The following is a 144179-nucleotide window of genomic DNA, read 5'->3' on the forward strand; positions in this document are numbered from 1 at the left end:
TAGGAGTCTCCTGAGCCTGGCTGAAGGTGTTTTGGGACAAGCTTGATTGGCCACTGTTCCCTGGAAGTTGTCACAAGAAACCAAAGACTGAGTTCTGGAGTTCTCCATTTAACCTCTGATGGTCAGACCGCCTAGCGTCAAATGGCTTTTATAAACAATGTTCTCTATATTTGACCTCACAAAGGACACATTTAAAAGCACATGTAAGACCGAGGGGTGCCTACAGGTCTACCAGAAGTCTCCCGTCGTCAGTGTTGTCCTAGTAATTCCCACAACAAAGCTTCCGCAAAGCTGGGGTGATGGTCAGGCCCTGCAATGGGAGGAATACAAGCTTACATTTAAGCGAATTTGGTGCATCCCACTGGGGTCCAGCCGCTCAGTGAGACGTGCTCCTTGAATGGGGGACAGATGGTGGCCGCAGTAGTCTTTTTGCTGGAATATCTCTCCATAGAGGATGATGTCGCATTCAACCCCGTGATCGGGCTGACGCCGACTGCAACTCAGTCACGGTCTCTAAATCACATTAAGGCCCTCTTCTGTCTCTGGCTTGCCTCTGATTTCATCTGGCTTTTTAATATCTAACTGCTGGGCTCCGTGTGGCGACTACGCTACGCTACCAGCTTTGCTTTTTTGATTTTTGCCAAAGTGAGCTTCTGCGCCTCTTTCAGAAGTACCCCCCCCCAAAAAAAAACACGTGTTACACAAACAAATTATAATTAAACACAAACAATTACAACTAGGCCTGGTTCAGTGAAAAGATTTTTGGCTTTCTGTAAGTCATTTTAAATACTCCCCCATGCCATTGTAACAGCCTAATTTTAGAAGGGGAAGGGCAAGGGGATGAGGCTGACAGTCCCAGTGTGAGAGAAACTAACAGTAGCACGTATTGGGGACCATTTGGCTAACACAGGAACAAGCCACCTGGTTTAGGACACCTGGCTTAGTAACCCGCCTCTCCTTGCAGGCTCTCCCAGCAACCACCATCCAGACTTCAGCCAGGCCTCCACCATCAGCACCACTGTCACCTCATAATCCTTGCTCCTTCACTCCTGCAGCAGACCACAAGCATTAACAGCTCTAACTGCTCTTCCAGCGGTCCTGAGTTCAATTCCCAGCAACCACATGGTGGCTCACAACCATCTGTATTCAGATCCGATGCCCTCTTCTGACCTGCAGGCTTACATGCAGACAGAAAGCTGTATGATGTATACTAATTAATTAATTAATTAGTTAATTAATTAAAAACCAGCTCTGCTTTAAGCTACTCATAACCTGCTTCACATAAGAAGGGATAAGATAAACGGAGGGAGAAACTCTTTCCCCTCTTGGAGAGTGCCCAGGAAGGGACATGCCTGCTAATCTCTCTCCCTTGGTCTCAGAACTTCAACTCATAACCAATTTTCAGATTTATTATTTCAAATGTTCTGACTCTGTAATGGAAAAGAAGAAAGAAAGAAAGAAACAGAAAAGGCAGAAAAGAAGTGACCTGTCAGAGGCTCTGGGAACTGAACCAGCAGGGGTTTGCAAGAGCAGCCAGGGGGAGTGGCACACAGCTTTACCCCAGCACTTGGGAGGCAGAGGCAGGCAATCTCTCTGAGTTGAAGGCTGCCAGGGCTACAGAGGGAGTTCCAGGACAGCTAGGGCTGTGTAGAGGCCCCTGTCTTAAAAAAACCAACCAACCAACCAACCAACCAACCAACCAACCAACCAACCAACCAACCAGCCAACTGCACACACAAAGCAGTGAGTGCCTCTCCAGCCTGGGCAGGCAGGTCTCCAAGGAGAACATTTTCTAGGGACCTAACCTAGGGTTTGAAGAATAACTCCAATCACATTACCAGCGGGTCTCTCTTTCTTCTCTCACATCCTTTGAAAGTACAAGGTTTTTTCCCCCCCAAATCTCCTACTTATTACTACCACCAAATTACCCAAGAATCGTACCAAATATATGATGTGTGTATATATATACACACACACACATATATATATATATGTATACACACACACACACACACAAAATTATACAAATATATAAGTAAATAGGCCCTGTGTACTGCTGATGGGTCCACTCATGTAACACAAGTAACGATAAAAACAAACAAAGCCCATCGACAGTGCTCTGGATTACAGACCAAGGGGAAGTGTCTCCTCCCACTTGTTCCCCTGTATGGTAGGGACAGTTTCTGCTTCTGCTTCCACCAAAGAAGGACCAAGAACCAACCTCGACTCCCACACCAGTGAACTTACACCAAAGGAAAGAAAGGCAATCAAAGAGGCACAAAATCAAAGGTATAAATAAATAAATAAATAAATAGTCCTCAGCCTAGAAGGGATCCTTAAAAAAAACAAACAAAAAAAAATTTGTGGTAACATGAAAAATTTCACCCAAACGTATGGTCTTGCGAGTGGCGTTCCTCGTGAGTAGTGAAGGCCACGGTCTGATAAAAGGTGCTCCGATATGGATGGGACCTGCTCAAACGTCTGTAGGGCCGAAAACCTGAATGTGTTTTGTGGCAGCGTAGTGAAGGGCCCCGGACCCGAATTCTGGTGTCACTGTTCATCAGCCCTTGGGAAGCTGAGCTTCCACTGAAAGGACGATACTTTCTAATTCAAGGGAATGCTATGGGAAGAAAGTAAGATCAATCCCCATGGGACAGTCACAGCACTAGCTGGCACAAACCAGGTGTGCAGCAACAGATTATCCTGTCCGGAACGAGTTATCCTGTGGTAACATGCTATGCTGTCTGACCACAGAAGCTTTGCTTTAGAAAGAAGAGCGGAAATGGGCAGTGGCTGGAAAAGACACCGAGAGCCCAAGGAGGATTCCTTGGTGGGAGCACAGAGCCCGGAAGGGTGGTGAGTCGGTTAACTGGGGTTGGGATTGGGACAAAGCTCACAGGTGAGCGGGTGAGAGGGGTAGAGAGCGTTTGAGAGATGTTGATGCACGACTCAGGGACAGTGCGGGTAAAGGGGGAAGGCACAGCGCTGAGAGTCGGTGGTAAGTTGCAGTTCACATATATACACAACGGCACACAACACACACATAGAAATTCAAAATGTCCTTAATAAAATGCTAGAAAAGAAAAGCACTATGTACATAACCACTCCCTTCCCACCCCCACCGCCACCCCTGCTCGCGCATGCGCATTCACAAACACAAAACCCACTTCTAGAACCGTAGTAACGCTACTTGTGAAATAGAATTTCATTTTGTTACAAAAGGATGTTACAGAAGTTTTTGGGGGTAGTGTGTATGTGTGCACGAGTGCGCTTGGGCACTGGAGACCAGAGACATCGGGCCATTGTGAACCACCACGTGGGTGCTGGGAACCAAGCCTGGGTCCTCTAAAGGAGCAGTAAATGCTCCTCAGTGTTGAGCCCTCTCTCCAGCCCCTGGAGTCTACTCTCAAATGTGGCTTTAAAAGCAGATGGTCCCATAAGGACAGGAAGCGTCTCAAGTAGAGAGCAGAGTTAGAGGGAAGATCTGAAGAATTGATAAACATATAAAGGGAGTCTTGGAAGGAGAAAGGGGAACAAGTGGGTTAAAGTTATTCACTAGGTAAAGACAGAAAACTTTATCTGAATTAGGGAAAGCCTGGAGTCTGCTCATTTAGTTTCAGGCTAGGCTGAACACACACACGCACACGCACACGCACACGCACATACACATGGAGGGAGGGAGAGAGGGAGGGAGAGGGGAAGGGAGAGAGAGAAAGAGTCAGAGAGACAGAGAGAGACAGAGAGAGGGGGGAGGATTATGCTTGGTAAAGTTCTTGAATACTAGGATAAACATAAACACCCAGGTAGAGAGATTGAATTACTTAAGGAAAAACACCAGCATAGCCTCAAGGACTGCCTGGAAGATTCTCCATATACCCTGAGGGTGAGTCCTCACACACCCTGAGGGAGGACTACCTGCAGGAATCCTCTACTTGTTCTTCACCTTTTGAGGCAAAAGGAAAACAGGAACTAGAAATGAAACACCAACACAGAATGAGACAGAGATACTGGAGAACTGGATAGAATTAAACTTAAATGCAGGATTTTGTCAGGGCATGGTCACACACACATCATTAGTGCCAGCACTCATGGAGGCAGAAGCAGAGTTCAGTCCAAACAGCAAGTTCAAAGCCATCCAGGAACAGAGTGAGAATGAGCAAATGAACAAGAGAATGAACAAAGGAAGAATGATGGATTTCTCAGGATTATGAAAACAGGGTCTGAGGATTTTAAAACAGAAGGGAGTGAAGTCACTGTCACAAGCACATTTTAAAAAGAACAAAGAGTCTGCTTCGCCAGTTATGAAACTATAACAAAGTAAACACTGCTCTGACTTAGAAGAGAGAAAGGAAAAGGTCTATGGAGCCCATTTCAGATCAGTCCCCAAGATACTAGAGAATTTGCTACCTGATATAGTAAATGGGGGCGGTCCTGCCCACTGTCCACTTGGATGGAGACGGACATGGACTCCTATGCTGTGTGGTAAGTAATGACTGAAGGCCACCAAGGACCCCAGGAACTTTAGAAAGCATGCATCTCACACGAGACACGAGGTGCTTCTAAACACGCGGCAGTAACAAGCCAACCCAGCTAAGTCTGGATATGAACGGGGATAAACTTTATTTGTCTCAAAGGCGGTGAAATAGTTAAATCGACCCACGTGTCCACAACATAAGGCAAGCCTGGAAGACATCCAACAGGGGGGGAGAACAAGACATCTTTTCCTTTTGGTGTCTAAGTAGATTAAATAGTTATCGTCCTCTTTGCACGGAAAACAAAAGTCTGGAAATGTAAGAAGCAAAGCCGGGTGTGGGAGAAATGAGTCAAGCTGCAGCAATGCTGACGTCCTAACCAACCTTTCAGAACCTAACAGGTAAAGCAAAAACTGTAGGCTGTAGTATCACTTTCCTTAGATCCTGAATACGCATGACATGAATCAGAAACAAAACATATGTATAACATAATATATATGTGCATATATATATATACATATGTGTGATTGTGTGTGTGTGAAATCCAGCAATCTAAAACCCAGCGTTTGTTTTCAAATATACTACTACCAACATATAAGTCTGCATCTTAAACCCTGAGAAAATTCTTACAAACTCCCCTGCATTGGCTAGTTTTATGTCAACTTGACTCAAGCATCGGTCATTTGAGAGGAGGGAATGGCCATGAGATCCAGCGATAAGGCATTTTCTGAATTAGTGAATGATGGCGGAGGGCCCAGCCAATTGTGGGTGATGCCACCCTGGGCTGTGGTCCTAGGTTCTACAAAACAGCAGGCTGAGCAAGCCATGGGGAAGAGGCCAGTAAGCAGCACCCTCCATGGCCTCTGCACCAGCTCTTCCTGCCCTGTTTCAGTTCCTCTCCTGGCTTCCTTCAATGACAGACTACAGTGTGGAAGAGAGAGCCAAATAAACCCTTTCCTTCACAACTTGCTTTTGGCCATGATGGTCACAGCAACAGAAACCCTAATTGGGGCACCCCTCGAAATTGGTTAAAGATGAAATCAATCCTAAGCTATGATGTAATAAGCAAACAACATCTCTAATGCACCAAAATCCGCAATATGGGCAAATGGGTACCCAAGGGACACAACCCCCTGTATGCTTGTTTACTAGGACTAAAAAAAAAAAAAAAAATCCAGAATGATAAAAGCTGAGCTAATAAATAAAATACCAATAGCGGGTTTTCTTAGAAAACTAATGAAAGTAGAAAAAAGTTTAATGACCCATGATTGTAGAAGGAACAGTTCCTGGGTGAGAAGCAAGTCAGTAGAGACACAGTAAGCTGCAGGATGTGAAGACCTTCAAAACGTGGACAAGGGCAAACCTCGCGACATCTTCTGAAGCAAGTCCAACTTAGTTTAACACAAAATCCAGACAAGTATAAAAGTAAGATCAAATTTACCCATAGACATATATAAAATTTTTCAATAAAATAGATGTAAATCAAGCTCACAGTGTTAAGGGAGGGAGAATTTAGACAGCAAATTACTTGGATTTAATTAACATCAGCAAGTTAAAGAAAACCCACACGGCAATCTAAAGACGGTGGAGAAGCCCTTGCTGAAGCTCTTACAGCTTTCTTCACCACCAAGGGCAAAGAGAATCGTTTATAAGCACCACCTGTCAATAAAGAAACCAATGGCCAATGAGCTGAGGCAGGAAGTAGGAGGTGGGACACTGGCAGGAAGAAAGAGAGGATTCTGGGACATAATGAGAGGCACAGAGGCGGGGAAAGCTAGAGGTTAGAAGCTGGGCAGAGGTAACCAGCCACATGGATGAACTCGGGATAGAGTGATGGCGAGATCGGCTGAGAACGCTGAGCAGACAGACGGACAGACAGACGCCAGCAGAACTCAGGACAGAATAAAGAGGCTTCGTCCCAACTTGGACACGTGAAGCTGACCATGTGGAAGACAGAATAGTTTGAACGGGTTAAATAAGTTACTAACTGGTCGAGAAACAAGCCGAAGCTTATGGCCTAGGCATTTATTACTTGGTCTCAGAGTCGCCTTTCCGGGAGCAGGGGCTGGGGAGGACAAAAACGGATTCATTTTTTAACAGTCTTAATCAGTAAGAACCACGGCGACACGTTTGCCTATTAGAATCTCAGGCAAAACGAGCGACGGAGCTGTCTCCTTGATGACTCACGCACAAGACAACATGAATACTGCAAGCCAACGGACTGCCACAATTTCCCTGATGATATAGCTGACAAGTTTCAAGGGGATTTAAGTGAAATATAAGAGAGGTTAGCAAGACAAAAGACACAGAAACCGATACAGACAAACACTGGCACACAAGATCATCATAGCCACACATCCTAGCAGCAAAATATGAGAACACTTAGGGGGGACATCTTATTTAAATAGTAAGAAATCTAAAACATACAAAGGCGACTTCAGAGAAAGCGTGCATTCTCTGTTAAGAAAACATAAGACTTTCCTGCCACACACAACATAAAACAAGGCTCTTATGCAAGACTGTGCTGTCGCATCCCGGGAGTGCAGCGTCCTTCCGAGCGTCTCCTTCAGGGCTCCATAGCCGTTTGTCAAGAGCAGAACTAAGAGAAATGAATTTTGTCCTTCTTTAAGTCTCCCCTACGGTTCTCACTCCCTCTATCATTGAGTGGTTTACTAGATGCAAACTATGTATCAGAGATCTTCAAAGAGAATGGAAGTTAAAAAGAAATATACTACCCTGGAAAAATTATATAAGGATTTCCTGAAATGCTCGATTAATACTGGCTGGAGAGGCAAGCCTGTCTGTCAAGAGTTCTTTCTTCTACAGAACCTGACTGGTTCCCAGAACCCAAAACTACTTGTAACTCCAACTTGCCCTCTTCTGGTCTCTAAAGATACATACACTCAAGTTCACAGAAACACAAATAAAGATTTAAGATGCTACTAGCACCCAACCAATGGCCAGAAGCCGGGACCCCTGAGGCTGAATTGGGGGAAAGCTGGGAGAAGCTGAGGAGGGCGGCCCCATGAGAAGACCAGCCGTCCCAACTGACCTGGACCCCTGAGCTCTCTCAGACACTGAGCCACCAACCAGGCAGCATACGCCAGCTGATACGAGGCCCCAGACACATACGCAGCAGAGGACTACCTGGTCCAGACTCAATGAGAGGAAATGTACCTAAGCCTTGAGAAACTTGAGAAGACCTGGTAGGATGGGGGTTGGGGAATGAAGGGGGGATGGGGAACAGTTGGGGAGGGGGACCAGGATGGGGAATGAAGACTAGAGTATAAAAAGGATTAAAGAATAAAAATAAATATTTTTTTTAGGATGCTGGAATAATAAACAAAAACTTCACATAAGCATTCAAACAAGACAGTGAAGAAATACTGAGCTAAAATCTAAAGAAGAGAAGCCAGTTAAGCCACTTGCAGTAAAACCTGTTTTTTTTTTTCCTCAGGATAACACTTAGGAAGAAAGCTCTGAAACTAGGTTGGATCCCATGGTCACAGGGACGAACAGCACATAAACTAGGTTTGCTGCGAGAGAGATTTACTGCCTGTGAGCCATCTGATTAGGCCAAAGAAACTTAAAGGAACCCTGGCGCATTCTAAACTTAGAACTTAGTGGCACTGAACACTTGGCAGACGTGACTACAAATCTTAAAGGTAAAGAAGCTCTTAGGGTGCAGACGATGGCTCAGCGATTAGCACTCTTATAGCTCTTGCAGAAGACTCAGGCTTGATACCCAGTGCTGACACGGTGGTTCACACCCACCCATAACTCCAGTTCCAGGGGATCGGCCACACTCTTTTAAGTTCCACCGGTACCAGCCACACGTGTGATACACATCCACATATGCAGGCAAAACATTCATTCTTTGGCAAAACGTGTGTGTGTTGGGGGCACTGTACCTAAAACAGTAAAGTGTATCTCAAGAGAGAACCAGTCAGTATTCTAGGCCTCCATAACATTACCAAATCAGGACGTCAGTGGGCGGGCTGTGAGATGAGTAAATCAGGAGGTCAAGTGGTAAACTGACAAAATGCGGCTGACTGGGTAAGGGGGGCTGAGCCCACGGGGTAGGAGAAAACAGATTTCTGCAGGCTGTCCTCTGTGGTCCGAGTGCACCACATAAGTCATGCATATAAAAAGATTTAAAAACAGGGTTATAAACATCCCACGGAGTGTAACAAGGACTTAGCATGTATTTCATCCGAATCTCGGTAAGAGGCAAAAAAAAAAAAAAAAAAAAAAAAAAAGTTTAGAGATAAGAAATTTCCAGACTTCAAAAGAAATCCCAAACTTGACAATTAAAAAGAAATCCTCACATACATAGAGTGTATGAAATTACAACAATTAGCAGTAAGGATAAATATCTTAGGGATGGCTAGGGAAATTTAAGCAAGCTTGTATTTCTTTCTTTGTTTTAGAGACCGGGGTTTCTCTGTGTAGTCCTGACTACATGTGTAGACCAGGAGGACCTCACGGGATTTGCTTGCCTCTGCCTCTCCCGTGATGGGGTTAAAGGCGTGGCCCACCACACCTGACCTACGGCTTAGTCTAAAATGAGCGACAGCTGTCTTGGAAGGAGCAGGTGGATAACGGTTGAGAAACAGGATCACTAGAGTGCCTGTTGACTGTCAGTCTACAATTCCACATTCAAGGGTTAACCTGGGTAATGGTGGTGTACACCCCAGCACTCAGGAGGCAAAGACAGGCAGATCTCTGTGAGTTCGATACCAGCCTGGTCCACAGAGACCTAGTCAAACAAACAAAACCCCATACCATACCACAACAAACCAGAATTAATTAAGGGACTGGAGAGATGGTTCAGTGGTTAAGAGCACATACCGCTCTTGCAAAGGACCAGAGTTTGGGTTCAAACACCGTCTTAGTTAGGGCTTTACTGCTGTGAACAGACACCATGACCAAGGCAAGTCTTATAAGGACAACATTCAATTGGGCCTGGCTCACAGGTTCAGAGATTCAGTCCATTATCAAGGTGGGAACGAGGCAGCATCCAGGCAGGCATGGTGTAGGAGGAGCTGAGAGTTCCAAATCTTGTTCTGAAGGTAAACAGGAGAACACTGGCTTCCAGGCAGCAAGGACAAGGGTCTTAAAGCTCCCACCCACAGTGACATACCTACTCCAAAAAGGCCACACCTCCTAATAGTGTCACTCCCTGGGCCAAGCAAAAGCCGTGTCTTAGAGGCTAACTCTGAAGTGCAGCTGACATTACAGCAAGCGCCTTAACATGCCAAGTCACATACTGTTTCATCCATCTCTCAAAGCCGAACAAATTGGCAAAAGCCTAAAGCTGTTAAGTAAGTGACAAGAACAGAGTCACGTACACCATCCCCCGACACGGTAGGATGTGACTAGGTGAGCTTTCTGAACAACTGGAATTCCAGGGGAAAACCTCCACTCTGAGGACACACCCAGTCCTTTGAGGTGCCAATTAGAGTACTAGAAACTTCCCCTAAAAAGCAAGATGGGCTGTTCCTAGCCTATTTACCTGCTCGTGCTGCCACAGACACTTATGCACGGTGGGCAGCACCAACTAAACTCAGTGGGTTAAAAAAGGAAAAGAATGAAGACATGAATTTCGGAGAAACAAGTTAGAGGGATATGGGAGGAGTTGGAGGGAGGGGGTGGGGTGATTATGCTCAGTACACATCACATGCACGTGTAAAATTCTCAAAAATCATACATTTATCCAAAGCCTTTTACAGGCTAAAAACCCGAGACGATATAAAAGGTCGACGTGTAACTACGCTTGGTATAACAGAACATTGTGAAGAGTTAACGTATAAAGAGACGGTAAGACTATGTGGGCCAGTGAGGGCCTTGGTAGAAGTGATGTGAGGTAATTGTTGATGTGGTCAGCCAATAAGGAGCCAGCAAATAAGGAGTGCTTGCTATTCAAAATGCAAGGCTAGGGCTTGCCCGTAAGAAGATGAGCCTGGGTAGTGAGAGTCAGAATGGGAGAAAAATTCTAAAGCACAGGATGGGCAGGATGCCTGCAGACAGGAAGCAGGGACTTATGGGAATCCGAGGGGAACCGGGTTGTGAAGCTGCGCAGATCCACATAAGGGTAGGGGGCAAACTAAAGGCTTCTGCACAGGGCAAGCCAAAGCCCCAGGGCACACGACAGCCCACACAAGCCTCCAAACCACTCTTCCTTTGTATGACTCAAAGGGCAGGTAGGGCCAGCTTCCATCTTGACAGAGGACCTAGTGTTTAAAACTGAGCCACCCTGGTAGCCTAAGGGAGACCAGTAAGGCTGGAAGTCTGAATTCAATCTGACATGGCCCCAGGGTGAAGGACAGCCTTGGGAGGCAGACATGGAGAGCAGGAGAGCAAGACGGTCGAGTGAATAGAACAACGGCTCAACTCAGACTCAGCGCAGGCAGTGCTTAGGGAAAGACCCCGTCAACTGAGACCAACCGGAGCTGAAGAACTGCAGCCTTCAGCTCAGTGGATAGACCAGCCTCTGGATCCATGCATCTTCTCCTCACAGCTGTGCCCTCAACACTCTCAAACTCTTCAGCCTACCTGACCCCAAAGCTGGCTCCCTCCAGCAGCCACCAACATTTTTGGAGGAACTTGAAAGTACAAACAGGGCAGCCAGGCACAGTAGCTCACACCTTTGGCCCAGCACTCTTAATCACAGTGCTTAGGAGAAAGGGCAGGTGAATCTCTGAGTGCAAGGCCAGCCTGGTCTACAGAGTAAGTTCCAGGATAGCCACAGCTACAGAGAAACCCTGGTGAGTGTGTGTGTGTGTGTGTGTGTGTGTGTGTGTGTGTGTGTGTGTGTGTGTGTACGCACATGCAATTGTGCAATGTGAATAAGTAAGTGTAGAAGCTGCTCTTACTCTCGCAAGCAATTTGGAAGCTTCATTCCAACATTAATCAAAGCAGGGGATAAGAACTCGCTCCTGGCAGACTGCCAAGGTAAATGTCACAAGCAAAGTGGGAGACCCCCACAAAACTACTCAGGCGAAGACAGATCTGGCAGATATCATCTTGTCTGCTCGGGACTCCTCGAAATCAGCATTTGGGAAGGACAAAAATGTCCCAGATCAATGAAAAGCAGCAGGCTCCAACTTCCTCAGACCCAGACCAATGGGTTACAGGAAAAGAGAAAAGGGAGAAAGCAGAGCGGGCAAGCTGTAATAGGGCTGCCTTTTGAAATTGGGAGGTGGGGATCCGGGTGGCTATGGTCAAGACACAGTATACATATATGACACCACCAAAGTAAGATATTCTACTGGAAATCAAGGGACAGGAAAACTTCCAAATATGTACAGAGGAACAGGTATTGAGATGCAACAGGCATTCAGATTGCCAAACAGACATGGCAGTCTGTCCGTAACATACTACATCAACATGCCAACCTAAAAGGCAAACACATCACGTAACATGGGGTCTCTTACTAGTAATCCTTCAAGCCAGCAGAACTTGGAGTCAGTATTTCAAGCCATGAAGGAAATACCTACGAAGGAAGATTGCCATGTCCAGCAAGTCTACTTTTAAAACTGACAGAGAAAGAAGTCACTGCCAGACAAGTACAAGCTGAGGCAGTTCGAGAACACCAAGCAGGTGGCATCTGTTGGAATACCATGGGGACAGCTGCAATCACAGTAAGTTCCACAGGAGTGGTGTATTAACACAGGCAGCTAGCCAGAGCGGTCCTGAGCCTACAGGCACAGTCCCTTCCTGTTGTCCCAACCGCCATGACACTTCCTATATACGAGCCCTCCCCACTCCTTGAGGTCAAGAACAAGACTGCATCCAAGTATTGACAGGCAGAGGATAGAAGAGACAACAGACATGGCCTTTGGCACCAACTTCCAGCTGGGCTTGAGGGATGGCATAAAGCTCTTTGGACTCCTACACAAGCTACAGCCAGGCTCTGTGGAGAAATTCAACAAATCCTCAATAAACTGTCCTCAGCTAGAGACTGGTAACCTTATTAAAGCTATTCAGGCCTCCGGCGAAGCCCCATGAGGTATTTGAAGCAAATGATCTCTTTTAGAATGGCGACATAACCCAGGCTGTATGCTGGTAGCTCTACTGACTCTGGAGAAGACGACAAAGGATCCCATCCAATCACTGACACAACAGATGGGACCCGAGAAACGTGCCAGCCAGGCTGGGATCTTAGCACCACGCACCAAAAGAAACATCTACTTCTCAAAGCTGACATTACAGCCACTGGACAAGTCAACACTTTCTCTCTACAGATGGGTACCAACAAGGTTGCTTCCCAGAAAGGAATGAGCATGTACAGGCTTGAATGGCAAGTGTATGTCCCACAGACATACACTTACAATGGAGGCCAGGGCACAGGAACGAATGGGTCAGAAATCAGTGACAGCGTCCCTATGAACATCATGGTGGGAAGTATGGCAGCGTGCAGGCAGACCTGGTGCTAGAGAAGGAGCTGAGAGCACTACAGGCAGCCAAGAGGAGACCAGATTCCACACTGGGAGGAGCTTGAGCACAGGAGACCTCAAAGTCCACCCCCAAAACGACACACTTCCTCCAACAAGGCCCCACCTACCCCAACAAGGCCACATCTCCTAGTTGTGCCACTCTCCATGGGTCAAGCATTCAAACACATGAATCTGTGGGGGCCGTACCTATTCAAACCACCACACAGCCCCCATAGGCTTGCAGCCATAATGCATCTAGTCCAACTTCAGAAGTCCTCATGATCCATCACAGACTCAACAATGTGTACAAGTCCAAAGTTCAAAATCTCTTCCGAGATCTATGCAATCTAACTGTGATCCCCTATAAAATCAAAAAAGCGGGTCACACACTTCCAACATACAATGGCACAGGGTATAATTACCGCTCCAACACAGGAAAAGGAGCACAGTGAGGAAAAGCTGGGTCGAAGCAAGACTGAAATCCAGCAGAACTAACTCCAAACTGCGTCTCCATGTCTGATGTCAACGCACCCTGCAGATCTCCAACTCCTCTCAGCTCTGTTGACTTCAACACACTTCTTTCTCCCTTGGGCTGGTTCCACTCCCAGTTAGCAGCTTTCCCTGACAGGTATCCCATGGCTCTGGCATCTCCAACATCTTGGGGTCTCCAAGGCCCCAAGGCTTCGCCGGTACAGCTTCACACAACGGCCTTGTAGTTTCATGCAATGGTCTCTCCAGCCCTCTATACAGTGACACTCCGGCCACATGCCTGGCCTTGGTGGCTTTCCTTAGTTGCAGTGAGAAATTCCATCCTTGATTCTAAAGCCAGAACCACGCAGCCAGAGCTGTTGAGTTCTGCTGCTTGCTGGGGCTGGAAGGCTCTCTGGTTCCATTACATCATCTCCACCAGCATTGGTTTCCATGGTTTCCTTCACCGCCTAAGCTTCGCTGTCACGCAACTCGCTCTGTACAGCAGGCTGGCCTTGAACTCGGAGATCTGCATGCCTGTCTCCAGAGTGCTGGGGTTAAAAGTGCGTCTCACCACGCCTGGACCTAATCTTTTCTTTGAGCATGGCCACTATGCCTCAAGATCTGGATTAACGGGCATGTTTCAATCTGGATCAAAAGCATGTGTTATCCCGCCTCACGATTCGGATCACAGGTGTGACCTCCATTTCTGGATTGTAGTTACTTCTAGAAGTAGTCAAGTGGGTAAGTGAAAAGAGTTATCGCAATCCACCCCTTGGTGACTTGGCTCACAATCTTATCTCCTTCTGTCCAAATGAAGAGAACCCCTCCCCATACAACTGCAAATGCACTGTAAGTTAAGAACGGGTGGGAATGTTCCTTGCGGGGAACATCCATTTCACAAGATTCGAGCTTACACGGGTGGGATCTTGCCCTGTGGTCACCACTCTCTTAATTCCATTTAATATCTCTTTAATCTGTTTATCTCTTTGAACACAGGATTTAACTCCTTCAGGTGTCCCTTTATCTTTGAACATAATTTTTGTATTTGTCCTTTCTCAGCTTGCTACACTTGATCAAAACGCTCTTAAGAGTGAACCTCAAGACAGTTCGTATTAGGCTGGTTTGAGATTTCCTTGGCTAATGCAATTAATCTGTCTCTCTTCACCTTAGCCTTAGGCAGACTCTTCAGACAAGGGCAAAAGGCAGCCACATTCTTCACCAAAATATCACAAGAAAAACCTCTATGCAACATTAAAATTCTTTTCCTCTGAAACCTCTTGAGCTAGACCTCCACAGTGCAAATCACCCCCAGGAGCACTGTCTTCCATGGACCTACCAGGGATGGCTCATTAAGCCGCTTACAGCATTCCGCTGTCAGGACTATCACAGCAATACTTAAGTCCCTGGTACCAACTCCTAACTTGTCTCACTTTGGGCTGTAAAAAGATATCATGACCACAGCGACTCTTATAAAGGACATTTAGCTGGGTCTGGCTTACACTTTAGTCCATTGGGAGGCATGGCAGCATGCAGGCAGACACAGTGCTGGGGGAGGAGCTGAGAGTTCCACATCTTCTTCCAAAGGCAGCCAGGAGTCTTGAGTCCACACTGGCTGGAGCTTGAGCACAGGAGACCTCAAAGTCCACCCGACAGTGACATACTCCCTTTAACAAGGCCACACCTCCCAATAGTACCCCTCCCTATAGGCCAACCATTCAAACACATGAATCTATGGGGCCACACATATTCATACAACAGAGAGCTAGGAAGAAACCAACCATCTCCAGTATAGCAAACTAGCATACTCCTCATGCTAACAGGTGGGAAAGAAAAAAAAAAAAAGTGGAGGTTGGGGGGTGGGGGGTGGAGAGGAAACCAACCAGGAAAAATCACAAAAAATTAGCAAGACTCTCTCAGCAGTTGTTTAAAGTGTAACAAAACAAAAACAATTCAGAAAGAGATGTAGGCAAGCCAGTGGCTGGATGCAATGACTCTGTGGGTTACGGGCATTGGCTGCTGGACTGGATAAGCAGAGTTAGGCTCCTGGAATCTGCATGGTGGAAGGAGAGACCTGACCTGTATAAGCTCTTTTACCATACATGCCACAGTACACAATGCTCCCTACAACAATTAGCAAAATAACATCCAAAGGAAAGTTTAAATCTAACAATCTGTTGTCTCTAGGAAAACACAGCTGATACTGAGCCTAGGAATCAAAGGAGAAAAGTCAATGAAGGAAACCCAGGCTAATAATAAGTTGATGTACCTATTCTTACCTAGTACAGACCAGTTTACAAACCATCAGGAGAAGACGTCAACACGTCTGAAGAGAGAGGACCCACAGAGTGCTGAGGGCTATGCTTTCATAAGACAGATGTTAGTGGCTTGAAGGGTCCTGAAGCACAACAGTGGGACAGTGCTTTGAATGAGAATGGCCCACGGGCTCATGTTTGAATGCTTCGTGACCAGGGAGCACAACTGTTTGGGAAGGACTAAGAGGTGCGGTGGCCTTGTTGGTGTGTTGTTACTGGGACTGGCCTTTGAGGTTTAAAAAGCTATCCCCGTCTCTCCTCTCTCTCCCTGCTGCAGGACTGTCTGATCAGCTGACACTAGTGCACACCTGGAAAACCTCACCCAGGTACCTCCTCAAGTGTCCAGCCTGCATGGCCGGCTGGCTTACCATGACTTCAGATTGGCCAACACTCTGATGCCAAAAGCCCTGGGCAGTGACCTCAAACTCTAGGGCAACGACAGAGTGAGGAAGTGAGTCATCTGTCTCTGCCCCTGCCTCCTGCTTGATCTGGATGTAAAAATGCTCTGACATCATGTCTGCCTCTTTCCCACCATTATGACCGGGGCTAACCCTCTAAAACTGCGAGTCCCTGATTAAATGCTTTCTTTAAAAGTTGCTTTGATTACGTGTTCTCTTCTCAGTAATACAAACCTAACTAAATCTGGGCAAGTTTAATGCCCCATGCTCATTGTTAGACAGATCACCTGAACAAAACAACAAAGAAACCTGAGGGTTAAACTGCACACTGATCAAATGGTCTACAGATAGGGAGTGAACAGTTTTCTTAGCACCCTTAGAACCACATTCTATGTCACAAAACAGCAACTCTTAACAAATGCGAAAATCAAATTACTCCTCTTTTCTTAGCAGATCATGGTGGTATAAAGCAGAAATCAATAGCAAGTAAAACCACGTAAGCGCTTGAGAAACTCAATATATTCTTTAAAAAAAGATTGTATGTGTCTACCTCTGTGCGTGGACATATGCACATGAACGCAGGTGCCTCTCTAGAGGTCAGACGTACCTGATCACTTCTTCAGCTGGAGATACGGTGGGTGTGAGCCATGGAGACCCTGGGAGCCAAATCCAGGCCCTCTACAGGCCCTTACTAAGCCATTTCTTCAGCCCTTGAACATAGACTCTTGATTGATCAGTGTGCCAGTGAAGTTATCAAGGAAGTGGTTCATAAATCCTTAGAATCAAATGAAAATGAAAGAACAATCTGCTAAAACTTTTAGGACACAGGTAGGTCAATTATCAAAAGAAAATTATAGCCAAATGCTTACGTTAAGAAAAAATATCCTGAAAATGGCTCAAAAGATCAAGTCAGTCAAGGTCCTAGAAATCAACAACAAGCCAAGCCCCAAAGAAGTAGGTGGCCAGAAGTAATAAAGATCAGGTCAGAAATTTACAGCCTGTGACGAGAATACACAGTATCAATCAAGCAAAGGGTTCGTTTATTGAAAAGACAAACGAGACAAGCCCCTAACCAAAACTAAGAGAGAAAAGACCCAAAATATTAAGATATAGAAAACAGGCTGTTACAACAAACTCCAAAAAAAAAAAAAAAAAAAAAAAAAAAATCCAGGGGAAGGTTATAAAAGAACTTGAAACACACTGGGGCGGGGTGGGGGAGGGGGACACTAGAGAAATAAAGGAAAAAAATGGATCCACTCCTAAACATACTTGAGACACGGCAGCATCAGATGACAAAACTCAAACACAACTAGAACAGGCCTGAAGCAGTTGTCTGTCACCTGTCCACAAAGGGCAGCCCAGAACCCAGTGACGTGCTGCCGGGATCTACACAACTCCTAAGGAAAAGCTACCACTGCTGCACTTGCTACTCTCTGTCTAGCCTACACAGTGGAAGGGCAAACACTCCTAAACTCAGCTTAAGAGACTAAGGCCAGATAAGGACACGACGGAAGAGAAATTATACATCAGTGTCCCTGACGAAGTCGTAGCCATGTAAGTTTCCTTTCTCTGCTGTGGTATGGTGAGCAAATACCATGATCAAAAGCAACTTGGAGAAGACAAAGTTTATTTCATCTGCTCTCAAGTCAAACCCTTATCATTGAAGGAAGCCACGGCAGTAGTTTGACCAGGAGGCAACTGAAACACAGACCACAGAGGACACTGGGCTTCCTGGCTTGCTTCCCCTGAATTTCTTGTACAGCGTGGGCTCACCTGTTTAGAGACAGTACTACCCAGAGTAGGCTAGGACCTCTGACATTCACCAGGACAGTGCCCCACAGACAAATCCGATGGAGGTGACTCCTCAAGTTCCTTTTTTATAGTATGTCAAGCTGACAACCAAGAGGGGCAGCACAGCACAAAAGCTCAATAAATCCACACAAGCCATGTGGTATTCAACAACATAGCAGTGAGAACACATACGTACCCTGACCGATTTGATTCCATCACAGGTTTACATTGAGATGGGTGCAACATAGGAAAGTCAATAAATGTTAAGTACAACGTACAGATCTAAAGGCAGATGGTACACAACTGGAGAAATGGCCTTAGACAAAGTTCAAAAGTCCTGAAAAATAAACCAGGCAGAGAGGACTGTAACAAAGGATGTTTACACAAACCTATATCCAACATTATAAAGACCGAAAAGCTGACAATATTTCCTTTTTGAACCAGGAGTGCGGTAAATGTGCCCATTCTAATCACTCATTCAACATAATGCCCAAAATCTTGGCTGGAGCAATAAGACAAGAACAAGAATTGAGGGAGGGAGGGAGGGAGAGGGAGGGAGGGAGACAGACAGACAGACAGAGAGAGATCGGCAGAGTGCTTGTTACAAGGCCAGCAACCCGGAGTCTGACCACTGAACCTGCGTGGTAAGAGGAATTAACTCTAGCAAGCATCTTCTGACTCTGAGTATCAGTGCTGTGCCCTCCTGACAAAAATATGTGAAGAGATGGTCCCTAAAAAGTAAGTAATGGGGGCAAGGGAGGGAAGGAGGGAGAGAGGAGAGGGGAAGGAAGGAGAGGAGAGAGGGAAGGAAAGAAAGTCCAAGCATCCCAATTTGCGAAGGACACGATTCTACACTATGTGGGAAGATCTTGGGTTTAATTCTGAACTATGTGGCTATACTAACTCTACCTGCATTCCAATACTTTTCAGTAGTTGTCGTGATGAGAAAAAAAAAAATCACAATTAAATCTAAAAATTCCAAGTCTTCCGATTAGAAATCCTGTCATTTTTTTCTAAACTTCTGAATTCTACATTCTTTGTTAGCATATGGTTCAGTTTCAAAAATTCTATCAAGCCAAGCACAGTCCCATACTGGCGTAGTCAATCTCAGGTAGGCCGGAGGTTGAGATGGAAGATTTTGAGTTCAAAGTCAGCCCAGGAATAGCAGTGAGAACCTCCCCAAACACAGAGTACACACACACACACACACAGACACACACACACACACACAGATACACATACACAGATATACACACACACACACACACACACACAGACAGACAGACACAGACACAGACACACACACACACACACACACACACACGGCAGTTCAATGGGATGTCCTCGGTAAGACATGATCAGTATCAACGTGGACCTGGCATATTCTCAGTCAACAGGAACCTTATCCTTTTAGAGAAATGCAAAGTTTCCTTCTGGCCTTTCCAGCAGTTCAAAAGTCCTTCCATTATCTCATTCCTTAGGGTTCAGGGGACCCTAGGCTCAGATAAAACCAAGTCCAACCTCCTGGTTTTATACATTAATTAGCACCTAATTAAGATGCTCAATAACCATAACGGGAAATTATTTCTTCACATAAAATATATTGACCCATTAGTGCTTCTAAAACAAAATGGGAAATATGAACAATCTAACTAAATAAAACAACCTCATGAACTATTTCCCATGAAATAAAAAGTAACAAATGTTTCACATTGGAGGCACTGTAATTCTTGAAGTCTTTATTTAGTGATTTCTGGCAAGGAGATATACCATAGGAAAGCAGTCTCACTGGCAGTGAGGTATGTATTACTCGACACCAAGCACTCCTCCGTGTAACTGTCTGGATGTATTTACAGATGGTGAAAAGTACGAATGCAGAGCCTCGGTGCAACCACATCAGCAACTCCGTGGAATGGCGTGGGACGGCGCATGCACACAAACTGCTGTTTGTAAGCGGCGCCCGTTGTAGAGGAAGGAGCTCAGCTGCTTTGGACAGTGATCAAGGGAATCGTCACAGGTTACCATGACCAAGACACCTGCACCACACTGTGCATTCCTCACAGCACATTTATTTCAGTAAACTCCGTTATGTCGGTCTTAGCATGAGCATAGTGTTACACAATTTTCATACATAGAATAATCACATCCAAAACAAGCTCTAAACTGAAATTGTAAACATTCTCATCATATGTAGAAATATTTTGTGTATTAATAGTTTTGCTAACTGATCGAATTTGGAAGAGAACATAAATGAGGAAGCCTACTCTAAATCGTGTAGTGAGCCTTGTTTATTAATTACACATCTACAATGTTAAATAAAGAGACAACCCTGTCCTGTGAGCATGTCAAACTGTACGTAAAACGTTACAAAGAAACAAATCTGTTAACAAAAGCATGTCTTGCAATAAAGAACATTAGATTTTTAAAATCTATTATGGTACAAAATGGAGAGGGTAATAATAGCATCTTTGTTGACAAAGTAGGAGGTAGCAGGGCGCACCACTTCATTGTCTGAGAAATGCAACTGGATTAAAGGACATTTCCTTACCACAAGTAATCGCCAGGACTATGTACAATATTTCTCTTAGAAATACTCGTTTAAACAAATCTCCCTCCGACTTTTTAGTATATATATATATATGTATATATATATATTAAAAAAAACCGTTCCATTATGATTTAAAAAAAACACTTACACATCTAGATAGAATAGAATACTCTGCCCTATTCGGGGGAACAGTCTCAAACTATGAAGTACATGATATTTAATGCCCTAAGTTGAGTAAATTTAGTTAGCAGTTCCTGGTATTATACAAAACACTAAATACATACCAACAAAATATAATATCTTATTTTTCTATGTAAGTGTGGGGAAAAACCAGAGCCTTGATTCTGGTAACACTGCAGAGAACATAATCTTTCAGTAAGTCTGTCTGTCTGTAAGGATTCATGTGCAATACTTTACAGATGGCTCTCAGATGTAGGACCTTCGGCTGAGTAAACTCAGCCAACAAAACCTAGTAAACCTTAAACACATTCCCACCCTATATAAAATATACAGACTACTTACTGTCTGTCTTAAGTATTGTTTGCTCTGATATCACTCTAATTTAGGGTTCCCCATTTTTCCTACTTTAGTATTTATAAATGGATACTTTCATGTGGCTTACCAAAAAAAAAAAAAAAAGACAAATTTTAAATTTACATCCAATGAAATATGCTACTGAAAAGGATTCCTGGTTCTATGATGCTGCTTCTGCCATCAGTAAGGAAAACGACGTTTCTGTGATAGAGGCAGGCTTTTTAAGTAGTGATGTGACTTCCACCATGCCAGCTCCAGTCCGTGGAAGGTTAGCGTTTACAATGTGCCGCTGTAAGTGCTTAATCCAGTCCTCCTGAACAGACAATGGTCCCCGAAAGACTAGGCCACAAAACCTATAAAAGAAGTAGATAATAACAGTTCTCTTAATAAAAGTAACTATTTAAAACTGACTCAAATAAAGCCTGCAATTTAAAAAATAAATCTCCCCATACACTACATGGAGCACACCTAAGTTTAAATCAAAGGACCTCAACCTGTGGGTCATGACCCCCTTGCAGTTCAAATGAGCCGTTCACAAGAGTCAAAGACCATATCAGATATTTACAATTCACAACAGTAGCAAAATTACAGTTATGAAGTAGCAACCATAGTTTTATAGCTGGGGGTAGGGAACTCTATTAAAGGGTCTCAGCATTAGGAAGGCTGGTTTACATTAACTTGAAACAATCAATTTACACCTTCGTTAACAGATTTAGTAAATGTCAATAATTTAAGATTGGAATAATATTACTGAGTTAAGATTAAGTTTCTAAAAACTGTGTGTATAAATGGGTATTTTGCCTGCCTGTATGTCTGTACACCAAATGTGCATGCCTGGGTCCTTGTAGGCCAGAAAAGGGTGTAGGATCCCGAGACTGTAGTTCCGGATGGTTGCAAGGCAGCATGGGAGTCAAGCATGGGTTCTCTGAAGGAGCAGCCAGGGCTCTCAGCTACTGAGCCATCTCTCCTGCCCCACTAAATACTTTCAGACCATCTACATTCATCCAGGAGATTATTTCAGTGTATCTCCTGAAAGACCCTTCTCTCAGTCAGAAGTACACAAGTCTATGCTTTCCTCTCTGACAGCACCGAGGGAGGTGCTGTGAAGGAAAAGCACAAGTGTGAGTGCTCTCAGTAAGCAGGACGTGACAGAGAGCAGAGAGAAACCAAACCGAATTATCACGTCTATAACTGCTATCGACTGCAGAGTAATACAGCATTCGGCTAACGTAGAAACCTAAGTTTATTAGTTGTTGAGCATGCCACAAAATAAAAATGCCAACTACTGTGTCTCAAAGGACACCTAAAAAAGGGGCCACGGCACATGTGGCAACCTAGGCATATACCTGCATCGGAGAATGTAAACCTCGTCAGCACCATGAGGTAACGCTAGCATTTTCTTCTTGCTTCCAGATCTTGACCTTGATTTCTTCTGCTTACAATCTATGGCTAAAAAAGGAAGAGAAGAACTTAAATTCTTCATATATTTAAAACATACCTACATAACAGAGAGGTCACGACAGCTCAATCATACCAGGGAAGTCTCTGTTCAGCTGTTTTCGGGGCATGCACTAACTCACAGTGGCTTCTGGAGCAGTTTCTCCTAGAGCAGTGTCTTAGCTGCCCACATCTGTTCTGTGCCACTTTCTCCAAATGCAGCTCTAGGTCACTCAGGTACACCTGAGGAAAAGTGGCTACACAACTGGGAGCTCGGCTGATCAATAACAGCGATACAGAGGATGATCTGGACTTCTGATCACACATGGTTTTAAACATCTTACTTCTAGGAAAATCACAACCCAAGCAAACCGAGCAATGGAATATCAACAATGTAACACAAAGCCCAGTGAACAGCCAATCCCCACTGAAACTGCAGAGCAAACACAGCTCAGTTTTCCTTCTTAATGCATCATGCGTACAATCATGCAAAGGCAGCTGTATTAGAATGTAACCAGAAATCTCCATTATCTAAGCTCACGCTGGATCCGATGTTTGATGCCAACTATTCTTTACAAAAGTTTTTCCACACTCTACTTTCTCTAGTAGTTTTGTTTTTAAAATGTGATTTAAACAGAAAGCTTTTTTTAAAGGGAGACCAAATATTTTAGTGCTGGTTTTGACATTTTTCATCACTTTTCCCTTAATTATTTATTACAAATATATGAGTCAATGAATGAAAATGCTTTTATTGAACTAGTGGATAGGACACAGTAAGTGTCCTGTAGTCCTTGGGTTCTGAATGTCAAAGAGCAGGAAAACAAGAGCTCATCCCTAGGCTTCAGGTGGAGGATCCAAATGAAACATAAGAGCCATTCAAATGGCTTCTCCAGTGCAGGAAATCCCCTGAAACAATTCCAATGAAGAGCACAGGGACGGGCTGCTCAGGGACCTGCGGTGTGGGCTGTTCCACAGCCACATCTCCTCATGGCAGACATGTGCCAAGGCAACAGAAATGTACACAGCATACCACAAGCTGTAGTAAATGGAGGAGCTCAGTCATGACGCCAGCCTCTTGTCACTTCACTGAAAAGGAAAATCTAAGACTCACAGGGGTGTTTCCTACTTACCATTAAAATAAGAGACATAAGGAAAGACTGACCAGCAGTCAGGTACTGAAAAATCACTGATTCCCACCCGGCTCTGGCAAACGTTAACGCTGTCATTAATTGTCCCAATCAAGAGCTGGTACAGCAGCGCCTCAACAAATGCTTCTGGAGCACAAACCCCAGCAGAGCCCGGTAACCATCAGCATTCAGACGGTGTGCAACAACCAAAGTGCACTGTGGGCAACACCCTTCCTAACGCGGCCACACCATGAGCTCAGTGCACAGTTGAAACACAAGTTCTTATTATCTTAGAGATGCATCACAGAGCATCTACCTCACAGAGACTAGGTTCTTCATCACTCTCACACCAACTGACAAACACCACACACTTCTCCACGGCTGCTGCACTGAGCAATTTAGAATTTGGATGACTTTTAAGTGATTCGTACTCTGGAAAGAGCTCAGAGAACTACTAAGATCAGTTACCCGTCCACGTCTGAAGTAAACCCATGTACTACCCGCCTCTGTGATGTAGGACACAGCAAGGGTGAGTGTTAGATCACAGGCAAGGCACAGTCTTTCTTTGAAGAGCTTACTGGCTGTTAAACTTGCTACATTACAAAAAAGAATCCTTGTAGAATGTAATAAATTACTGTGGATAAAAACAGAATGCATTAACAGTCCTTACAAACAATCTTCCCTTAACACTACTGGTCAGCAAATGGGAGAGGAACAGTAAGAAGTCAATGATGTGTCATATGCTACCAAACACAGCCGAGGGGCAGCTGTGACAGCTAAAATATGCAATTGGACTAAAATATAAAGAATATTGACGTGAGGAAGAACAATATTTTCTCAACTCTGATGCTGTAGGACTCTAAAAGCTGTTTTATGAATGATCACATCAAAATTGTAAATAAAGCCATCAAATTTCCAGGGTTAGTATTTGAAGGTGTCATGATGTCAGAAAACAGGGCAACTGTCATTATGTAGCTGATAATCTCTGGTAACTTGGTTTCCAAGTAAAGTTACAGAAGTTTTTAGAAAGTCACTCCTTTACTAAGATTCAAATATTTCAAATCTCAGACTCCTGGGAATAAAGCCTGAATGTTAAGTGTCTAAGTCTTCACTGTTTGAAACTCCTTAGTTCCCGAAACATTGTTTTGTAGGTGAAATGAGCGTGTAGGTTAATTACTAGTATCCAGCCCACCCCTGTAATGCTGTCCACACATTTAAAAAAGCGGGGAAGAAACCTGAGTAACAGACATGTACCAGGAAGGCATTTATACGGCACCTGCCGCAGAGACAACTGTCTCAAATGCTCCCGTGGATGCAAAGAATGGCGTACAAACAGGTCTGTCACAGAGGCATTCCAGATCACCCGATTTCCTCCATTTTAAGTGTAACTCTGCACTCTCGTGTTTGATGGGGGTTGGTTTCAGAAGCCCGTTACCTGGCTCTGTAACTATGCTGTTGCTGTAGGACAGAAGCAGACGCAGGAGTCAGGCCTCCCAGGCCACCCAGAACACAAAACATGTGCAGTGAACCAGGGGTCCAAAGGCCTTGGTTAAAAATCTACAGAAACCTCAGCTGCCACTGCAAGATTCCTGGCCAAGAGAGAACGGAGCTGCAGAATCACATACAAAGGCTTGGCTTTCAGACAAGCAGCTGTGTTTTATAAATATGGAGGAAGACCTTCAAAGCCCCCGCCCCACCCCAGTGCTGTGCTAAGCACCAACCAGGTGACAAGCATGTCATCAGACAGAGTCAGGTCTGCTCTGAGCAATTCATGTTATACACAACAAACACAGTCACTTTCGGCACCGAGGTTACCATGTGGAGTCTTCTTTCCATTGTCCTGCTCGCTGTACACCAACGATTGCTTCTGAGAGTTTCTTTTTTCTTCACTGTACAAACGATTTCAGAGAACGAGGTCTTATTCAGTGCTACCTAAAGCTTCTGTGATCACGAAGTACACCATGACTAAATTAAAACTTATCACTAACGTCTTTAATCACTCTCATTCATCCCTACCCAATTACTCAAGAGCTCTATTTCATCTTCTTTAACTGACTTCTGATATATTCGTGTCTTATGTGCTGTCTGCTGTGTAACAGAATGAACACCAGTGAATGGAAACCACTGACATGTATTTGGTTTGCAATCAGGGAGGCTAGGAAGTCTGTGAGTGTGGTGCCATCACCTCACAAGGGCCTTTCTGCTGAGCGATAACATGGCAGTAAGATGTGTATGCACACAGAAAGCCAGGACGACGCTGGACAAACTCACTATCCTTATCACTCCTGTAGTTGCCAGTCCACTTCCACAACAGCAGCATTAATTCCTTCATGAGGACAGAGCCCTGTAGCTCTAATAGTCTCTGAATATCCTCTTAAAAAATAAACTTAATTATAATAAAAATATCACTCACTAAAATAAATCAAAGACTGCACATCAGTTAAAACTTATATCTTGGCAATAAAACAGAGTTTTAGAGGAAACATTTAAAACCAGACTTGGACGTCTATCCTCCTAAAACCTTTTGTCTTCCTCAACACATCAGACACCTCCATTCTCTACTGAGAACCCCAAGACCAGCTCCAGTCACTGAGTGCGTTGAGACTAGAGCCATGACTCGCCTACAGGCGTCCCTCCAGAATTCTGTGACCTCAGACAAACATTCTACTGCCCAGCACTGCACAGACACTCTCCCTTCTAGTGGCAAGGCCAACAAAGAAACTTGCCTCACACACACCCACAAACTAGGAAGAACAACACTGAACCTTAAAGCTCAGAGTCCCATTTCTCCATGTGCCCCTCTGGCCATGCTGAGGAGTCTGGTCCCTCAGGAGTCTTGATGGTGACAACTACAGCTCTGCTCTGCTCTGAGCAGAATTCCTCTGAGGTGGAAGCTTTATGCCTGTAGCTGCCCCAGGCTCCTGCTCTAACAGACGTGAGGTCTCAGAGATTCTACTCCAACAACTCTACACTTTGTTAGGGTAGGTAGGTTCTCTGCAGCAGTTTGGTCCCTGGCCCTCTTTTCTACTGGGTGCTACCCTCATGGGGACACACTGCTCATCCATGTGGAAGCGGCTCCTGCAGTTTTCAGTTTTTGGGGGCTTGCAGGCCTAATGCCCCTTGTAAACAGCAATGCTTCCCACGTGTATCTTTCGGAGTAGTGGGCCTACTAGATCACACTGTAAAAGAAGTGCCAGGATTCTTCTGATCTAAAACTCCTTCCGCAAAGGGTCTCTCTTCACACACTCAGAATGTTCTTCCGTACACGCTATCCTGCCTCACTTTAATTGCAGTGAGCGGCATGCAGCTTTAGGCAGTAACCGTCCTCTCACAGCTCGTGTGGACGGACACTCAGCTGCCTAACATTGCTGTCAGGAACTACACGGCACCAGACAGCCTAGTCCACCATTCTGTGTCCCACAAAGTCCCAACAGTGCACAGACTAGGCCAATTCTTCACAGCAATATAACAAAGATGGCCTCTATACTTGGTTTCTAATAGTTTGTTTCTCCTTTTTGTTTCAGACTTCACCAGAATAGTCTTTTCTGTCCATGTTTCTACCAATGTTCCGATTACAGTCTCTTAAGAACTATGGCTTTCTTCTGACCCCTCATCAGAATCTCTCAGTGTCCTACACACAGCCCCACAAGCTTTATTGTAGCATGAGCGCCTAAGTCTTCCAGCCTCCTCAGGTCATGTAGCTCTAAAGAGGTTTTCACTTTTCCAGTTCTTTGTAACAACAGCCTTATTTCTTGGCAACAATTTAAATCTCCAAATAAAGACACTCCTAACTCTGGAGGGTAGGAGTCCCCGGTTAACGCCTGGCGAGGGCCTTTGGGTTAAAGTGCATTACGCTCTGAGAACAAGCGCTCACATGGGCGGCCGAGAAAACTGGACGATAGCGACATCAAGCTCTATGAGACACTCCTTCAACAGACTGCTCCACTAACAAAGGCCTGCGGGAGGGCACAGCCTTGACAGCCTAACCCTCTGACAGCTTCCACCTCTCCACGCCTACGACGGTAACTAAACTTCAGCCCTAATTTGACAGAGGGAACTTCAAACCATACGGTGCTGGGGTTACAATCGAGCACCATGGCCACAGGAGATGGAGCCCAGACACAATCAGTCCAGACAGGACAAAGAAAATATCTTTTTTCCCATGTTCAAGTTGGGAAAGTAAAAACAACTCGGAATTTATTTGGAAAGAAGAGCAGGAATTACGTTTTCAGAAGGAGGTGCATGCCATCCTAGCACCACTGAGACGCTGGTGGTGAGGCTGCAGTGGCAGTGGTGACGTGGGAAGAAGACCTATGTCTCAAGGTGTCCCCAAGTGTGAGTCTGATGACTCAGTCCTGAGGGCTGCCAGAAATCCTCCAAGGCTCAAGACTCAAGGTTTCAAACAAACAAAAGACTGCTCAAATAAGCCCTTTATTTTTCTCCAGGTCAACAAACGAAGTCCTAGGTTCGGGAGGGTAGTTATTTTTAAAGAAACACTGATTGGTATAAAACAGGAATTAAGGGAGGAGGCTTTTAAGTAACCTGTTTTCTCCCTCAAGCTTTCTGTCTGAATGGAGCGCACAAGACGAGCTTTATGGATGTGCGGTTGCACAGGGCTCCATCTATGTGTTCAATGCTCTGTTGCTGCAGTTGCCAAACATTTAATAACTTTCCAAGGCAGATACATAGTCGTTTTGCACGGGACCATCCACATGTCCCCAGTGCCATGTCCTGAGTACCCAGGTGTGTCATGGGGCGCCCATGCCAAAGGAGGTGATAAAGAACAGCGCCCGCTCTCCCTCCACCACCACAGTCAGCCTTCCACCACTGCCAGAGTGAACATCCGAGAGAGAGCTAAGTGTAAGGACAGACAGTTAGCACAGCGTCACCTTCTGTATGTCCTGTCTGTCCAAGCAGGGTTTCTCTGTGTAGCCCTGGCTGTGGACAACTCAGAGACCCCTGCCTCTGCCTCTGTCTCTGAGCGCAGGCACTGAAGGAAAGTTGTGTCAGCACCACTTCCCCTTGACAGTTTCACCCTGAGACTGGGGGAGGCTTTTCCTTAGAATACTGAATTGCTCAACGATTCTAACACTTTTCAATGACAAAATAGTAGCTGACCCCAAGTCAAATAAATGATCAGGGGCAAATTACCTAAAAATATTTTTAATATTTCCCCTGGAAATGACTTGGAAAGTAGCATTTTATTTACACTTAGGTCAATGTGGTGGGGTTGGGGGAAACAATTTGTAGATGCCTCCACTGTTTCAAAGTACAAATATATTCAGATATTTAAGGATAACTAGATATAAATTACATAAATGATAAAAACAGAACAAATATATTATGATAATAAGGAAACAAGTTAAAAATTTTTTTCCAAGGTGAGTTGGGCTTTTGTGCTGTTTTATTCAACAGTATTGGCAAAGCCAGCATTGCCAAGGAGAATGACTACTTTCCTTAGACTAAGGCATATATAAAATACAGGACAAGGCAGTAACAATGAATCTGTTTGAATCACCCTTTAGAAAAGAATTACTTAAACATTTTAATCAAATTCCTGCCCTCTACAAACTTCTCTATTTCTGAGACATCATTTTAGGAACAATTAAACAAGTGTTCAGGAAGAAAGTCAAACCCACCTTCCATACAGGCACATCCAAGTCCAATAAGACAGACAGATCTTAATGCCACACATGTATGGTTTTCAATGAATTTGATTTGGCTTTTAATCATTTTTAAGACTTTGCATATTTCAACAAAATTCAAAAGTAAAAGCAGATACGGTATTTTCTTTTGGAAGAATTTCCCAGCTAAGGCTAAGGTGCATGGTTTTTGTGTGCATGCGAGCCTGGGCATTAAATACAACACCAAATAGCAAGAATTAACATTATTTTTCAACCCCTACATAAACAAACAAAAAGACCAAACAACAAGCATGCAAGCAGTAAGTTCTACTCTTGCACTTCTACATGAGGAGCATGGCCCTCTCCAAGGAGCCATCTTGCTGGCCTGTCCTCACAAGAGGCAGTCCAAGTCTGTGTGGGTGATACCTGTCTTAGGGTTTCCATTGCTGTGATAAGACACCATGACCAAAAAGACCTGGGAAGGAAAAGGTTTATTTATTCTTCCAACTCTCAGGTCAGCGCTGAGGAAATCTGGGGCAGGAACTGAAGCCAGAGAGGAATGCTGCTTACCGGCTGGCTCCTCAGGGTGTAGCTTGCTTTCTCTACATTCTGGACCATAGGCCCAGCCCCTCCTACATCAATCATTAATCAAAAATTGCTGCACAGGCCAGACTGTGAGGTTTCTCAGCTGAGGTCCCATCTTCTCAAATAGCTCTAGCTTGCCTCAAGCTGACAAAAACCCTGAGGAACCAGGGAATGTCCACAAGTACTGACAGCTAACACCTGCATTCAGTGCCAACAACAATGTATTCTCTAAGTGTGCCTTGATCCCAATTACAAACAACACTCAAAAACTCATGTTAGTAAGAAATCACAGCACATTAAAAAATTATAACATTAAAGAAGTAAATCCTAGAAAATCAACAAGTAATAAAACTAGGAGGGATACCAGACCAGACTGGAGCAGGCAGGGGTGGGGAAGAACAATCAAACAGAACTAAATACTAACCAGAGACAAGCAAGAGCAGGTATCATAAAACTGGATTTCATCTGGGCGGTGTTCTAGAGGCCGCCTCGGTGAGGTGGCTCTTTACAGATGCACCGCCCACCCCTGCTTGAGCCACCCGTACTCTTCAATTAGAAAAGTGACAAACCAGTCACACTGCTCCACACTGGCCATCCTACTACCTGCTGGCCCTACTTCTCGTTTCTACTGTCATTACTCTTAATGACTTATGCATTAAAATTACTCTTAATTCAAGTCCTATGACTCTTAAACTGAATTTCTCCTTTTCCTTTTTTTTTCTTTTTTCTTTTTTTCTTTTTTTTTCGGAGCTGGGGACCGAACCCAGGGCCTTGTGCTTGCTAGGCAAGTGCTCTACCACTGAGCTAAATCCCCAACCCGAATTTCTCCTTTTCCTAATCAAATCTTTTATTCAGAAAATAGTTTCCAAAGCATTGCGTAAGTCCTTTTAAGAAGGATTTAAAGGGGACTTGAGCCTGGCGAGGTGGCACATGCTTTTCATCCTAGGACTCAGGAGGCAGAGGCACACAGACCTTAAGCTACAGCTGCCTGGTCTACAGAATGTGTTCTAGGAGTAGAAGAACACGCATGGTAGAGATCAAAGACAAAAGGATTTTGCCAGTTACCAGTGAGTTCCAGCATTCAATTATCCCTATGTCTTCTCCGTGACTTACTTCACCATCTAACTTAGCCCCTTACCTCCTGCCTCCCAGTATTCTTAAGAAACCTTTCCTCTCCCCTCTCTCCTCTTTTCTCAAGTATGGCTCTTTTCCTCTCTAGTCTAACTTTCTGTTCCAACTAGCTATCTTTGGGGTTCAAATAATGACATGTGTGGGGATGGGGAACCCCTTTTTGATACATGTTTTTAGCATATAAAAAAAAAAAATCAACCCAACCCAACACACAAACAATAACGACCCAAAACCCCACCGTGTGAAAGTCCCAGCATCTGGGGAGCCAAAGACAACAAGCAAGCCCTCCGCCACGCACACGTGTGTCACCTGTCAGGACTCGCAAGTCCTGCTCTGAGGCACTGTGCATCCTTCCCGCTCCCTCTACACCGCACAGTGATAGTTCACACAGCTCACGCCACCTGTCTGAATGTCGGTCATGCTTACGTGTGTTTCTAGCACCCAACCCGCCTCTGAAGTACTCAGCAGGAGCTGTGGGAGTGCCTGCTGTCAGCGAGTAACCCGCCAGGCATCTCTGGGTGCCTTTCCTGGCCTAACAAACAAACTGCATCTGCTTGTAGGTTATTCTAAAGGGGATCAGGTTACATTTACCCATCCATTTTACAAGGCGAAAATAACATTCAAAAAACCCAACCTTGGCACTAAAGAACTAACCTTAAGAAATGTACTCAAGCAGAGCAACTCATCATGCTGCCCACGTCTGAATAAATGACACATCACTGCCACACAGACACAGACTGTTCTTAGTCCTTACACGGCGTGAGTCGTACTGAGACAAGTGACAGCTGAGATATGGACACTGTCTCTCGCTCACAGTTAGCTCTAAAAACAAGTTGGACTACACCACATGCTCCTTCTTACATGTATGTAAGTACATGTGTGTGAGTGCGTGTTCATTTGTGTGCAGGGATTTAACAAACGAGGTAAAAGGGAGGCAGCAGGGAAACCAGGGCCCTCAGTGCTGGGCCTGCCTGAGGGTGGCCTAGCCTAAGCACCAGGGCTGCCGAGGTGCTAGCTATGCAGCAGGCACTGAGCTGTGCACTGACCCTGCTCTATTCTGAGGTTACTGCTGCTGATATCCCTCCCTTCTTACTTATTTCAAAGACAACCCAGTCAAGAAGAATTATCAAGGTCTACCTGGCTCAGAGTTTAAATGCCAAACAACATTTCTGTTTATGCTGCAGAGGACACACAGCCTTCCGCACTACGAAAGGAAGAGCAGACATCCCTGGGTGAGCAAATCAGCGCTGCCTACGAGGAGCTTCAACGGTGGACGTCCTGGCAGAGAGCTCGCCCACAGCACTTCACGGGCAGTGCCCACCCTCAATGTGTGCGAGCCCACTCAGCACTGGCGGAGGCCATTAGCACCTGTGGGAGTATTATATCATTAAAGCTCAAAACAGGAAGAAGAAAGCCCACTAGTAAGATCCAACCTACAATTACAACTTAAAAGTGGATGATTTGAAAAGTTTTTTTTTTTTTTTGGTTCTTTTTTTCGGAGCTGGGGATCGAACCCAGGGCCTTGCGCTTGCTAGGCAAGCGCTCTACCGCTGAGCTAAATCCCCAACCGTATATATTACTTCTAACATGCTCTGGAAAATGTGCTCTGCAAATAGACAAATAAGACCCTTCCTGCACATACTTTTAGAATAAAAACTATTTCCTCCATTAATTTTAAATATGTAACTAGAAATTTCCACTTTACATTAATAATCTAAATTAAAAAAATTATTTTTTAAAAGCTGGTAGATAAAAGCAGGTTGAAAGAAATGTCGCTGCCTCTGCCACTGCCGCCGCCCGCTGCCCCAACGGTTGGAAGGTAAGGCACCACTGGGAGTAGTTCTAATCCACGCCAGGCCCTAAACTGAAGAGCCTTCAAGCGTGGGCAGGAGCTTTTCAGTGCTGAGCAGACCAACTTACCGGGTCACAGTAAACACTGCTTCTCTAAGGAGAAAGGATGAGCAGGGACAGGCTGCAGGTACGACTGTGAATTTACACATGCAAGCTGGGATGTCAAAGTAAAGAAACATGGCATTCGGAGCATTTGAATCATCACCAAACTGGTATCTTAGGAAGCAGCCTCTTCAGTGTAAGAATAGCTGGGAAGACCTGAGTTAGGAGGACTATTTCCACCTCTGAAATAACACTGGATCGCAGAGAAGACGCCAGGAGCTGATGGCCTCTACAAAGGCTACAAGGCTCATTCTATCACAGCTACCACGGAACTACCAGTCTTGAGAATGTCTAGGCTTGAGTTTGTGTTGTGTTCATGTGTGTACAGTCACCTGTCCGTGCACATGTGGAGACAGAGGCTGAGGTGGATGCTTCTGTGTTCCCCGTAACTTTATTCACCCGTTTACTCGGAGATGTTCTCTCGCTGAGCCTGAAATCTGCAGTTTCCAAGTGCACAAGGTGGCCAGCATCTCTCTGCTTCCCACACTGGGGTTGCAGGTGAGTGTTGCCACACTCGACTTACTTACATGGACACCAGGATCTGTAGAAAGCACTTTAAGCACTGAGCCACCTTCCCAGCCCCTAGTGAAGCCTTTTCTTCAAGACTGGACGACACATGTAAAACTATACATGAATAAAAGCTGAACTAGGAAGAAACATACTGGAGGCTTAAGGTTTCATTCCTACCATTTTTCTTTTTTATCGTTCTATGTGTGTGGTGTACTTGTATGGAGACACGGTTTATGCACGGGCGGTGTATCTATGTCTCACTATCACCTATGTATGTATCTATGTACACATAGACATAGATATACTTTTAGAAAGTTAAGTCTGTTACTCATATAAACCAGTGAATCCCTTACAATGACCTAGACCCCTCTCGGGCCCCTGTGATACAAATACTGGGAAACCGACAGGCATGGGGAGTCTATGGATACGAACGGGATTCTCTGTCTGGGAAACAAAACACTCATAAAGCGGAATACAGTGTCGTTTTCAAGTTGCCACAAGAAAGCAGGAGTTAACTTTAAACTGGGACCTGTCACTTCAGAGTGTCTAAGGAAGGGAGGTGGTTATGGAAAGCGTCAGCCTAGACCGTATGCATAGCTGTGTGATCCCCTCTGCATGCCGACAACTAGCACACACCGGTTTTCTAGCACTTCTGACGAGTGGCTGGTATTTAACTGCAGTATCTTCTTTGTCCTGGGTGGCCTGGACTTTACAGTTCATTTTATGTTCTTTTTCTTTATATTAATGAGGGCTTTGATTTGGCTTTATTGCTTTCATGAAAGGTAATATCAGTTACCAGTGCCTTAAACTACTATCGTGTTTTGAAAAGTTTACAGATGAGACTAAGTATTTTTTAATGACCCAACAGTCAAGTGCAGGAACACTTCACCCATTGCTAAGTACTTAGTGAGACACTCTCAGAAGTCCACCAAAGTCTAAAGCTGACCCAGACAATTTCCTGGGTCCCTGCTGTCTCCAATTAGACTCATTTATTTAGTCTTCACCAGAATGGTCCCACTATAAACCCACTTTCATTTTAGAATCATGCAACAGAAATCCAAGAAAAGAGAACAGTAACTAGGGAAAGAGCCGCGGCAAGACACCCTTGGTCTGAACCCTGGTTTTGCTAGGCAGTAACTACTTCTCAGCACAGCTTCCTTACCCAGTGAGAAGCAGCCTAGAGCTACGCCTCACGGCGCCATGGAGAGCAGAGCATGGAGCGCAGGGTGTTCCTTTGCCAGTTGAGCTCCTCCTTCTGTTGCCTCCTGTCTTTCATGTCTACGGCCGCAGGCCTCATCAGATGCAGGTAAAGCGAACTTAACACTTGGGTCAGAGCTCCATGCCAATAAACTGAAACTGTTTCCTCCTTCTCATATAAAAGGTGACCCTGTCATTTGTGTCTCACTCCAAGAGACAGAGTGAGGAAGCAGGACAAGGAGCACAGGATGAGCACAGTGGCTCTTTAGCAGCAAGGACACAGCACATGCTAAGTTGTGGGACACGAAGACCAAGAGAAAGACCAGGCTAACAGCCACTCGAGAAAGCACACGGTCATGACCTCAAAGGAGGAGGAGAAATAAAAACACTACTACAAAGAGGATTTTAATGGGAAAACAACAACAACAACAAAAAAAAAAACACCCATTTGTACAGTTCTATTTAGGAAAAGAAGTTTAAGATTTGAGAGAAGTGGAAGTTGGCAAGCAGGCAGCTTGAAAGAGTACAAGTCAAAGAGCAAAGCATTCGGCAAGGTATCCGTCTGTCAGGCATTCTGTCTGAGTAAGCTGACCAACATCCACAGACGACACTGTCTGCAAAGCTGGAGTAGCCAGAGAAAATACACAGAGACATGCTTGTCGGCATGCATGTGGAGATTAGGCTTACTAATCCTAAATGCAGGTTAGGGGCATTAAAAGAAAACTATATAGTGGTCAAAGGGGGCATTATTAAGACCTGTTCCCCCTCTTTGAAATTCAACTTCTAAACCAATGACTTATTCTATATATTTGAGGTTTTACTGTGATTTTTCTCTTTTAAATGAAGCATCTTTATCCAAAGCGCCATTACTGCAATCTTTTCCATGTTTGTTAACCAAGGAGGTGATTTTTCTAGAATCCTACTCATAGAAAAGTAAATTCAAAAATCACAAATGCTATACTTTTTAAAAGAGTGGGATACAGACTTAAAAGGTTACCTCAAATGGGCTATTTTCCCCCAAACCATATCAGTATGGGCCACAAGAAAATAATCACTTACTGAAATCCTACCTAATAGTTGACACGCCACAGAAACTTAATATATATCAACTGCTGCTTACCAAAGGGAGCCACAGCTATCATCCAACCTATCGGCGCCACTGCGGTGAGGAGTTAAAGGAGACAAAGAGTACTGTACCCAACAGATTTGCTGTGATATCTGTTCAGACATACCTGTACCAGTCTAAAGTCCAGCACTCTTCCTTCGTGCACAAGCACTAAGTGCCTGGACAGGCTAACAGCACTTGCAAACATCGTGTTGCACCGCACACACGCAAGCGTCACAGGCATACCTAGCATTCAAAAGAACAACTGTAATCCAGGTCTCACGTCAAAAGAAGAAAGCTGTCTAAGCTTAGTGTGTGTGCAAAGTGCCACAATGAAGATAGCTTTTAATTGCTCATTGAGTTAGCTTAGCTTGAATTAAGGAGAGGGAGTTAATCTCAGAGGCTGGCAGTTAGCATGCAGAGCCAGCTTATGCTCTTGGGAAAGTGCAAGGAGGAGTGAGTGGCCTGGACCTCCAAGCTCCTCTACTATCACGGCCTTGCAGATTTCTGTGTTACGCAGAGCCTTTCTTAGACATACTTAAATCCAGTCCTGTGATTTGAATAGCACCGTTCTGTTGAGAAGGTTCAAAGCGTTTTACCAATAAAAAGAATTAGAAAGTCTAGTTGAGAAAGTGGTAATTAAAGTGTTTTACGCACGAAACCGTAAAAGGCCTGATTCTAAATGAGGCTCTGCCATCAGGCTGGAGAGGAGGTGGTGACACCGCGGAGCAGCCGCTAGACATGGCGCTTCACTCAGGGCACTTTACGCTCATCACCCCGAGTGCGCCACCAATAATGAAAGCTAATGATCTCAAGGTTTGTTTGCTAAAATCTGTGCGCTAAATAAATGATCAACAAGCCAATACCATCACAGGAAAGGAAACGTGTAGAAAAGTAAACTCTAAACTTTTCAGACAATCCTCACTCTCCCAAAACATTTCAATAGGTGTCTCAACAATATTATGATGGCCACAAGAAATCATGCATCATGGTCAACACAGCCAGCTGATCTCTCAACGGTATCCTTCTTAACAAAAAAGAAAGACTATTACTAACTTTAAAAGACCCTTTATATGGAAGAGGGTACCCTACTACCTAGAATCCTAAATCAGAAAAAGCATTTTCAGGCTATTAACATTCTCCTAAATCAAAACGACAATACAAATTATTTGAGATATTCACTGCTTGCCAAGAAGCAAATCACAATTACAGTAATTTGACCCTTTATTAATACACTGACCAATTTCCATCTGGCTAAGAACACAGTCAACATAGGCTCACATACATAAATCTTCAACATTCTTAACCTCGAAACAAGCAAACAAATAAACAAACCCAAAATACCATTCTAGTGTTTAAGTATAAACCAGACCTTAGAATACACAATAGTTATTTACCTGCCACCTCATTTCCCAATCCATCCTGAACATCCCTCCCACAGAAAGCAGCAGCACCAAGCCAAGCACCTGCTTGCTGCAGGAGAGCACGGCTGTAAAACTCAGAAGGCCGAGCGAGGTTCTCTAAGTCACACAGCACAGCAAGGCTTCAGGGAGGGGACTCTTGTTCGGGTTAATGGCATCACACAACAGGCACCATCTCTGACCTAAAGAGGCTGCTCTGTACTGCCCTGCCCTGCCCTGCCTAAGCAGAGGGGCCCCAGCAGCTCAGTTCTGAACGCATCACTTGGTAGCATTGGCAGAAACACATCAGAGGTCTTCCAAGAATACTGCTGTGCTGCTGAACAGGAGCCTCCCATACAGACCGCAGCAGTGCTGTGTTTTACAGGTCAGTCGGCTTGGTGTAGGGGTAGGGATGTGTTTGTCTGTCTGTCTGTGTGTGTTTTGCTTTCGTTCTCAACTTACATTCAGACCAAGGATGAGGCGGACACTCAGTCTGCTGGGCATCCTCTGAAGAGCTCCAGCAGAGCCGCTGTGCCCTGCCGTGCGGCACTTTGAAGGGGAAGATGCTGGCCCACAAGGCACTTCACATGGATGCTCCACCTCACAAAGCACAACTCAACTGTGTTCAAAGACTCACAAGCGTCCTTACCTGAGTGCACAGTCAAGTCCATTTTGTGTGGCTGATAGATCAACGGACTGTCTTCGTTTAATGGAAGAACACATTTCTGAACAAATCTCTTCCTTGCTGTCTGGTTATGGATCTTGTGAGGAGACAGAGCCGAGTTCCTTTCTTCTCCTATCCTCCTGCTTTTAAGGAGCTCTATCAGTGTGAGAGACTGGTTCTTTTTCCCACTGGGCAGGTCAGGCTTTGCTTCATCACACTCACTTAAGAAATTCAGCCCTTCTTCCTCTGATGCAGACACTGAGAGAGCCTCTGTCTTTAGGCCATTGTGGTATTCATCAAGAGGTAAGACACTGTGAGAAAGGAAGTCATCATCTGAGGAGAGTTTCTGAGCTACGAATGGTCTGGGGATAATGCGGCGGCTGCTGAGCGCCTTCAGGATCTTTTCATACTTCTCTTCGTTCTGCATCATCTCATTCAGAACACAGATGGGGGACTTGTGAGCATCCCACTTAGTTTTCCCAAGTCTTTTCAGATGGCCTCTGACATGATTTGATAACCCAATCTTTGTGTCAAACCAACCACCACAGAGCTGACAAGTATGTTCGGAAGTAGTCTCAGACTTCTCTATAGCTAAAAAAGATTTTTAAGAGTAGTATCAGACTCTTACAAATCACTGTAAATGAGTAAACTCATAAATGGACAGTGTGACTCTAAAAATGACCAAATTCAACACAATTTTCAACTCCTCTGAGTCTGAACAGACGTATTAGGCCCCACCTGTCTCCGCAGTGAACTTACCTTTTCTAACTCGTTTCACGGGCGTCCCTGTGCCAGTTCTTTTGAAATGCTGCATCTTGTCACTTGTGGCTATTTGTTCTGGTGACACAACATGACGGGCTTCGTAGCTTAAACCTGCTCTGTGAAGATGTCCGCGGACGTGATTTGACAGCCCAACACCGGTTTCAAATGTTGCTGGGCAGTAAGGACAGGACTTCTTCTCCAGAGACAAATCAGTCCAATGAAAAACAGAACTATGCTTGGACAAAGGCGTGTCTGAGCTTTCCAAATGCGGAGGATCATGTAGATCCTGTAAGAAGTTGTTAGTGCCACCGTCTTCGTAATACTCAAAGTAGAAGCCGTCATTCTGATCGTAACTCAGGGCAGCACTGTCTCCAGGGCCCTGGCCTTCCATCTTGCTTTTCAATAGGGGCAGTAAGTTTACGTGCTCTTCAGTAAGGTCACCGTAGGCATCTTCTTCCATGGCCTGTGCTGTGTAGTCACCTAGCTCCACGTTATCCCAGGGACTGTCATCTTCTGTCTCATAGCTATCGTTCTTATCAGAATGAAGCTTCTGCAAAACAACAACAGTCATTTTATGCAGAAAGTCGGGGTAGCTATCCAAGTCCTCTCCACCAGAGCTTTCCTTTGAGGCCTTAAGCACTCTTTTCACAGCCACACGCTTGTGGCCTTTCTCGTTTTCTGGCCTTTTGGCTTCTGGGTTATGAGGGTCTGAAATAAAATTATTATGAGAATTACTTGATGAAAACAGATGTAAAGAGTTTAATGTGCTAACCTCTTTTTTGAGAGGAAGTGGGTATGAATCACCTGACTTTCTGACCGTCTGGTAGTCGTCACACTTGTATCTATATAAACAACCGCCGTCTGCCTTGGCGTTGGGTTCTTCTCTTGGGGCCTGATGGAAATACTTTGGGTTTTGGTCAGTGCTGTTTCTAGCCACAGCGTTCTTCTGAGGAGACTTGCTCTGACTGCATGCACTTACACCAGACTGGGCAACGCTTTTCCGGGCCTTCTGGACTCGATGTGGCCGCTTATGAAATTTTGAAAAAGTACTTGACTGTGGGCTGGATCCGAATGTGCGCCTAGCATCCTGTTTTAAAGCAGAGTTCTTTGGAAACGTACTGGACTGCTGTTTAGCTAATGACTTGGTGCTGTCGACATCCACCGACTCCTCAAGGCTGTCACTTTTTCTTTTGTCAAGTCCAAGAGGATTACCAAAGGAATCCATGCACGGCGAGGAATGCAAATACTCCATGTGCTTCTTCAGAATGCTTCTGGCTGAAGTCGTGAAGGGGCACATCTTACACAGGTATGGAGCTGGCTTTCTGGACCCTGTAACAGAGTCTTTCACTGTCTTTTTTTGTGTTTTTCTCTGGCTTACTTCTGAACTGACGACAGGGCACTTGACGGCCGCCCCATGGGCAGTGCCGCGATGACATTCCAGCTCACTCTCTGTCACGGCCATGAAGTTGCACTCCTCACAGCAGTAGTACCGTTTGTCTTTCTCGTGGGTTTTAGCGTGCTGCACAAACGTCTTAGGACAATTGGTACCAAACACACACTGAGGGCACTGCAGACGGGCACTTCTGCCTTCATCTTGGAGCTCTTTCAACTCACGGATCTCCTCCATCAGCTTCTGCCGTCTTTCTTGGTGAATGATCATATGTTTTAGCAGTGAATTACGATCTCGAAAGGTCCGTCCACATTCTCTACAGGCATATGGCCTGGGGACGTTAAGGTGGCGAAAGTGGCTATTCCCATCCAAATGATACATCATATGCCTGTGGAGATGCTTTTTCTCCCTAAAGTTCACATTGCACTTTGTACAGGGGTAGAAGGATGGCTCTTCAGTACTGAAAGTGACGGGTGACTCCGAATCACTCTCTTCACATTTCTTCTTTACGCTATTTGAAACTAAAGTGCGAGTGTGAACAGGAGAATTACCCTCCCCACATTTATCTGAGCTATAAACTAGATGCTGAAAAGGATCCACGGCCTCCAGGTCCCCGTCAGCTGACTCGGGTTTCACGTTTGGCAATGTGTAGCTCTGTGAGTCTATGGCCTGTGTCTCCTCGCTTTGCCCTAGAAAGTCAGCCTGCAGCACTTTTGACTTCCCGGGTGCGCGGCCCGAGTCACCGCTGCAGTCCTCGGTGTAGCGAGTGATTTTGCTCACGTCCATCTTTCTCTTCCTCTTCTTTTCTAGACCCACGACTTTAGAATGAGCTGGGGACTTGTCCACGGCCTCTTCGCTCGTCATAAGAAACTGAATGAACTCTTTTTGGGGGTCCCAGTTTGTATCATTTTCTGACCTAAATTCGTCTGTCCCTGAGGAAATCGCTGCTAACGCGTTGACGCGGTCATCTCTGACCACCGCGGCGGTGGCGTCACCCCCACCCACCTCTGCTTGACTTAGTAAAGTGCTCTCTGACTTCACGCTATTCCCTACTGGGTTCTGACCGTCACGACCGACTAGAGCAGAGGTAGGTAGTTTCGTAATGGAATGGGCTGGACTCTTCGTATGCGCTGCATCTGATAACAGAAAGAGAACTGGGTGCTGGCTGGCTTTTGATGGTGTCGACAGCTGACGGTCAGCGACTGACTTCAGTGTTGAGCAAGAGTCTGCTGCTAGCTGCTCCGTGGGCTGTTCAGAGGTTAGGGAAGCACTGCCCTCACTCACACTGCAAGTCTTTGTTGAGGAGGAGCGAGAAACTGGTCCATTAGCAACAGCCCCTGTGGGCACGGTAAAGTTTTCACTAGGAACAGCAGCAGTGCCGGCAGGGATAAACAGAGCAGACTGGACTCCACTTAAGGCTTGTTCTGATTGAGCCTCTGACAATTCTTCAGACAGAGTCAATGCACTGTTCTTCTGAAATGTCTGGCAATCTTTTGGTTTATGAACACCACTGTCTTTCTCTGAGATGAAATTGTCATCTTGGAGCTCTCCTTTAGCACCAGTAACCTCAGTGTTTATCTTCAAATCATCCATATTGTTGGCAAGGTCATTTAACACATTTAGTCTAGAAAACGGAGAACAAAAATTTAGATTTGCAAAAAAGATTTGCAATAGCATATATTCCAATGCTAACTGGAATATATGGAAAATTGGAAGTATACATTTTCATTGGTTTAATTTTCTACTTTTTATATATTGAGATATTAATAACTTTATAGGAATTAGAAAACACTTCAAACATTGAACCACTTTAAAAATATTTATAAAGCAAATATTTCTATTTCTGCTTTCTAGAAACTAAGTATTCTACATATATAAACTACCCAAGGAAATGCATACACTTAAATACAATATAAATAAATGCATTACTCATTGAAAACATTTAAAATATCATGCATAGTTTTATAATAAAAAGGATAATCATGTCTTAAGGACAGTTACTCCATACAGTAGAACAGCTGGAATTATCAAATGTGGCAAAGAAGAACTATTCTGTCACCTGAAGCTCACTCCTGGAAAAGGTGACAAGAAACTTCAAGGTGACAGCGTGGGTCAACACCACTGGCTCATTTATATGTAAATAAGTAGCAATCTTTACTTCTAAAATATTTAAAACTGTTTTGCTCAAGATAGTGTTCTGTCAAAACTCTACACAACTGCCATCTTGTTCATAAAGTTTTAGTCATTCTTTATCCACGTTATTCTTAATTATAAGTTACTAATGCTAAAATTAGTCAAGTTTTATACCCTGAGATCCCAAATTCTAAATTTCTTTTTTTTTTTTTTTTTTGGTTCTTTTTTCGGAGCTAGGGATCGGAACCCACGGCCTCGGCTTCCCTAGGCAAGCGCCTTTGAGCTAAATCCCCAACCCCTAAGCAAAAAGCAATTATACCATTTATAATCTAACAGTAGTGTAGAGGCCCAGACCTTTTTACGAAATGTCATACATAATGTAGGTTAACATGGCAAATTGCTTTTGATCATATATTGAGCTGGATAAGAAGACAAAAGAATCTTAAAATCATGAGAAAGGAGCCGTATGAGGCTGTCCCATGAGGAGACGGTCACTCCCCTACATCACAGGGAGCTGACTCCTCCACAGGGCTCTTTGGAAAAGAGGACACCCTGCACTACAGCAGCTTGTCCTTAACTCTGAGGGCAGCGATATGACCTGGTCACCACCATGTTTCCCTGAAACACCTGGCAAAGGTGCGAGACAGCGTTGTTGAGTAAAGAAGTAAGCGATGAATAAGTAAAAATGCAATTGCAAGATCACACAAAGAAAAGCAGCTTTATACCTGTGACATCTCCACAGTCCGTCTGGAATACAAGTCCTACCATGGTTCTGGCCTCGAGTCAGCAACTGCAACAGGGCCTAAACTGTACTGGTGTGACGGCAGCGGTGGATGCTGCGCTCACGCCCTACTGCGCGCTTACGGAGAGAGCCCTCGGCTAGCACTGAGACTGCAGTAAACAGGGCAGACTTGCTTTCTGCTTTGCAGATAAAAATTCACATTACCTTTGCAGTGATTTTTAATTTGTATAGTGAACAATACTATTTTTAAGACAGCAAGGCTCTAAAATTCAATATAGAAATTAAGATATTTTAAATAATTTTCACTTGGAGTACAAATTTTATTTTTTGTAAAATACTAACTCTAGCACAAAAAGAAAGGATTTGAATAACTGTCTCATTTCATAACTTTCAAAAACATATTCTTTCAACAAAATCTTAATAAACGCATCAAAGATTACAAACAAGTTATTATAAAGATCTTTCCTTGGCATTATTTATACCAACAATCATTATTCCTTCCCTCACACGTTTTAGAATTCTGCTTTGCAGCTGGCAAACTTCCACAGTAATAAAAATAGACTTCCAATAAGATCATATTCAACGGTATCACCCCAAAATGGTGCTAATGCAGCACCCAGCAGGAGTCTACATCACAAACACAAGTTAAAAATGGGCAGCACGTAAACATGTGTGAGGAGAGTGGGGTTGACTCTGTTCTGGTAGCAAACCCTGGCGTTTCAGGCCAGGCTGGGGGAACAGTAGCTGCCTCAGTGCTAACAACCTCGTGACACTGACGGAGGACAGGCTTCTGACCAGCCTGAAAGACACTTTCTGTTTCTATTTATTGTAATCACAGAGGCAGTCAAATATATGCTCAGTCAATTTGAAGACTGTATTAGCTTTTCTCAACAGGAAGCAACATTGCTAACGAAGTGGTAAATTCAGTGTTAATGAGTGGCTCACTGTTACCACCTCAGAGGTAAAGCCTTCCATGTTCTGCGTCCTACCCATCTGTTCTAGTGTTAGAGGTTGAAGGATGAACAGACGCCTTCCATTTAAAGCAACTTCACTGGTGCCCCCTGAACAGCAGGGTGACAAACTAGGAGGATATCATGTTGATCTGAAGGCTGCATCCTTGTTATCAGAATGGCTTAATAAGATCTCCTAACTTCACATTCTGAAGACACCATGCCATTCTGCTCAAAACCATATTAAAAATACATGTATAAAACATATTTGGTCCACAAAACATATCTAGTAAACAAAGGAAACTAAATCACACTGCTGAAACATAAAATCCGGTCTTTCCCAGCCAGCTTTTCTTCATGTCCACATCATGAAATGTGACTTAGCTATCGACTAATAATTCATAATCTTTTCTACTCAGGAGAAATGTTTAGTTAAGTGACATGGCTTTCTTAGACCACTGAAAACGGCCATTTATTTAATCAACTGGAAAACATGCTGTAGGAAATGCAGTCTGCACATTGGTTACGAACAGCTAACATTTTTCTGGGTTTAATTTTCCTAATACATTCTGACTATAAAACACTTCAAGTATTTTATACAAATCTCAGGGCACAACAAAAAACAACTCATCATTACATTTGGAGTGTTTATATGATTACATTGTGAAGGATCTGAATGATTACATTGTGAAGGATCTGAATGATTACATTGTACTGCATTATGAAGGATCTATATGATTTCATTATGAAGAATCTGTATGATTATATTATGAAGGATCTGTATGATTACATTGTGAAGGATCTGTATGACTACATTGTGAAGGATCTGTATGATTACATTTGAAGTATCTATATCATCACATTGTGAAGGATCTGTATGACTACATTGTGAAGGATCTGTATGATTACATTTGAAGTATCTATATCGTCACATTGTGAAGGATCTGTATGATTACATTATGAAAAACCTATAATCTTCATCTACTTCCTTGGTTTACAAGGACTGTGCTCATCCAGATAAGAAAGCATTTGACTTAGAAACTCACTGAAAACTGTGGAAAAGTGTTAAGCTAGCTCCACATGGGCAAATACATACAGCTAAGCACTGACACCAGCTTGTTGCTGTAACAAAAGAAACATATGTATAGATAAGAATTACTCACTGAATTTAAGGAAGCTAACCAAAGCTACAGGGATAGTTCAATACGCTTTATTCCAGAGGACCCAGGTTCAATTCCTAGCCCCGACATGGCAGCTCACAACTATCTGTAACTCCAGTTCCCGGGGATCCGTTACCCTCACACATACAAACATGCAAACAAAAACGAAAGTACATAAAATAAAAACAAGTCATTAAAATATATTTAAAAAATAAATATAAAGGAAGCTAACAAGTTTAAAATATACCATAATGGTACAACGTTTAAAAGATTCAATGTTTAAGAGAACTTGAATTTGATTAATTCAAATAGCACTTAGATTCTTTAATGTACTGTTTAGATAGCACTACTAAAATCCTCCTACAATCAGCCACAGAGCCTTCCTCCTAACTTCCTTCTAAACATGCTCTTTAAAAGATGCAGACTTTTTTAAAGCTGCAAATGGGGGTTTAAAATCTACATAACGTGTACTTCAGCTTCCAGAAGCATAATGAGCTCTGCAGCTATAGCTGCCTCTAGTCATACACGGTGAGCACCGCACAGCACAGAGGTCAGGCCCGTCTTCCAGATGACAGATCATCACTTACACGCCTCAAGCAAGTCTTATTGTCTCAGAAATCTCAAACATCAGTATTTTTGCAAACTATCAGCACTTGCTATAACACCCTCACTACACTGCATCTTGAGGTTACTACAGAAGAAATGAGGTGATAATTGCATATTAACATAATTATTCTGTAATCCCTCTGAGCAAGCTTCCTAGGTCACTCAGTAATTCAGATTAGATACAACCTTCTTGTCATCAAATCTATGCTGTCCACTTTCTGTTCATGAATAATTCTTTTTTGATAAAAATTATCTTAATTTCATTCTTCTATGTACATTATTAATTGTATTTATTGCAAGTAGGTTAACATTTGTGGGTACTTATTACATAATGCCAACCTTTGTCAGACAGCATAATTTCACATAAAATGTAGTATAATTTTGCCCTCATTCTAAGTTAGTTCATTAGTAACTGTATTACACAGCTATAAATAAATTATAATGCTGCCCACGAGCTGAGTTCTAGTCAGGTTTTCACAAACCCTATGTTCATTTACATTATCCTTAGAACACATGACAACTTCAGCTAGTAATGTAGAAGACTGGGTCAGAGAGAGAAAACCATTCACAAACTGTCATCTAAACTGCAAAATAAATCCCAATTAACTACATTTAAATCACTATAGCATTTAGGCCTATAAGTACTATACACAATATAACAACATACAAACTTAATTCTACCCAGGTTCTACTGGAAGATAAAGTATAACACATAATCATATCAACCAAGTAGTATCTTACTGTGGATGTGGTATCACACTGACTGGAAATAACTATGAAAAATAATCAACCACTTACAAAAATAGAGGCTAACACTAACCACCACGCCATATAATAAAACAAAGAAGTTAGCATGCTTAGCTTTATCACCCACAGGGTTAATAACTCAACTATCAGAAGCTTGTCCTAGAAAGCAAACATGGAGTCAACATGTTCAGATTATAAGGATAGAATTTCACCTTACAATTAAGAAAAGCCAGAACAGGGACCCTTGATACAGAAGATGGCTGTCTTACCTAACAACCAACTCAAATGACTCAGCGGATAGCAATTTGCCAGAAACACTGAAGAACAGAACTGGAGGATGAAGATCAAGTCAAATGATTTGTAACTAAGGTTCTTTTTGATTTTTGATATATACCATACATGTTCATTTAATTTAATTGCATCACTGACCAGCAATACTATTTGAAACTAAAAGGAGAATTTAACTACAGAACCTTAAACACCCTCTAATTTCAACTGTGACACACTGATATGATGATCCCCAGGCAATGAGAGCACGGTGCTAAGGGAGGAACACAGGAGACCCACAGAGCTGAGCCTCTGACCAGGAACACTTTTAAGAATCCTAAGGCCAAATGGCAAACACATGTAGATAACCACAAAATGTCAAGATGTGATGGGGCACAGGCTGAAACATGGCCACGTATCGTACAGGCAACTTAGACACAGTCTTGCTTTTACTAAAAATAGCCCAAGGTGAGACTTCAAGGTGTGTCACTATCTTTGTGCTGCTCACAGTGCAGGTCACAGAACGCATAGGAGTCATATCTATCCTCCTACTATGTGGGCCTGGGGACAGAAATCAGGTCTTTTAGTGGTAGCAAGCACCTTTACTTACTGAGATACCTCCTTTCCTACACAGTTATCTTACTACTTCCTGGTCTCAGACATCAGAAGTTTGGCAGTACTGTATGTTACTAGGAAATGCTCAGCTAGTTCTGCAAATCTGACCAAGAACTCATGGGTAGGGGAGATCCTGACTAGTATCCTTCTGCTAGATGAACACAGTATGAAATTGTCCTCTAAATACCCAGACTAAAGCAGATCTGAGCCAACCAGAGAAGCCTGTGTGTGCAGTGATGAGGTTAGCATGCCCACGCAGACAGACAGACCACCTGCACCACCACCCAGTCCTGCCAAGAGTCAGGGAGAGAGGGAGAGCCTAGAGCCGTGTGTGTGTGTGTGTGTGTGTGTGTGTGTGTGTGTGTGTGTGTGTGTGTGTGTGTGTGTGTGTGAGAGAGAGAGAAGGAACCCTCAGAGAAGTCGGGACCGGGCTGTACTCATCAACTTTCAGCAGCTGGCTGGCTGAGCATGGCCCTGTACAAGACAAGCAGGCACCATCTGAGTGAGGGGTTCATGACACATGATGGCTTCCATGAAGACATCCAAGTTTTCTTTAAGCAGGTGGCCTCTGGTAGGCGGATATGGCAAATAAATGGCCTCACGCTCTTGAATATATATGGACAGCACAAACCAAACTCAAGAAGGGTGGATCTAGGAGTTGGGAGGAGGAGGTCACTCTGATCAAAATTCATTACATAAATGTATAACATCAAAAAACTAATAAAAATACTTTGTAAATAAAATCCTAAAGGTTTTGTAGAAATGTTCCCCTTTCAACTTATCTTCAATTCATGTAAGATTTCAAAAAGCCCCTAAACAGCAAAGCTAGTATTAAAAAAGACAAGCCCAGTCATCCTGATCTCAGGGTGCCACGAAGCTACAGTAGTTAAGTGGCAGTGTAGGGAGGCAGGTATACAGACTGATGGGATCCATTTGAGTCCAGAAATCAACCGACCAATCCATCATCCAGATGGTCTTACAGCCAGGTCAGACAGTAAAACAAAACTCATCAACATTCTGAATACCCAGCACTCAGAGAAGAGGCAGGAGGATCTCTGTGAGTCTGAGGCCAACTCAGTCTACACAGCAAGTTTTAAGTCAATAGGGATATCCACTGAGCCCATGTCTCTAAAAACAAAAGAAACAAAACAAGCAACAAAACAAAAAAGCAATCTGAATGTAAGAGGTCCAATTTGCAAAATTCCTAGAAGATGGCATGAAATGTGGAATCCTTAGCATCAAAAGCACAGGTTGGGGGGAACTAATATGGACTTTATCAAAATAAAGAACCTAGGTGGGGCACAGTGCCACTCACTTAACCCAAACACTTAGGAGGCAGAGGCAGCCTAGGTATTGTGTGAGTTTCAGAACAGCTACCCAGAGAAACCCTGGCTTGAATGAATGAATGACCTGCTTATCAGAGTGCATTATTTAAATGTATTCGATAAATGTTAGTCAATATATATAAACAGGTCAACAAGGAGGACAACCAACAGACTTGATCAAATTGTCTGTTTGAAGAAGATCTACAAATAGCCAACAAGCCAATGAATAAATGTTTCATTTTATGGTCACTGAGGAAATAAAAATCAAAGCCTCAAAAAGATAAATTCTTCACACCCATAAGATGCTTAGCTTTAACAAACAACACAGGAGAAAGACCCAGCACAGAGACAAATGTGAGTCACGGACTGACACACAGAGGCTGAGAGAGCGAAGTGCCCATCTGCAGAGACACGTCAGGTGATTCCGAAAGGCTAACTGCAAGCACGCGGTCTAGCTGTTCAGTATCTAACAGATAACAGATCATCTCAGCAAAAATGAGATTTGTGTTCCAATGCCGGCAGTAACCCTGGAGCCAGTGCTCCACAGTGCCATGTCCTCAGTCCTCACCCTTCCTCTGTGAGGAGTCCCTACACAGTTGCCCACACTGGACCTCAACTCACTTAGGCGTCCAGGCAGGCCTTTAATGTGCAGTCCAAACCTCAGCTTCCAAAGCAGCTAACAGTAGTGACCCAAGCTCACAGGGAAACGTGCACTGAAATACGTACACTGTGTGTTTACAAAGCCAAAGATACAGCAGAATGCTATTCAGCCGCAAGTAAGTAGCCATTCGCAAAAGCTCATCAGAGACAAAGGTGATGGAATAGTCAGTGAGGATGGAGGGGTGAACAGGAAATGGTCATGAAATAGGCTGTGGAGTAACCAAATGACTCAGACCTATACAAGCTGAGGATTACCTCAAAATGCAAATACACCACACATCAAAGAACCATACGCTAGGAATTGTTAATTACATGACATAGGAATTATTTCAATGTTTAAAGAGAACAATCATAAAATGTGGTACATCCTGTCATATCGATCGATGTAGAATAAATTTTTGCTTCCTAGATCTCTCCAAAACCATCTAGCCAAACCCCAAGTCACTAATGGGTTCTTTGTAATGTTAAATTAACAAGGTGACCCACAGTGCATGGTCTTTCTGGCTGGAACAAGGGAACAGTTTTTCAATTGTGATTGGCCAGGTTTTCCTGGCTGAAGAACACTCCAAGGCAACGACAGAAGCCAGGACAAAGGACTAGGACACGAGTGCAAACAACGCCAGCAACAGCAGAAGCAGTGGGTAGAGCTCGGGCCAAATGTTTCCCCTCAGTTCACGTGTCAGACTACAGCACTGGGAGGCCCATACGAGGAGATAATGAAGCTGTGAGCAGCATTGTCTTGGGATGGGGGATTCAGGAAGGGGTCAGGGCTCTGCTCTCCCTGAGTGAGGCTTCAGCGGCACCTCAAGAAGGCGCTCAGCAGGAGCAAGCAGCCTGCACTTTGGCCTTCCCAGTCTACGCTGCCATACAGACCTCTGTTCATCATAAATGAACCCATCTGAGGGATCTGTTACAGCAGCACAAAAACTAGATAAAAGCAAATGAATGACTATGGAATTAAATATGGCTGTAATACAAAACTGCGTAAAAGAGGGGAAGAATACAAATTGTATTCAAGTATTTTAGATCTCTGCATTCTCTAAAAAGATTAAAAAGACTTAATTAAATTAAAATCTTACCGACAAGCATGCAATTGTAATCCTCAGGGGTAAGTCTCAAAAGTGTGCTCTGAGAACCACTGGGGATCCCCGAGGCTCTGCACACAAGTCCTCAAAATTAAAGCAATTTTCATACTAACACCTTCCTTGCCTTTTCCCTCTCCTTTTCTCCTACGTGTATAATGGAATTTTTCAGAGGCTGTATGACTTGTGATATCCCAGCACTTTTTTCAAAAAGCAGGTATAAGAATACAAAGGTCTTCAATGAAAGCATTTAAAAGACTTCCTAAATGTAAAATAATGCTAGTCTCAGTAAATTTCTACTACAAGTGTATTTCATAAAACTGCATTATTCATGCAAACATGTTCTAAAATACTCTCTGAAGGGTTTACATAGCGTCTGCTTACATCCAAATACAACAGCTATCCTTCTCACCTGCCCAGGGTACCCTGGACTGTCACACTGGGTGAGCAGAGCAAGGGCCACCGGGCCGCTAAGCATCTGTGAGGCATAAGCCCTCATGACACATGGCCTGCTCCTAGATAACCGCAGCTAGGGGGAGAGACACTGACAGAACCATTTAGACAAATCAGAGTTTAATGGGTCTACAAATAATTTGAGACTCACTGACTTAAATAGATATATCATAAAACTAGAAGAACTTAAGACCATATCATGAAGATATTAATTCTACTCACAGTAACAAATACATTCAATTTTATAAAACCTACAATATAACAAACATTGATGGAAGTGCAAACAGCAAAGACAGCTTATACTTCTTGTATAGAAACACCTGTGTCACCTAAATCAAGGCACTGTGGCACTGACACCAGAGGAAGCTGACCAAAGATAAAACACAGAAACAAGTCCATGTGTGTGTGTAAATTTACTTATTTATGACAAAGGAATACATATCGACAGCAAGTCTTTTTAATACATATAAAATATATATATTCATGTGGAACCATGACAGTTTGGAAAAATCAACTCTAGTTAAACAGTAAAGCTACTAGGATAGTTTCCCAACCGCACTGGCCAATGGCACTGGCTAGATGACTGCTCTGTGTCCTGTAGATGCTTACCATTTGGTAGACTATACGTTCCTGGTACCGTCCCTAACCTAATGTCCGGATGCCAGAGTACTGTGCTTATGAAGGCACTGCCAAAGCAGAGACGTGGGATCAGAGAAACAAGAGCGGCCTGCAGTTGAGGAGCACTGCTGTACAACCTAAGAGACTATTGATTGATGTGAGCATCCTTAGAACAGGAAAGAAATAGAACCCAAGAAGCACTGCCTGGAAAGAAAATGAAGACCTACTGGGCTGCGCTAAAATGAAGGCCTCTGTTTCACAAGGCCACAAGACACTGACAGTTTGGCTGAAGTAGGCTTGGGCATGTTTGTGTAGTAAGTGTAACTAAGCAGTTTCTATCTAGAAGTAAGCAAGCTCGTAAAAGGGGTGGAGAACCCAAATGAGGAGAAAAGGGAAGATTAATTGTAACACACATGCAAAGAGAAGAGGCCTGGAGAAATGCCCCACACTTAGGAGCATACAGTGCAAGTGTCTGAGTCTAGTTCCCTGCACCCACACAGGACAGCTCACACCTGTCTACTAACTCACTCCAGCTCCAGGAGATCAATCACCTCCTTTGGCCTCCCTGGGTACTCATGCAGTACCATGGTGTACGTGTGTGTGTGTGTGCGTGTAACCACAAGAAGAGGTTTCATAGAAGACGATAGCTAGCGAGTCATACAGACAGCGGGTGAGAACTGGGAAACAGTTCTTGTGCTAAGTCCAATTCCAGCCTATACACACCAACAATTCAACAGACACACTACACCATGCAGTATGTCCAACAGCAGAACTCAATCCAAAGGGTCCGTAGTAAAAAACAAAAAAACACTAATTAAGAAAAGTAGTCCATAGCTACACCTGACAAAATTCAGACTTCCCCAACATACTGTTGAGATAAAATACTGTATAATTCTATTTACATGGACATTGTCAGGCAAGGCTACTCTGAAAGGCTTAGTGACTGGGAAGGTGCCCCAGGCTGGTGGCATCTGTCCCGACATGTGGCCATGAGGTGTGAGCTATGTGCCTAACACTTTGTGCACTGTAAACACTGTGTGAAATACTTTATTAGAGCTGTGCAAGTCTTTTGTTGGGAGTAAAAGTGCATCTGGAAACAACTCACTTCTCACACTTCAACTACACTTTGTACATGAAAAAAATGCATAAAGTATTTTAGAAATAATTGCTGGAGTCCTCAATATGCTATAGGAAGGCTTAATTAGGAATATTTAATTCTTTTTGTTTTCCAAATATGTGTGCCTTAATTACCCAAAAACATTACCTGTTTCTGAGCTTCATAAGAAAATATAGAACGCCCAACTTGAGAAATACTGCCAATAAAGAGAATCTGGAGAGCTTTCTAGTGTAGAGTTATCGTTTACATTGAGACCAAGACAGTTAGGCCGAATGGCAGACAGCACTGGAACTAACAAGGTTTCCTGCACAGGACTGCACTTCTCTACCCATTAAACTAAGCCTGGCTTAGACTTTGTATTTATGGCCTTTTTATAAACCCTGTTTTAGGGTACCAGTAATCATTTATAAGTCAGAATCAAACACAACATCGAGTTTCTCATTTTGCTTTCTTCCCTGAATGTAATCATGTGTAGCATCGTACGGTTAACAACAATCTAACTCATTTTTAAGCCATGTAGTGCCACCAAGTGGCAACAGTTATTTTTTCTAAAAATACCTCAGGTAATTAAAAGTTAACTATAGTATTTTATCAAAATGGGAGAGGGGATCAATCTTACAATTCTAGTCAAAGTTGAGAAATCAAACTGTCTTTTCTCTCTAAAGAAGCACATGACACTGTCTAGGAGTTACAAAGCGACAATTCTTCAGGAAGGCAAGCCTACACAATACTTCAGTGCTGGCCACTTGCTATGCTAAACCCCATTTCCATAGCCTGCATTACAGACAGTGACACACAAGACAACAATGGGCAGCTTTCCTACCAACCAACTACCCTGGTTACGTCTGGGAACAGAGGAAGGAGAAACAGGGTTAACCAACCTCTGTATTAGTGACCTAGGACAGCTAACACACACACACACACACACACACACACACACACACACAGAGGTGTCACAGATCTTAGAAATGCATAGCATTTCTCCTTGGCTCACAAACAGACATCCTTTCCCTTTGATTTCACATCCTGTAGCTCGGAGTCTTAGTACCCACACTTCCTCACTTCAAACCCACCAGCCACAACTTAGCAGATCTGCTCTAATAATCTACTTCACTTTGATTACGTCTGTAAAGGCCTACCTCTCAGTACGACCATACTCTGGGGTGGAGGAGGCTTGGATTTGGTGGGTAGTCTTAGGGGAAACCACAATTCACTCCAAAGCACTACACCTTCTGCATTTGACTTGGGGGGGGGGGTGTTTTCTTACGTAAAAGAACAAAAACTAATTAAATCACAGAATGCTATTTGAAATTATTAAATTTTCCTAACTTAACCCACTAATTGAGTTAATCTGTAGCATAAAACCATGACTCTCCTAAAGCTCGTGTTTAGCTTCCTTCTAGTATACTTAGTGATAAACTTCCAGCCCCGGGACTTACTACTCTTGCCTTATCTGGCCGTTCTACTACTCTTCAGCCACGTTCCATGAATTCTGCTCTCAGGTCATGCTCCAAATACATGCACGGACCTCCTTTGTGCCTCCCTATCTCTAGCTTTTCCTAGAGCATCCTATATAAAGTCTAACAGCAGTCTTAGCAACCATTCTCTCTGCTAACACGCAGTGCTCTAACACGGGACATAGCATGTCTTTATATCTGACTTCAAAGCAAGCTCTGGAGAACAGACAGGATTTTTTTCTTCACAGATGGATAGATGCTCCAACATTATAGAAATATCAGAGACTATCCAAGCAATCAGCTGTCAAGTCATATAAGATTAGGAAGCCATGTCTTTGTACTTCCTACAGATTCAGATCTCTGATAGGACTGAAGATTAATTATAGTCTCATAACTGAAGGTAAATTATCTAACATTAAGGAAAATATTCCAGAGTTGAAGGGATGGTTTTCAATTGGTAATACAAGTTAAAAATCAAACACTTGAGGTACAGAATTGTTAACTCTTTGGATAGATGATAGTTGCCAAATTGCCAAATATGATGGACTGGGTGTTACAAGTGTCTATCATACCTTAGAATTTATAACTTGTCATAACTGTGTTCAATATGTTCAATATATATCTAAGAGAAAAGAGCCCTTTTAATTGGACAAAAGGGGGAAATGTAGCTGCTTGTATTACAAATGCTAATTATGCTCTCCCCAAAACCGTACTTGCAAGTAGCTTCTGGGAACCTGCTCCCAGTTGGTTCTGACTGATAAATAAAAATACTAACAGCCAATAGCTAGGAAGTACAGACAGGTGGGAGGGTAGGATTCCCAGACTTGGGACCCAGGGCAGGAGAGAGATCTGACATTCCAGGAGAGCATGGGAAAGGAGAGACGCCAGGCCTGAGAAGAGTGGAGGACAGAGAGGCACAGTCACCATGTGAAGGAGCTGGGAGCACACCACCCAAAGGGCCCCCCAACTGGGTCCAAGGCAGCCAAGATACAACCAGAGCTAGTGAATAACTCAGGATTAACCACACGGAGGTTTAGGCAATGGCTCAGCTATTGAGCTGTGAAGGCGTATTAAAACATAAAGGCTGTGTGTGTGTCTCATTTGAGAGCATAGAGCACTAGGCCGGAAGCGAACCTGCTGCCGAGATCCATTATTTAGTTATTACTACAACTACCTTTCATGTGTGTTTAATGAAGAGCAGGAAATCTGAGCCCACCAGTCCTCTCTTCTGAGAAGTTTCCATGCTGAGATGACAGGAGTGTCCCACCAAGCTCAGCCCTGACTCCTCCATGCTGAGAAGACAGGAGTGTCCCACCAAGCTCAGCCCTGACTCCCCCATGCTGAGAAGACAGGAGTGTCTCACCAAGCTCAGCCCTTCTCCAATCATTCCCTGTTTGCTGAGCACAATGGACTTTTGTCCTTCATACTTTCCTCTCTCAGGGCACCATTCAAATCCTTAACACAGCTGAATCCATCTCTCAATGACATCTGTCTTCTTCCTGTCGTCACTGATCTGACTCGTGGGTCCCCCTCACATTCCCAGCGTCCCTGTCCCTTCGAGTCACAGGCCTTGTACATGCACACATGCACGTCACTTGGTCCAGAGTCCTCTCCTCTTCTCGCTCTCACTCACACAAGGCTGGTTACCACAGAAGCCTGTGAGCCACCGAGCTCCACTGCAACATGTTCATGCACATGGCTCTCTCACAGCCGGCTTTCAGACGCCTGACTGACGGCTGCTGAGTACTCTTTTCTAACTCACCTGTAAAATCCAAGAAAAAGCTTCTCCGTGGCTCAAGAGGACAGAAGTCATGGCCTCTGTTGTAGTCACTGCATTGTGAGCCATCAAACGATGTGGAACAGCATAAAGGGACACACAAAACAAAGTAAAGCTGACTGTAAACGAACAACAGCCCTATAACCTGACAGGAGTTAAAGTTTTTCTTTATTCACGTCAGCTGCTGTAGTCAAATATGCTGAATGTTTCTGACAAGTGTCTAGCTACCAGTGTGCTCAAAGATCATGTACGCCTGACATAGTTATGCAACTGACTTGAAACTATGAAAACATGTGGCGAAAGTGCATATCTCCTCTCAAGCATGGACTACGTATATACACGAACTCAGGACTTCACTCACAAGCTCCAATTCCTATGTATGAAATTAATTCGATATGGGATAAAAATTTCAAAAGCTATGTATGTAATATAATTTTCAGCAGTATAAAGACAAAAGATTGTATTGAGAGAAGAAACAATTTATTCCAAGCCCCCAACTAAAAATTCATTAACTATCTTAATTTCTCTTTAGGTGAAAATGTCCTCTAATGTATTCCAATTTCAGTGATGAGCCTCTCACTTTAATATAACTTATGAGAAATGACTACATGTAACAGAGGTTCTAATGCTAACCATTACTATCTCCTGAGAAATAGTTCAGAACTCTGTAGTACTCGTGTTCCATACACAGCCTGCTAAACGATGACTGTCTACTTTAAACTATGTGATTCTGACAAAAACGGTAAGTCTTTATCTTTTCTTCATGTCAGTATCATTGGAATTAAAAAAGCTCTGAGTGAATGCATCTGGTGAGTGATGCACCTCAGTGGCCAGAGGACGAGCCTGGCCCCAAGCCTGGCAGTTCCTCCATTCCCACAGGTGTACAACACGAAGCTGTCCTAGAGCTCTCCTCAGACAGACGGCTCTCCTCACTGTGAGGATGCCTCCCAGGTATCGGCAAGCAGATACATACTTTACTGAACATTAAAAAAAAGTCACAAATCTAAGTCACTGTGCTGCATTTTGTCATCTTATTCTAAGGGTATGGTTAAACACACATTCTTTACAAAATAAAAGTTATCTATCCTCTTTGGCAGACATTCTTTAGTAAGCAGTACCTGATAAGCCACCCTATCACTTCAGCACAGACAACCATTCAATTGTACAGGAGAACATTTCGAATGTATATATTCTTATAAATCAGTGCCCACCCCAAATCTAAATGTTGAAACCCTGACCAATACCTGAATGAGATAGCATCTAGAAAAGGCCTTGAACGTCTGATGTTGAAAAACACTGATAGGCAGGCCCTAATCCAAGCGGACGTATCTATCCCTTTAAGGGCAGACTACCACATGGAAAAGTGCAGCAGAACAGGCCCAAAATCAGAGACAGACAGCAACTATATGCAAGTCAAGGAGATGGAACAGGGAAAACACACCTGAAAATGCCATGACCTCAGATTGCATGTTTCTAGAACGTGGCAGAGCAGATTTCTATGACTAAGGGATCCCATGTGGGATGCTCTCTGGCAGCCCAGCCATACAAGCACACTAAAAAACTGTTTCCAACCAAACTTTATACGACCATTCAACTGGGACACAACACATTAGTGATTTCTACTCTCTGAAAATGCCAGCTGAAGTTACTGCTACCACACTAGCTGTTGGTACAGACGGAGTACCTGTACCTGCTAAACCACACGAAAGTGGTGATCCTTGCTTACACGCTCTCTCTACAAACTGAAGAGCAATGGGATAGACCCAAGCCTAGAAAAGGTGTCTATGTCAATTCTTTTAATTTGAAGAATAGCTTAACTTTTAAATATCTAGTCTAGAAACATGTGAATATCGACTTGACTTGTGCTATAGAAAGCTTAGACCTAGACCCCATACTAAAGGTCCTTTTTCTGTGCCTGAGACAATTCTAGGTCAGTATTAAAACTCCTAGCTGTGCTTCAGAAAATTAACTTCTGCAAAAGACTGTACAGTAATTTCCTGTCCTGAAATAATTTTCTATGCTCAGGCAGCCCACTCAAACTCTGGATCCTCAGGCTTCTACCTCCCAGTTCTGACATTCCAGTATAAACCATGGTCTACACTGCTGTAAAAAGACACCATGATCAAGGTAACTCTTTTTTTTTTTTTTCCCTTTTGTTTCCCCCCCGGAGCTGGGGATCTTGCGCTTGCAAGCACTCTACCACTGAGCTAAATCCCCAACCCAAAGGTAACTCTTATAAGGACAACATTAAGTTGGGGCTGGCTTACAGGTTCAGAGATTCAGTCCAGTATCAAGGCAGGAGCATGACAGCATCCAGGCAGACACAGTGCAGGAGGAACTGAGAGTTCTACATCTTATTACAAAGACAAACAGGAGAAGACTGGCTTCCAGGCAGCTAGGACAAGGGTCTTAAAGCCCATGCCCAAAATGAGACACTTCCAACAAGGCCACACCTATTTTGATAAGGCCGTACTTAATGGTGCCACTCTCTGGGCCAAGTGTATCCAACCCATCACAGCCACCATGCCCAGCTCCTGGCTACCCATTAGATAGCCAGGCTTGCCTACGTCAGCATTCTCAAGTATGTTTGTACTTAAACCTTTTTATAAGTACTGACACTCAGTCCTTCTCTAAAAAATTCCAATCTAAATCACTCTTTTGTTTTGTTTTTTTGAGACAAGGTCACTTTGTACAGCCTTGGCCGTTTTAGAACTAGGTCTGTAGACAAGGCTGGCTTCCAACTCACAAAGATCCACCTGCCTCTGCCTCAAATGCTGGGATTAAATGTGTGCACCACCTGGCCTAACACTGGCCTAAATCATTCTCAATACAGTGTGCATACACATGCAAGTGATTGTGTGTATCTATTCTAACAAGCAGCTATGCCACCTAAGATCTAGGTATTGTGTAACTGTGATGGGATGTGATTAATGTGAAGTACCTTATCACTTACATTCTGTTGTGAATATTTCCCAACAGTAAAACAAAATACAGTCTGTGGTATATCATGGCTCCATTACCAAAGTCATCTGTGAGCCTTCACTTACTCAAGTAGAAAGAAACCAAGAACCTGAAATGAAATACCAGCAAAGATAATTAGTAGAAAGAAACCAAGAACCTGAAATGAACTACCAGCAAAGATAATTAGTAGCAGACTAAAGGGGTTACATCTTGTCCAACTGGAATTTACTGTTGCAATTTAAGGATAGTTTAACATAAAAAACTAATGTACCATATCACATCAATTTAAAGAGTATATGGCAATATTCAACATCCTGTTTCGTGGTAAACACTCTAAATCAGAAATGAACCAATAAAGAGACCAGAGCTAACTCCATACTGAACAATGACGATGATGAGACCAGGGACACACAGGAAGGACAGGCAGGCTGAGACAACTACCAGGATACGCTCTTACACTCTGAACATATCCAAAACATCTCAGAATAAAGAATTCAGCAAAGCTCTAATACATAAAAATCAATGCACAAAGACAGGCGGTTTCTATTAGAAGCTAACAATGAACAAGCTAAAAAGAAAACCAAACAATTCCACTTCCTAGACGTATCCCAGAGAAACACTCAGAACAAACCCGACCAAGACTGACAGCTTGCAGACTGAAAACTACAGACAGTGCTGAGAGACGTTAATGATGCATGAGAACAGAGGTTCTAAGACCTAAGAAGTTGTATTACTTAGGGTTCTCTACAGAAACACAACTTAGACAGTGAGTATAAATGTGAATATATATGTCTGAAGATATATATGAATATATAGGAATACAATTTTTACACTGGCTTACAGACTGTGATCCAGCTAGTCCCACAATGGCTGTCTACCAGTACAAAGTCCAAGAATCAGGAGTTGTTCAGCTCACAAAACCAGATACCTCAGCTGATCTTCAGTATGTCAGAATCCCAAAGAAGTGGGCTCCAGTGCTAGGAAGGGAATGGACTTGCCAGACAGTGAGGGCAAGCGGGCATGAGAAGGACTTCCTCCTTCTGCCATGTCCTTATACAGGCTGCCAGCAGAAGGTGTGGCCCAGATTCAAGGTGGATCTTCCCATATCAAAAGTAGGGTCCTCCCACTTCAAGAAATCTGAACAAGAACAGTCCTCATGGGCTTACCCGGGCCTAGTTAATTCCACATGCAGTCAACTTGACAAATTAATAATAACCATCACAGAAGTCAACACTGTATAAAGAAACCTACAGATTCATTCCCATTCCCCATCAGAATCCCATTGACATTCATGTCAGAATATAAGAACTCATCCCGTAAGTCATATAAAAATCACGATGGACAGGGTCTGGAGAGAAGGCTCCATGATTGAGAGCACTGGCTGCACTCCAGAGGATCTGGGTTCAATTCTCAGCACCCACATGGCAGCTCACAACTGTAACTCCAGTTTCAGGGAATCTGAGACCTTCACAAAGACACACGCACACAACACACCAATGAACATAAAATAAAAATAAATTATAAAAAAAATCTCATTGGACAGCAGAAAACTGAAAAATGAAAATGAGTAAGATCAAACGGACAAAAGCTAAAATAGGTTGAGGATGCACATCAACTGGGCGAAGGGCCGAAGCCCTGGTCCCATCACAAATGCTGCATAAAGCAAGTACGGTGACAGCAGCTGAGAGGCTGAACACAAGGGCAAGGTAAACCTCAGCTATACAGCAAGTTCAAGACCACCGTAAGAAAAAAAAGACCACCGTAAGGCAGACCACAACTTAGAGTAAAATAAAGGGACAGCACCGTGACATGGGTTTGGCAGTAATTTCCTGGATATGATTCCAAAAGCAAGACAACTATGAGTGGAGACATCACATTCCATAAATGGCCAGCTTTTTCCCAAACAAAACAGTCAGCAGTAGGTGATCTTTGTGAAGTGAGAAAACATCTTCAAGTTATATATGTAACAAGAGTTTACACCCATAACACAAAGAACTTCCCCAACCTGGAAGCAGCACTCACCCCAATAACCTGGAATTTTTAATGAGCAAAGACTCTGAATAGTCAGTCCTCCAACACTGACTTACAAATGCCCGGGGCATCACTGTCATCAATAAGATCCAGCTTGGCAGCTCAACACACAGGATCTACACATAAGTCTCTTAAACCCAGGCATCTGAGGCCAACTACAAGACGCCTTCTCAAACAAAAGTGCAATGAGGCACCACCTCACTACCATTAGGATAGCAAAAATCAACAACAACAACAACACACAACACACACACACACACACACGGGCACACACGCACGGGCACACATGCACATACACAGGCATGCACACACACACACAAAGAACATAAAGCAAAGACACAGTCAAAGAAGCATCTGTCCAGTGCTGGAGGCAGCGTCAAGTGGTGCAGCTCCCGTAGGAGCTGGGGGCAGGTGAGACACTCAGAATGTGTATTATTCACAAGCTACAGACTGAGGGCAGTCGACATGTCCACTGGTGAAGAAGCTTGATCAAATGTGGGAAATACATACAACAACCTTAAAAAGGAGGTTGACAAAACATCACAATAGGGAAAGCCTTAAGCGTAAAGTGAAATAAGTCAGTTATAAAAAGGAAAATATTTAATAATTCTATTTAAATGATAATTAAAATCAGTAAAAAAAAAAAACTTGCCAATTTATGTGAGTGGAAACCAATACCATATCTGTGTTTTCCAAAATAACCTGGGGAGGTGCGTAAACCTGGGGAAGGTGTATAAACATGTAAATGGAATTAACAATTTTAATTGTGTACATTTTTGGTGGGGTTTTCTGTTTGTTTGTTTGTTTTTCTGAGACAGGGTCTTGTCATATAACCCTGGCTATCCTAAAACTCAAAATGCAGACCATGCTGTCCTTGAACTCAGAGATTCACCTGCCTCTGTCTCCCCATGTGCTGGAATTAAAGGTGAGTACCACCAAGCCCACAGTGATGGCTATTCCTGGTTGTCAACTTAACTACACCTGGAATGAGCTACACTCCAGAAAATGGAGGCCACACCTGTGGTCCAGATCTTGCAGCATAGCGGCCATGAAAGCTTAGGCCCAGGGTAAGGTAGTGCACAAGGTCAATCCCAGGAGGCAGAGGCAAGCAGATCTCTGAGTTCAAGGCCAGCCTGGGACAGAGCAAGTTCCAAATCTAGGCATGTTGGTCCCTCTTCCTTGCCTGCTTGCAATTACATGCTAGTACTTCTGCTGGAGCCTGCTTCTTCAGGATTCCAGCTTATACAGTTGTGGACTGAGCTGCTACTAGGTTCTTGGACTTCCCATTCACAGCTGCCCATTAGTTGGACTGTAGACTAAGTCATTCAAATAAATTCCCTTAATATATAGAGATATCCTATAAGTTCTGTGATTCTAGAGAATCCTGACTAATACACCCACCCCATTTTAAAAACTTTATTTCACATCTATTTTCCTGCTCTAAGAGTGGTATAACAATTTTAATCTTGTTAATTACAAAACAAGGAATAAATTAATATTTATAAAATATTAGTAACACTGTCTGGTACTGAATAAATGTTAAATAAGCCTGGATATCATAGTTTTGCAAAACCAGGCAAAAAAAAGTCTAAAAGTTCTCAAGTGTTTAAAAAAAAAAAACAAAAAACAAAAACCCAAACACAATCTTTTTTTTTTTCTTTCTCTCTTTTTCGGAGCTGGGGACCGAACCCAGGGCCTTGCGGTTGCTAGGCAAGCGCTCTACCGCTGAGCTGAATCCCCAGCCCCCACAATCATTTCTTTAAACACATATCTTGGGCATAGCAGCACAGTGCTGAGGGGTGGAGAGTGGGAAACAGCGGAGTCCGGGACGATGGCTGTGTCCCAGTCTTTGGTGTACCCAGTGCCACTGGCACAGCGCTGGAGTTGGGAATAGGGGTGGCAGCGGAACACCCTGCTTGATTCCAAGTGAGTGCTCAGAGCTAAGGGGAGCTGACAGCCTTCTATGAGGGATTTAGGAACAGTTCTTTAGGTTGCCACAAGTTCCAGGCCAGCCAGGGTTATAGAGTGAAATGCTATCTCAGAAACATAAAATAAAAATGAAAGTAAAAAAATGAAACTATCCAAGGGCTGAAAAGATGGCGTAGCAATTAAGAGCCCTGGCTGGCTCTCGCAGAGGACAAAGTACCCACAGGGTGACCCGCAGCCATGCATACCTGTAGTAAGAATCTGGTTCCTTTAAAAAACAGGCTCTGTTATATGAATATGTCTGTCTCAAACCTAGGTGTGGGGTGTGGGGCTGCTTCAGACTGTCCACAGCAGCTGACTGGGATTTGTCTCGTGCTCTGGAGGGGCTGAGGTTATGCCAGCTGCACATGGTTTATGTCTGGAATTCTGGGGACTCTAGAGAAGGTATGAAAAGGCCAGGGCCCTGAGAGGTGGTGCTGCTGCTCCTCTGCTTCTCATGGTTTTGCTGCTTTTGCTAAGTTCCTGTTTGCTGGTTGCAGATATCCTGACAAGGAAGATTGACTTGTCCTAGGAATTCAACGACCCTAATCGGCAAGCAGTAGTCTAAAGAGATGTATACCCCTTTCTTTCTCAGCCTAGTGTTGTGGGGCTGGAAGGGACTGGAGTAGAGAAGGGTAGTAGGTAATAACCAATAAAGTAGCCAAAAAGTACGGTTGCACATGAATCTTGATCCGGGATCCCATGCCCGCTTCTGACCTCTGTGGGCACTAGACATACATGTGGTATGCAAACCTAAGTATAGGGGAAATAGTCACAATATACATAAAATAAAATCATGTAAGAGTAAATCTAAGCTTACCACAGCCTTACATCTTAATCAGAGAATCCAAACTATCAACATTTGTGAAGCCAGAGGGAGGGTGCTACAGGAGGTATGGATATTCTGTACCTTTTCTTCTTGCCATGTACCCTGTAGTTACTGTTCTGTTGCTGTGAAGAGACCCACCATGAGCACAGCAACTCCTATAAAGAAAGGCACCTACCTAGCTAGGGCCGCTGAGCTTCAGAGGTGTATTAGTCCAGTACCACTGCAGCAGCAGGGGGACAGACACTGGGTCTCTCTTAGAGCTCAATGCCATCTGGCACTTGAGTTCACCTGGCTCAGGATGTTTCACGCTTAACTAAAACTTAGCTCTTCTTGTTTCAAGACCTCATCATCCCCATGGTTCCCATCCAGGAATGCAGGTCCACTGCCTAAGCTAGGAGCACAAAGCATCCTCATCGCCGCCTTAGCATCCCTAGCACCAACCCCACTTAAGTAGAGACCAAAGCTGATCTATTTTGCTGTCAAAATCTCTCGAATCCAACCACATGTTCAAAACTACCCTTTACTACTGTAAGGTCAGTCTAGAAATCTATCCTCTTACAAAAGTCCGTTCTGAATACAATCCAGCATCCCTGTGACCCGTTCTCTAGTTTTTCACTGGGTCTTTGCCAGAGATGTTTAAGGTATAAGAGCCTAGGATCAAAACCAGAATGACGGCGGCGGCGGCGGCAGCAACATCATCTCCTTAGATGTATTACATCACTTCCACATAAGCTTCTTCAACTGCTTCTTCTTATTCAGTTAATCTAAACCCTTTAAATGGTTTATATGACCCATAATAAAATGGCCCCAGCCTTATTCTCTACTCTATTCCCTGGCACTAAGCACTACCTACATACCTCATGATGAGTTCTATACTGAAAGTGATGTGGGCCTCTTGGTCCCACCAAATCTCCCTTTTCTTACCTCATTTCTTAGACTATCTCTTCTGCCACAGGTCCTCAAGTTTATCTACATAAATCATGAACAGTTATTCTACATTTCAAGTTGTCACTTCTGTGGGAGGCCCTGAAGTGTGTCCACTTAGTCTAAGCAGAATTCAGATTAATTCCAGAACTTCCCAGTTTAGGCCATGATGATCTTGCATTAGGTCAGCCTGGGATACACAGTGAAGTTTCTAGGCCAGCCTGGATTTTGGGGCAAGACCATCTCAAACAAACAAACAAACAAACATCTACAGTCAGTAAGGTGCTGTATTAAGCACCTGAATACAGATTAGAGTACGTAATAAAGCCCACTGCCTTTGGCTTTCAGGAACTCAAGACTGCAGCACATATCCAATCATCTTTTTCCCTAAGTCTAATTTTAATTTCAGAAGTTATTTTATAAAGATTTCATTTAGTTGGATATTCATGTTGCCAACTTTATTGGCATTTTATTTCCTGATGGTTTTGAGGTAAGTTCTTACTATGTAGCCGAGGGTGGTCTCAGACTTGCTGCCATCTTCCCACCTCAGCTGCCTGAGTGCTTGGGACTGAAAGCACAGCATGCTCTGCCACACCTGGCTTACTAACAGGTTCTTCTTAGATGTTGTGTTTACATTGTACGAAGCACAGGAGTTTTTGAATTGTTAATCTTTTCAAATTGTTTAAACAAGTCTGAGTTTGAACTCATCCAAAAATAATGTGGCAAATGTCTTCATATTGATAATTATTTCAGTTTCATAGCTAATATCATTGTTAGGAACCATGCTCCTCAAGCCTGCCTTCAGCAACTCAGTGCCAGCGGCCATGTCATCACCGGCTGCCGACTGTGACACAGGTTCACCGTACTCATCAGGTAAGTCTTTATAAAACCTCATCACACATATCCCTGTCTGTCTGTCTGTCTGTCTTGTCTGTCTTTCTGTCTCTGCCTCCCTCCCTCCCCTCTCTTGTCCCTGCTCAGAGGCACCTTTCACCACCCCCTGTTCCCCAGTAGGTCTCTTGTGTGAGGTCTGCTGCGTGCTGTGACCTTTGCTCTTACCCACCAAGTTACTTTCCAGTGCGGAACCCTAACTGTCTGAGGCTCAGAAGTAGTAATGACCAGCTTCAGGCCAGGTGGGTAACTGCAAAGCTAGAACCTAGGTCTTTTGACTTCTTCCTTACTGTTCTTTTGAGAAAACCAGTAAAGCTTCTAGCTAGTCTGAGGCCTCCCTACCACATAACTATTGATCTGTAAAATGTTTTTAAATATCAGTTGATTCATTTAATGGCATCTGAATTTGTTATTGTAGTTAAATTGTTTTTAGTCTATCCTTGATAACAGCTCTTAGAATTAATCAAGGAGTTAGAGATATGTAAATCAAACAGTGTAACAGACCTCACGCTTTACACCCAGAAGGAAACACAAGGTAACCAAGGTGATATACTCAACAGTGACAGCAGCCCCTTCTAGAGACAGCACAGCATGAGAAGGGTCCAGAGCCGACTCTGTGCTCAGCCTTTATTGCCAGAGCTGCAATGAAGAGGAGACGAAGTGGTCCCAGTGGGGAGGAACCTCTCCTGCTTTGGACCTGCTGCAAGGCAGTCTCGTTTCAGGCATAAAAACCCCAGGTGACTGACTGTGATATCCCACCCAACTAGCCAGGTTTCAACTACTAAGGAGAAAAAAACCTGTCAAAATACTTTACCCTTTTATACACATCATTCATTAATAAAGTATGTTTATGTATTTATATATATGTAATATGTTTATGATGATAAAATAAAAACACCCACAGTCCTAGATCATGGTGCTCTGGTCTTTATCATTCCCACCTCTAGGGACATGAAGGGACTCTCTTCACCTGACTCAAGTAAACAACCGTCCCTCTCTCTTTACTTTCATCAGTTACACAACCTTTTAGATTTTCAACTTAAAGAAATAACCAATAAAACAACCTGAAAATTTCTACTAGAAAATACTACTTCAATTTTTATAAAACATATTAATACCTTTGCATGGAAATTAGAGTCAAAATCAATGATATTCAAGTAGCTTAAAGTTTAAAAGTAAGACTATTTACTTCCACTGAGTCAAGACTGAAGACACATCCTCAGTCCCAGCTGCTCTGTGCTGCCCTCACTGGCTCTGTCCTATGGCCAGCAGCCACCCAGCCCCATTCCAGACACAATTCTGAAATCCTTGAGAAAGAACTGTCACTGCCATATGCTGAACAAACACACACTGGGTACATGCAGAAGCCCAAGGGCGACGTAAGACGGACCAGACATGGTTGGTGTCTGTCCTCAACAGAATCGCAGCCAAGTAAGAGGACCAGCGTGGTGCTGTGAGGAAGAGGCCTCCACATGCTCGTGTGTCTGAATGTGTGTGGTGCTGTGAGGAAGAGGCCTCCCAGGCTCGTGTGTCTGAATGTCTGGCCCACAGTTGGTGGACATTTGGGAAGGATTAGTTGTGGCCTTGTTGGAGAAGGGTGGGCTTTGGTTTTAAACAGCTCGCCCCATTCTCAGTTAGCTCTCACTCTGTCTCAATGTCTCCACATGTAAGCTCTCAGCCACTGCTCCCTCCCACAACATGCCTGCCTGCCTCCTGCCATGCTCCTACCATGATGGCTATAAACTCACCCCCTGGAACTGTGTGCCCCAAATTTAAGGCTTACTTTCATGTTGCCTTGATCATGGGGGCGCTTCACAGAACAGAAACAGTAACAGTAACTCAGACAACCACCTACTGCCTAAGGCAAGGCCTGGCTCCAGGTTTATGAGACAACACGGAAGAGAATGAATGACCACAGCAGAAGAAAAGCTCAAACTACAGGAAAGGACCCCTCAGTGCCTCTGGCCCAGGCATGTAGGCACAGCCAAGTAACCACAGGCCACGACACAGACAGCTTACATTTTCTTCTGCTATTGATGGGGTAAAACTGAAAGGAGTCTAGAAGGGATAAGAACTGCAACTGAGAACAAAGGTTTACAGAACACACAAGATAAATAAAACAAAAATATCAAAATAAAACTTAAAAGGCACGAACTATATAATTCTATGTACATGAAGTTCAAAAGCAACTAAAACTGGGCTGGAGAGATAGCTCAGTGGTTAAGAGCACTGCCTGCTCTTCCAAAGGTTCTGAGTTCAATTCCCAGCAACCACATGGTGCCTCATATCTATAATAGGATCAATGCCCTCTTCTGGTGTTCCTGAAGACAGTGACAGTGTACTTACATAAAAATAATAAATCTTCAAAAAACCAACTAAAACAAACCAGCCTAATGAAATGTAACAAGGCTATTGGATTTAGACTGAAGAGAACTAAGGAACTCTGAGATAAGGAATTTTCTCTATGGACATGACACTCAGCAGCTTCACCATCTACCATTCTGTCTTACTCTATACGCTAAGGCCATGCTTATTGGCTGATCTGTTTTTATCATTTCAAAAACTTCACATTGTTAAAAAGCATCCTTTCACATATCAGATAAAAGAGCAGCAAAATTATGTTTTTGAAAGTCTTTAGACGGCAACCAGAGCATTACATCCGTAGAGGCGTCAGAACTGGAGACATGCTTGGCAGATAGATGAAGAGCTTGCTGGGCATCAGGAAGACCCAGACTCGGATCCCCAGCAGCTGGCACGGTGGCCGACCTGGAACTCCAGTGCTCGGACGGCAGACAGTGGTCCCTTTGGTGAGCTGGCTAGCTAGACGAAGTTCAGAGAGAGCCTTTCCTCCCTAAATAAGATGCAGAGTAACTAAGGAAGAAACCTCATGTCAAACTCTGGCCTCCAAACACATACGTGTATGACTAAACATGTCAGTTTTCAACATTACAGTATCGAAAGAAGTCGTGGCTTAAATTTTTTCTTAAGGAAGTAAAGTAAAATCAACAGAAGGGTACTGTATTCTCTCCACTACAGAAACAAGTCAGTCAGCACATCTTACTACCCAGTCTTACTACCCAGTGGAGGTGACCAGCAGTGGCTAGAGCAGCACCAGCCACGTTGTCTAAGATGCTACAATGCTAGGGCCCTGCAAGTGTCAGGAGACCGTAGTACTGAGCAAAGAACACGGAGACTGCTTTACCACTCTGTGTCTGTTTACTCCTATTAATCAACTGAACCAAAGAGGTCAAAAAATTAAGAGCATATTGCAAAATTTTATTGAAATTCTTTAACTCTGGACTTTTAGACACATTTTAAACATATAAGCTCTTGTTATTATTCCTTTTTGGTATGTAACATTTAATAAAGTGTTCTACTTACCTAAAGTTTGGTTTATTAACATCTCGATGTAAGAATAATCTCATCCAAAATTAAATCAAGCCTGGAACAATATATGTAAAAAACAACCGCTTAGTTTTTTTGCTTCATTTCAGGTAGGAAAAAACTGTATCTATAATACACTATTTTAAATTAAAAACTATGACTTTCTTTTTTCATAAAATGCCTAAAAGTGTTCAATAATTAAAATGACAAATTTAATGCTTAGTAAATTGTTAAATACCTTTTCAAGGGGAGCAATAACCTATCCCAGCAAGAAACTTAAAAGTTTAGGGGCAGGAGAAGTGGCTCAGTAATTCCAGGCACTTGCTACTCTTGCAGAGGATCAAGGTTCAGGTCCCAGCACCCACAGGGCAGCAACAACTGTCTGTAGCTCCAGGACCTCTGATGCCCTCTTCTGACCTCTGTGGGCACTGCACACATAGTACACATACACGTATGCAAAAAGAACAATTGTGCAATAAGTCATCTTTAAAGAAATATAATTTACATTCGTGACTGTTTATATTACCTTCTCTCATTAATGTTAATACCATAGCAGTGGTGACACTGGTCCTCAGACTATGAGCGGTCAGTCCTGACCCTACATGGACGTCAGAGTCTGCGACAGTCAGACCCTTATATACCATGGCATAGTCTTCACGTGCAGTCTACGTACACCCTTCCATGTACTTTCACACAGCTGCTTCGGTGCTTCTGAAAATGAGCACTGTGTGAACGCTCTAGACATGGCGCTGCATTACTGAGAGACTGACGGTAGGAAAGACAAAGTCTGTACATACTTGGTACAAACACAACCCCCCCCAATACTTTTAATCCATGGATTAATTAAATCCATGGGTGCAGAGTCCAGGTATGAGGAGAATTGAGTGTTTATGAATAAAACAGACGTCTAAGGCATTCTGGTGTTCATCTAATAGTGTCCACATCAAAATAAAGGATGCATTAATAAAAGAACAACTGTGACAGCAGCTAACGGCAGCTGAGCATGCGTTTGAATGCACCACTGGAACTGCGTCAACAGTCTTCCTCCACTCAACACTTAACACCTTTGCTCCTAAGAAACTACCAAAAATGGAGACACCAAAAATCTGTCTCTACCAATTCTGAAAACTGAATTTTATCTTACCCAAAATTCTACAATCTCCTCCTACTACCTAAAGGCAGCCTGTTGAGTTTAATACTCTCAGGGTTGGGGGACACCACACGTTTCAGTCCTCAGCCTAGATTACTTCATCAGTCCCATTCACACACTTACTCTGCCCTGCCCAGAACTGAACAGTCACTTTACAGTGGCCACCCCAAACACGGACGTCATTTTCTCAGCTGTCCATGCACACACCATCCAGGCGCTCCCAGTTCCTGGGCAGACCACACTCTCGGCTGTCTGCTTGTTTTCTGTCACGTGTTGATCTAAGATTCTCAGCCATCACCTGCCGGCTACTATCACTCCTGACAATCTTGTCAGATAGGTTACATCAATGGCTTCACTGAGCTGTGGGCCATGTAATTCTAAAACAGTGAGTGTTTGCTTACGCATGTATCCTGACCTACAGAGTGGACAAACGAAGACACTAAACTCTCTCATTTCAGTTTAGGACTTCAACCAGCTGCTACACTTTTTGGGGTTTTGGTTTGGTTTAATACATTTTTTTTGAGACAGGGTCTCTCTAAGTAGCCCTGGCTGTCCTGAAACTCACTCCGTAGACCAGACTGGCCTCAAACTCAGAAATCACCTGCCTCTGCTTCCCAAGTGCTGAGATTAAAGGTGTGCGCCATCATGCCCAATTGACACAGTTTTTGTTTTTGTTTTTTTGTTTTTTGGTTTTTTTTTTTTTTTTTTGAGACTGATTCTTTTTTTAATTCTTTTTTAAAGATTTATTTATTTATTATATTTATATTACACTGTAGCTGTTCAGACACACCAGAAGAGGGCATCTGATCTCATTACGGATGATTATAAGCCACCATGTGGTTGCTGGGATTTGAACTCAGGACCTTTGGAAGAGCAGTCAGTGCTCTTAACCACTGAGCCATCTCTCCAGCCCCTTGACATAGTTTTTCTTTTTTTTTTTTTTCAGAGCTGGGGACCGAACCCAGGGCCTTGCACTTACTAAGCAAGTGCTCTACCACTGAGCTAAATCCCCGACCCCTTGACCAGTTTTTAAACCATAGCAATGCAGACTGAGTAAAAGATTCAAATTTTCGGGGTTGGGGATTTAGCTCAGCGGTAGAGCGCTTGCCTAGCAAGCGTGAGGCCCTGGGTTCAGTCCCCAGCTCTAAAAAAAAAAACCAAAAAAAAAAAAAAAATCAAGTAAAACTGAGGGTTATAAATTTAGTTTCACCCAGATGCCCTTCAACAGAGGAATGGATACAGAAAATGTGGTACATCTATACAATGGAATATTACTCCGCTATCAAAAACAATGACTTTATGAAATTCATAGGCAAATGGATGGAACATCCTGAGTGAGGTAACCCAATTACAGAAAAACACATGGTATGCACTCATTGATAAGTGGCTATTAGCCCAAATGCTTGAATTACCCTAGATGCACAGAACACATGAAATTCAAGAAGGATGATCAAAATGTGAATGCTTCACTCCTTCTTTAAAAGGGGAACAAGAATACCCTTGGGCAGGGAATAGGGAGGCAAAGTTTAGAACAGAAGCAGAAGGAACACCCATTCAGAGCCTGCCCCTCATGTGGCCCATACATATACAGCCACCCAATTAGACAAGATGGATGAAGCAAAGAAGTGCAGGCCGACAGGAACCGGATGTAGATCTCTCCTGAGAGACACACCCAGAATACAGCAAATACATAGGCGAATGCCAGCAGCAAACCACTGATCTGAGAATGGGACCCCCATTGAAGGAATCAGAGAAAGAACTGGAAGAACTTGAAGGGGCTCGAGACCCCATATGAACAACAATGCCAACCAACCAGAGCTTCCAGGGACTAAACCACTACCCAAAGATTATACATGGACTGACCCTGGGCTCCAACCTCATAGGTAGCAATGAATAGCCTAGTAAGAGCACCACTGGAAGGGGAAGCCCTTGGTCCTGCCAAGACCCCACCCCACCCCCCCCTTGAACGTGACTGTTAGGGGGAGGGCGGTAATGGGGGGAGGATGGGGAGGGGAGCACCCATATAGAAGAGGAGGGGGAGGGGTTGGGGGATGTTGGCCTGGAAACCGGGAAGGGGAATAACTTTTGAAATGTAAATAAGAAATACTCAAGTTAAAAAAGGTAAAAAAAAATTAAAAAAAAAAGAAAAAGAAAAAAATTTAGTTCACATTTCAAAGAAATAAGGGAAAGTTCACTTCTATTTCTGAATCTATCACCACTAGGAAATAACTACATTTAATCAACAGCCCAGAGGCATCTTCTCTGCAATCAGTCTACTCATCAGGACCAGGAATTAGTTATTAAAGGTTCTATATCTACAGAAAGTTTGTGAACCAGGAATCCTAAACTAATATTGTGTTTAACAGGAAAGCCTGGAGAAACCAACAAGTCTAGTTTGAGCACGCGTGATGCCAGTGCTTCAGAAACGAGGTTCTAGACGCACAGAGAAAGACCACAGGGGCGGGGGGTTACTGCAGACTGCTCTGCCAGTGTCCTTTCTATGTCTGTAGGGTCTACACTGAGAAACCACAGGGCCCATTTCCCTGTGCAGTCTGGATGAGAACACTCTCCTCCCCAGGGTCAGGCTGCTCTCCTTGTCTGGAACTGCACACTATGACCTGCCACAGACACACACGACGCTACTCCAGGTCCACTATAAATTCCTGCATGATAGGCTAAAGCAAGTCTCCATAAAAGACGCCCCTCATCTCCTCAGCCTCTGCATGTTTCTCCTACAGGAAACGTCTGCAGAGAAGATCAATAAACGGTGTGGAATGTCACACGAAGAAGTTAGCAGACCTGACAAGGCTGGAAGCAGTCCTTGGGCCTGACGACACACGTGAAGGTGTTGCCACCTGCCTTGTGCCGGCATGACCAACAAAAATTATTAAAATGTTAAATTTTGCTATGTACATGGAAAACAAAACCATAATACAAACGAAGTAACTCCTGCTGTTCCTTCACTGCTCTGTTCAAAATCAGGAAAGGAAAACCTTTTCAAATGTATGTGTTCACCCACAATCACACCTGCACACCTCAGAGACATTCATGCTTAAAAATTTATTTTAGCTAACAATAATAATTGTTACTATATATTTGTTATATAACAATATTATTTGTTATATAAAGGTGTGTTAGTCACACCTTTGATCCCAGCATATGGGAGACAGAGGCAGGCAGATCTGAGTTTAAGGCCAGTCTGGTTTATACAGCAAATTCTGGGACTGCCAGAGCTACATAGAAAAACCTTGTTTTAAAAAAACCAAAACCAAATAAACAAAATAAAACAAAACAAAACAAAAAAAACCACACACATTACTGAAAGAGTAAATGTCATGTTTTGACCTGGATTTACACTAATAACTTAAGGTTTAGTGGTAAAACATTTCCCTCTAACAAACTCTGAAATACACAAGGGTTATTGGTCACCATTCTGTGTAATACATATCTCTTATTCTAACAAAATTAAATGCTTTCCCCAACATTATCTATGCCCAGCCTAAGGCAAACCTGACTCTACTCCAAGTTCAACTTCCTGTGGTTCCTCACGCATGTGGGGTCATGTGCTGCTATCTTTTCACTGCCTCCTTCCCCTTAGCATAAGGTCCTCCATGTTCATCCACTGTCTCAGGTGACTGAACCTTTGTTGTGAAGCCTGAACAGTAGTCCACCCTGTACACACACTTCCTTCCTTACCCACCTATCTCATGATGGACAACTGGCTTTCATCCATTTATCGAACTATCACAATTACTACTACAGTTGCTTGGGAACACAGATGTTTCAATTCCTGTGGAAATACAGGCACACATGGGGCTGCTGGACTGCACTGATAAATCTGTTCTTGTTCCTGCTCCCCTCAGAGGCTCTATTAAATCACATTCCCACTGCAGTGCAAGTGTCCTCTTTCCTCTGCACCCTTACCAAAATCAGCATCAGTTACCCTCAACTCTCCCTGTTGTTTTGAAAGGAGCACTTTCAAGGTCAAACTTACCTGGAAAGAGAAGAGGAATATTTCTATGTAAGCAGTAGGGAGGGGACACAGAAAAGGGAAAAGCAACATCGGGCATCATAGCTACTTTACCCGAGCAGGGATTGGGAGAGGACTCGAAACTGTCAAATAGGTCCTCCTAATACTGCACACTATACTCTAATCATGAAAAACAAACTCCAACAGAGACCTTCTAATGTAGCTAAGCAACACATCTCAAAGTGTTAGTTAGCATCATTAAAAATGTGGTGAGGAATCTACAGAAAAATGAGCACTAAATGTTAGGTGCTGCACTGACCAGAAAAGGGATGACAGGGAAGAAAGGTCTTCAGTTAGTAGCATGCGACAATACTGGCTCAGTAATTGTAACAAAAGTGCATAACAGCTGGTGTGAAAAGGAGAAATATGCTCAAAAGACAAATATATTTTAGAAAACAACATCTTTCAGAAAAGCAATCAGATGTTCATTCAGATAATTTAAGAATATAAAAAGCGGGGTTGGGGATTTAGCTCAGGGGTAGAGCGCTTGCCTAGGAAGCGCAAGGGCCTGGGTTCGGTCCCCAGCTCCAAAAAAAGAACCAAAAAAAAAAAAAAAAAGAATATAAAAAGCATCTATCTGACTTTAATACAACGAAACTAAAGCCAGCAGTAGAAGGGAAGCAGAAAATGTATGCATCAGTGCAAAGTTAGCCTTTTGTACTCTCAGTAAATTCCATGAAAGGGATCTCTGAGACAAGCCCTGGATAAGTCTGTAGCCCAGGCTACCTCAAGTCCTAGAATTCACAGGCATTTATTGTTCCAGTGACTCTTAATCAATCACTGCATCAAAGTAGACATCACTGGGGGATTTACAAACCATGCCGAGGAGCAAGAAAGAGAGCTAACACAGAACATGAGAAAAACTAAGACACAGAAAAACAAAAAAGTCCTGCAAAACTAAAAACCAAGAAGACTCTACTAGAAACAGAAACAAAAAAGGATGCTGAAAAAAAGCTGATGTTGGGAGAGCACAAGAAAAGGCTGTGAACAACAACGGCCAACAGATCAGAAGAGTCGGAAGTGAACATAGTCTTAAAAACCTAAGTACTAGCGATAAGAAGCAGCAGTTAACAGAATTTGCTACTTTTCCAGCAGACCTAAGTTCAGCTCCTGGTACCAGCTTGTGTGACTTACAACCTGTAACTCCAGCTCCAGGGGATACAATGCCCTCCTCCTTCTAGACTCTGTAGGCCCCTATACTCAATACATACCTACACACAGACACGAACCTATGCATACTTAAAAAATAAACCATTCATATATATACATATATACATATATATACATATATATGCATATATACATATATATGCATATATACGTATATATGCATATATACATATATACACTTTTCTTGTGACTTAAGTTTTGGTGTATATATATATACCAAATCACAAGAAAAGTAAAATCTGTGAATAATACCTAACTATTAAATTAAAAGGATTAGATGCTATTATGGTTTAAATGCCTCCCAAATGCTTGTGCTTTGAAGACTTGTCCCCTAGCTAGCAATACCATTTTTAGAGGCTGTGGAACCTTCATGATGTAGCGCTTAACTGTCAGATGTAGGTCAGCTGGGGTGAGTCTATGAAAGCTTACAGGTTCCTTTCACAAACTGCACTGCCATGACTTGAGCTGCCAGACTGATTGGCTCTAAGATCCTGGGCCATAAGAAAACTTGCCTCCCCTAAAGTCATTCTTGTCAAGCACTTTAGTTCACAGAGACATGAGTAACAAGATGCAGAAACTAAAAATTTTCAACTAAGGGGCTAGAGAGATGGTTTAGTGATTCAAAGCATTCGGTACTCTTGCGAAGGACCCAGGTTCAATTCCCACCACAAACACAGGGCTCACAACTATGTAGCTCCAATTCCAGGGGACCTGACACCCCATCCAGCCTCCATGACGCACACATATGCACTCAAGCAAAACATTAAGGTTTTTCTAAAACTCCTTTTTAGAAAATTTCCAACTAAAAGAAAGCCCAGGAACAGACGGCCTCTAGAGAATTCTACAAAACACTTAGAACGAGTTAACATGAGGTCAACATAATCTTGAAACCAAATCAAGATAATGGCATAAGAAGAAAACTAACCTAGTATCTTTAAAGAAGGATGCAAGTGACTTGAGCAAAGCATTGTCAAAACAAACCAGCAGCGCAGTAAACAAGTCTGCGCCACCACCGAGTGAGCCATTCCCGACGCTCAACACAGGAGCAGTCCATGCTGTCAACAGCAGAGCAGGCACAGCCTTCTCAGTTGATGCACAAAAGCCCACCCACCTAAACGCATCGCTCTGGTATAAAACTCAGTACGGTATCCACTTCCGGCTAATAAAAACTGGAAGGATTGTGTGTGTGAAAAGCCCACAAGTAACACACACAAGAGCCAAAGACTGAACACGGTTCCTTTAAGATCAGGAACAAATCAAAACTTTCTATTCTTACCATTCCCATCTAACCAGCAAATGTCGCAATTAGGAGAGTAATAAAATGCATACAATTCAATACATTCGATGATATGATACTAAATGAATACTCGAAAGAGTACAAAAGAAAAGTCTGTTGCTACTAATTAAGAAACTGAGCGAGGTAGCAGAACACAAAGTCAACATTAAAGACATTCATTCTGGGCTGGAGAGACGGCTCAGACGGTCACCAATTGCTCTTCCCAAGGTCCTGAGTTTAATCCCAGCAACCACATGGTGGCTCACATCCATCTGTAATGGGATCTGATGCTCTCTTCTGACCCTCAGGCATACATGCAGGCAGAACATTGTATACATAATAAGTAAATATAAAATGTTTAAAAAAAAACACTCATTGCTTATATATACAACAATGATTAATAAAAAAAAATACTGAAAAGGCAATGACATTTTTAATAGCACCAAAAACATTTAGTAATTAACCAAGAAACTGTACTATGAAATGTTGCGGTAAAAAAGAAAAGGAGGTTTCTTTTATCCTTCACTCGCGCCAGCACCATAGGGCCACATGGCATCTGCGGGATATTTCCATCTCAGTCAATAAAGTGTCTCACCCGCTAAGCTCCATCCCATCTCACACTGCTGACGGCTACTCTGAACCCAGCAGCAATCTGTCTACCCATCTAGTTACCAAGGTAGGCCACTGCCATGCCAGTTTCATACAGAGACCGCCTATCTCGAGACTCTCTAACTGTGGACTCAATTAAGTGGCCACATGAAAGCACACACCACACAATAACCTCTGATCCAATTGATGAGATATAATTGCCCATCCAGACAGCACACAATCCTGTACACACCCATCCCTTAAAAAGTCATAACTTGCATCTATGAGCATGGAAGAATCTTTAACAATGAAAAATCATAATGATATTAAAAGCATGAACAAACACATAAAGTTAAACTAGCAAAATACCTAAAGCAATCTACAATCAATGTCAATCCTGTCAAAATCTCGTGACAGTTTTGTAACAGAAAGAGTCGCCTGACCATAGCCCAGGACCTCAAAGAGCCAAGTTGGAGACTTGACTCTTCCTGATTTCAAAACATAGTAAAAATCAGTACTATCAACAGACTAGTATAATGACTTAAAGACAAATCCATGGAACAAGCCAGCCCAGAAAGAAACCCAGAAAAAGGCTAAATGGTTTTTCATAAAGACACCAAGAATCATAATGGGGAAAACACCTCTTTAAAAAGGATTTTGGTAAAGCCCAATATCCACATACAAAACGAAGACAATTCACATCATGTGCAAAAATCAACTCAAAATGGATAAAAATCAAGACACATGATGTAAAAACATGAAACGCCTAGAAGAAAACTGGGGGGAAAGTTTCAGGTTGTTGTTCATAGCTGCAGTTCCTTGATTCAACAATAAAGGCAGACAGGACTCCATCAAACTCAAGAATTTCTCAATGGAAACAATAATGCATGTGTGTGAGGGTCGGGGAGGTTAGGGTGTTAATACCAAACTTCACAGAGGGTTTACAACAACAAATAACAAATGACCTAACTTTTTTAATGGATAAAGAATTTGAAAAGCTAATTCTCTAAAGACAAGTAAAAAAATAAGCCTACAAAAAAGCCATTCGACATCACTTATGACAGAGATTACAGATCAAAGCCATATTGAGACATTACCCCAATCAGTAGGATGGCTAATATAAACAGAAACAGAAGCACTGTTGAGGATACAAAAAGAGTTGGACATGCACATAGTTCACTGTCAACCATATAAAAAGATGTGACCATCTGGTCAACAATAGCAATACCTAAAAATTTTAATAAATTAGCATGCGATTAGCGAGGATATAGGTAAAATAATTCACAGCAGAACTTTATGTTCATGTATTTGCACAGCCACATTCACATACTCAAACACGGAAGCAACTCAACAGTCCATTAATGGATAAATGAATAAAGATTATATATTGTCATATATTATATATGTAATAAAATATCAGTCTTCAAAAAGTTAATTACACATATATAAGAACATGGATGAAACTTGAGGGCATTATTCTAACTCAAATAAAACAATTAGGAGAGTTAATACCATATGATTCTATTCCTGTGAAATATCTAGTCAAAACTAGTAACAGAATAGTAAAAAAGATGGTTATCAAAATTCAAATGGAGAATGGATACAAAAAAGTCAGAACTTACCTGGCACAGAATTTCAGTTTTTCTAGTACTAACGAGTTGAGATCTGCTGCATACAGTGACTACCCCAAGTCAACTGCGCCCTTGAGAACATTAAGGTGGGTCTGTCCTAAGGCTATGCTCCTAAGAGTGCTTGCTCTTGCAAAAAACCCACGTGACTCTCAGCACCAACACAACCCTTGTAAATCTAGTCCCAGAGCATTCGGTATCTCTTCTGGTCTCCTTGGGCACCAAATATGCACGTGGCACACAGATACACACGCAAGCAAAACACTCACACACACAGAATAAATCTTAAAAAATAAACCTTTAAATGTTCCATTACTTAACCAAATAAAACCATAAGGGGAAAGAATCCATATAACACTCTTCCGCTGAAAAGCCTAGGAACCACCCCAAAAGAGCAGCACAACAATCTTCAGGGTGAGCCTACACAGGAAATAAAGGGAGCAGCCAGGCAGTGCCTGAAGGAGACACGGCCCTAACCCACAGAGCACACCCAGGGAATGTGGTGGTCTCTGAGAGGAGACTGAGCTACAAGTCCAGAACCACACAACCAGCACTTAAGGGCAGAGTATGGAAGAACTAACTAGAGAAAGAACACCTGTGTCAGCCGTGAGCTAGTGATGCAACCTACATAGAAACCAGTCATACCTGGAAGCCATTCCAAAAGGAGACAGGAAAGCCTGCCCTTGACTCGAAAAGAATGGAAAGCCTGCCTGGTCCCTTCAGACAGCATAGAGATACCATGATTTAGTTAACACTCAGTGTAAAAGGGGATCTTGGGCTCAGTAGAAAAAGAAGGTAATATTAAATGACAGGCTGTTTAAAAACACAGTAAGAGGGGACTGATAGAGAAGGAAAGATTCTCACAACTGCTGTCAGGGTTACATCATCAGGAGACTAAGCAGTAGAGGCGACTATGCCTAAGTTAAGTGTTAGTACCAAACCATTTCACAGAAGGCTCTGGACACCATCTCTTTTGGACTTTCAGGGTTGTGTAGCCAACACGCCATGGACATAAAACACACCACAAATAAGTGCTTTATTGCCCGTTGGTACACTTTCAATAACGAAACAACTATTACAAAATAGGCAGATTTTAAGATTTTTACTTCATTCGTGAATGACTTATTTGAAAAGACACATGGTATCTTTGTTACGAGGCACAGTAAGATATCCTACTACACAACTGTTAAGACCAATCATACTAACTGTCAGTGAAGTGGATGTCTGAATCTCAAAGTTATGCTGTGTGAGAAATTCCATGCAAAAGAATTCTTATTTCATCTAACAACAACATTTAATAAAACCTTGAATATGCAAACTATCCCATAAATGACAAAATGCAATCAGCCGATTTCCGATCACAGAGGAAGTACAATAACAAAGGATGACCTTTGATGGACATGGGAATTCTGAAAGTAAAGAACATGGTCACTAGCATGACACAGTGGTAATTTCATGGGTGTCTACACAGCTACCAAATCTGTTTAAGTTGTAACTTTAAATGTATGATTTGACAGTTACTTCAACATGCCAAATTTAAGAAAAATCCAATTTCAAATAGGAAAGTTAAAATGGTAATTACCTCAAAAAGAATAATGCAATTGACAACCAGAAGGGTGAAGTACAAGTGAGTTATCACTCATAATCTATAATTTGCCAACATCTGGACAACTGGAGAGATTAGAATATATGAACGAATCTTCCAAAATCTCCTAACATCCTTTATTAAACAGACATAGTAAATCACCTGTACATAAAATTTCTGTTAAATTATAATAAAAATCAACCTACTTTAATAGGCTGAATAACAGAATTCGGGAGAGGAAGAGATGGCTTATCGATTAAGATTAGACTGGCTATCCCAGAGTCCTGTAGTTGGAACTGACCTGAACGTCCCCTTTCGGGGACCAGTTTTCATGGTACTAGAAGGCACCACTCAAGCTCCCAAAGGAAGGAGCTAACCAAAATCACACACAGCTAAGACACCTCCACACCATCCCAACACAGCAGGGCAGTCACACTAGGGAAGCAGCAGAGGCATGAGACCGTGGCAGTAACCGACAACTGTCTAACACAATTTAAGACCATTCAACAAGGGAAAATGCCTGCAAACTCTTCGGTACTCGTGAGCTCAGTTATGGAGGAGACCCTCCAGTCACTATTAAACCAGCACGATCACTAATGGCTTTTTAAACATTTGTCCTTAACCCAAGGATAAGTGTAGTCCTAATTTATCCTCCTCCAGGACACTTGCTTCTGTTTGCACCAGGCAGAAACAGCTTTGGAAAACCACAACCAATCGAAAGGTAGAGCTGGAGTCTAGCCCCAGGGGACATCTACAAACTCCCTGCATCTAAGGCTCGGGAACATTTCCAAGGAGGGGAGGAAAGATTTTAAGGGCCAGAGGATCAGGGAGTTTACCGTGAGATGTGTCTCCTAGTAATGTCGGAAGCTGCACCCATAAGTCTCACCAACATGACTGCCAGAATGTGAGCTGATACCAATGGACACACCACAGCAGATGGAGAAAAACCCACAGGGCCTCAACTCTATAAAAAGAACTTTAGGCACCAGAGGAAAGGTAGGAGTGAGAGAGGGTCTTCCCTAGAGAAGAGCACACCAACTGGTTGTCCAGTCCCAATGTTCAACTCCGAAGACACACATAAAATATTGTATGGACTGGATGGAAAACACTTAGGAATATTTATGTCTAACATGTATGCAATAATAATTAGTAGAAAAAGGAAGTCATGAATTAGAGGGCAGGGAAGGGTATACAGGAAGGCTTGATGGAGGAAAAGGAGAAATCTAAATATGATCTCAAAAGTAAGATTTTAAAAAACACCATCTACTCTTCCAAAGGACCTGGGTTCTGTTCCCATCACCTACCTAAAGAGAGTGTCACACTCACCTGTAACTCCAGTCTCAGTGATCCCACACCCTCTTCTGGCCGCTACAGGTACTGTACACACATGGTACATAGTTAACAGGCCAGCCAATCACCCATCACTGTACATATACATAGAACACAATCAAAACTGTACTGTTTCCACATAATCACCCATCAAGACACCATGAATGAAACCCACCGAGAGGCAGTTTTTTCTCCAACCATAACAGTTCTTGAGCTGACCCTGTACGGAATGGTACCAGACAGAGTCCTGTCCTGAGGTGCAACAGAAGGTCACGGGCACACAGATTTCTGCTTTTACAGAAATCCTGCTGCCACCATTCAAACATTCTACTCACTCAAGTCTGACAAGCTATCTCACTGCCTCACCCACTGCAGAGCAGTTATATTGCCGAGGAACCCCTTGGATCACGGAAGAGAAGCTAATTAGGAGCCACAGAGCCAGTCGCCTTCCTGACACGCTGCTGAATGCAGACTCACAAGTCTTCGACCAAGCCCAGAAACACTGCTGGCTAGATCATCTACTCATTCTAATAGCACAGAATTCAATTTCTCTCAAAGTACTTGATCAATGTCTCATCTAAGCTTATTCACATCAGCATGGCCTATGTACAAAGGTGGCACACAAATTGTGAGACTTTCCTATTTAAAACAAGCAGAAACCAGGCAGTAGTGGCACATGCCTTTAATCCCAGCACCCAGGAGGCAGAGGCAAGCAGACCTCTGTGAGTTTGAGGCCAGCATGGTCTACAGAATGAGTTTCAAGATAGCCAAGGCTATACAGATAAACTATGTCTCAAAAAAATAAATAAATAAATAAAATTAAAAAAAAGTAAAATAGCATAAGCTGCCAAAACTGACTCAAGATTTGAGGACGCTGAACAGACCTCCCAGAGAAGTTCAGCTGACTTCTCTGAGTCCACACCTATGCCAGGTTTCTGAAGAATTAGAAACATTCTCCAAAGTTTCAAAAAATTAGAATATTCCCTAACTCCGCTAGGACAGTATGAGTCACACACCAAAAGCAGACAACCATTTAAAAAAAATCAAACACCCCTTACAAACGTAAGCCACCAGATCTCACTCCACAAACCCCCTAATTCAAAGAGCTAGGATCTAAAGGTCCTAAACCAAACCCTTTGGGGCACCTAACAGTCTACGGGTATTTTCCACTTAAATACCCCAAACAAAAAATCTCTGAAATCCTCAACAGTTCTGGTTCCAGGGGCTAGAAGAACTCAACCAGAGTTGTGCTTTTCCAAAGACACACACACCACGTAGAACTGTTTATCTTCCTGCTGCAGTCTGAACTGGCTACTCTTCAAACACATGCTCCTTGGTTCTCCCTCTCCCACCACTGCAGGGACTGTATGCACCCATGTCTAGAATGGAACTGTTCCTCTTCGTCGTTTACCTCGTCCTCTTTATTTGGCGTGTGCCTTCCGGTAACCTCCTGAGGCATACTGCACCTAACCATTCCAACCAGGCTTGGGCTTTGTACCTGCTCCCACACTGGACAAGGTAACAGGGTGCAAGAGGAGTAGCTTTCCTGAAAGCACTGTCCCATTACCGACTGTTTTCCAAGGCTGATCTGTAATCCTTTTTATGATTAAGGAAAAGCACTTCCCCTTATTTCTGGTTGTCTAAAACGTCAACATGGACACGTTTCCAAACACTATGCTAAACACTCTGTATGACATCTGTGTTTTCCTGGGGAATGAACCCAAAGCCTTTCACATGCTAGGCAAGTGCTCCATCACTGAGCTGCAGCCCACCCGACCTAACCCCTCACTCCCACGTTTTCTTTCTTTTTTTTTTTCTCTTGAGACATTTTGCTACACCACCCAGGTTGAACCTTAACTAGTTGTATATCCCACCCAGATCTCAAGTTTGCAATCCTATTTCAGGTACATACGGACCACCGCTAGGCTCCAGTGAATCCTGCTGCTGTGTAAAGCTCAGCTCTTGATCAATCACTTATTTCCTCTATCCATTTTCTCCTGTCTATAGCCGTCTTTCCCATGCTGGACCTCCAAATGTGCTCTAATCTTACCCCTTATGCCTTTGTGGAAGGCTTAACTTTACTATCCAACCTTCTGTAAGATTCTGAACTCCCAACTCTATTGTATGTGCAGTGTTCTCAACTTCCTCTCCCATTACTTCATAGTCTACATTTCTGTGACTTATTAATTTCTGAACATTTTACTGTTTTCTTGCAGTGTTTCTACTTCCTTCTCTACCATTTTTGGCCTATTCTCAAATATTTGGTGATCCTCAGCTCTAAGAGTTAAGTGCTTTTTAAAAAGTTGCTCTGAAGCTGTGTATGGGTAAGTGCCACCACAGTGCGGCCAATTGGAACTGGATCTATCAACTGAGATTTGTTTTTCCTTTAGCACATCAGTGTGCTGTAAAAGGATGAATTTCCCAGTCTTACATCTGGGACAGGATCCCAACAGCCACAACCTAGAGGAGAAAACAGGTAGGCTGGGGTTGATTCTTCGTGCAACGTGCAGCTATTTGGTCCACCCTCTGAGCTCAGGTATGATATTACCCTGAGCTATGCCTAGCCTTTCTCATCTGCCCAGATCTTCCAGTTCAGAGTAAGAGAAATCTGAAGGTAAGATCCATGAGTGTTGCCTGTTTTACAGACTTAACAGTCCCTGCACCCACCCGACTCACAGCTGACCGAGGCCCTTCCACTGGGCATTAGGTTTCTCTACAAAAGCACTTACTGCTTGTTGCCAGGGAGTACTTTAGTGGTCACTCTCTTGATCCCGTGTTATAATTCTAGTGGGATGCTGATATACTGCTCTTTAACCTACCCCGTTCGAATAAAGGATAGTATTATGTTTTCAGGTTTGAGCAAGGCAGTCGTTACTCTGGTAACTATCACTTAACATTGAGTTCTACTACTCTACAGTAAAATAGCATGGTCTATAGAATTTCTCTTGTATAAAATTAAAACCCTCATTGAAGCCAATATACAACCTTTTTTAAAAGATTTCTATGCAGGAGCAACAAGTGCTCATAACCCACAAGTCATCTTTCCAGCCCTCAATATAAAACCTTCTAAAATATTTTTAAATAAAACAGAAAGAATGACGGGAATTTGAGAAAATATGTACTCTCTTGGAAACATTATGAATATTTTATTAAGTAAAACATTTATATTCAAATCAGTTCAGTCTTTGGTTGTGAGTTATTTGATTTATAAAATTTCTAAAGGTGAAGTAAAACCCAACCCCGGGGCCAACAACTTGAGAAATATTATTGTTTATGTCTCAAAGCGACTTTTTTAATCACAAATTTTAAGCCTAATACTGTGTTTAGTACACTGAATAATGAAACAATTAAACTCCTCTTTCACTCAATTGGTTTAGCACAGAAGTATCATGTTTGCTGTAGTGTTTTAGTACTGTTTTCACCCTTTTTCATTTTCATCATTAGACAGCAAATCCAGGCAGAGTGGCACAAGCCTTTAATTCCAGCTCAGGAGGCAGGTGGATCTCAGAGTTTGCAGCCAGACCAGCCTAGTTACAGAGTCAGATCCTGCCTTAGACAAAGAAGAGGAGGGGAGGGAGGGGAGGGGGGGACAGGAAATGAAAGAAAAAACAAAAACCTGGCAAATTTTTAATGGCTAAGGTACAGAAATCAATTCTAGTTAAGTCTCAGATAATTACATTTGAAAAGAAAACTGGTGAAACAGGCTTAGAAAACAAGCTCATCAGGAGACAGCCAGAAAGCAATTCCCCCAGCAAAGGTTGTCTACCTAGAGTGCTACTTTAATCACCAAGAACAGCACTGCCACCCTAAGGACTTCTGAAATTGCCTCTAGGCCTCCACCTCTCCTCTGCTAAGTGTTTCTGCAGATGGGGAGTGTCCGATGGTCACTTAATGCCCTGGCACCATCTGCTATTTCATTACTACTCAACCTACAGGCACCACAGCCACAGCAAGCAAGCCAGTGGTCCCATTCCACACTTAAGGGGCCACCTCGGCAGGAGGGAAGGGGTGGGACCTGAGGGCTTTCTGCTGCCTCTTCCTGCCCATCCCATCCACATGAACTCCCAGGTTGAAAAATATACCTGAGACCTCCAGGTCCCACTTGGCAACAAGGAAAACGTCTTTTCTTTAGCTGATTTGAAAGACAACAGGTAACTCAGACACAGTCAAGTTTAACTATTTTCCCATGTGGCTAAAAGCTACTATCATGTTTCTGTAATCTAGTACTATTATGGTTAAGATGTAAATTTACTTCAAAACTAACACATTACTAACTTAAAACTGTAATACATTTACTCCAAAATTTTTGAACTCTTTAATTTTTTTAAAACAGCAGAATATTTAAATGTTATTATTGCTGTAACTTTCATGTTTTTCCTAATTCTATTCCGAGAATGATTTTCTACACATACACTTCTAGACATAATAAAGCATAATATATATTCTTAAGGAGCTTTTTAGAAATTCTAGTAAAGATAAAATTATCTGAATTATAAAAGCATGTACCATTCACGGAACTAAATGTGTGAGTATTTCCTGCTAACGCTGAGCACAGGCATGGTTCAGAGGCGAAGCTCTGAGCCCCAAGCGTGAGGCCCGACTTCTTGCCACCTCTAGTGCAGGGGAAAGCATCTCTAAGTGCTCTAAAGTTTTCAAGCTAGGTACCTGTTTAATCAGAAGCTGACAGGCCAGAATTAACTTTAATTCCTGCCCGTTTTTCTATCAGCTCTTATATTATCTCTTACACTATGACTAAATTTAATTAAAATTTAGCATCATATTTCATTGAACTCAAATATTTCGTTCAAAATTCAACATTACAGTGCAACTTTCTTGGGTTTTAATGTGGGTTTCGTTTTGGAGAAAGGTCTCTGTAGCCCTGACTGTCCTGGAGCTCACTATGTAGACCAGGCCAGTCTCAACTGTTCTTACACCAAACTTAAAAAAACTCAAGTCACAGAGTCTTTTATGGAAGATATATGTATCTTAAAATTTAACTCAGGGCTAGAAAGATGGCTCAGTGTTTAAAAACACTCACCGCTCTTCCAAAGATCCCAAGTTCAATTCCCAGCACCCGCATGGCAGCTCACAACTGCCTGATGCGGTCTTCTGGTGTGTAGAGGTACATGCAGAAAAGTACCCATATCTATATAAATACAGAAATAAATTTTAAAACTCTGTAACTCAAATGTAAACGTCATCACCAACTAACTAAATGACTGACTAGCAGAAAACAGCAACATTAGTGCACTTTGTGACTAGTACCTAGGCATGTTTATGTTCCTGTGAGTGCATGTGTATTTTTTCACAGGTAGGTGTGTGTGCCTGCCTGCCTGCCTACCTGCCTGCCCAGGCTGGAGATGTCCTCAAGTTTATCAACTCATCTAGACTTAACACTGGCCTGTGAGGGAGCTCCACAGACCCACCTGTCTCCTCATGCCCTACACACACACACACACCTATCTCCTCAACCTCCTACACATACACACACACACACACACACACACACACACCCCTCTTGTCCCACACACACAATCTCTCCCTCTCTCCACCCACCCCCTCCACACACAGAGGAACTGAAGACTACAAATGCACAAATCTACACTCACTTTTTATCAAATTCAAGTCCTCACACCTGCGTTACTCATTCAGCCATTTCTCCAGCACCAAGTGGCTTAATTTTTTAGTTCTGTACTACGTGATTAGGAGTTGTTTGAGTCACCTTCTGCTGGATGTGGTGGCACACAGCTTTAATCGCAGCCTTTGGGAAGCAGAGGAAAGACGTATCTGAGTGTCGAGTTGACTTCATCTACACACTGACTTTGAAACCTGGTCTCAGAAACACCCACCGCCACTCTCCCTCTTAACGTCTCCCCCCTCCGTTCTGCCTGGCCTTCAACTTCACTCGCTTCCCCAGCATATTCTAGCTATGGTGGTTAGCTTTTCCATGGAATTCTGGTCAATGATCAGTGAACCTTTTACTTCAAATTAAGGAAAACTTTAGATCCCTCCATGCTACAATTTATCAAGTTTGTGTTTTAATATTAACTCTAGTCAAGAAAAATGACTACATCTTATAATTCCCACCTCTGATTTTCTCTGAACTGCCATTTCTCCCTGCTAAGTCCCTTTATTCATAGCACTTCTTCAAAATGTAGGTCTGTTATTTGACAAAGCGGCTTTACTAAGCAGTCCATGCGTTTACTCACCAGCAGCTCTGCAGAGCATGCCCAGCAGACCCTGAGCCACTGTACACCCACCCTAGATGAAGCCAGGGCAGGGCAGCTGTAGCAGGGCTGTGTTGAATTTTCGTAGAGAAAATTACTTTTTAGACTGGATTTCTGCCATAGATTTTTTTGGATGGATGGATGGATGGATGGATGGATGGATGGATGGATGGATGGATGGATGGGTGGATAGACAGACAGACAGACAGACAGACAGACAGACAGACAGACAGATAGATATCTTATCCTATTACTCCAGGTTCAAATACATGTGGGTAGGCAGATGTCCCCTGTAAACCATATCACTTTTAGTGACATTGTGATTTTCAACTCTATTGTTTATAGATGTGTTCTGCATTAATCTGCCTGGCTCCTGTTTTGATTTTTGTTGCGTCTCCTGCCTGCTTGTCAAGGTAGGCTGCTCAAGCTCAGGCACAATTCAAAGTGGGACATATTGTGCTTCAAATGCAAAAAAACACTTACTGCAGTAAAAACTATTTTTGCAATAAAAAGTGTCAGTTTTTTAAAAGTTTCAAACAGGGGTTGGGGATTTAGCTCAGTGGTAGAGCGCTTGCCTAGGAAGCACAAGGCACTGGGTTCGGTCCCCAGCTCCGAAAAAAAAGAAAAAAAAAAAAAAAAACTAAAAGTTTCAAACAGTTAAAGAAAATAAGGATATGAAAAGTGGGGCATACCATAATACAATGTTTCTGAAAACAAAATCAAATTTCTCAAAACCAAATTCACAAATGGGTTATCAAACACAGTTAACACAAAACATGTTCTTCAGGTTTTCTACATACAAAAGCTTCAACAATGTTCAAATTATTTTATGAATTCCTATATCCAGTACAAAGAGACCCCCACTTTTATAAAATCTTAACATTTTGAAGTCAAAGCATGTACTTTTTGTAATGTGTGATCTATCCAATTGTACATGAGCCCTAGCTGTCTACCCTATAAAAACACAGCAGACAGACAGCCGTCTCTTCAGACCACTGTGCACTCTCAAAAGCAGCAACATATTAAACACATTTAATAAACACAAAATTCTTCACGTGAATACAAACTTTTATTCATTAGCTCAACACATTCATAATCTAAATGTTAATAATAAAACCTTTTATGGCAATCTCTACATTATATACAAGACATACCCATCATTCTTTAAACTAGGTATAATAGGATATGAAGCTGAGTACTTTTCTTTACTATATACCTTTACAACTCTAGTGCTCTAGATTTCAGGGAAAAAGGAATTCTCTCCGAAGCACCAGTGTAATGTTATACTGTAGTGAGGCTTCCATTGCTTAGCATTAGAGTAGCAATCAGGCAATTACTGCTCCCAACTGAAGAGAAAATTCAAACACTGTAAGCAAAGATCATGATAAACAATTACATTTCTCCATTTCTTCTTTCTGTGAAGACGAGGGGTGAGGAAGAAGGTTGAGACAGGCTCATGTATAAGATTATACATAAATAATACTATAATGAAGACAGCTGCTATGCACTGGGGCAATTCAATTCTCTACAGTCTAAATAAATGTCCAGGCCATGACACTAACCACTAAAGAAAGGGTTACTGCCAGTAAAAACTGAGATGCTCCTCTCTGATCTTGGCATAAACCACAATGGGGGTAAAAAGCCATCAGACCAAATATCATCTGACTTACATCTAAATTCATACAATGGCAAGCAAGGGCAGAAGACTCATTAACTCTTCCTACCCTTCCAGAGAAAACTAGATGTGCCATCAGTAAGTTCAGAAACAAAGCCAACCTAGGGTGATACAAGGTCAGTACGCTGGCCCTGTCTGACAGGGAATTATGACAAGGCAACACAAAACACCTTTTTCAATGCAGAAAATGTTATGTTTTGAAATACAGAGTATAAGCCAGCCTTGAACCCACAAAGATCTGCCTGCCTCTATAAGAGTGCTAGAATTAGAAAAAAAAAAAAAAATTGTATGTGTGCACTGCAAGTACAGCACGCAGAGGCCAGAAGAGGGCACACAATCCTCGGGAGCCAGAGTCAGGCAGTTGTGAACCTCCTGATGTGGGTGCTGGGAACGGAACCCAGAGCCTCTGAAGGATCAGAAGTGCTCTTAGCCATCAAACCACCTCCCCAGCCCCTGTAAAACAAGGTTCATTCTCATCATCCAGATTTTAGGGAATTCTTTAGTATTCAATAATTTGTGTTAAACTTTGTCTAAATAAAGCTTTTAAAAACAAATCACCATAAGCCACTAAAAATCTCTTCCTCATTTTTCAATCTTGATCAATCACTATCACATTATCCCCTACACAGGACTTGGAAGAGCCACAAGGCTTTGGTATTTTTTCAGCATTTTTCTTATCCTGCATTGGTATCCTCATAAATATCAGCTCAATATTTATAAAGTACTGATAGATTATTCACATGCACACTCCGCCATATATTAGCCTGTGTCTCTATACCTTACACATCCTAACCCCAAGTTTCAATCTATCAGTTGGGTTCAATGCATTGTATCTGCTTTCATTTCCATCCATTTTTTAAAGGAATATTCTTCTCAAGCATTCCTTTTTCTCAACCATCATTTAATTAAATTTCAACTTTATACTTTCTCCAGACCCTAGAAAGGACTTTGTATTATCTATACTGTCCAATTCAGTAAACTGTATGTGTCTAGTCTAAACAGAAATGTGTTTTATGTCTGTAGTAGCATGGGATTTTAAAGATTGGATAGGGATATTTAAAATGTAAATATTTCAATTATTTATTTATTAGAATAACATTTTGGATAAACTGGGTTGAAATATATTTACATTTTGGTCTATTGTAGCCACACTGAATTTAAATTGTCTTATGACTCACCTTTATTGTACAATGCTGACCTGTACTATTAATATACCTACAGAGTATCTTTTGGGTGTCTTGTACACTTGTATGAACACATTTTCAGGGTCACGGGAAGACCAGAAGCTGGAGTGTCCCCTCAACTGTCTACCCTTTGCTCTTTGAAGACAAGGTCTCTAACTGGGAGTTTATAGACCGATAGACTGGCTCCTCAGAATTAACCTATCTATAACACCCTAGCCCTGAATTATGGGTACTCACTGTTATGCCTTTTCTTTTTCAAATTGAAAGAAATTGCCTGTGTGTGTACATACATACATACATATATACACATACATGTGTGTGTGTATATATATACATATACACACATATATACATATATATATATACACACACATATATATGAAATATATACATTTAAGAATAGCTAAACTGGGGTTGGGGATTTAGCTCAGTGGTAGAGCGCTTGCCTAGCAAACGCAAGGCCCTGGGTTCGGTCCCCAGCTCCGAAAAAAAGAAAGAAAGAAAAAAAAAAAGAATAGCTAAACTGAGCTAAGGTATATAATACCTCACATATTTATAACAGTAAGAACATCTAAATTGTACAAATTCCAGGAATAAAATATTAACCACAACTATAATATCTATATCTCACAGATTATCTTTGAATACATAAATATACCTTTCCTTCAAACGAGAGGGTGAAAGTAAATACAGCTATGGTTTGTAAAACAAATTGGAAATAAAAAGAAAATAATCTAATGTCCATTTAATTAAAAGTTGCAGCTTTTTTCTGTTTGTTTGTTTTTGAGATAAGTGTTCCATGTGCAGCCCAGGACAGCCTAGCACTTACTCTGCAAACAAACACTTACCTTTGCTGTCCTCCCACCTCGACTTACTAAGCTCTGGAATTAGAGGCCTGGGTCTATACTTGCCTATTTTTAATATTAATTTTTAACCAAGGTTATGGCATTTTAAAGTATAAAGATACAAGAGAACGGACTGCAGACGGCTGCCTTCAGTGTGCCATGTACGTTACTAAACTATGTCTAATTCTGAATTAAATGCCCTCCATGCGCAGAGCATGACAGCATGATTAAACTTGCAGCAATCCTAGTCCACTGAGATTTTGTTATTTTTTTTTTTCATTTTAGTCACTCAGCAACGAAAAAGCAGGTTCGATTTTGGTCAATATCACACAATGCCCAGCTATTGAGACAGAGCGTTGGTACAATGGTCATAATTAAGAACGTGGGCAACAAGACACTACTTGAAGCAAGAATAGGCAGAAGATGCTTCTATACTGCTGAGTTTTAGAACCAGGAGCTATGTACTGTACAAGAGGATAAAGGGATGGGCAAACACACGAGAAGCTGAGAAGATAAATGTCTCACCTCTAGGGTCAAACTCAAACCTGGTGATCTGTTAACTATAATGCTTTAACTCTGAGGTATTTCCTTATATGTAAAATGGAAATATATACCTGGTTAGCATCATAGAAACACATAATAAACAAATTTAGCTTTATATTAATGTCATTACTAAACGATGGTGCTAGGAACAGAGGCAACTTTTCACACCAGCAGTGATGACAGGAGACTTGTTCCCAGCACTTGGAAGGCAGCAGGAAGGTCAAGATCGTCCTCAGCTACATGATGAAGTGGGGGTTAGACATAAGACCCTGTCTGGAAAGAAGATTGAGACTTCTCTTCAGCCTTTAAATTACTGAAAACAACCGTTAAACATAAATGAAACATATTTCATGTTTACGTATCTCCTTGTGTAAAATAAAAATTTTACTAGCTTATCCAATTTTGTTTAGCTTAAGAATTTGTGTTTGTGATGGGGAAAAAAGAATATTAAAGAGGAAAAGATAACATTTTATCAAATATGTACATGTGGGCACACAGGAAAAAGAGAAATGGGCAAGAAAATGCTCTACTTAGAGAAATTAAAACCCCGCTGGAGACTCTCCAATGGAAAGTTCCCATCTCTGCCTCGCCCAGTTTTGGGGGGGGGTAGTGTTACATATATGGCTGTAGAGGTGAGAGGTAAACATCGGGTCTGCAATAGTCTCCATCTTTATTTTTTGAGCAGAGTCTCCTGAACCTGAATCTCAGGATCCACAGTTCCTGGGAGTGTATCTTTACCAGCCCACTATTGGGGTTGACGCACAGGCACACGCATCAGCTAGCTTTTACACATGGGTACTCAGAATCTAATTTGGGGTCCCCATGCTTGCACAGCAGGGACCAACTGAGCCATCTCCCCAGCCCCCTTCTCACTCTTATCCCGTGTGTGTGTGTGTGTGTGTGTGTGTGTGTGTGTGTGAGTGTGAGTGAGAGAGAGACACTGAAACACACATAACCAACTACCCTCTTCTCTCCTCTAATGGTCACAGTCACAGGATCCACATGTTAAAGGACAGTACTGAAGTTCAGAATGCTGTAAACAGGGGCATCAACACTCAAAGCATTCGCTCCCAAATCTCTCTGCTCATTCACTTTCAGTAAGTGGAATATCAGGAATTTTAACCTGGTTACAGGTTTTACTCTATGATCGGAGAAGTTTCCCATTTATGTCTGCTCTAAGGTTCTTTAGAACATTCTCAGTTTTGTAAATATAGCCGTAAAAGCCAACAATTCTAACACTACCTGTAGGAATGAGCAATGACAGTTACTACTGTGGATGAGGAAAGGAACTTTCCGTGACTTGTAGAAGGGATGGGGATGCTGTTAGATCTACACAATGCTCACAGTGGGAGTGTGAACATTGCCAGTTTCACTTGAAGGCTCACATTTCTAAGTGTTTCCCTCCTCCTGCCTCAGCTGACTCTGTATGATGCTTACATACCTACCCACTTTGTGTCTGGCAGCACTAGGCAAAGGCAATCAGTTCCAACTCCAGCAAGGTTTTCCTCTAAACCGTCATAAACCACTTGCCAACAAACTGGGAACCCCCCTCCCTCTACAATTAATGGTGGTCTGATACTAAAAACAAAAAGCGTGTGTGTCGGCAAATAAACTCCATGGAGAAAGATTAAAAGAGTGAAATAACTGAGCAAGGAGTGGTTCTGTGCACCTGGAGTCCCAGCACCTGTGTTACACATCTTTAACCCCAGGCAAGAGGATCTCTCTGTGAATTCTAGGCCAGTCTGCGCTGCATACTATGTTACAGGACAGCCAGGGCTATGTGGAGATAAACAAAACAAAAAATTTTAAATTCAATAATTGATAAGATATAGATAAGCACATTTGGTAAACAGTACTTTAATCCCAAGACTCACCCACCTTAGGTTTTTCTAATGTTGTACATTAAGTGAATTACATGCCAAGAAAGGCATACTATATAAACTCTGTCTGGACCACTCTAATCAACCTCAATTCTACCACAAACTACATTAATAGAACTAAGTTTCACAGAATAAATCACTTATCTACACTTTTACTTATGAAACTACAAACCCAAGAATCCTCAACAATTCCCTACAGATAGAAAAATCTGTCAAAGATTAACAGAGGCCATTTCTGACCACAAGCTAGCCTAATCCAGCCTCCCTCCCCCCAACCTCAAAGTCCCTCTCTTTCCTCTTGAAATCTCAGTGTTTCTTCTAAGAGAACAAGAGTTATATTACAGGACTTCTTGTTAATATCACTCAACTGGGAGGAGATTTGAGGAGCAGGGGTCAGGAAGATGGGACTGGAGGGGGCCACAGGTCTTTATAACCCAGGTAGGCCTCAAATTCACAATCATGCCTTAGCTACACCAGTGAGAGGATTACTAGTGTGGGCTTTCAAGCCTGGCAAGTCTCTAATCTCAAGAGGTCTTCAATTTATAAACACAGACACATAAAAACCCCATCATCACCTAAGAGTTCCAGGTTAAATTCAAACATGCAAACACACAGGCCAACTTTGGAGAGCTCAGAAAACTAAGAAACAGACAAACTGAGGCCTTACGACACAAGAAAAGACCCTTTAACAGACTCTATTCCCTGAAGGAAGACTCTACTAAATGTGCTGTTTCATCCTCCAGATCTCATGAGATTCTTGTTTGTGTAAGAGAAGAGATACCTAAGCCAACCACCAGGGTGAGCTATCGCTAGAATCAGTCATTTTCCAAACCTCCAAATGCAAGGGCATAAATGGTAGTACTAAAAGCAGCTATCTCCTTCTAATTAACCCTAGGCACAAACAGCACCTTTAGGACTACCTCACAAACTGCCCACTGTTTACACAAACAAGATACATCTATTCACCAGATAAATGCAGAAAAACAAAGACCTCATGAATACCCAGATTATAAAATCCACCATTCACTCCCATGTTTGAATTACAAAGCCACTAATTTTCAATCTTTCTTTCTAATTTTCCAACAGGTCTGCTGAGCACGCAGAGTGCTCTACAGACTCAGACTGGACAACTCAACAACACGCCACGTCTCTCCTGTGTGGCTGGTGCACTTAGCAAGCACACCTTTTCCTCCCAGAGTCACTTTGTGAGAAGAGTCCAGACTGCTAATCCTACACAATAACGACGTGTTTGACATGATAGACCTTCCACCATTTTGTATCTCTCAAGCTTTTCTTCTTGCTACCCAAACTCTCCAAGAACTTGAACAAACTGAAAAACCTGGGAGGCAATGAAGGCATGCAGGTGACACTCACTTTATAATTAAATAACTTCAAAGTAACCCTAATCAGCACAAGACTAAGTGTAATTAAATATACTCAGTGTTGAAACTGAACTAGCCTTTCAACGGAACTCTTAGAAAGAGAGACAGTAAATTAAAAGCACTTTAAATGACCCACACAAGCCTCACAACAAGAAGCACTGTGCACTCCACTGTGCCTGATCTCACCACTTGTTGCATTTCCTAAGACTTGTACTAGCAGTAGCTGGCCTTAAAAAGTCACTTAAAGAGCCTGAGAGGCGTGCTGCTTATCCGTCAAAACGACGTTACAGAGTGAGAGACACCAGCATGGCTCCGAACACCGATTGCGGTTGTCTCCAACTCCCCACATTAGTTGTCAAGCGCGGTTTTTGTTTTTAATTTTTGCTTTTCTGCGTCATGTCAGGGTTGGAAAGTTCTCAAAAATCCATACATAAGCAACACTACTACAAAATTACATAACATTAACTGTTTTGTCTCAGAAAGTCTCACTGAAGACGCTTTAATTAACGGGTATGATCAGTAATGTCCCCTGTTACCAGGTGCTAACAAAACTATGACTAGGGCAGGAGTTAGAGACCGTCTCCCACCACATCACCAACTTAATACGTGGCTAAGGCAAGGCCTAAGAACAGTAGCTCTTTCAACGGTCTTCTCTTGTAAAACTGTATGATTCAGGGAACACATCTGACTGTGAGCATATCTCCTGCCTGCTAATACAACACTGTTCTCTATTTGAAAGAAAGCTAAGAAAGGGAAAATGCATATCCGGAAAGAAACAAGTAAGCTAAAGTTTTAATGTTAAAAATTTCAAAGATCTAAAGGTGTTTTACTATTCCTTCATGTACTTATATTGATGGCACATGCAAGGACCAGCTCCTTTGGAATTCACACCAGTATTAGTTACTTGCAATACAACACATGATGCAAATACAGTATAAAGTATTCAACAGCAACATGCAAACCACTTCATTAGTACCAGTCAAGCACTCAGGTTTCACCAACTTAAAAGTCTACACTGAGTTATAACTTCACTGTAGAATCTACCTTTCTCTCTTACCAAACCTACCCGAGATAAGGCACAGTATTGCTGACACCTAGTTCCCTGGATACTTACACATGGCCCTGAAGCACGTTTTCTCGATCTGGGTAACTTTATAGTTGCTTGAGTTCTGAAATACTTTCCTTCGTGGGGCCAAAATTAACTAAACTACAACACAATTAAGGCAAATCCAAGCACATGTCCCAGATGCAGTAAACTTGGCATCAGTTGGGGCTGGCCCCAACAGATGATAGTGTTTGGGGTACTTCTGTGGAAATTAACTTGTGCACAGAACAGGACCATCATCATTTCAGGGCCACAAGCCGTGGGTATCCCCTCGTTGAGTTTAATCACATAAAATTTGAAATCTAATATGAAAGTTTTATAACAACTACATTTAAGTCAGTATTAAACAGTTGAAGAAAACTTTTCCACTAATGTCGCTAAACCATGGATGGATCCCAACACGAGAGTCGTCTGTGGAAGTCTCGAAACAAGAAACCACCTAAGTTTCCAATCACGGGGAAGGGTCTGGGACAACTCATCTTCATGTTCTCGGGAGGAGTGGATGGAGCACACCTGCTTTCCTCTGGCAGAGATTAAGCTCCCAGGGACACAAAGGCCAGGGAATCAGACCTGGAGAGGCAAAAAGCTTTAGCTAGATACCCACCAAGCCCCTTGGCCACCCAAACACTTCGTGATTTTTTTTTTTTTTTTTTTTTTTTTTTTTTTACCTCTTGGAGTTACTTCCCAGGCACTTAGCGGCACAAGATGTTGCAGACCAGTGGGAAGAAGGGGAAAGCTATGTGCTCTGGTCCCAAAGTCAGGGGAGGGGTGTGGACAGTTAGCCCCAGAGCCGGGGCTGCAGGCCGGGACGGAGCAGCCGCACACCGGGCGCCGGCTGACTGCTGTCGGACTGCCCCGTTACTCGGAGCGTTACAATGGCGACCGCAAGGCTCCCCCGGACCTCCGGATCGCGGCTCCCTTCCCCCTACCGCTCACTGGCTGCTCCGCTACATGTGACTAAACAAAACCCCCCAAGTCCAGAGCCCGGCTCGGCCCCTTTGTGTCCGCCACCGGATCCTCCGCCGCCGGAGCGGAAAGGCCCCCCCGCCCGCCACCGAGTCCCGCCCCGCGGCGGCCGCCGCCGCTCACCTAAGGTTCCGCGGCCCCCCGCGACCGCCGCCTCCCGGACCCCGCGACCCGGGCTTCTTCTGCAGCAGCAACTCCGCCTCCTCGGCAGCCGCCGCCATCTTAGCCTGTGCGGCAAAACGCGTCCTTTCGGAGGGTTGGGAGCCAGCCTAGGGCGTAGCTCCCCGGGCCCGAGCGCCGCGGGCCGGGTTCCCCCACAACTTCTTCCGCCACCCTCAGTCCCGCCACCGCCTCAGCCCGGACGTCCGAAATGCAGCCGGGGCCCGGGCTAATCCAACCAAAATAAGACCCCCGAAACTCACAGTTTGGTGCCGTGTGCGTCAAACCGGGGCGACGTTGGGAGCGCGCGGCGTCCCCGCGTCACACGCCGCTCTGTACGCTACTCGGCTCCAACGGCCCCCTCCGCTCCCCGCTTCTCGCCTCCGGCCTTGGTTCCCACGGCGCAGGCGCGCGGCTTTCCCGCCTCTGCCTGGCCGCCGGCCGCCGTGGGAGGCCAGCGAGGCGCGCCCGTGCGCTCGGGCAGTCGGAGCTCCCGTGCCAATCAGACCCACGGGGGGCGCGGCAGAAACAGCGCACCGCTGCTCTCCCGTGCCAAAACCAAACAAGGTCACCTCCCCCAGCGGTGACCTAACCACTCCCGAGGAGGTTCCCGCCCCAAAGTAGGCACGCTCCAAATATGGTGGCAACCAAACTCTGCAAGACCCAAGTACCAGGAATGCCTAGGCCCTTTAAGGTGGACTAGGCCCATCTCTGGTGTCTGCAATCGCCAGTTTGCCAAAATCCCGTTTCTTTTCCTACTGTTGAAAGAATCAGCAACATATATACCAGGCCTACCTTGGCGTACGGGCACAGACAGGTTTTCTGAGGTTAAACAGCATCAGGTGTAGAAACTCACTCAGTCAAGACACCCAGAAAGAAGCCCCGGATTTGGGTTCTGAGGGCTCTGCGAGGGCAGTTTCTGCACTGAGGAACATGCCTTGATGGTCCAAATTGGAGTCATGCAAAGAGACGTCTGAAATGCTGGTTAACTCTTCAGGTAATCAATAGATTTCCCCAGAGGGTCTTCTAAATCCCCCTTTTAACAAGCGTTCAGCCATAGGCTTCTGAGGGAAATGGCGCACTAATTAGAGGTATTCGCTTTGCTTTTGAACCGAGCCAACAAGTTCCTAACCTGTTGAAGGTGAACTAAACGTTCTAGAATTCTCCAATGGCCCTGCCTTACAAAATTCTTTGGTTTGACTGAACTTTTTTCCCATGAAGAACTTTAAAAGTTCCCACTAGTTAAGCAGCAATCATGAACTGCGTACCTCTGTGCCCTTCAAGGTATCATTAACATTCAGAGGGATATGCCATAATTGCATTTATTTGACAAGAACGAGGGTGTCTTTCCTGGAAAATGGCGCCTTCGGCAGCAGCAAAAAAATATCCAAAACCCGGATATTTTACTATCCACTCTAATTATTTCACTCGCTGATAACTGCGGACACTGGAGTGCTTGCTGTCTGTGCATCCATCGGGCATTCTTGTAGCCTGTGCGTGCAAGTTCATTACGACCTGAAGTGGCGAAGAGAGATTAGACTGTTTTCTCACAACCACACAACTGTTGGGCTGTTTCGAAATGTAAGCTTGCCTTCATACACACGAATAGATACACAACATATAAACGCGTGTCTATTTTCGGCCAACTGCTTGGGAGGGATGTACAGAGACTTTATTTTTATCTCATGAATATGGGTTTTGCTTGAACGTGTGGCTGGGCACCACGTGCTTCATGCCTGGTACAGTGGAGTCCAAATGAGCCTCTGGAAGGCCCCGAAACTGGAGCTGCCGATGACAAATCAGGGTGTGGAAGGTAGGACATGAACCTGAGTCCTCAGCCAACACATCAAGTACTCTTAACCAGTGAGCCATGTCTCTAGACCCACGATGTCTGCTAACCTTCAGAATTCAAAGGGCTATCCCCTAGAACCAAGCCTTTTACATGTGAGTCTTCAGGGCACATTTCTTTCCCCCACCCCCCACCCCACCCCCGGAGCTGAGGACCAAACCCAGGGCCTGGAGCTTGCTAAGCAAGCGCTCTACCACTGAGCTAAATCCCCAACCCCTTCAGGGCACATTTCAAATATATAAGATGTATTGATTTCTAAGATCTCCAGATGTGTGTGTGTGTGTGTGTGTGTGTGTGTGTGTGTTCAGAATATATAATGTGTTGAATAAATGAATTCCCATAGTTCTAACAAAAGAAAATCAACTTTCAATTTAGTATGAAGTGGGAAGGTTAAAAAAAAAAACATAAAGCTTTTAAAATTGTAAACAAGATCCCTTATGAGAGCCAGGCATGGCGGCAAGTACCTTTAATTCCAGCACTATGGAGTCAGGGGCGGGTAGATCTCAGATTTGAGGCTAGCCTGGTCTATAGAGAGACTTCCAAAATAGTTAGGGCTACACAAAGAAGTCCTATGGAGAAAAAGACTGAATAAGTAACCTCATAAGACAGTAGGAAAATAGATCTGGTATGCCAATACTTACTATAAAATGTATCTAGAATTTAATGCGAACTGGAGGAGGTAAAGCACACTGTTCGATGTGAAGACTAGACGGGGTTTGGATCCCAGAACTCTTGTAAAAGCTGGATGGACATGGCATGAGGTTCGTAACTGCAGCCCATGAGACTGCGAGGCAGGGATCCCGGGAGCAAGCTGGATAGCCGGACTCGATAAATCTTCAGGCACTAGGTTTAGCAAGAAACACTGCTGAATACACAAGATAGAAAGCAATCAAGAAGACATTGCACCAACCTCAGGACTCCTCTTTAGCATCTCAAAAGCACATGCTGAGAAAGGAAACACATAGAACCTTACACATAGAACATTGAAGCATCGAGTAGAGAAGGACTTGTTAGTCCTTGCTCAAAATACCACAAGGAAACAATTTTTTTTTAAAGATTTTATTTATTTACTTTGTATAGGAGTACACTGTCGCTGTCTTCAGACACACCAGAAGAGGGCATCAGATCCCACTACAGATGGTTGTGAGCCACCATGTGGTTGCTGGGAATTGAACTCAGGACCTCTGGAAGAGCAGTCGGTGCTCTTAACCACTGAGCCATCTCTCCAGCCCCCACAAGGGAACAATTTAAACGAGGAAAGGACCGTTCTTAGCCCGAAATTTTAGTCCATGGTTAACCGGCTCCACTGTCAGATCAGAGAATGGCAGAAACACGGTGTAAAGTCACCAGTCACTGTGAGAAAAACTAGCCATCATGCCACAGCCAGAAAGCAGAAAAAATAAAAGAATGGGGTCCGAGTCGAGATCTATTCTTCCAAGGAACACCTCAGTGACCTAACTCATCCAACTAGACCCCGTCGCTACCAATGACACCTTCAGATTGTGAGTTCACCAGTGGGTTGATCCACTGCTGATGTTACTCCTGTCCCATGATCCACTCGTGTCCCACAGGCCTATCGGCTGGGGACCAAGCCTCTACTGCACCAGCCATCGAGGAGAATTCAGATTTAAGCCATAAGGAAGCACAAGAAAACAGATGAAAAGACAGAAAATAGATGAAGCAAGGGAGTAACACCGCAGTGGCAAAGGACGTACTGGTAAACGGCTTGGCGTTATGACCACTGACCCCAGATACCACTGGCATAACAACATTACCGTTGTCCATACAATACTCCTCTGCAGGAAGTCGGAAAGGGAGAGGAGGCGGTTATTCAGGGCATAATATATACATCATACACGGGCAGGAAAACACCTCTCAGTTCCAGTAGTCGGCAATCCAGGCACATGGCCCCAGTCCCTGAAAGACAGACTTGAGAATCTAGTTTATTCCAGTGCGGTAAGTGGTGAAAGTGGAGCTCCTAAGTGAATGGAGCAAAAGGGTTGTGAAGGATAGTAGTGTCCAGGGTATGTGCGAGGTCAAGGTAGTAAGTTCCACAGCATGAAGGACTCGTTCCAATGCAATGGTTCTGGAGAGGGGGGAGAGGGAGGGGGGAGAGGAGGCAGGGGGGGGAGGGGAGGGAGAGGGAGAGAGAGAGAGAGAGAGAGAGAGAGAGAGAGAGAGAGAGAGAGAGAGAATCAATTATAGAAAGGTGACATGGTGGTTTAAATAAGAGTGGTCCCCCATATGCTCATATATTCGAAAGCTTGGTCACTGCCTGAGAGGGATTGGGAGGTGTGGCCTTATGAAAGTAGGTATGGCCTCGTTAGAGGGAGCGTGTCACTGAGTGAGGGCTTTGGGGTTTCAAAAGCCTAAGCCAGTCACAGCATCTCTCTCTTCCTGCAGATGCTGATCTCTCAGCCACTTCTCCAGCACAACGTCTATGACCCACCGCCATGCTTCTGGCCATGCTGATAAGGAACTACGCCTGGGAGGCTGTAAGCAATCGCAGTTAAATGTGTGGCGTTGTAAGAGCTGCCGTGGTCATGGTGTCCCTTCACAGCCATAAAACGCCGGCTAAGACAGCTGATAAGATCAAGCAATTGACTCACAACCGAGAGACAACTAGAACATTAAAGGTAAACGCCAGGAGATTCTCCACATCTAACCAGCCAGATTCTCCTGCTTAAGGGCCACCCCCCAGAACACTCTCATCCAATCTCCACACACATAGAACTTGACATGACTTTGTCCCTTTTTTGTTTCAAAGGTTCCAAGTAGTCTATAATATTTTCTTGACATCCATCCAAAGGGAAAAAGGTGTCTGTGATTTCAGCTATCCCGTCTGCTTTATCAAGAAAAAGTGTTAAGTAGAACGCCAGTGAATTAGATCTCACGGACTGATTTTCCTTGTAACCAAAAACAGGGAGATACCGTTGAATAAATGTATTCCTTCAACTACAAGACGATAACCTCAGGTTGGGTGGTTTAAATACAGACAAAATAAAATCACTTCCAAAGGAACGTGAACTCTTCAATCATTTTGATACTTCTTAATTTGTTTATTTTTGGACCCAAGGTCTTATAAGTTGAGAGTGGACTCAAAGTCCCTTTGTAGTCAAAGATGGCCTCAGACTTCAGATCCTCCTGCCCTACCCTCCTAACATTTATCAGCATCTGTTTATACAGTGCTGGAACTTGAACCCAGGGCTTTGTCCATGCTAAGCAAATACTCAAACAGCTGAGGTACATATTTAATTAAAATTCTATAACTATGTTGAAGGAAAGGAAAGAGTGACAGTTGGGACCTACTACTGCTGTGATGAAACACCATGACCAAAACAGCTTGGGGAGGAGAGGGTTTATCCAGCTCACACTTCCACATCGCTGTTCATCACCAAAGGAAGTCAGGACAGGAACTCAAGCAGGTCAGGAACCTGGAGGCAGGAGCTGATGCAGAGGCCATGGAGGGGTGTTTCTTACTGGCTTGCTCCTCGTGGCTTGCTCAGCTTGCTTTCTTATAGAACCCAGGACCACAGGCATTAACCACAACAGGCTGGGCCCTCCTCATCAATTAATAATTAAGAAAATGCCCTACAGGTTTGCCTAACAGCCTGAAGGGCATGGAGGCAAATTCTCATTGAGACTCCCTCTCCGAGAATGACTTTGGCTTGTGTCAAGTTGACCTAAAACCAGCCAGCACAACTGACTCCTTGTCACATGACTGGAAAGTCGCATTCTTCCCTTTCTTGTTCACCCCCAAGAATCACACATTAATAAAGACATCACAATATAAAACGCCCCGCAAACTTAAAAAGTCCCATGACCTTTAAATATTCAAACATTGAAAAAGTCGGTCTCTTTTAAAATCCAAAGTCTCTAAGTATATAATCTCTCTCAGCTATGAGTTCCTATAAAATTATATATATATATATATATATATATATATATGTCAAATTCTTTCTTCAAGAGGGAAGAAGCAGGGCTGGAGAGGTGGCTCAGAGGTTAAGAGCACTGACTGCTCTTCCAGAGGTCCTGAGTTCAAATCCCAGCAACCACATGGTGGCTCACAACCATCTGTAATGGGATCCGATGCCCTCTTCTGGTGTGTCTGAAAATAGCGATGACAATATACTCACATACATAAAATAAATATTAAAAAAAAAAAACAGAGGGAAGAAGCAGGCACATTCACAATACAATGAAAGCAATCCCAGGCTCCAACTGTGCAAATAACTCAGTAGCCAATGTCTAGGATCCTCTCAAGATCTCCCAGGCTTCTCTGGGGTCAGGTCTCTGGCCCCGCCCTCTGCAGCACACACTGCTTGTCCTCCAGGCCCCAGCTGGCTTCACTCCATGGCTGCTCTTCTTAGTGGTCAAACCAGGGAACTGGCTTCTCCCCAGTGCTGGGGGTCTCTGCTGCAACTGGAATGCACTTTCACTAACAGCTTCTCCTGGAGCCCCTGGAGAGACTGCATACACAATGCCAAGCCACAGCTCCTTTCCACGACCCCTCTGACCCCTCCGTGCCTTCAGGCTCAGTATTGCCCAGGTGACTCTTACTCTACCAAGCATGGCTGCCAGCACAAAATACCACCTTGACTATTTCTGGGACACGGCTTCTGAGCGCCGACCCTGAGGAAACGCTCCAGAAGACTCGCCTCAGTGATGCTTCTCTTAATCACCACCAATTTCACAGCTCCAGCTGAACGGCACCCATTGTCCCAGTAACTCAAAGGTTGGGCTTTATTGATTTTGGTCTCTTTGTTCATCACAGTTGATTCTTAAGCCCCAGCTGACCAGAACCACAGATCCTCAACTCGAAGTAGCAAATGGCTCTGGCGTCGTCTCTAAACGTCCCTTTGAAACGTCACAAGCCAGGCCTCAGTCGTCTGCACAGCTCTCAGCCGTCTTATCTTCCAAAATCTGACAGAATATCCCACTGAGCTCTCAACACTAAATGGCTTTTCTAGCTTAAAGTTCCAAAGTTCTTCCACAGTCCTTCCAAAAAATGGTCCAGTCTATCAATAAACACCCTATTTCTGGTATCAAAATCTGTATTATTCTGGGTTCTCGAGACTAACAACTTATAGAATACATATTTACACATAGATCATAGAATATTCACGTATATTTGCATATTTAAATATATTTGTTAGAACGATTTACACGTTGTGGTCCAGCTAATCCAACAATGACTGCCTATGAACAGACGGTCCAAGAATCCGGTAATTGTTGCGTTCAGGAGGCTGGATGTCTCAGTAGATCCTGAGTCTAGAAGAAGTAGGCTCTGATGCCAGTGAAGGAAGAGACTTGGCAGTGAGGGCAAGCAGACAAAGAGCCGAATCATCCTTCTTTCACATCCTTTATTCTGGCTTTCCGCAGAAGGTGTGGCCCAGATTCAAGGTGTGGCCCAGATTCAAGGTGGGCATTCGTGCCTCAAAATATATGGACTAAAGGTAGATCTCCCGCCCCCCCCCCAAAAGAGCTAGAAGGAAATCATTGCACATCAAATGATTCAGTTAAGCAAGAGTCCCTCAGGTGTGCCCAGCCGTTCTGGGGTTTTAGTTAATTCCAGATGTGGTTGAGTCAACAACCAAAATGGCCACCTCACCTACGGAAAATACTTTTAGGACATGAAGCCAGAAATGCAGGAGCAGTTCTAACCTGCTATTGTGATGTTAACCTTTTTACAACCATTTCTCTCCTTATTTACATCAGCCATCTTCCTGATTGTCTAATCATTTCATCTCAAATGAAGATGGTTTATGGCATGGCCCCCATACAGCTGCTGAAGCGATTCTGTTCCAACGCGTTCTCTCTTCTGTACTGGGTGACTGTGATTCTGTACACAGCTCAGCACTGCATCGCCGTGGGGAAGAACAGATCAAAGCCATATGCTCACAACCCCACCTGCGTTCTAAAGGTAGCGGAGATCAGCTTGCTAGACGCAAGTAGTGTCTTGCTGAGGCTACCGTCTGGATCTGGAATGTTTCCAAGGTCTCAGTAGTCCAACTGAGCACTATTGAGAGCTGGTCCAAATGATAAGAAGTCCAGAGAGGACTCCTCCGATCATCAGCCTCGTGCCTTTCAAAGTCATGGTGGCACCTTAAATGTTCCTCCTCTTCTCTTGGTTTTCCAACCGTCTAGTGAGATCTCTGTCTCATGCCATGCTCCACAGGCCCCAGAGCAATAGAGCAACCCATGAAGCCATGAGCAGAAATCAATGACTTCCTTTCCCCTAAGTTGATTGGCTCCTGGGTTACCTTACAGTATCTGCAATCTGAGTGACACATCTGGTGAGGATGCCTTGAGCCAGTGCAGCTGAGAATCAGTTCAATCAGAGTTTACCAAGTTTGGATAGATAAAATCCTTCAAGGAGTAACACACAAAACGCATGTTAAATGGTATGAATGTATGGGAAATTCTTTTGCTACCAATCACGATGAGATAATCGGCTTGACTGACTATCTCCTGCCTGCAGAGAAGGTTCTTATACCAGAAACACTCAGGGTATTGATTGGTGTTCTCTGGAGGAATAGAACAGGTAGAATTAATGTGCCGATGTGATACTGCCGCACACCTTTAATCCCAGCTCTCAGGAGGCACAGGCAGGTGGATCTCTGAGTTTGAGGCCAGCCTGGTGCCTGTGAGGGCCAGAAGAGGGTGTGTGATGTTCCTGGAAGTTATGGATGATTGTGAGTGCTACGAACCAAGCCAGGGTCCTCGGCAACAAGTGATATTAACTGTTGAGCCATACCATCGGCTTTACCGTCTCTGAAACGTCAGTGACATACCGCGCTGGGCCATGGGCTTGGTCCATTAATCTGCTCTCAAAGGGAAAATAACTTTGATTTCCCTTAAAGATTTGTAGTAATATATAACCAATATATCACAAAGTACAAAAATGAATCATGGTCCATGTATGTTAAAATTCTATAGTTTATCAATTTCGTAATACTTGTTCAATGTTGTGACATATTTACAAGTTACCTTAAAAATAGTTCATAACTGTTTTTTCCTTTCCAAAGAGTTCGGGGGTAGGGGGGAAGGCACGTCTTTCAATCATCAATATCTTAGAATGGATCAGATAGAAAAACTGCTTGGTATTTTCAGGAAATCCCTTGTGTTCTGGTAAATCGAACTTTGTGAACGTTGCCATTGTGTGGCTATGCCATTACTTAGGCCAACACAGTTCAAAAATTATGTCAAGTTCAATTCATGGGGCATTCATAACCTAGGTAGGTCCTAAAAGTATGCAGGACATCAAGGATACTTCAGCCACAAATGTATTCTTTGCTTTTACAGTAACCCAGACTCCACTGAAATGGGGCTTTTTTTCAATATCAAATAGTTGGTTAAATGTTTTTAATGTGGTCATAAGTGTTTGGACAGAGACAAGGGACTGAGGTGCATATTTTATATATCAAAGCAGAATTGGCCTCCAGGTTCTCCCAGGATACCCCTCCCCTAACCCTGAACTTTCCAGCCCAGAGCCTGGGTTGCCCTTCCCCCAGGTGCTCTGGCACCCCCAGGTTCTCTCTCTCCCCCTCTCCCTCATCTTCTCTTGTCTCTTGGGATGCCCTTTCTGTTTTTCTCTTCCCCTCCCCCCTTTGTCCCCATGGAGCAGCATCTCAAAAAACCTGCCTCTAAGATATTCTAATCTGGCTTGGATTGGCTTGTTTCACGGTGGGGGAGCACTAACCCATCAATCAGGACACTTGGTTCTTTCAGATTTATTTTTACCTTCTTGTATATAAATGTTTGTCTGTATATAGTCTGTCTGCCACATGCATGCCTGATGCCTGTGGAGGTCAGAAGAGGGTGTTGGATCCCCAGGAACTGGAGTTATCGATTACAGTGAGCCACTATGTGGGTGCTGGGAACTAAACCTGGGTCCCTGCAAGAGCGGCAAGCAGTCTTAGCTGATGACTCATCTCTCCAGCCCCTCCTTCCTGTAGACAAGGAGGGAGTCTTCAACTCCTCATCCTTCTTCCACCTCTGGAGTTCTGACATTAGAGGCACAAACCACCACACCTACACAGTGCTGAAGATCCAGCCCAGGACTTTCTGCACGGCAGGACAGCACTCTGCCAACCGAGCTACATCTTCAGCCCCAGGACAGTTTATATTTGCCCTAAGAAATGAGTCTTCCGCATGACAAATTCTTAAAGCGAGACTCACTAAGAACCTTTTCCAAAGTTTTACAATGTAGCCTCAAGCTGAGGAATTCTGACACAACAGGTGGTTTCTCTTCAGGCATTTTATCTTCCAGACTCTTTACAAATACCCATAAAGACAGGTGTTGAGACACAGGCAAAGTGGAAAAAAGATCGCTCATTTGCAACATCAAGCTGAAGGCAAGACAAGAGAAGAGGATTGAGCACTGATGGGGCCAAGGATAATCAGACTAGGAAGTCTAGGCAAGCCAGTCCGGGACTTCATCGGGACCCTCTGTAGGCAAAAGGAGATCAGAAACACAGAGCATGACCTCAGAGAAGGGAGAAAGGAGATAAGTACACACGGGCATTGTGCCCAGGAGACCAAGCACTGACCTTTACCGGCTGCCTAGGATAAATTCTAATCAGAGATCAACGCCCCAACAATACACGGAGGTGACGTAGACACCACTTTCTTCAGGGAAGAAGGGGCTAATGGCCACACTCATGCTTTGTCCATTTTGAAAACACTCCTTACCTCCTCTCGGGTATGTTTCTGTGACGACAGCCTGTCTACTTCTCAAATCAGGGGCTTTGAACCATCTGGATTGCTAGAGAAAGCAGCCTAATTACCAACTGATATAAGTACACGTGCGCACGCACACACACATGCATGCACGCACACACACACATACACACACATACACACACAAACACACACATACACGCATACATACACATACACACATACATACACATACACACATACATACAAACATACACACACGCAAACATACACACACATACACACACACAGGATGTGCTGGGAGTACTCTAATTTCTTGGAGAGCTCCGTACTTCTATCTATTTATCTATCTATCTATCTATCATCTATCTATCATCTATCTATCATCTATCTCTATCTATCATTCATCTATCACATATCTGTCTGTCATTTGTGTATCATCTATCTGTATGTCTATCATCTGTTCCATCTGTCTGTTGGTCAGTCTATCTATCCGTCTATCATCTATGTATCATCTGTCTTCTGTTGGTCAGTCAGTCTGTCAGTCAATCTATCATGTGTCTGTCTGTCTACCATTTCTTTCTCTACTCAGGACCCATGTATACAAGGCAAATGTTTCATCACTGAGGTACATCCTACTCTTTAATTTTATGTTTAAATGACGTGAAAAACTTAAAAACTATATATTAACGGAGTGTCATGTGGTGCTTTGCTATACGAATGCATCATGTAATGCTTATAGCAATTTAATCATCTCAGGGCTGGTGAGATGGCTTAGCAGTTAAGAGTGTTTGCTTCCTGATCATGAGGACCAGAGTTCAGATACCAGCACCCTTGTGACGAGCTGGGCATCTGACACATGCCTTTAACAGTGGCTCCTATGACTCCAGAAGAATTGCTGGCACTTGCTAGCTTAGCTGAGACCCTCACGTGATATTCAGTCCCGCAGTACTTGAAAACAAATGGGCTCCAGGAACTCAGTTTCAGAAAGTATGAAGTCATTCTATTGCGAGATTAGTGACATGGCTGGAGTAAGCCTGCATAGCTGGGAAGTGAATTCTAAATACTACACTTACATCCGCAGACGAAAGCAGCAGCCTGGTCGGCAAAGCCTCTTCTCACATCACAGTGGTGAATTCAGAGACCGAGTGATAGAGGTGGACCCCAAATGAGTAACTTACACCACCTCCTCCAAGACTGAGGGAACGTGCTGGGAGAGAGGGCAGGAAGTATTCAAGGACCAGAGGGTGGGCTGAAGAGTTTGGAATACTGCGGTCTAGATTTCAAACAACTACTGAAACCATTAACTCACATCAGCTGTAGTTGTCTGCCCTGCACCAACACAGGACAGTTGGGGCGACGGGGTGTGTGTGTGTGTGTGTGTGTGTGTGTGTGTGTGTGTGTGTGTGTGTGTCTGCACAGAACCCTTTACAGCCGAAGTATTAGCAATCAATAGATTCTAGGAGTGGAAAAATCAATCTTTAGTTGTGTGTTCTCTGACGAGCCCACCAGGCTGCAACAGATGGCTCTAAATCCTCCAATTAAACAAATGGGCCTGGTTAATCTTCAGGGAGGAGTGTCAGGGCAGGGGGAGGGCCAACATGTGGTCAGAATGTGAAGTTGATATATATATATATATAGTGGGTTTTACAAATTAAATTGACGTTAACATTAAAAAAAAGAAAGCTTGTTTTAGGACAGAATTTCATGTTCCTCAGGCTGGGCCTTGAAACCCGAGCCAGCATTCCCGGCTTATGTGGTTCTGAGGGACCAATCCAGGGGTTCTTGCAAGCTACACAAACACTCCACCACCTGGGCTCCATCCCTAACCCTCGGTTAAAGATGGATGCTTAGGGTTGGAGAGATGGCTCAGTGGTTAGGAGCCCGCACTGCTCTCACAGAGAACCAGAGTTCAGTTCCCAGTACCCATGTCAGGTGACTCACAACCGCTTGTAACCCCAGTACCCGAGGATCCAACCCCTTCCTCCGGCTTACCGTATGCACTGCACTTGTACAAACTCACACTCAAACAAACATATATGCAAATGACTTTTTAGATGCTAATGTTTTATTTCACCCACAGTTTGGATAACAGATTGTTGGAAAGCCTGCATATCATATAATTCATTATGTATCACACGGAAGGAATGGGTTAATTTATCCCTTTATCTTCTCAAAAGAGGGATGCTAGGGACTGAACGTACAGCTTAATGGTACTCAGCTACTGAAGTTCCTCGGTTCGATCCCAGCAACTGCAACAGAGAACAAATAGGGAGCCTGATTGGAGCACGGTAGGAAACCTGCGTGAGATGACTTTGGGTGGGAATCGGTATGCTCACCTAGTTGACTGTCAATTTGCTGTCTACAAAGGTATAGAAGTGAATTAGAGGGGTTGGGGATTTAGCTCAGTGGTAGAGCGCTTGCCTACCAAGCACAAGGCCCTGGGTTCAGTCCCCAGCTCCGGGAAAAAAAAAAGAAAAGAAAAAAAAAAGTGAATTAGAAGCCATCCCATAAGGTCGAAGATGTATGTTCGTATTCTACAGGCCTGTCCTCCTGCAGGGCAACCTCCATTTTCATGACTTTAGCTGTGCTAGCTTGCAAATGATCGCCACAGCTGGACTTAATCACTGTGAGCGCTTATAAGCAGGGCCAGCGTGATTCTGCCCCAATTGCAGGGTGGCCAGGGCTTTAGGGAAGGGCTAGAGGATTTAGTACCTAGGGAGGAATACAGGGAACTCTCTCTGCACCTACTGAAGGAAGCCACCGTCCATGCTGCTGCTGAGGCTGACCTCCTACTATAGCTACTTAGATAAGCCCCCTACAATCTCTCACCCAGAGAGCTTCCCACTGGCTCCCAAAAGGGGAAATGTTTGGTTTTGACCGGCTGTGGTGCATATTTTACATACCAAAGCAGACCTGGCCCCCAGGTTTTCCCAGCATCCCTCAATCACTACCTAGCACACCCTGCCCCCAACTCTAAACTTTCCAGCCCAGGGGCTAGGCTGCCCTTCTCCCAGAGGTCCATCCCTGTATCATCAGACATTTCACTCTCCTTCTCTCTTTTCTTATGGGCCCCTTTCTCTCTCTCTTCCTCTCCTACCCCTTCCCTTTCCCTATGGCGACTTCCCTGGCCTTGGTCCTTGGGGCCAGTGAATGCTGAAGAGCAGCTTCCTAATAAACCTGCCTTTAATCTAATATCTGGTTTATTTCGGCTCATGTCACCAGTAACCTATCTGAACTTCTGCGGAATCAAACAGTGTTTTGTTGTGAGGATCTTATAGGTGGGGGGATAGTCAGTGCTTGGTGACTGCCCTCCTACCGCACCCCTACTCTGGGAGAAAACTCTTGAAACAATATTCTTCCCTCCTCAGTTGTTAGCCAAAAAGGGAAAAAGAAAAGAAAGAAAGGAACGAAGAAAAAAGAGAAAACGCTCAAACACATAAAAACACATAAGGGACGGACGATTCTTTTAGTAAGGAGGAAACCAAGGCATACCCCTGAGGGTTGGGAAGAGAAATTGACGAGTTTGGCAGCCGTCTTTGGAAATGAGCAGTGGTAGATCTAGCTAATGTGAGAAGAATGTTGGAAGGAACTTAGAAAAGCAACATAGTTTTCAAATTGCTTAGGAGTGAAGAGGTCTTGTGACAGCTCTGCCTTGACTAAAAAACACAGGAAGAGGAGATAAAGAAAGTACCGGTTCTCAACCTTACTAAGGCTGCTACACTTTGATACAGTTCCTTCTGCCGTGGGAGTCCCAGGGGGACTCCCATACTGTTTCTCCTGCCTTGGGGACTCCCCACCATCAAGTTTTTTTTCATTGCTACCTCAGAACTTTAGTTCTGCTGCTGTTATGAATCCTAACGTAAACATCTGTGTTTTCCGATGGTCTTAGGTCACCCCTGTGGAAGAGTCCTTAGATCTCAAAGGGGTCTTGACCCACAGGCTGAGAACCACTGAAATAAACTCAGTCTCTCTAGGCAGCGACACTGGCTGCTGTTTAATGGTAAAAGTCTCAACCATGTGTCAGCTAGCAGCCTGAGGCAGGCCTGTGCAGGGATTCTCCATTTTGTCCTGAAAAGTCATCTGGTCAAAACTTCCAAGCTGCTTCATCCAGAACTAAGTGTTAAGTGTGAACTCTGACCAAAGTCCTTTAAAAGTGGAGAGAGTTATGCTGGGGTTCATTCACTCTTTCTTCCAGCTATTTGGAATCCCCCCCTTTCTTTCTGTAAGAAATGAGACCCAGGACTGGGGCTGTTGATCAGTCTTGCATGCTGTGAAGCCCCGGGAGGGGGTTGGGGGTGGGGAGAGAGTGTTAGAGTTGGAAGGGAAGGAAGCAGGAGACACAGAGTCAAGATGGGGAGGGGAGAGCCTCACACTTGACCAGGCCTCTCAATTGCCTGCCTTCCGAGTAGCTGGGACCACACCACGTGCCACTACACCCAGCTGGGACCTTACCTACTAAGACAGGAAATGTCTACCATATTCTAAGGGTGCTTTTGCCTGCCTTTCGAGTAGCTGGGACTACACCACGTGCCACTACACCCAGCTGGGACCTTACCTACTAAGACAGGAAATGTCTACCATATTCTAAGGGTGCTCTCGGTGGTTTTCTGCTTCGATAATAGAACACGTACTTACGCAAACGACTAAATTCCTCAAGACGTTTGACACACACACACCCCGCACTCCCCCACCCCTCTGTGGCACCCTGGCTTCCTCTCCTCACAGGAGGGAGGGTTGATGTCTTGAAGGACTGGCCTGCCAGGTATTTCAGGCTAACCCTTCTTAAAAAACCGAGTTTCTCTGTGGAGCTTTTTGTACAGCTCTGATAAGCAAGGGTTAGGCGTTTACTTTCCTCAGAGCAGTCTGAGCACAGAGCTCTAAGGCAGAAGCACGCCGCCGCCCCCGATGGAGCCTACAGGCCAGCTCCTTGATGGCGATGGATGGCGTAACACCACACTAGGTGCCCGTAACTTGGAATTAGGGGAGCCAGAATCTGCAGGAGCAGGCAGGCTGAGGGGAGGGGGATGGAGGAGAGAGTGGGGAAGGCACTCAGAAGGGGCCAGGCTCAGAACAAAGCATTCTTGGAATGAAAGCAGGCTGCTCTTCCAGGGCTATAATTTGAGATAAATTGGGAAAGTTGCCAGCTTTAAAAAAAAAAAGTCTCCACAGATGTCTGGAAAAGTGTGAGCGTTTCCTTCTTTGGGGAGGTGTGATGGCTGAAAGCCTGGGCTTTGGGATCAGGAAGGCCTGCCTGTCCGTGGCCTCCCTGCAGTTTATTGTGTCTTTGGAAGACCCATCACTTCACTGGCTCCAGTTGTATTGTCTACGGAATTAATCACGCCCTTCAGTTTCTGTTTTTGTTTTAAAGGTTTACATCAGAGGCTGAGGTGATAGCTCAACAACTCCTTCCAAAAGTCCCAGGTTCAAGCCCCAGCACCCACCAGGTGGCTCAGAGCCATCTGGAACTCCTGTTCCAGTAGATCCAGTGCCCTCTTTGGGCCTCCTTGGGAAATGTACCCTCACGATGTACATAGATGTAGGCAGAACACCCACACACGTAAGGTAAAACTAAGTAAATCAGAAGAAGGGGGAAGGAGGAGGAAGAGGAGGAGGAGGAGGAGGAGGAGGAGGAGGAGGAGGAAGAAAAGAAGAGGAGGAAAGGAGGAGGAAGAGGAAGAAGGAGGAGGAAAAGAAGGAGGAGGGAAGGAGGAGAAGGAGGAGGAAAAAGGAAAAGAAGGGAGGAGGAGGAGGAGGAAAAGAAGAAAAAAGGAAGGAGGAAGGAGGAGGGGAGGAGGAGGGGGAGAGGGAGGAGGGGGGGGAGGGGGGGGAAGGGGGGGGGAGAGGGGAAGGGAGGAGAGGAGAGGAGAGGAGAGGAGAGGAGAGGAGAGGAGGAGAAGACAATGAGTCATGTCTATCGGGGACTAGGGAGTTAGCTCAATGCAGGAAGTGTTTGCTGCTTGGGCATGAGGTCCTGAGTTTGAACCTCAGCACTCACAGAAAGCCTGGAGCAGCAGCCCAAATGGGTAACCCCAGCATTGGGAAGTGGGAGTCTCAGGGCTCATTGGCCAGTCAGTCTGGCCAAAGCCATCAGCTCTGGGTTAAAAAATAAAGTGTCTCAACGAGAGGGATGGTTCAGCAGGTCAGAGTGCTTGCCTTTGAGCCTGACGATCTCAGTTCAAGCCCAGTAACTACGTAGTAGAAAGAAGCCTTGAAGGTGGGCGCCTGCGTGGGCGCGAGCGTGGGCGCGAGCGTGGGCGCGTGCGTGGGCGCGGTAGACTGGCTGATTCAGAACCAGCTGCTCTTCCAGATGAAGGTTAAGGTTCAGTTCCCAGCACTCATTTGGAGGCTCACAACTCTCACAACTTCAGTTCCACCCTGTCCTGCTTTTCTTGTCCTCAGCAGTAAGTCCTTCTGAACCCTTCACAGGGTCCTTCTTACCCACCAGTATATGCTGGGATTCCTCAAGACCACCTGAGGGGCTTTCCTCCCTCCATGAGTTCTCCTTTAAGCGCTCATCCAAAAGTGCCTCCACTTTTCTTCTTGTCAAGCCCCTCTGGCACCCGCGGTCTCAATAAAGCCACCACCAAATGTGTCCTGATTCTACCCCCCTCCCAGTGATCTCATTTAATCTGTCATCAGGATTGTCCCTTGTACCACTTAGGTATGGACAGCCAGAGTCCATTCCTTTCTCTATCTCTGCTGTCAACACCAGATTCCATGCAGACCACTGCGATGCCCTCCTACATTAAACCTGCTCTCCCAGCAGCCGGAAAGCGTCAATCCGACCATGTTGATTGATATATTTTTTAAAATCCTTCAAAGAGTTCTGGGAGTGTGTTGAGGGTGGACGGCTTGTCCAGCCTGAGTGAAGCCCTCCAAGTGATTTCCAATCCCACATTAAAAATGGAGAGAACAAGCAAACCCTTCAAAGACTCCATCATTGCCCTTCAGATAAGTTCCAAGCTCGTTACCAGCTGAGCCCCTCATTCTCCCAGCTCCAGCCATTCTGATGCTCTGTACCTGTACCTTGGGGCACATTGTATGGCTGGTGCTTGCATTTCAAGTTGCCTGTATGTCGGTTGTTTCTTATGTGGAGAATCCTCACATCTTAACCTACTTCTGGTCTAGACTCTCCCTTAAAGGCCGCTGCCTCTGAGAAACCTTCAACACTCCTCAGTTACAATGTTACAGACAGTTATCAGGCACATGCAGCCATCTGGAAACAAGGAGCTATCTTAGGGGCAGAGGACAAAGGCTTCCACTCACGTAGCTCAGAGCCTAATAGGAGAGACAGAAACGGTCAAATGAGCAACATACACAAATGCACCTTAAGGTTGGTGGACTGGTAGGTAAAGGCACCAGCTGCCAAGTCTGATGGCCTAAGGCCTGGTCCTGGGATTCTACGGAAGGAGCAAAAGACTCTTGCAAGTGGTTCTCTGATATCTGCCTGTGCACACACACATAAAGAAGCACATTTGTTTAATCCTAACTTTTGAACTTTACCACGAGATGGAAGTGTGTGACGCCTTGAAGAACTTGAATGGCACAGGAGATGACGATTAGCCCAGACCTACAGACTGACCCAGAACTAACACTAAGAGTTGCAAGCAGAGGCAGGACGGTCTCTATGAGTTTGAGGCCAGCCTGGTTCACAAAATGAGTTCTAGGATGGCCAGGGCTACACGGAGAAATCCCATCCCCAAAACCAAAACCAAACCTAACCAAAACAAGGGTAAAAAGGGGTGGAGACGGGTGAAAGCAAAAAGAACCTACAAAGTAGCCAATGTCCAGCTACCAAGGTCTTATTTTCCTCTCTTCTCTCTTCTCACTTCTTTGTTAGGTGGGCCAACTGGAGCTCACACATTCACTCCTGGGCAGGTTGAATTTGAGATAATGTTAAGATCTGATGTGGAAATGCCAAGTGAGCAATCGGGTATACAGGTCTCTGGCTCTAGGGATCAAGACAGAAACTGGGGAGCTGTCAGCCCATAGATCGTATCCACGGGCATGTCTGATTGCACTCCGGAGGGGCAGTAGGGAGAGGAAGGGAGCCAGGTCTGACCTTCAACAAGCTACATTATTCATCAGGAGGGCGGGTCCGTGAATGAAGGCCAATCTGCTGATGGAGAAGTAGTTCCGGAGATCAAAGGGGAGGGGCTTAGAAGAGGAGCAGCAGAGGAAAGGCTGAACTGAAGAGGTAGGGAAATAAAGTGTGTTTTAAGGAGGACTGGGAGCAGCAGAGCCCGAGTCAAGACGGGGCTAATGCTTTAAAACTAACTAAAGAGAACGCATTCAAATAAGATCTCAAAGCTTTTAACTAATCAATAATGTGTCATTGTTTATTTATCATAATAATGCCTCTTTTCCCCTCCAGAAAAGACTATGTAAGATGTTCCTTCTTGGTCACATTAACCACCCCCACCCCCCGACCATATCAGCACAGTTCCTTAGACAAAGTAGAGACTCAATTTCATTTGTTCAGACGGGTCTTCTGTACTCTAGGTTGGCTTCCAACTCACTAGGCTGTGGAGGACAGTCTTGAACTCGTGATCCTACGGCCACCAGCTCCTGAGAGCTGGGGTTGTAGGCACAGGTGGCCATGCCTGCTTTCCACAGTGGGAGCTGGGGTTGTAGGCATAGGTGGCTATGCCTGCTTTCCACAGTGCTGGAGACCATAGCCAGGCCGTGAGCGCGATACTGACCCACATCCAGCGGAGACTCATTTTTCGAGATTCCTTCTCTGACTGAACTGTAAAGAGACCAGAGAAGAAGCCTGGCGGCATTTTTTAGGTTAGTACTAATTATAGACTCGCAGATAAGAAAGTGGCGGCGAGGGGAGACGGGGTGTTTCCTGGAGCAGCCTCCTCCATTGTTCAAGCTAGAACTCTTGTTTGGTGTTATAGTTTAAAACCTGATTTCGTGGACTTCTTACCAAACAATTCAAAACACTCTCCAGCCCCCTAAAACGGCTCTGGCTTAAAAAAAAAAAAAATCGTCATCCCAACTCTGTTAAAATACATGTTAAAGCAAGAGCGTGAGGGTACGGGAGAGCATGCTAGCGGCAGCATGAGGAAGGGCTCCCTTTTTACCTCATTTCTAAGTAATTATTCTATTCGTTTTAAAGTTTATAGATTTGAGGGATATTAATCTTTTGCTGATTATATATCATAAATATTTCCTCACAGCATGTCTTTTTAACTATATTTAAAAAACAACTTCACAGAAGTGTAATTTACATAGCACGATACTTAAGTATAAATTTAATGTGTAGTAAATTTAGACATCTTCTGTATTTTTTGGGGGGGGTTGCTTTGAGACAGTTCTTGTGTCTCCTAGGCTGCTCTAACTCCCTTTGTAGCCAAGGATAGCCCTGAGTTCCTGATCTTCCTGCCTCTTCCCCGAAAGAACTGAGATCACAGAGGTACCACTGGACCCGGAAATCATTCAGCTGTGCAAACTTTGGTGCAATCAAGTTTCAGCACACTTTTCTCATCCTCTTGTCTGCACCAATCTCTTCTACTCTGAACCCAAGGAATGTGTGCTCCATCTTCTGTCTGCGTGCTTTGTCCTTTCTAAACTCCAGGTCAACAGCATCCTTCAAGCTGAGCCTTCCATGCACAGCTTTGCTCATGGAGCATGGGGCTTGCACCATCTGCCTACGGTGGCCCTTTGCTTCCCTGTATGGATGCAGACACAGCACTTCTCACAGCCAAGCCCTCAGGCAATGATTCGATCGTCCCAACTGTCATCTACTATGAGTGATGCCGTTGTGAGGGGGTCTTCCGGATGCATTTTAATTTCTCCTGGGTAAGTGTATAGGAATGGATTGACCGTTCTACACAGCAATTCTAATTGATTAGTTATCTGCATAATGCATGTTTGTGGTGCACACACGGTCATGAGGTAATGAAGGAACAAGGGGCAGTCTCCGGTGTCATTCCATAGCCATTAACCTCTTTTTGTTTTTGTGTCTGTTTTTGCTAGGGTCCCACACTGGCTTCGAACTCACTAATCAGACCAGTCTGGCTGGTCAGCAAGCCCCCAGGACCTACCTCTCTCCACCTCTCCGATGCCGGGATTACACATGTATCCTACTTGCAAGGTAAACCCTTTGCCAACTGAACCTGCCTCTGGTTTTCTTCTGGTTAAAAGTTGTTTGGGGGCTGGAGAGATGGCTCAGTGGTTAAGAGCACTAGCTGCTCTTCCAGAGGTCCTGAGTTCAATTCCCAGCAACCACATGGTGGCTCACAACCATCTGTAATGAGATTTGATGCCCCCTCTTCTGGTGCATCTGAAGACAGTGACAGTGTATCCTATACCTAAAATAAATAAATAATTCTTTTAAAAAAAAGTTGTTTGGGAGGCTGGAGAATGTGTTACTAGTCAAGAGCTCATTAAATCTTTTTTTTTTTTTAAAGTGGTCTGGAGAGATGGCTCAGTAGTCAAGAGAGCTGTTTGCTCTTCCAGAGGTCCTGAGTTCAATTCCTAGCAACCACATGGTGGCTCACAACCATCTGTAATGGGATCCGATGCCCTCTTCTGGTGTGTCTGAAGACAGGGACAGTGTACTCGTATAAAAAAATGAATAACTAAATCTTTAAGAGCTCCTGCTGTGCTCAGAAGACCTAAGTCTGATGCACAGCACCAATATCTGCTGCTGCATGACTGCCTGCATCTCAAGTCCAGAGGACACAACACCCTCTTCAGAATTCCCCTGGCACTGTTGTTTTACACACACACACACACACACACACACACACACACACACACTTTTTCTATTTTTGCCTAGCTGCATTTGTGAATTTCCAATACACAACCAAACCCATGAAAAAACAAAAGTAGACCGCCACTATTGCAAAAACACAAACAGAAGCTTATTGGCTATTTTGGTTGTTTTTTATTTTTGAGATTGTAATTTACTTACAACATCCCCCCCTACCCTTCCCTTCCTCCAAACCTTCACATATACCCCTCCCTGCTCTCCTTCAAATTCATGGCCTCTCCCTTCCCTGCTAAGACTAATGTATACATATACATCCCTAAATAAAACCCGTTACGTCCATTTACTGCAGCAGTTCTCGACCTGTGGGTAGTGACCACTTTTAGGGGTCACATATCAGGTATTTACATTACCATTCATAACAGTAGCAAAATTACAGTTATAAAGGAGCGATGGAATAATTTTACGGTGGGAGGAGGTCACCACCGCATGAGGAACAATATTAAAGGGCCACAACGTTAGGAAGGCTGTGGCCTGCTGATACAGGGTTACTTGTATGTACGGTTTCCGGTCTGAGGATTTGGCGCTGGACAGCCAGTTGGCCTGCTCTTTTCTGAGGAGAACCACCTCTCCAGCTTTACTCAGTTGCCTGGGGACCAGCTTTCATCGTAACAGAGGGGCCATGCGAGCTCCTAGAGGAGGGAGACAACCCTGAGTCCTACAGAGCAACAGCCAGCGTGGCGGAATAACCCTAGAGCTGCAGTAGCAGCACTCGAACCTTAGTGGTAACCAACCGCTCTCTAATTGGCTTGAAGATGAGCTCGACAGCAGGGATTCTATGTCTGGTACTGGAGACTCGGCGAAACACCGAGGGCCAGTAAAATGATGGCCATCTACATGAAAATCTACAACCTTTAATTTACTAACCCAGCATAGCATCTAACAACAATCTACAAACGTTTGCCTTATACCAACAGATATACCACCTGCTATTATTTTAAAAGGTGTTTAGAGTAATCTAGATTTTTTTAATCCTGAGACAGGGTCTCATTATGTAGCCCTGGCTGTCCTGGACCTTGCTTTGTAGACCAGGCTGGCCTCAAACTCAGGTGGCATATGCTGCCACCACTTGGTTGGTATTTTCAAAGCTAATATACACTTTAAAATTAGATTCTGGCTGGGCATAGTCTCACAGTGTCACAGGCCTTTAATTCTAGCACTTGGGAAGCAGAGGCAGGTGGATCTATGTGAGTTCAAGGACAGCCTGGTCTACAAGACAGTTAGGGCTACCTAGAGAGATCCTGTCCAAAAAAAAAAAAAAAAAAAAAAAAAGATTAAATTCAATTTCTAAAAGTAGAAGTGGGGCAAACAAATGCTTTTTAAGGTCTGAGTTGAATCTATTAGTCAGTTTGAGAAGACCTATCATTGCAGCAACATTTAGTCATCCAATTCATGAATATGGTTCATTCAGTTCAGAAGAGGGCATCTGATTTCTCTTCCCGGTGCCCCTTTATTACTTAAACCACAATTTTATATTTTTTCCTCTCTCAGCTTTCTCCTTTTCATTAAAACATTCTTCATAAGACTAAACCAGAGAACACAGTCTCTGCTGGGCTTTTTTTTGAGACTTCTTTTGTCAATACAATTAATACAAATTTCTACCTTAGCTTTGGGCAAACTCTTCAGACAAGGGAAAAAGCAGCCACAGTCTTCACCGAAATATCACAAAACAATCTCTAGGCCACATACTCAACATCTTCTCTTCTGAAACCACTTGAGCTAGGTCCCCACAGTTCAAAACTGCTGTCTGCCGTGCTTCTACTAGGATGACCCATTGAGCCCCACTTACAGCATTGACACAGCCAGAGCATGTCAAATACAGAGGCCAATGCTAGCAGCAAACCACTGGACTGAGAATGGGATCCCTGTTGGAGGAATTACAGAAAGGATTGAAGGAACTGAAGGGGTTTGCAACCCCATAAGAATAATACCAACCAACCAGAGCTCCCAGGGACTAAACCACTACCCAAAGACTACACATGGACAGACCCATGGCTCCAGCTGCATATGTAGCACAGGGTGGACTTGTTGGGCACCAATGGGAAGAGAAGCCCTTGGTCCTGCCAAGGTTGGACCCCCAGTGCAGGGGAATGTCAGGGGGTGGGAAGAAGGGGTGGATGGGGATGGAACACCCTTATGGGGGAGGGGGAGGGGATAGGGGCTTATGGACAGGAAACCGGGAAACAGAATAACATTTGAAATGTAAATAAAGAAATATATCCAATAAAAAAAAACTTAACCCCTCCTCAAAAAAACCACCCCAAACCAACAACAATAACAACAACAAAAGAAACAAAGTCCCCAAACAAACACATTCCTTCAAACAAAAGCATGGTCAGGCCTATCACAGCAATACCAATCCTAGGTCCCAACTTCTGTCTTAGTTAGGGTTTTACTGTTGTGAACAGACACCATGACCAAGGCAACTCTTATAAAGGGCAGCATTTAATTGGAGCTGGCTCAGAGGTTCAGTCCATTATCATCAAGGCAGGAAGCATGGCAGTGTCCAGACAGGCATGGTGCTAGAGGAGCCCAGAGTTCTTCATATTTATCGGAAGGAAGCCAGGAGCAGACTATCCTCCAAGCCCACCCCCACAGTGATGTACCTCCTCCAACAAGGCCATGCCTCCTAATAGTGCCACTTCCCTGGGTCAAGCATATTCAAACTACCACACTGTCTGTCTGTCTGTCTGTCTATCTATCTATCATCTATCTACCTGCCTATCTATCTATCTATTTCTCTTCTCTCTCTTTTTTTCCAAAAGTCTTTTACCACCATATGACATATTCTTCAATAGTGGTGCCTTTCTCTGTAGCTACTAGCTTCCCGTAAATTAAAGAGTTATATAGTAAGATAACAATAATAATTCTGGAATACTTGTTTATAACTAAAAATTAAAGAACAGGTGAAGATATTGCTGAGTTTTAGAAGGTTTTGCCTTAAGGCTTTTCTTGCTGCATTTTAATAATAATTATCTTGACATGGTTATTTTCACCCAAACCAAAAAAAAAGTTCCCGTTAAAGGATGTCGGTTAAATGTCTACCACCATGTCCCTCCACTATAACTATAATAAGGAAAATTTATTTTGTTTTGTTCTGTTTTGTGTTTTGAGACAAGGTTTTTCTCTCTAGAACTGGCTATCCTGGAATTTGCTCAGTGGACCAGGCTGGCCTCAAACTCACAGAGATCTGCCTGCCTCTGCCTCCTGAGTGCTGGGCCCAGCTAGGAAGATTTGCTTTTTCTTTTTATGACGCTGCGTGTCAGCTCATATTCCATGTTAGTGCGATGGGATTTGTAATTATTACGAAAACATGTTTTGGGTGAGTCTGTGAAGACGGTTCCAGAAAGCTTTCGCAGAGCAAGGAAGACTGCCCTGAACGAGGGCAGCACCATCCCCTGGGCTGGGGGCCCGGAGGAGATAGAGAGAAAGCCAGCTGAAGGCCAGCGCCCATCTTTCTGTTTCCTGGAAGCATCTTCAATGCCTCACACATCATGACCGCCCTGTCATGGCTGTGCCCTCAAACTGAGAGACACAAGGAAGCTCCTGAGGATGCCCTGTCAGGCCCTGTGTGCACAAATAACCCGTGCTGTGTAAAGTACGCCAAATCCTTCTTCACATGGAGCCAATGACTTTTCCTTTTACGATGTTTCTATTTTAGGGGAACCACATTTTTTCACTAAGACAGATAAATTTTTATTAGAAAAAGAGGAGGAGGAAGAGGAGGAAGAGGAGGAAGGAGAGGAGGAGGAGGAGGTAGAAAGAAGCAAGCAAGCAATAGCCTGCAGAAAATAAAACGCAGCACTCCATAGCTCCCATTCAAGACCTACTAAGGGAGAATGAGATGCAGCAGGCATAACACTTTCCGTGTCGCACAGTCAGCGCTTTACATGATCAATGTCACACAGTCAGTGCTCTACATTATCAATGTCACACAGTCAGTGCTTTACATTATCAATGTCACACAGTCAGCGCTCTACATTATCAATGTCACACAGTCAGCGCTCTACATTATCAATGTCACACAGTCAGCGCGCTCTACATTATCAATGTCACACAGTCAGTGCTCTACATTATCAATGTCACACAGTCAGCGCTCTACATTATCAATGTCACACAGTCAGTGCTTTACATATCAATGTCACACATGTACATTATTAATGTCACATAGTCAGTGCTTTACATTATCGATGTCACACAATCAGCGCTCTACATGATCAATGTCACACAGTCAGTGCTTTACATTATCAATGTCACACAGTCAGCGCTCTACATCACCAGTTTCAATTACTTAAAGAGAGCAGTGGAAAAGGAAGAGATAGAAATCTAGCCCAGCGATGTTCATAAATCTATAGCATTTTCTCAACAGAAAAGGATACATTTTTAGAAGCTACGATACTGTTACTGACGGCACATCTGCAGCATTGCTAATGAACCACATTAGGATGTGAAAATTTCCGCATAATCGGGAAAAAAACCAAGGAGAAATATTCCATATATTTAATAATTTTCACAGAAGGGTTTTATTAATAACAGAATGGTAATTAATAGTTTTAGCCGGAAAGGAGATTTTACAAAAAGAAAGGAGATGGGTGGGTAGATGACTGGGTGGGTAGAAATAGGTGTGGATACAGATACAGTTCTGGTGGACCTTTAGCTGTTGTGTGCTACGTATTGCTGACTAAAGGGATCATGCATCAGTCACATAAAATGTCTCCGAATTTGTCAACAAATTGCAGTGGGAAGCACTGAGGGAGAAAGTGAGGCCAGAAGTGACTGGCGACATAATATCAACCAATTGCAATGGGATCTGTGTTTTGTAAGGTCCAAAACTCCTAGGGGATGCCTGGAAACCTCTTGTGAGCAGAGCCCTTGGAAACTGTGAACAGAACCGTCTTTCCTGCCTCCTTGCATCTGTTGGGTATTTTGTTGTAGAGGTGTAAAAATAATACACATACATACATAATACATGTCTTTTCCTATGAATATGATAAACCTCCCCTCTTCACTTAAAGGAAGTACGTCGCAGCTCTTCCCTTCATCCAATCTCAAGCATCACTGCCTTGCGCATTGGGGCCGTTGTTCAGTAAAATTGGGGTGACTTGGAACACCAGAGCAGTGGACCAAATAACCATGAAAACTGTCATGCAGCTTACATGCCGAGTGCAGGCAACACGGGTGAACTGGGTGTACTGGGGAAGCAGAACACAGTGAGATTCCATTATGCTGCCCAGACTTACTTCTCTTTTCCCGGAGCTGCCCGTCCATATAGTACAGGACTGCTATAATCGGTCTTTGTTTCTTCACTTGGCTGAGAGCAGGCTGGAGGTCCTTGGAAATTAAAGGGCACTCATTCATATGAGTATGCACGCACGTGTGGACGAAGAAATGTGGAGCACTTAATGTATGCAAGCCCGTGGGAGCTGGACCTACCCAGGGTGGAATTTCAGCCTAGCAGGGAAATTGACGTCACGTTTGCAATTATGTCACATCACTGCTGTGGGGAAGTGCCTGAAGAGCTCCACAGGTCAAACAAAATGACACACTCAAGTGGGTCAAAGATGAGTCCCCAAGGTAAAGTCGTGTAAGAAGGAGGTTGGACGTTCCTGTCCTCTCCTGGCCTTGTATGGGGTTCGCCATCACCCTGGCTTTCCTCAGTCTGCACTTCTTACTAATTATGGATTTTAGACATGTGTAACCTGGCTTAGACCGAGCTTCCTTTTCTGGAACATAGGGATGATGAGCCCCTCTCCTCTGGTTTACTGAGGGGATAAAGTTAAAGAATTAAACAAGATGCCTAGCTGGCGGTCACTGTCTTTAAAACAAACCAACGAGGATGCCAGCCGTAACCCATGGGTCTTAACTGTGTCATGTGACACTTGGGAAGACTTGTCACTCCTTTCTGTTGACTTTAAATATGTGCTGACTACTTACTGTGTGGACTACCAGGAATGTCCCTTGTCCTACTCAGCTTCTTGTCTCTGGGGAGACAATATTCCCTTTGGTTTGGTTTCAGTCAGTGGTTTATCTGGACCTTCATTCAGATTTGTGATAAAGTAAAACATCATGGTAGGGAGGACGAAATAGAGCCAGTCTGCTCAGTTTGTGATGGTCGGAAGGCACGGAAGAGTGAGTCAAAGGCACATCCCCGGTGACTTACTGTCTCCGAGTAGACCCCACCTCTCAATGTCCCCTAATCCATTAGCCCATTTACTGATGGATCAATCCATTACAGAGGAGGGAACCTTTGTAATCCAATCACCCTTCCAAAGACCGCCATCGTAGCTTACTCAGGATCACGCCTTCAACACATGAACTAGGGGTGGGACACATTTTAGACTCATACTGGAACACCCTAAAAGATCAATAGATACAAAGATAAGGGTCACACAGGGCCATGTCTTTCTTCCTACGGCATCTGTCCTTCAGTAACTTCTCAGGCACTCAGGTGTCGGCCCTCCTCACCAGAAGATATGAACACCTGTAGAGATCATTTACAAGAATCGAGAAAGGAGGACTTCACAGGGCTTATCGACTGTGGGTGAAGAAAGAGCAGAATGGTTTTTGTAATCCGGAAATTATATGTGAATGCTGGCATTATTGCTTTTAAGTACTGTCTTAATGTAGAAGTACCTCAAAAAGATACCTTGTTAAAAAAGTGATTACTATAACTGCTTGAGTATTCTGTAGATTATGAACGCCTGGGCAGCAAATCTTCAGGTAAATAGGAGGTCAATTATCGCAGTGTTCCCTCAAACCTGCCCTGACACCCTATCCACCAAATGACACTTGAGTCCTCCCTGAGTCCAGGTGGCTGGAGCACCCACAACCAGCCCCAGGGATGGCATCTCTCAGGCCCAGTCCTTTGCCATAATAAACCCGCAACAGCCACCCAATTGCCGGTCTTGATCCATTTTGATTCTATTTACATGATCTGCAAGAGCTTCCTGGAAACTCTGATCAGAGGCTGGGCACAGTGGTGCACAGCCTTGATCTCAAAACTCAGGAGATGACGGCAGGAAGAGCCCAAGTTCACAACAGCTTGAGCTACTCGTGAGTTCAAGGCCGTTGTGAGACAGAGAGAGGATGAGAGCCGTGTCAGTAAATCAGGACAGCACACGCCTGTAATCTCAGCCCTAAGGAGAGGGAGACACGGGGACACAGGAGGATCCCTAGACTCTGAGGATCTACACGGTGGGAGAGTGATTTCGGAAGGTGTCTGACATCAACCTTTGGCCTCCACACGTACACACACAACCCCACAGCCATTCCCTCAGCATACATCAAATAAGATGTCACCGTAGTCTATTGCTTCCAAGGCAGAGAGGCCCCAACACCCAACGCACACAGATCCTGGAACCTCTGAATGAAATCTATTAGCTGGGCTATCACAGAGGACACACTTTAAGCACAGGTCTTTAAATAGAGAGGGGATTAAGAGTGCTTGCTGCTCTTCCAGAGAACCAGAGTTCGGTTCCCAGAACCCATAACCAGGTGGCTCAAAACTGCCTGTAACTCCAGGCCCAAGGACTGTGACGCCCTCTGCTGGTCTCTGCAGATATCCTTCTAGGTGTAGCATTTACTCACACAGAAACCTAAGTGAAAATAAATCCTTTTTAAAAATAAAACGAGCTTGGGTTAGTGAGATGGCTCAGCGAGTAAAGGCTTAGTAAAGAAGTCTGGGAACAAGAGTTTGATTCCTGAGTCCCACAGAGGGGAAGGAGTGATGTCAGTCCACAAGTTTCCCTCTGACCTCCATATGTGGGCGTGGCACCGCAGCCCCATCATATACACACAAGGATACTTAAAAAAAAAAGAGCAGAAAAGAGAAAAATTCCTCCAGCAACACAGAAACGGAAGGAAATGCACCAGGGCGGTCAGTGGGAAGGAGATGGGGTTCACGTTCCCTCACTGGGGCCCAGCAGCAGACCTGAGCTTGTCATTCATACCCACGACAAAAGCCACTAGCTCCAGGCAGATTTTCTTTTGTTCAATTAATAAATAGTTATTTATCGAGCTCCTACTGTCGGATGTAGTTTTGGGTGTATACTTCTATATGGCAATATGTGTGTGAGTGTGAATGTGTATGAGTGTATGTGTGAATATGTATGTGAGTGTGTATGTGTATGTGTGAGTGTATATGTGTGAGTGTGTGTGTATGTTTGTGTGTGCATGTAAGTGTGTATGTGTGTATGTGTATGAGTGTATATGTGTGAGTGTGTATGTTTGTATATGCATGTGAGTGTGTATGTGTGTGAGTGTGTATGTGCGTGAGTGTGTATGTGTGTGAGTATGAATGAGTGTGCATATGTAGTGTGAGTATGTATGAGTGTGTTTGTGTATGAGTGTGCATGTCTGTGTGTATATGTGTGAGTATGTGTGTGAGTATGAATGAATGTATGTCAGTGTGTATCTGTATGAGTGTGTATGTGTGAGGGGGTGTGTGTGTATGTGTGTGAGTGTATATGTGTGTATATATGATGTATGTGCAGGTGGACTCGTCAGTGTGGAGGACGGGAGAGGCTGTCAGGAGTCCTGTGCTGTTGCACTCCTCCCCATTCCCTTGAGAGAGGGTTTCTCATGAAATCTAGAGCTTGCCAGTTTCTGACTGGGCTGGCAGTCAGTGAGACACATGATAAATTTTCCGTATCACCACCACCTCCACCCCTATTTCCTGCCCCATGGACGTAAGGGGCATGCACAGAGACACCTGGTGTTTTACCTGGTCCCTGGAGATCTACACTCAGGTCTCCATGTTTGCATAGCAAACCATCTTACTCACGAAGTCATGTTCCCTGCTGGAACGAAACTTTAAACAGCCTAACCTCTCACGGAGCTTGAAGGGGCTCTGGCCAGCCTGAGCCTGGCGAACATGGCTCTGGCAGGCCCTGCCCTTCTCCCCCATTCCCTCTGCCTTGATAAAAAGCAGGAGATTACATTCCTAGATGCTGACTACCAAGGTCCAGCTGACAAAGTATGGAAATCCCGCAGTTGAAAGTCCCCCGTGGCTCACCTGATAAACACGCCCAATCCCTTGCTCCTCTCTGAGACAAATGCCCCTCCTCCATCTCCCTGGTTCCTTTCCTCTTCTCCCTCACCCTCTATCTCCTGTCTTTGTCCTTATCCTCTGCCCCCTATCCCTCTAGGGGAAATAAATCTCCTTGTGCTGAGAACTTGGTCTTGGGAGTCCTGAGCTGATACTCTTCAGAGCAGGGAGGAGTTCATTTTACCCACTGAGCCTTCTCCCCAGCCCCAGAGTTTTGATCTTGTATTAAATACAGAAAGAAGCCATTGGGAAAACAGTGTGTGAGACACTGAGGGAAGTGATTGGCATGTAAAGGCCTCCGTCTGGCTTCCACTTCAGAAGGGGCTCTAGAGGAGCACAGGTAGAGAAAGAGGAAGACCAGGAGAAGCCTAGGTAGGAATGGAGAGGCAGCACGGCCAGAACCGAGACCCTGCAAAGCAAATCGGAAGCATTTGCCAATAGATGAGCGGCAGGCGAAACCCATTCAGCCTCCTTGGCAGCAACAAGCCAACGCTGTCTCCCAAGTAGAGTATAGCAGGGAACGTCTCAGATCCAAACAGAAACTTTTAGGCTGAATGGCTTGAAAGTCTTGTTTTTACAAAGCAAAAAAGTATGAAATCAGTAACTTCGGTCCATCATGTGATTGGACCAAACAGGTGAGAATTTCCAAACCTGGCCCTTGAAGAAGCTGCACGGATACATAAAGGTCACGTTTGTTTGTTGTCCCTTGATTCCTTGTAAGACAAATCCAAGGTTACCCCGTTTTCCAGATGGGAAAACTTTGTAATAAAAAACAAGTACAAAGGTTGATGTTTTAGGATAGCTCGGGTATTTATCTTGCTTTCTTCCTACCCAAAGGACAAAAGAAAACAAAACAACGACAAAAAAACTTTTCATAAACACTAATGTTCAGACAGTGAAAATATAAAACTCACCGAAAGCTTCTCTATTGTTCCTTTAGGTGGTTGTAAATCTAAATCAATTTAAATTTTTGTTTGGTTGATTGGTTTTTGGTTTTTTCAAGACAGGGTTTCTCTGTGTAGCCCTGGCTGTCCTAGAACTTGCCCTGTAGGCCAGGCTGGCCTCAAACAAACAGAGATCTGCCCTGCCCCGGGCCCTGCGCCCTGGCCCCTGCGCCTCCGCCCCGCCCCGCCCCTGCGCCCCTGTGCCCCTGTGCCCCCTGCCCCCGGCCCGGCCCCGCCCCGCCTCTGAACCTCCGTCCCCGCCCACCTCCACACCACCCCTTTGCCCCTGCCTCTGCACCTCTGCCTCTGCCTCTGCCTCTGCCCAGTGCTGGGATTAAAGGTGTGCACCATCACCACATGACCAAAATTTTTATTTTTAGTGTATTTAATTAAGTGTTTTGCCTGCATACATGCATATACATCATATGCATGTGTGGTATCTGTGGAGGTCAGAAGAGGACTCAGATCCCCTGGAGCTGAAGTTACAGATGGTTGTACGCTTCCATGTGCATACTGGGACCCAAACCTGAGCCCTCTGCAAGGGCAGTAAGTGCTCTTAGCCACTGAGACATCTCTCTACCCCATAAATTCATGGTTTTACAGCGAAGAAAAGAGGACACTTATTTAGTTGTAGATAAGACAGAGGTTTTTGGGGGTTTTTTTGTTTGTTTGTTGTTTTTATAATGTTTTCGTGTGTTTGTTTTCTCGTTTTCAAGACAGGGTTTCTCTGTGTAGCCCTGGCTATACTAGACCACACTCTGTAGACCAGGCTGTCCTCGAACTCAGAGATCCACTTGCCTCCCATGTGCTGAGATAAAAGATGTGCACCACCACCTACCTCCTGATAAATGGACAGAGCTCTAACAGCACAATGTGTAGCAAACTGGTTTAAACTGAGAATTTTACTATCATGAGAGAAGGGAATTCTTACTATTGGTGGGAATGTAAATTAGTACAGCTAGGGGGAATGCTAGAGACTTTCTTAAAACATGAAGTTATTTTTCTTCTAGGTTCAGAGCCGGAGGCTGTGCAGAGACACCCATGTTCGTGTTTACTGCTGTAGTATTCATAACAGGTCAGACACAAAGTTAGCCTGGATGCCCGTCAACAGATGATCAACACGGAAAATGTGATATACACACACACACACACACACACACACACACACACACACACACACACACCAGAATGTTACTCACACCCACAAAGGACAAGAGACTAGCATTACAGCCAGATGGACGGACATAAGGATATCGTGTAAATTAGTGAGAAACAGAAAGACAAATGCTGGATTTCTCACTCAAATGCTCTAAAAGGTTGTCTGAACATACAATCGTGATCACTAGTGGTCGGAAATGGTGGCTGGGAATGGGGTAAAGGGGTGTTGGAATAAAGGGTAACAAAACACGGATGCATACAAGTAACACATTGTCTTCTTGCGGACTCTATAGTAGCTCACTTTATAATAAACTGTTTGAATAACTGGAAACTACAACTTGTAGCCAACTGGTTTAAACTGAAAATTTATGGAAATTTCCATAAACTGTTATGAATAACTGAAGAGAAAAGCTCAAAGGTGCCCAGCACTAAGTCCTGTCTAGGAGATGGAAATATTAATCACCTGTGACTCAATCAATTCATATAAACATTAATATATCACATTATCCCTCATAAAATTAAAATTATGATAAAATAAACTTAAATATGGTATTAGACAATGAAGGAAAATACAATTTTTAACTAAGTCCTTTAATTTATTACTGAAAGTATGCTGTTCTATCTAGAAAGTCGTCACAAATAGTTTTATCCTAAATAAAAAAACAGAAACCAAGCTGGTCCTGGTGGAATTGCCTTTATCTAAGCTAAGGCTTTGGGTGGGTTTGTGTGGGGGGTGAGGCGGCAGAGGGAGTTGTCCTAACCCTGTAGGTCTAGCTCAGACTTCTGAGTAGACGGCACCATTGGTGTTCAAGGAGAGTTAGAACCTAACAAGAGCTCTCAACCATTTACTGCACCCATTGTTTTCCTCTGTGAACCAGGACATGTTTTCTCCTCCTCTCTTTACACATTGCTTTCATTCTCTTGGCAGACCATTTCCCCCTGCTTTTTCATATGTAGAAAGGAGAAATCACTACCAGAGCTCAGGTTCTAGTTAAGAGACTGACCATTCTAGTGCGTTGACTTCTCTGAATACAAAATTCCAAATCCCCAGGAAAAAGAAATCTGGTTAGTTTAGCTGGATATGTCTAGTTTGCATCCAATCCCCTGAGCATGAAATGCATAGTCTGAATATGGCCGTACAAGCTTTGTACCGTCTAGTTTTAAGTCAACTTGCCACAAGCTGGAGTCATCAGAGGAGCGAACGCCAACCAAGATTCAGCTGTGGACAAGCTTGTAGAGCATGTTTTAAATTTGTGATTTATGTGACAGGGCTCAGCCTATTGTGGGTGGGGCCACGCCCGGGCTGTGGTGCTGGGTTCTACGAAAAAGCAGGCAGAGCAAGGCATAGGAAGCAAGTCAGCAAGCAGCATCTTCCTTGACCTCTGCATCAGCTCCTGCCTCCAGGTTCCTGCCTTGTGTGAGTTCCTATCCTCACTTCCTTTGGTGATGAACAGTGATGTGGGAGTGTAAATTGCATAAACCCTTTCCTCCCCAACTTGCTCTGGTCATGTGGTTTCATCGGGGCGATAGTAACCTTGACCAAGACCAGTTTGTTCTTGTGAGGGCTGGTGAGATAACTCACTGGAAAAACACTTGCTGCCATGCCTAACAACTTGGGCTTGATCTCCAGGATCCCACATGTAGGAGAGAATCTGCTTCTGCAAGTTGTTGTCTGAATTTCACACATGTGCACTGCCATATGTGCACTGTCACATGTGCACTGCACTATATGAACTGCCATATGTGTATAGTCATATGCGCACTGCCATATATGCACTGTCATATGTGTACTATCATATGTGCACTGCCATATGTGAACTGCCATATGTGTATAGTCATATGCGTACTGCCATATGTGCACTGTCATATGCGTGCTGCCATATGTGAACTGCCATATGTGTATAGTCATATGGGCATTGCCATATATGCCTGTCATATGTGCACTGTCATATGTGCATTGTCATATGTGCACTGCTGTATGTGCAGTTCCCAACATATAAAGAAATAAATTATCATTTAAATTCTTTCCTGAAAAGAGTTTGCTTTTGTTTGCGAAAGACAATAGTCCTTTATTTGTCTGTCTGTGTGTGTGTGTGTGTGTGTGTGTGTGTGTGTGTGTGTGTGTGTCTGGTTTGGGGGGGTGTTCATTGACTCTATACACAACATCCAGCTACCTAATATAGATCATATTCCCGTATGTTTTTAGTTCTCATCAGTCCCATCTACAGAACATTTTGAAATGTATTGCTTCAATCCAGACTTGTGATGTTTGTGTCACTACATATTATAAATATGTATTTTACATGCACAAAGACAAATAAGAGAAAAAACATTAAAATGATACTGTTATAAACATCGGAAATAAACTAACAATGTCAAAATTTTTGGTTTTTTACAAAATATCTGTGTGGTAGTGGTAAAAATGGCCTATAAAGAGGCTTCATCCTAACATCAGAACCTATGAGATCTACCTTAGCTGACGCTTTGCAGACATTAACTAACAATCTTAGGATGAGAAGATTTTCCTGAGCATATGAATTTATACTCTTAAATATCCTTACGTGGGAAAAGCAGGAGGTCATGCTGTCCTGAGAAGATGGCCACAGCTGGGAGGAGCAGGGGCCAGAGTGATGTAGTGGACAAACACAGGAGAGGTTCCGAACCCACACAACGCAGGAGCCACTAAGGTTGCAAAGGGAACAGGATTCCTGCAGGAGCCTCCCAAAGCAATCTGCCTTGCCAGTGAGACCTAAACGACTTTGGACGTCTGAGCTTCAGAACAGGTCTATAAAAGAGGACACTCGCTTTGCTTTAGGACACCATGGATGTGTGGCCAACACGGGCACTAGCATAATAGCATGCACAATCCTGGCTTTAGGATTTATACCTTATAGTTTCTTATAGGGCTTGTATCCAAACTAGCAGAGAGCTTTTCTCTGGTGCATTCAGGGCCCCTGAGCTCTGTGTAGCAATCTTTGGCACAGCGCCATGATGCTTGGGGAAGGTAGACGTCGTGTCTAACGACTCCTTCAGATCATCCAGCTTTAGGATGATTTCCCAAGCACTTTGTTTTGGGCCCCCCACATCTGCATGCGCCTCTGAGAGGAGTGTGGTGCTGATGGCAAGGAGACTGATGTGGAAGGGCATCAGGAAAACCACACAGCTCTGGAGAAACTGTAGCCTCACACCCAGAGGAATGTGGGTGTTGCCTTCACCAAGGAAGTACCCCTAAGTACATAGTAGGAACCATTAGAAAGTATGCTACAGAGGAGGCTCTGGACAGTTCCATGTCGGGAAGGTATAACAGAAGTGAGCCGAGCTTTGAATGAGATCTTAGAGGTCAGGGATGAGATGAGGGTCCCAGGCTGAGGAACAGGGGTGCCAGGTTGTCCTGTGCAATTGTCCTGTACAGTTGTGCAGTGGAATATGCAGCATATTAGGGGTAGGTGGTACTTAGGTCCTTTGTCACAAATTTGGGTATAAAAATTATGAGGATAAAACAGTGTTGAAAGGGTATTGTTAGTGACACGTATAGACTCAAGGACCCACCAGCTACATTATCATACACCCGTGTTTCCAAATACTCACTCAAACAAGAAAGCAGCAGTAAACACCACTGAGGATCCAAGAGGTGCTGATAAATTGCCTTTATGTCGTTATTTCCAAAGTTGGACTTGCAATAAAATCAGGAGTGTATGAAATATATATTCATACATAATGTGTGCGTGTGAGTGTGTGTGTGGTGTATGTTGTGTTTGGTGTGTATGTACAAGTGTGTGTATGTTTGTGTGTGGTGTGTTTGTGCAAATGTGTGTATGTGTGTGTGGTGCATATGGTGTGTGTGTGTGGTATATGTGTATATGGAGTGTGTGTATGTGTGTGTGTGTGACTAAGTGTGTGTATGTATGTGTGTGTGGTATATGTGTATATGGGGTGTGTGTGGTATATGTGTATTTGGTGTGTGTATATGTGTGTATGTATGTGTGTGTGTATGTGTTAGAGGATGTGTGTGTATGCATGTATATGTGTGAGTGTGTGTGTATGTGTGTGTGTATATGGGGGTGTGTGTATATGTGTATGTGTTGGGGTTTGGTATAGGTGTATATGTATGTGTGTGGTGTATATATGTGTGTATATGTATATGGTATGTGTGTATATGGTATATGTGTGTGTGTGTGTGTGTGTGTGGTATGTGTGTGTGCATATGTGTATATATGTGGTTTTATTGGTGTTTTTGTGGTTTTGTGTTTGTGTGTATGTATGTGTGTGTGGTATATGTGTATATGGGGTGTGTGTTGTATGTGTGTGTGTGTGTATGTGTGTGTGGTATATGTGTATATGGGGTGTGTGTGTGTGTATAAGTGTGTGTATGTATGTGTGTGTGGTATAGGTGTATATGATGTGTGTGTGTGTGTGTGTGTGTGTGTGTGTGTGTGTGTGTGTGTGATGTTGGAAATGGAACATAGGCTTCCAGCAAGCTCTATCACTGAGCCTCATCCCCAGCCCCCAACGATACCGTCATGGCGCCCACAGACTATCAAGTGCCTTCCTCTATCTTGGAGGTAATTGTTTACTTTTGGGTTCGCTTTGTTCTAAAAACTGTGGATGTGTTTTTGCTGATTAAGGGATATTGGATTTGTAATTTAAATTATACTTGGCTGTTTAAATTTTCCCACTCACCTGATAATTGGATTTCCAGTGTCTAGATTTTTATGAAGGTTAGCCTGTCAAGCATTCTTAGGGTTTTTAAAGTTTTATACACTCTTTATGGTAATTTAAGTAAGCAAGTAGGGACGCCATGAATATGTATGGTAAGTATGAAGCGAACGCGAAGATGCGCTGAGAAATGAGATCCGCTCTCTAACTGAGCGCTCTGCTGGTGAACATCCCAGGCGAGATGGCTTTGAGAACAGGCATTCCTGGGAATATATAAAATCTAATTTAGAGCCACATCTTAGTTAGGTTTTCCCAAACTTCTCTCATAAGCATTTCCTGCAAAGCCTATCGCCATGAATAATACACGACTTGACCCCCAGCATGCTACTTGCGAATCTTGGGGCGGGTCTCCAAAATCTTTATTTCTGGCAAAGGATAAAGACTGTGCAAACCCCCATTCCGTGGTGCTCGGGCATGCCTGAATGTATTTAAATCCATCTCCTAGTTCATTTGTGCAAGATCTTACTGAGCTTTTCTTAATGACTTTTACCATGCTTCCTTTCAAACTACTATGCATTGGGAGGCAATGAGAATTTGATCCTCAGAGCCTGGACTCATATATGAGCCTGGTGGTGCATGGTTACCACCTCCATTCTGGGGAGGCTGAGCCAGGTCCTTGGGTCTCGATAGACAGCCTATTCTACTTGGCAGACTGAGCTAAATGAAAACAGAAACAAGAAACAACCCAGATGGTACCTGAGGAATGACACCTGCAGCTGCTCTCTGCTCTCCACAGACGTGTGACGTCTGAGCATGCATGCACCTCCCACACACATACACCACACACATACACACATACACACATACCACACACACCACACATATCATACAAACACACACTCATCACACAAACATAAACCACACACACCACACACAGAAAGACAGACACAGAGACACAAACAGGTACACACCATATACACATACACACACCAAACATACCACACACATCAAACACCACACACACATCACACAAACACAAACCACACACACCACACACATCACACAAACATGTACACATCACACATATATAGAGACACAGACACATATATACCACGCACACAGACATACACAGAGACACAAACAGGTATAGACTACACACACATACACACCACACATACCACACACACACCACACACATCATACAAACAAGTAAACACCACACACATACACACATATACACACACCACACACATCATACAAACACAAACCACACATATCACACAAACATGTACACACCACAAACCCACACACACCACATGCCACACAAACACAAACCACACACCCCACACACATCACGCAAATATATACACACCACGCAAATATATACACACCACACACACAGACATAAACACATACACACCACACACAGAGACACACATAGAGACACAAACATGTATACACCATACATACACACATCACAGATCACTCACATCACACATCATACACACCACACATACCATACACATCACATAAACACATACACCACATAACACACACACACACACATACACACCACACACAGAGACACACATAGAGACACAAACATGTATCCACCATACATACACACATCACACACATCACACATCATACACACCACACATACCATACACATCACATAAACACATACACCACATAACACACACACACACACACACACACACACACACACACACACACACACACATTCTCTGTCTCTCTCCTTCACTGACTTGGGGAAATCATGTTAAATGCAGATTTTGAATCTGTAGCTATGTATTTTACTGACACTTCTCAGTTCTAACAATCTGTGAAGTCCAAACACTACAGTCAGTTAAGGAAGAGGGTCCAGCGGTCCCAAGGAATTGAAGATAATTTAAGGAGTTGCAGACAGATATGAAATTTTATTCATTAGTACACTGGTTTAGTGGTTTGTGTGAAAATGGCCCTTATAGGCCTCCATAGGAGTGTCAGATACACACCTACAGACTTACATCTACATTTCACATGGTTTCCCCAAGGCGGGGATGATGTAGAGGGAGAGGGGGAGGGGAAGGGGATGAAAAGGAGAGAGAGAAAGAGTTTGGGTGCCTGTTTGAATACTTGGTCCCCAGCTGATAAACTGTTTGGGAAGGATTAGAGGGAGGTATGGCCTTGTTGGAGGAGGCGTTATTGGGGTTGGGCTCTGAAATTTCAAAAGCTCACTTCAGGCCAGGATCACTGCTGCCTTTGGATCAGGATGTAAAGCCCTCAGCCACTGCTCCAGCGCCATGCCTGTCTACTTCCCACCATGACAATCACAGACTAATCCTTTAGAGCTCTAAGCAAGCCCCCGAATAAATGCTTTATTTTGAAGCAGTTGCCTTGGACATGGTGTCTCTTCACAGTAGCAGAACAGTCACTAAGACCACTGCACACACAGGGGGCCGAACGCACACATAGTTCAAATGCACAAGTGAGCATACATATGCCCTTGACCTTGATGTTGTATTCATATAAAGTAGCAATATGACTTTACATCACTGTTAACTGTTGGGTTCCCCAGAGTCCGGTGTCAGCCATGTTTTAGCTGGTACATAGTCGTGTCAGCACCGTATGAGCTAAGCATAAACTGACCCATTCGGACTTCTGTTCCCTTCACAAATTCCCCGGGACTGCCTGGGCTGCTATTGTGAAGGCCTGACTAGTGTTGTGAGAACTCCTTCCTTAGGGAAACATACCGTGTTTGTCCTCCTTATATATCTCTAACCACAACGTTCCGTCTAAGTTCGTCCTGGGGAGCCAATGAGTTTACATTGCTTATGCAGAGAGCATGGACGAAGGGCTATTTGCAGGACTCTGGAGAACACAAAGCAGGGAACTCTTCTCCCAGTATGGATGATGTCTTCCCTGTAGCCACATGGATACAGGCCCTCTCCCATTAACCCTTCTCCACCTGCGTACTTGAGCACTTCCCAGGTTAACCTTCTCCAGCTGCATGCTTGACTCTGAAGTCACGTGCAGCCAGGGTAGAATTGCTACAAGTGGCTGGGAAGAGCGGGAGGGAGCAGCTAGGATCTCAGACGAGGGTCCAATGGCCCTCCTCACCGTCTCCTCTGAGGGCATGAAAGCAGTCAAAGGCTGGCTTGCTGGTGATCATATCTTGCAAGCCGACACAGCTGACTTGATACAAATGGAAGGGGTTTCGCCTTAGGGATGGTTCATAATAAAGACAAGGAAATGGAGTTCCCAGAGCACTTGCAGGTACAGGGCTTCACACAGGGTACTGTTAGTCCCGACTCAACATGTCTCCGCTGTCTTTATTACCACAGTTTACCGTGTGCCCCAAACCTCACATCACGGAAGAAGGCAGGATAAGGTCAATCTAGAGGTTTCCATGTGAGCCCGGTCCAGGATTAAGGGGAAACATTTGATTTCCCACTTTTCCTTTTGTTATTCAGGATGATCAGGTGGTTGCCCCCAGCAGGAGAGATGACCCGAGCCACTCTCTGCTTCTGATTCTTTAGCTCAACTTCTTGCCCAAGAACCTGCTGATTAGAAGTTTATTTCTAACAGAGAAATGTCCGTAGGCTGGGTTCTGCTTTACATAGTCCTTTTGGGGTTCAGATGGGGTGAGGCTTGTCTGCTTCAGGGAACACAGACATGAATAGAGCTTGTCTGCAGAGCTGACGCCCTATCCTCAGTACGATCTTATAGCACATGTTCTCTGATGTCCTGCTGTCCTGGAAGGTCTTGCCCAGAGGTCACCAGTAAAGTCACCAATCCCTTCTGTGGACATCACATGCGGTCCAGAGTGAATGTGTGTATGCTGACACGGGTCACAGCCATGTCAAAGACCCCAGAGCCTCAGTCAAGGGATCAAGGCAAAGGACCTTCCCCTGGTCCCAGTATGAATGCTGAGCGAGTCAACCACAGATTCCTCCTGTTAGATTTCTGCAACTTGAGACTGCTCCCCACAGAGACACCTGAGATTACCTAAACCTGCCTCCTTGTTCAGCTGTGTACGACTTCCTTCCTTCTTGATTCAGAGGCGTAAAATAAAAGAGCTGAGTTTCCAGGCTGCTGGTGTGACTCCCTCAGAGTACACAGTTCCAGCTTTTCTACTGTGTGTCTGTCCTGCCTTTATTCCCCGCCCCCCCCATGACCCCAGTCAAGTCCGGTGCCCCATGCAAATCACCATAGGACATTTCCCCAAAGTGACCACCCTGAGGGACTGTCTTCATTTCCTGTCACTGTAAAAAGATAGCCTGGACAAAAGCAACTGAGGGAAGAAAGAGTTTATTTTTGGTTCACAGTCCCAGGAGCCTGAGGCGGTGGATTCTTATCTCATCCACAGCCACGGGCAGGGAGAAGAGGGATACAGGCTCTCAGCTCACTCCTTCAGTTTTTAAATTATTATTTTAATTTTTTAAAGATCTATTTATTTTTATTTTTATGACCATCGGTGTTTTGACCGCATGTATGTCTGTGTGAGGGTGTCAAATGCCCTGGAACTGGCATTACAGACAGTTGTGAACTGCTTTGTGGGGAATGGGATCCTCTGGAAGCACAACCAGTTCTCTTAACTGCTGAGCCATCTCTCCAGCCCCTCACTTTTTCTTTTTTGGGAGAGTACAGTGAGGTTTATTGATGGTATTCGAGATAGTAGGGCTCCCTAGGCCCCTCCTGTTATTATGGGGTCTGGGATAGAAACTGAGGGAGATGCTCAGTGTTGGGGGCTGGGTTGGGATGGGGACTCCTCAGCAACTGAGGGCCTCTCTCTTGCTCTCTATCCTTGCTGGGCTGGGGTGGGTGGTCCAAGGTTTCTTACTCCTTGGAGGCCATGTAGACCATAAGGTCCACCACCCTGTTGCTGTAGCCATATTCATCGTCATACCAGGAAATGAGCTTTACAAACTGGTCATTGAGAGCAATGCCAGCCCCAGCATCAAAGGTGGAAGAGTGGGAGTTGCTGAAGTCGCAGGAGACAACCTGGTCCTCAGTGTAGCCCAGGATGCCCTTCAGTGGGCCCTCGGATGCCTGCTTCACCACCTTCTTGATGACATCATACTTGGCAGGTTTCTCCAGGCGGCATGTCAGATCCACAACGGATACATTGCAGGTAGGAACACGGAAGGCCATGCCAGTGAGCTTCCCATTCAGCTCTGGGATGACCTTGCCCACAGCCTTGGCAGCATCAGTGGATGCAGCAATGATGTTCTGTGCTGCCCCACGGCCATCATGCCACAGCTTTCCAGAGGGGCCATCCACAGTCTTCTGAGAGGTAGTGATGGCTTGGACTGTGGTCATGAGCCCTTCCACGATGCCAAAGTTTTCATGGATGACCTTGGCCAGGAGAGCTAAGCAGTTGATGGTGCTGGATGCATTGCTGACGATCTTGAGGGAGTTGTCATATTTCTCGTGGTTCACACCCATCACAAACATGGGGGCATCGGCTGAAGGGGCAGAGATGATGACCCTTTTGGCTCCACCCTTCAAGTGAGTCCCAGCCTTCTCCATGGTGGTGAAGACACCAGTAGACTCCACAACATACATAGCACCAGCGTCACCCCATTTGATGTTAGCGGGATCTCGCTCCTGGAAGATGGTGATGGGCTTCCCGTTGATGACAAGCTTCCCATTCTCAGCCTTGACTGTGCCGTTGAACTTGCCATGGGTAGAGTCAGACTGGAACATGTGGACCATGTAGTTGAGGTCAATGAAGGGGTCGTTGATGGCTGTAACCTCTACTTTGCCAGATATGAAGGCAGCCCTGGTTACTAGGCGTCCAATACGGCTAAATCCATTCACTCCAATCTTTATTGTCATGTCTAATGGACGAGGCTGGCACTGCACGAGAAGATGTGGCTGTCTCTGGAACAGGGAGGAGCAGAGAGCCCTCTTTCTCATTTTTAACATGCACTTTGAAATCCAACCCAGGGAACATGACACCCACTATTAGGTTAGGGTCTCCCCCATCAATTAACATAACCAACTCAATACCTTACATGTCTACAGAACAACTTCCCCTAGATAACACCTCATTGAGATTCCCTTCCCTGGTGATTTTATATTGCGTCAAATTGATAATTAAACTAACCACCACAGAGTCCTTAGTATATTTCATTGAACCCAATAACTAGCTGCTGCCTCAGAAGAGTCTAATCCTAGAACTCGAAGGAAGTGGATTTCTGCTTTCCCTCTTCACAGTTAGCTTGGTGGTTGTGGATTATTTAATAATAATCACCTGTAAAATGATGTCGATAATACCTTAGTCTAATCATAAATATTAGGCGAAGTAGCATGTATAAAATGTGTCTTACAGAATGTCTGGGTCTTAGAATAAACATCCATAAGCATTAATTTCCTTCCCTGCTTCTAGTTTTGACTCAAGAAGACACGTGCTAGAATTTTTCCTTCTCTTCCTAGGGCTGGTCATCCAGGGCCACAGATGTAAGGACCACAGACAGAATTGGTGCCAGACTTTGTCAAGGATATTTCTTAGAGAGAAAAGCAGAAAGTAAACACGGATTGAAAAGCCCTCAAAAAAGTGCAGAAACTCAGCAAAGGCCAATGTCTCAAGAGTCAGTTGGAGAAGAAAAAAAACCCCTTACTTATCACAGTGTCAACAGGTCAGCCATCTATAAGGACTGTGTCTGCATGAAGAGGGAGGGAGGAGAGAGATGACCGGAAAAACCAGGTCAGCAGAACGGTGCAGTCTAATTTTGTGGCAGCTGAAGCCGGAGTCCCTTGGGAAAGGGGGCTAGAAGTGACTAGAAGTAGCATATACTTGTGGCTGAGAGAGGTGTGTGTAGTTACCAGGTTTGAGTCCTTGAGTTTTCTGTTACTGGACTAAAAATAGCCTATACGGACCTTTCACAACGGTTTTTACCCTATGTACAAAGTCACAGCGCAGATTTAAAGTGTAGACTATCAAAGAAAAAGCTTCAGAACGAGGCCTACCCTATCGGCACCTTGGCTGTGGCCTTCCTAACCTCTCGAGCTGTAGGAAATCCGTCTCTGCCATTTGTGGCTTAAACCAGCCAGTCTGTGGTCTCTGTTTTGGTACCCTGACCTAATTAACATCACGTGCTCCAGACGACTCAAATTCTGTGCCTCTGAAACAGTTCATCCTCTGCGCCCATGCTCTCCAAAGAAACAAAAAGCAACAAAACGACCCAGGTGTCTGCCTGTGGTCCAGAGTCTCACTCAGTGGCTCAAGTCGAAAATCGGGGAGGCTTCCTTCTCTCTACCTCAGGCTCTACCGGCCTCCTTTCCTCCTAGCCGTTTAGAGAACAGCCGGTTAACTAGAAGCAATCACAGGAGCTCAACACTCTCTCCGGTAGCTTCCCACTGCCCTTGCTGTGAGGCAAGCCCCTGAGGCATCCGCCCATGCACTGCCCTCTATCTTTCTGCCCCAGCAGCCCCGGGCTTCTTCCCGTGAGAGCCCTGTGCTCGCTCTGTCTTACCTCTTAAGTCTCCGTCTTCCTTGAGTGTTTTCTCTCTCAAGCTCTCACTGACAGGGATACATGTGAATCATGTGTACGAGCGCGATTGCACGCGATTGCAACATGAGCAAGGTAGGATGGAGGAAGGAAGGAGATTGCTAAATGGCCTGATTTTGGGGGAGGGTGTGGGGTGGGATGGCAGATGGAGCTCAACTGATAGAGTGCTTGTCTACTGTGCATGGAGTCCCAGGTCTAAATAGATCGTGCGTAGTGGCGCACGCCTGTATTCCTAATTTAAAAAACAAAACAGAGAATCAGAAATTCAAAGTTCTTTTAGATACATACTGAGGCAACAGGCCACACGGCTCTCCAAAAAGACAAAAAGAAGGCTAAGTATTGGATTTTTAATTGAAAAGTCACCGATATACTTTGCCCTGATTTCTGGCACATGCCCCACCTGACCTCTGACCAGGAAGGAACTGGTGGAAGAACTGGTTCTGTGAGTTTATGCCGCACTACCATCTGTGTAATTTGGAGGTCCATGGTGGATCTTCCTCTAGGGTGGAGGTATTTTAACATCTGTAGTGATCACAGATGTTCTATTTGTTTTAGAGAAATGTATATCCCAGAGGTAAGATAAATTAGCGGGGAGACATGACCCAAGAAAATAAATATCATCTGATACGTGTTTTTCAAATGGGATCGGCCATTTGGGTCTATGCCACCTTATAATAATTTTCCCAGGAAACTCATTAAACCTGGGTGTCACCTTACTGGGCAACAGTAAATTTCACCAACAGTTGAGCGAGAGTCCTAGAAGGCCATTAAAATGAAATGAATAACTTAATCTCCTCTGTAAAACCAGCCTGGGATTCTAATTCACACTTATCAGGAAAGAGAAACGAGAAGAAAGGAACACGTTCACGTTATCCGAATTAACTGTTCAGAAAGTGTAATGTTAAAGCAATTATCTTAGAAACTCTTTCTGAGAGATTGAATTACAGCCAATTAATCCCGTGTTGCCTTTACTCTCCAACCCAGGCATTTCCAGGGGCCCTGTGCTGTACTGTACCACGTTGGGGTTTCCGTGGCCTAAAGCCTCCTCAGACGTAGCACGTGTTACCCACGTGAGCTCGTGGTGCAGTGATCAATAATTGAGACGTTTTGGAAAAACTCGAGAAAGGGGAAATTTCAATTGTGTGCATAAAATATCAATTCCACCCTCCTCCCAAGTTCCTGACATAAAGCTCCAGAAATCTTTGGAGCCTCTCAGGTGCTAAGTGTTCTTTGCGATCTGAGGATTTGACTGATGGCTGGAGCCCTTAGCATGTCTCAAGGAAGACTTGGTTGCCATGGGAACCGCACAAGTGATTACAGGATGGGAACTTTCAGCCCGATCCCCATCCCCATATCTCCGGGGAGGGTAAAGAGGCTAAAGGTTGAGCTGATAAACCGATGACCACTACATAATAAAGCTTCCACCAACAAACTGGGTCATGGGGACCTTCTGGGTAGCAGGACTCAAGTGAGTTCCCAGAAAGTATGGCGCTCCATGCCCCGTTCTCCTGTCTGTGGGCTACGCTCTCCTTTGTGTATTCTCATAATAAGCTTGGAATTGAAGTCTTTCTCTGAGTTCTATGGGCTACGGTAGCAAATAAGTCAAACATAAAAGGAGTCAGTGGGACCCCACTTTATAGCTGCTCATCAGGAGGACAGGTCACAACCTGCACTTCAGGAGGACAGGTCACAACCTGCACTTCAGGAGGACAGGTCACAACCTGCACTTCAGGAGGACAGGTCACAACCTGCACTTGCAACTGGACCCTGAAGGCAGAGGTGGTCTTGAGGTGTGAAGCCTTGCGTGAGGAATCTGACACACTCTCCGGGTTGGTAGCGTCAGAACTGAACAGTCTCCTATGTCCAGACCTTAAGCCGGATGCACATTTTCACATATCTTGCTGGCTACAATTATTTTATCGATGTGCCTTAAGATAATGGACGACCAACGGGGCTGTGGGAGAGTACAGCTTGTGGTTAATGAGAGTTCACTTACAGACTCGACTCTCTACTCCCAACTAAGCAAGCTTGTTTGACCCGAGCGCCAGCTTGGAGACACTCTGTTCCATCCATAAGGCTTTTCTCAGTTCTCTGTGTGACTAACGGCCACCACAGACACTTTTCTAAGATGTTTCTGATGTTCCCCCTCCCTCCCTCTGACTTTGGAACCTAGTATGGAGCTCAGATACCACCATGCAGTTGACTATGGTAACAGTGTTGCCTTGGTAACGCTCCTGGCATGGATCCGTGCATGTCACCCCCTTTGCTGGGGAGCT

General features: G+C 44.0%; 2 protein-coding genes across 12 annotated transcripts; both read right to left on the bottom strand.

The window, feature by feature from the left end:
* Positions 1 to 19599: 19599 nt before the first annotated feature.
* Positions 19600 to 97819, bottom strand: Znf644 (zinc finger protein 644). 11 transcript variants are annotated; one of them, XM_032917039.1, is made up of 7 exons: positions 97230 to 97314; positions 86338 to 86445; positions 68541 to 68601; positions 38457 to 41473; positions 37683 to 38288; positions 22311 to 22413; positions 19600 to 21317 (listed from the first exon to the last, which is right to left on the bottom strand). In XM_032917039.1, the coding sequence occupies exons 3-7, from the start codon at positions 68582 to 68584 to the stop codon at positions 21125 to 21127; spliced, it is 3963 nt and encodes a 1320-aa protein (XP_032772930.1). In that variant the 5' UTR covers positions 68585 to 68601; positions 86338 to 86445; positions 97230 to 97314; the 3' UTR covers positions 19600 to 21124. The 11 variants fall into 11 exon arrangements, with proteins under 11 accessions (XP_032772930.1, XP_032772927.1, XP_032772929.1 ...); XM_032917036.1 differs by lacking the exons at positions 86338 to 86445; positions 97230 to 97314 and adding an exon at positions 97529 to 97819; XM_032917038.1 differs by lacking the exon at positions 86338 to 86445 and having other exon boundaries at positions 97230 to 97291.
* A 41406-nt stretch (positions 97820 to 139225) lies between these two features.
* Positions 139226 to 140236, bottom strand: LOC116912252 (glyceraldehyde-3-phosphate dehydrogenase-like). Its single transcript, XM_032916238.1, has one exon. It carries the CDS (start codon positions 140225 to 140227, stop codon positions 139226 to 139228), a length of 1002 nt encoding a protein of 333 aa, XP_032772129.1. The 5' UTR covers positions 140228 to 140236.
* Positions 140237 to 144179: the final 3943 nt, after the last annotated feature.

This window comes from Rattus rattus, chromosome 11 (genome assembly GCF_011064425.1).
Source record: "Rattus rattus isolate New Zealand chromosome 11, Rrattus_CSIRO_v1, whole genome shotgun sequence".
Lineage (NCBI taxonomy): Eukaryota > Metazoa > Chordata > Mammalia > Rodentia > Muridae > Rattus > Rattus rattus.

Excerpts from the sequence above, each read along its gene's own strand:
- Znf644 (XM_032917034.1), bottom strand. The coding sequence starts at position 97,327 with ATGGCGGCGGCTGCCGAGGAGGCGGAGTTGCTGCTGCAGAAGAAGCCC. Across the intron at positions 41,474-97,229 it reads GGGGGGCCGCGGAACCTTAG|ACTAAATGTGTTAAATGACC; the intron begins GTGAGCGGCGGC and ends TCCGTTTTCTAG. Across the intron at positions 22,414-37,682 it reads GGACTTGACTGTGCACTCAG|CCATAGATTGTAAGCAGAAG; the intron begins GTAAGGACGCTT and ends TTCCTTTTTTAG.
- LOC116912252 (XM_032916238.1), bottom strand. The coding sequence starts at position 140,227 with ATGACAATAAAGATTGGAGTGAATGGATTTAGCCGTATTGGACGCCTA.